Source organism: Malaya genurostris, chromosome 3, assembly GCF_030247185.1.
Source record: "Malaya genurostris strain Urasoe2022 chromosome 3, Malgen_1.1, whole genome shotgun sequence".
Taxonomy (NCBI): domain Eukaryota; kingdom Metazoa; phylum Arthropoda; class Insecta; order Diptera; family Culicidae; genus Malaya; species Malaya genurostris.
Genome location: NC_080572.1, coordinates 27,460,325 through 27,571,791, shown reverse-complemented (window position 1 = coordinate 27,571,791; position 111,467 = coordinate 27,460,325). Strand labels below are relative to the sequence as shown.

General features: G+C 37.7%; 3 protein-coding genes across 5 annotated transcripts; 1 reads left to right on the top strand and 2 right to left on the bottom strand.

Annotated features, from left to right (window-relative positions):
* Nucleotides 1–8,306: 8,306 nt before the first annotated feature.
* On the bottom strand, nucleotides 8,307–53,503 carry LOC131434726 (putative uncharacterized protein DDB_G0277255). Of its 2 annotated transcripts, none has more exons than XM_058601780.1 (5): nucleotides 52,939–53,503; nucleotides 28,007–28,189; nucleotides 26,974–27,946; nucleotides 26,755–26,903; nucleotides 8,307–10,694 (listed from the first exon to the last, which is right to left on the bottom strand). In XM_058601780.1, the coding sequence occupies exons 1-5, from the start codon at nucleotides 53,113–53,115 to the stop codon at nucleotides 10,572–10,574; spliced, it is 1,605 nt and encodes a 534-aa protein (XP_058457763.1). In that variant the 5' UTR covers nucleotides 53,116–53,503; the 3' UTR covers nucleotides 8,307–10,571. The 2 variants fall into 2 exon arrangements, with proteins under 2 accessions (XP_058457763.1, XP_058457764.1); XM_058601781.1 differs by having other exon boundaries at nucleotides 26,755–26,900.
* Nucleotides 53,504–66,498: 12,995 nt separating this feature from the next.
* LOC131436424 (cysteine--tRNA ligase, cytoplasmic) lies at nucleotides 66,499–69,142 on the bottom strand. Of its 2 annotated transcripts, XM_058605141.1 has the most exons (4): nucleotides 69,011–69,142; nucleotides 68,136–68,948; nucleotides 67,148–68,080; nucleotides 66,499–67,086 (listed from the first exon to the last, which is right to left on the bottom strand). In XM_058605141.1, the coding sequence occupies exons 2-4, from the start codon at nucleotides 68,907–68,909 to the stop codon at nucleotides 66,589–66,591; spliced, it is 2,205 nt and encodes a 734-aa protein (XP_058461124.1). In that variant the 5' UTR covers nucleotides 68,910–68,948; nucleotides 69,011–69,142; the 3' UTR covers nucleotides 66,499–66,588. The 2 variants fall into 2 exon arrangements, with proteins under 2 accessions (XP_058461124.1, XP_058461123.1); XM_058605140.1 differs by lacking the exon at nucleotides 69,011–69,142 and having other exon boundaries at nucleotides 68,136–69,004.
* Nucleotides 69,143–74,420: 5,278 nt separating this feature from the next.
* On the top strand, nucleotides 74,421–76,112 carry LOC131437421 (eukaryotic translation initiation factor 3 subunit M). Its single transcript, XM_058606749.1, has 4 exons — nucleotides 74,421–74,558; nucleotides 74,698–74,981; nucleotides 75,036–75,517; nucleotides 75,575–76,112. Exons 1-4 carry the CDS (start codon nucleotides 74,514–74,516, stop codon nucleotides 75,922–75,924), a joined length of 1,161 nt encoding a protein of 386 aa, XP_058462732.1. The 5' UTR covers nucleotides 74,421–74,513; the 3' UTR covers nucleotides 75,925–76,112.
* The last annotated feature ends 35,355 nt before the right edge of the window (nucleotides 76,113–111,467 follow it).

Genomic DNA, 111,467 nt, shown 5'->3' with positions numbered 1-111,467 from the left:
AAAAATATAACCATAACTTTTTTTTCTGAAGAGATAGAAAATGTTTTTCTTCGACAAACTTTTAGAACTATTAAAAATAATTCACTTTGTCAAATACACCAAAAGCACCGTTTCGGATATACAAAACGTTTTTGTGGCAACCCCCTTAAAATCAATTTTTTACTCTTTGCTTGTTTCAAGTTATTTTTTATGCATACTTTGTTTGGAATAATTGAAAAAAATAAAAAATCCCATATTTTTGTTTAAGGTAGTGCATAGGTTTATTGTTTCCTGGCAAAGTTATACAACATTTTACCTTTTTTTACGTATGATAAAACCTAACACCGAAGCGAAATATGCAACTTTATGCAGCTGATTTTTACAAAATTTATAAGAAAAGATATGCCCAATACTACAAAAAAATTCTAAGTGGAACTCGATGAAACTTTTTTTTAGGCCATTCCAAAGTTAGTTTTAGTTACTGAATTATGACAGTCCCCTTAAAACTAGTTTTCTAATCATAACTTGTTTCAAGTTATTTTTTTACATATTTTGTTTGGAATAATTGTAGATAATATAAAATCCCATAATTTTGTAGAAGGTAATGCATAGGTTTATTTTTTTCTGAAAAAGTTATAGATCATTTTACCTATTTTTACCTAGGAAACTTTGTACCGAAACGAAATATGCAACTTAATGCAGCAAACTTTCACAATACTTTTAGGAAATTATATTCCTAATCCAATTTATTTTATAATAGGAATATCCTGAGTACTATTCGTGTGACTCATTTTCACTATGGTCATGCTGAAACCATGAATGATTAAGAAACGGGGGGTGTCACGCGTCTGCTATTTCTGTAACTCACTTTTGCAGTGAGCGTAGAGATGGGCAATTCGTTCCTGAGCTATTCCAGTGAATCGAATCTTCAGCTCTTTTTAATTCGAATCAGCTCTTTTTAAAAGAACCGCAGCTCACCAGTTAACCGCACTGGTAAACAGGGATGCCAGGTTCACAGATTAATCTGTGTTCCACAGATTTTCACAGATTTACACAGATTCTGAAATCGATCACAGATTTTTGAAATTGATCACAGTTCAGCACCAAAAATTACAGAGCGTTAGGAAATAGTGTGAACTTTTTTTTGCTTACCAAAATAATTCCGATTAGTTACTATGGAAACAAGGAAACGTGCACAGATTTTGAACAGACAGATTTTTGGCTTGATCACAGATTTTAAAAAAAAAATGACCTCGCATCCCTGCTTGTAAGGTGGAAACAAACTACAAGCTGAACGGATTTTCGGCTCATGAAGAGCGAGTTATAAATGAGAAGAAATGTGTGCATGAGCTTTTGTTCGTTTTTCCAAATGTGTATTTATCCTTCTTTAACAGATTGAATGAGCCGTTGTCAATAAGAAATCTTACCTCTCACTCAGTAGGCTAAGGTACATTCAGGGATGCCACTTCTGCAGATATTCTCAAATGTGACATAATACCAATTCGCAAACAAGTTAGTTCGCATAGCATTGTTCTTTGTGCATCAATGATTTCTATCATGCATATGAAAGAAAAACGGCACTCAAAACGAACCTTCAGTTCAATTTAAATGAGCTGATGAGCTGATACATTGAATCGATTCCCTTTAGTGAGCTGATCGGTTCGGAGCTGCTTACTGGTATGAGCTGCATTGCACATCTCTTAGTGAGCGCAGCACGATCAATATATCATCACGTTTAAAAATTAAATCTCTTCGTAGAGGTTTGTTCTTTTGCAATACTTTTTCATATTTTGATTGGAAACATTTTTCCATTTTTCTAATATGAGTTGAACTTTTGATAATTTTTTGGATTTTCAATATTTAAAACCCACTTTGAAAAGCCCTAAAAAAATTGCATCGAATTCCACTTAGATTTTTTATAATATTGTTAATTGTCAAAAAGTAAACAAAATAAAAATCCCAACAATTTGCTTGAGTTGCTCGTGCAAGCATAAGAATGTTTATGCGTGTTTACGTGCACTTTGTAGGAGATACTTAGGTAATAGAGGTTGATTCTACGGAGATAAATAAAAAAAATGTTTTTAAAATAAAGTGAATATATTTCAAAAAATAATTTTTTGCACTATTTATATCTTCAGCAAAAATACTTATGTTTTTTTCTGTCTGAAAAAAAATTATTTTTATTCGAAATTGGTCCTACCCCCTTAACAAAAATTAAGGTGCCACTTTAAAAAAAAGCGTAATATAATCTTGTAAAACTTCTTCGAAGACACGTTAGCTCCTAAAAATCAGTGAAAGTCAGTACAGATTTTTGACCGTCTTTTTCCAGTTTTTGACCACTGTGCAACGCACCCAAAGGCACGGTAAACTGTATATTGTACATACACACAAAACACATGCATACATACATACACACAGACACACACATACACACCGAAAGATTCGTCAAGATGGAAGTTAAATTAATTTGCACCGTCACTAACACATTCAATTACGAACGGCAATGCGAAAGCGGAAGTGATGATGTTGAACACATCTTTATATTAGTATACAAATATGCCGTGCGAAACAGAGTTGCCATGTATACAGATCAATATGTATTTTTGTCGTGAATACTTTAGTATTCGGCCGAAAACAAAAATGAACAAATTGTTAGAACAAAGGTTTCCATTTGATTTGCGCATTCTACTTTCCAGGCGTATCAGGACTGGCTAAACTTAAAGCAATCGTAAACATTTCTTTATCACAGTGATGTGGTCGTCCTGAAAAGGACGGGGTTTTCAACTCCTCGTCGTTACGGATGACCAGCTGCAGATGACGAGGGAAAATTTTCGTTTTCTTGTTGTCACGGGCAGCGTTACCGGCCAATTCCAACACTTCGGCAGCCAAGTACTCCATCACTGCCGCCAGATAGACCGATGCACCGGCACCGACACGCTCTGGGTAGTTTCCCTTCCGGAGCAGATGATGGATTTTGCCAACTGGGAACTGCAGACCAGCACGGTTCGAGCGGGACTTTGCCTTGCCCTTAACTGTTCCTCCTGTGTGCGTGTTTCTGCGTCAAAATTCCACAAGATGCTGTTAACAGCTCGACAGCCAATTCAGTATTACTGGCTGCTGCATTTTTTTTACATTTGAATTTATTTTGCATTTAGTTTTGGTTTACAATAATTTAACAATGTTAGTGGTACAGCTTTCGCTTTTCAATCTTTGATGTATGTCTTATTACTTTTTAGTTATTTCATTTTGCTCTGCTATTCGCAATAATATTTGTTTAACGATGTAATTGATTGTTATTTTTAGCCTTAACCTACTATAAAAAAAATAAACAACTTATCCTACTATATATAACTTAACCTACTATTTACAAAATTATGGGTATAAGTTTCTGATTACAGCATGTTCTGATAGTAAAGATTTTGCTCGATGTTTATTAGCATAGAGAGCAAGTCTGTTTTCAATAAAATCGATATTTGCCATCCGATGGACAACTGTTGTGCGTGTGTATGGTGGCACATTCAGGATCATTTTGAGAAATCGATAGTTTGTGGACCAGGCCGTCATGCCAAACGTTATCGAACGCTTTCTCAACATCGAGAAGTGCCATAACAGTTGTTTTTGAGACCGATTTTGCATGGTAGATCGAGTTTGCAACCCGCTTCAGTTGATCTACGGTTGAATGTCCACGTCGAAACCCGAACTGCTCTTTTGGAATGATATCATTCCGATCAGAATGCGCCAGTAGTCTGGTGTATATAAGTTTTTCGAACAGCTTACTTATTGAAGAAAGTAAACTGATCGAACGGTAGCTTGATGGACTCGTGGGGGCCTTGCCATGTTTATGAATCGAAACCACTTTGGATATTTTCCAGAGCGTAGGAAAGTAGCCAAGTTGCAAACAACGATTGAAAACATTCACCAGCTGTGAGTGCACTTTTGGTCCCATATTTTTCAGAACTATATTGAAGATACCACAACCCGGTGCCTTCATATTCTTTGTGGTTTTGATAGCATGAACAAGCTCATCAACCATTATTTTTTTATCCTCTGGTAGGACACTGATCTCGTTGCTTAACTGATACACGCTATCAAACACAGAAGCTTCCATTGGACTAACAATATCTTGCCCTAATTTATGTGATGCCATGAAATGATTAGAAAAGGAATTTGCTTTTTCATATGCGGTTATTAGAACTTGGTTATCAATTTTAAGAGGTGGAATTGGTTTGGGTTTAGTTTTTAGTATTTTTGTTAATGGTCAGAAGGGCCTAGAGTGGTTCGGTAAATTTTTCAAATCTTTGGATAACTAATTTTAATTCTAATTTAATTTTTCTACACGAGTGGCTATGATTTTGTTTAATTTTTTGAAAAGTACTTTTCTAGCCATGTTTCCTGTACGCTGGAACTGTCGCCTGATACAGTTTCGGAGGGAAATAATGCGCTTGGTTTCGTCATCTATATTGGTGAACTTACTTGTGATCGGAGTTGATGGTATGAATCGTCGTTCTGCTTCGCTGATGCTGTCAGTAAGAGCCTGTAGCACGTTATCAATTTCTTCCGTCGTCGTGGGAGGATGTTGTTCTATCACCAGGTTCTCGACGTACTGCTTCAGCTGAGTCCAATCAGCTCGACAATTTCGTCGACAATGTTGTTCTCGTTGACTACTTGTGTGGTTGAGTTCGAACACCACCGGCAGATGATCAGATGATAATTCCGTCGTTGTACGAGGTGTGGTACAGCAGTCCGCGATGTTGGTTAAAGTGATGTCGAGGGTTGACCCGACACCATTTGACGAGAAAAATGTTGGCGATTCTGGGTGGAGAAGCACATAGTGTCCTGTCTGAAGGTCGTCTGCTAGTATTGATCCGTTTTAGTTGCACTTGGAATTTCCCCACAACGAATGACGAGCGTTTAGATCACCTACTAGTACAAATTTGCCAGTCCAACGAGTAAGCTTGTGGATGTCGTTCTTGAACTAAGTAACACTGGCATCCGATTCTTTGCATTGAACTGGACAGTACACTGCGATTAAGATGATGGGACCATCAGATGAGGAGAGCTCAATTACAACGGCTTCCACTTGTAGTACATCCTGGATGATGTTGCCCATTGCCAGGTCTGTTTCCCCTGAAGCCAGGAGGAGAAGTGTTTGAAGTGGTATTTTGTTATCCAGGAAGATGTGGGAAACCGGTTAAAGAGTTTAGGTCCAATTGTGGTTGTTTCTTTGTCTGCTGTTGCTTTGGCTGGTTAACTGTTTTGCGGAATTCAATAAATTGGGCTCGTTTGGGACAAAACCGACTTGTTGACGGGTGATCTCCTCCACAATTTACACAGGATAATGATGTATCCGATTCATCAATGCAACTATTCGATGTATGATTCTCTCCACATTTAGCACAGCGACTCTCCATGTGGCAGTTTTTTGTACCATGCCCGTAGAAAAGATTATTAGCACACTGTGTTACCTCTCTGTGAGCTTGTTTGTAACGATCCCATTCGTTAACGATGTTGAACAAGTATCGAATATTTTTCAAGTCCTTCATTGAGATGAAGCCTCTTTCTAGATGCACTAGACACAACTGATCCCGCTATTTCGTTTTCGTATTGTGCCGCTTCATTTTGTAAACGGCAATGGATTTAAGATTAGCTGCAGTAAGCGCCTTCTTCAGCTCCTCCTCGAGTATTTCTGGAAGTCCACGAATTACCACTTTAAATGGCTTGCTTGATGCGATGTCATGCGTGAAGTATTCAGCATGAACTTGTTGAAGGTAATTTTCAACTGCCCTGTAATGATTCAGCACAGGAACTGAAATTTTGTATCCATCGGTGCAAAGACGAATAGTTGCTTTAAGGCCAAGGTTAAAAAGCGTGTTTAAGTCCGTCCTTAACGTTGGCGGAAAGCCCCTTACGTAAAAGGGAGGCATTTTCTCTTTCTTTTCAATTGCTTCCTCCGTAGAGTCATCAGCGTCAACTGGTAAGCTGGCGAATTTGTTATTGCGCAGTAGCTGATCAGCTGCTGTTTTTTATCGTTTTTCTTCGGCTTTTTAGCAGAATCCAGATCCTCACCGGATCTGTTACGCGATTTACCCATTATGGGGAAAGAACACGGCGACTGCGATAAACGCGACAAACCAAAAGTTTTCTAACTTATAACAACTTTGAATACGTCTGAACTCACGAAAAGTACAGAATGACAGGCTGCTGCTCTACTAACTCTCTCTTTTATATCGTCTCTCTGTTTCCCGTTCTGCGTAGAGGAAAGGAATTCTAACAAATGGGCTGTCCATACACCGTTGCCAGTAGCAGGTATAAAATGAAATGTGATGTGAGAAATAGCGTCATTTAAGTTAAAGCAACTACTCTGAATGTACGAGACACCGTCAGCTAGATGGCACCGAAAACCGGTAGAAAGGCAGATTTGTACCGACACTAAAACATTCAATTACGAACGGCGATGCGAAAGCGAGTGATGATGTGGAACACATCTTTATACTAGGTCGTGTGAAAATATGCCATGCGATACAGGGTTGCCATATATACAGGTTAATCTGTATTTTATTTATACATACATATATGTACAGATTAATCTGTATTATTATTATTATCATTATTATTACTATCATTATTATTATTAAAATGACTCTTGCATACTGAAGATCGTCGATACATTTCAGACCAGGCCATTGCAATTGTCTCGTACTGAAATTTCGAGAAGAATCAGATATCTTCGAACTTCATAGCTCCAATATAAATAAACTACAAATTTGTAGTACCTAGCCCCTATATTAGCAAATTAACAAGGAATTGTTTCAAGTTTGGAATATATAGTTGAAGAATAGTAGCTGTTTAATGTAACTAATCTGTACTTTAATGTAGGTGCATCGCTTAAAACTCTATTAGTGAAAAAGAGGAAAGCTTGCACAATTCATACAATCAATCAACTAACTGATATTCGGAAAAGTGATGGGAGCGTGTCAGTTTTTTTTTCGTATTCACGATATCCAGTTATGTCTCTGACATTACCTACCCGCCTTTTTTCATGTGGTTATTTACGTGTCGATGAAAGTCAGAAACATACTCGGGGATATGCTCCCGGCAGTAAAAACATATTATTACCTGTAAAATTTGAATATTGGTAAATTAAAAAATACTAACTGAAAATTTCAACAAGGCGTCCGTCTTCCTCCTGTACCCGCTGGATGACCTGTTCCATCTTCACTCGATAAATCAATCTTAGAATGATTTAAATTCTACGCGTTTAAAACTCTTAAAGTTTTCATATTTCCCGAAGTTCGGTAATCGAAAATTATTTTACAATGCGGACGATATGTTTTTTATCGTACTCGGCGACTATCCATATTTACCGTATCAATTGTGCTCTTTTTAACAGAATTCTGTAAAAAGAAATTGCGTGCAACTGATCGTACTGTAAAAATTTGCATAATTTTTGTAAACTAAAATTCGTATACTGGAAATTCGGTTATTTTTTATATTTACCGAAAGTTTTCGCCAAAGAAATTATCGAACAGCGAAATAAAATCTTAGTGTGTAGGTGTTGATTGTTCATAAAATTTGTGTGGTTTAACCTAGGTTTCAACTGCGTTGTAATGCTTCGATGGAAAATATCAAATAATTAAGGATATGAACTGCTCTGCACTGATGAGTCAAAGACGAAACGTAAAAATAATAAAAATGGTTATGTGTCAAAATTTGAATAACCCCTAAATGACCAAACCTGCATCGGCCAGAAATAGTCGAAAATACGTTTTCGTTCGGCACGTCAGAAAAACATTGCACTCCGTTGCAAAACAAAAAGTGTTCTTTAAGTAGCAGAAACTTTAAGTCTGCTCAGCGATTCAAATTGAACTGCCGATTTTAGCACTAAGCAGTTAAATTTGAACTGCTCTGCACTGATGAGTCAAAGACGAAACGTAAAAATAATAAATTAAGGAATGTTTTTGATATGTTACGGCCGGAGTTGGATAAAATGTCGGACGATTTGCTGAAATAAATCTGAACATGACTTTGGATGTTGAAATAGAATACGAACGCTGTCTTTGTGAATTCGCGATTATTGGTACAGTCAAAATGATTTTAAATGGATATTCCTGACGCGTACTAACTATTGCTGATATACATGATTTTCACCCGACGGCAACATCCTATTAGAGTTGATACGCTGATCACAGTTATTGATACAGACGTGTTTCACGAATACCAGGCGAGAGCGTGATGTGAGTGATGCTTCCGTTGGTGTGTGGTGAAACATAAGTGTATTTTTCGTTTCGCGTGTACGGAATATGCAGCGCTAAAATAAAACAAGTATGCACGTTTAGTTTCCCTGTTATTAGGGTGATTGTTTATTCTATTATGCATTCTGAAACAGTAAAGTTTCACACATTGTAGCACGGTTATTTCAGTTTTATCTTTAATCTTCTGATATATCTGTTATAACGTAAAATTTAGAATAAAGACATTTATTGAGGATATTAGCTGCACCTCTTTGATTTCTAGTTCAGTAAACATACCGCAATTTTGTTCATAAAAACGTAATGTAGTATGTTGATCGGGTAAAATAACTAAACGAATCACAATTTCAAAATGAATAGTTATTAACGAATTTAGTTTTACCAAGGTATGCCAATTTTCCATTCTGTTTTCCCCATTAGATACTGATCATGTTTAAAACTAGCACAAGACGGCTCTACTTCTTAACAAAAACTAAAACACAAATCGTTGAAGGTATGACAAGTTTAACCTTAATTTTAATTTCCTTGCATTTATACAAATCCAAGCATGTCATTAGAAAAATTCTAGAACGAAATATGAATTAAACCTATCAAATTATGAACGTTTGTGTATGGTTAGGAGGTAGTTTAAAGATGTTTTTCTCTGTAGTATATTTTCTGTTAAAGAGTTTGAAAGGTGAATGGATGAACAAAGTTTATATATCTGATATATTTGAGAGTATGTCTGCTTGTAATATGCTATAGGCTGACCTAACCACTTGTTTACACGTCGCTTTCCTTACGAAACTGTTCACAGGTTTGGCACCGTGAACATCGAACTTTAGCGATTAATAGGTTAACAAACAAAAAATATTGAAGCTATTAGCATCTGCTTTGATCAATATATGTTTGAACGAGCTATGAACCGCATTTATTTACAATGCAAACTATTTGTGTTTGATCACTAAACTGTATGCTGAGTTGGTTATTAGATGGGAGGAAAACTTGAATGCGCCACATTCAGAAAAAGATCGAGGAAACCAAGGAAAAGTTGAAAAATAATCTAATGTTAGGGTTCCTTCAGATTACAGTGTAAAGTATGGGTTTCTACACTTTCGTAACGATTCGCAGATAACAGGCTTTCAATCCGCACAGTGACAAAAAAAAGAAATTTGTTTGTGTATGACCTTGAAAAAACGAAATTCGGTGTATTTTTGACGTCGATTTGTAGCTAGTACAGTAGTGTCTTAAATTGTTTTTACAATGCAATGCACCGGTACATAAAAGCATAGCAACCATGGCTGAAATAAACGGTTTAGAATACAATAACGCCTACCTCATTCAAGCGTTTTGACGGTCTAGGACTTCTGTCAGATCTTCCGAAAAAATACTTTAAGTGTATACTACATTGAATAAAATTATTGAAATAATTTTTTTTATTACCAAACTGGTTTCTTTTCATCCCGCCTTGTATGTTTCGACTAACCGCAGAATTGTTTGAATTTTTTAATAGCTGAAAATTGATTTTTCGATCGTATTTTATTTGTATTCCCAATAACGCTAGCAAAATCAAAGGTAGCTGGAATTCGATCGAAAAATCAATAAGTCGTTATTCAGAGTAAGGGTGATAAAGTCAACCTTAAAATGAAACAATTTTGTTTCAAATTCTCTTATCGTCGTTTTTAAATCTGTAATAGATATACAAACCTACTGGCTATGTTCTTATAATTCAGCCTAATGATTAATTCCTACAGTTGTACAAAAACTGTTTTCACGATGCTGCCAAAGAGAATTGATTTGCACGTTTTCTTTTTAAACCTCTTTCTTCTAAATTCGATCACCGAAGATCAACTTCGGACGGAATAACCTACATATTCTTCATTGTTCGATTTTGTTGAGCATAGAATGCAGTGGAAACGAGTAATTAAATGAAAAACTTAAACCTATCAGATAAGATAATCGACAGAACGTAAAAATAACCGTGTTTTCGTAAACCAATCTTCAGTATCTCATTTCCCGTTCGTTCTTTCGAAATCAAACTCTAGCGGAAACCTACAGCAAACCTAATCATCTCCCATAGGAAGTTTGTTTACTCAATGGCGTTGCAACCGACTTTCCAGTGTCAGCAAATATCATCTTGCTCGCGTGTGCATGAAAAACACCACCAACAAATAACTCGGTAGTTCATGTAGAGAAGGGAAATTACTACAATAAGTTTACAAAACTACAATAAAGATCTCTGAAGCTACAGCTGATAAAATAGAAAAATTGAAACAATGAAAACGTTAACATTCTTGCAACAATTGTGGTATGCCTCGATTGTTGATGGTTCGACATTGTACTCGATACAGTTCGGTGCACAGCTTAGATTTGTGTGCTGAATCGTTGAATTTGAGGACGCGGCAAATCACCGAAAACCGTATCTCCATGGACGCTTCTCGCCAGTGCTTTGATGCTGGCAGCGATGTCCACATTATCCTCGGACATCTGGAAATGACAAACACAGAAACGTTATTTTGTGTGAATAATTTTGTTTGTTTGTGAATAATGTTGTAACAACCGTACGCCATTTAGAATACCAGGGAAAAAGTTCTTGCAATTTTCTTTTCCGATGTACACGCTCATTCAATGTTACTCTCAAGTGAGTCATTTGTACTCACTTTTGCTTATTTGGTTCAAATGTCAAAAAGTGAGTAATATTGATTTATAAGAATGAGTAACTTCGACTCAGTTTCTAAATTGACAACAAGTTTTACTCACAGAGCTTTGAAAACGTTGTGTGAAAATTTACGTGCACTGAACTTTTCCCTTTGTCGGAAGGCGGAACTTTTCCCTCTGTCGGAGGTGGAACGGAGGAAGGCAGACGGATCCTTTCCAATGAGCGATGAACAGGTAACGGCTTCCTTCATTCGTTGGAAGTAAGTCAGCAAAGCATTCCTTATTCGAATCCCTTATTCAATTCGCTTGATATTGAGTAATATTTACTCACTCGAGCTAATTTTACCATTTGTAGCACTGAGTAAATGTTACTCAGAATTTGACAAATACCATATTTACTCAAAAGTGAGTAAACAAGCTTTGCTCACTATAGAGTAGTTCCACTTTTAACGAAAGTGAGTGAAATTGTACTCACTTTAGAGTAACATTGAACGAGCGTGTAGAATCTCTCCGTACTCGGAAATAGTTTTGCGAATAAAAAGATCGATGACGCTTGAGGGGAGATCATGCACAGGCACTTCTATAGTACTATCTTCCATATATACTGGTATGTACGTGATATCTTCATGCTCCACATAGTGCACATTATTATTGTCTTTAGCGAATTTAATTGCATGCAACTCTTTAAAGAACTGGACATAAACAATATTATTTGTCCTATTGCATTGAAGTAAATGCACAGGTTTAATTTGATTTTTTATCGTGACAAACAAGCTTAAACAAAATCAAGGAACATATCTCAAATAATCGTCTTTAAACTTCACAACTAGCCACTTTTATTTAATGAATCTTTGAAATGAACCGTATCGAATCGTTAATAAATGTTTTTAAACTTTATTCTGGTGATATGGACCGTGGACGGTCTCATCTAGGGATGTAGTAATATCGAGCGAGTAATCGATTAATAACCCAGATAATCGAGTAATATTTATTCGAATAGCTTAAAACTAATATTTGATTATTGAGCTAATCGAATAATTCGACGTGAACATTTCAAAAGGGCCTTAAAACAATTGATAGATTCTCTTTGTTTACTTTCTCTTTCGATTATATCTGCGTTATTACGCAATTGTTCGTTACATGTATGATACTATTACAAAGCTGGAGGTATTTTCTTTCATTCTATATGCAAATTTGATAAGTGAACGTGAAAATTTAGTTGTTATTAATAGAAGAGAAAGTAAACAAAGAGAATCTCTCATTGGTTTATGTGCCCTTATGAAATGTTCACGTCGAATTAAAAAAATCCCATAGTAATAATCGAATGAATAATCGAGTAATCGATTAATAACCCAGATAATCGAATAAATTGCAATCGATTAGTTTCAAAATTATACTCGATTATTGAATAATCGAGTCAATTTCCGACATCCCTAGTCTCACCCGTTTGTCAACAAACAAAAAAAAGTCTGTTTACAAACAGTACCGCTGAACTGTCAAAATGTGTTCATTTGATTGAGGTTAGCAGGAAAGGCAAAAAACCGATGAGCGCCTTCCAAAACACTGCACAATCTGTCGAGTCCACCAGAAATTACTCTCGAACGATTTGTGTTGGCAGCAAGTGGACAAGTAATACAAAATTATTTTCTGTCTATAAGAAAAACAAAAAGCTTTTAGTGGTTCTAATGTTTTAAAAACTTTAGCACCTGTACCTGCCAAAAAACTTTAGCACCTGATTGCCATTCATGATTTTTTCTTTAATCTTTAATAAAAAGACACTTAGTGAAAACTTTAATAACTGTTTGACAGTTAATTTCACGACAATCGGTTTTCACAGAAGTTCGATTATTGGAAGATAATTTTACCATACGGACAGTATGGTTTTTACCGTACTCGGCGATTATTCAGATTTACCGTATGAATTGTATATCTATTTACAAAATTCTGTAATAAAAATTTACGTAAAACTGATCGTCCGGTAAAAATTTGCATAATTATTGTAAAATAAAACTCATGTACCGAAATATCGGTCATTTCTATAGATTACCGAAATTTCTCGTCAAAAACATTACCGAACAAAGGAATTAAATCTTAGTGTGTAGTGTGTAGTCTGTAAAGTGCTTAGTAATCCCCATTAAGAATGGGCTACGGGATGCTTTAGCTACATTGTTATATACAGGATGACGGAGTTCAATTTAATTTCGATTGAGCTGATCCTGGAAGTTATGTCTCTTGCAAAAAAATTTGCAACTTCTATTAAAACTCAGTTTCAAGGAAGACTTATACCATGTTCACATTAGCGCTGATATCACTTGATATACCGAGATGATATGCATATCAAGTCGAAGTGTTCACATATGATCGAAATGATATCGTTTGACAATCAAGTTGTCATATTGAATGTTCCCATTAGCAGTAAGATCAATAATATTGCTTTTCTCTCCTACAATTCAATCAATAATTGAAGTCTTGCAATTAATGGTTTCCGAACCCCAGTATTCGTTGAAAAATTTAAAATTATAATGATTGTTTATTGTCACTCTCAAAGTGACGTTTATAAATGAGTACGTTCAATGCCATCATCCGTGTTGCTAGTAGCGATTTTTGACAACTCGACATGATATCGTACATGATATCCCGGATATCATGCCAAAATGGTGATACGCGTTGACATAAAATTGTATGGGATATCATGTGATATCGCACATGATATCATCGGATATCAAGTATATCCGTATATCACTTGATATCAGCGCTAATGTGAACATACTATTATACTATGTTCACATTAGCGCTGATATCAAGTGATATACGGATATACTTGATATCCGATGATATCATGTGCGATATCACTTGATATCCCATACAATTTGATGTCAACGCGTATTTTCATTTTGGCATGATATCCGGGATATCATGTACGATATCATGTCGAGTTGTCAAAAATCGCAACTAGCAACACGGATAATGGCATTGAACGCACTCATTTATGAACGTCACTTTGAGAGTGACAATAAACCCAATAAACAATCATTATGATTTCGAATTTTTCAACGAATACTGGCGTTCGGAGACCATAAAATGCAAGACTTCAATTATTGATTCAATTTTAATAGAGAAAGGTAATATTATTGATCTTATTTCTAATGAGAACATTCAATATAACAACTTGATTGTCAAACGATATCATTTCGATCATATGTGAACACTTCGACATGATATGCATATCATCTCGGTATATCAAGTGATATCAGCGCTAATGTGAACATGGTATTACCTATTGAAGAAACCCAATAGTAGGCCTTCGTCGATTTCTTCCAAATGTGATACTCCACAAAAACTATTGTTAAAGCGGAAAATAGGTAAGGTTCAAGATACATATTTTCAGTATATTTCATTCATCAGTACTTTGTTGGACACTGATGAAAGTTAGACTTCATGACTGTTTTAGAGTTCATGACTGTTTTACGTCGCAAAAAGCAAATAAACAAACCGTTTCATTTCAAGATGTCAGATATCTCTCATATCATCCGTCTACTATATACATTCAAGTCTTTTTTATATTGGTATATGTATGGCATAAAAACCGTATTACTTCGAAAATGTACATAAATGTGGTAGAATGTAAATGTATAGAAAAATCGCATGAGAAAAAAAAAAGTTTTTTATTTCTGGGTTAACAAATTTTTGTGCATAGAGCCCATAATCATTTTTATACGATTACATGTCATTTCGCCGACGGTCATTAGGCATACGGTCAACTGGCATAAAGATCATTTGGCATAAAGATATTTGGCATACACACCATTTGGCATAACGGTCATTTGGCATACGGCCATTTGGCATACGGGTGGATTACAAGTTTGCTTGCGAGGGGCCGCCGCTTACGACAGTGGCAGCCCCTGGCAAGCAAACCTGTAATCCACCCGTACGCTCGATCTACCCAAAACAAAAAATAACAATAAATATAAAGAAAAAGTCAATACTTAATTCTACATTGAACAAAAAACCAGAAATGTATACTGTTGAGAACAAATGGACATCCCAAGTGATCAATCGGTCGCTACCAACGCCGTGCTCTCTGGTAGCAGTCAAGGTGTTGCCAGTTGATGTACATCCGGCAGTCAGTTAGTTAGTTCGCGCCATCGCGCTCTATACACGCTTTTAATTTGTTCTATGTTAAGTCAATAAAGTTTTATTTCGTTATGTACGTTCGCGTTAATTCATATAACCGTATTATCACGGCCACCCCGTCAGACCGAACGTAACTGACGACGGCAACATGTTTTCACCACCTGGCAGTGACCCGTCACAGCAATCAGTACCGGGAAACGGACTGCAGCACGATCAAGCAGCACCGAATCACCAGCCGGGAGGGAACACACTAAATTCTTTTCTTCGACCTCCTATGTTCCAGCAGACACAACCTCAATATTCTCAACAGCAACAGCACAATGGTTCGTCGATCGATCCGATGATGGTGCAGTTTTTCCAGCAGATGCAACAACAAATTTACAACGTTACCAGGATTTATTCGCTAAAGACGCTGTTCGACTCGACGACGAGGCAAAAGTGAGGTTATTGCTCAGAAAATTGGGACCATCAGAGCATGAGCGATATACCAGTTACATTCTGCCTAAAAACCCGAACGAAATTACGTTTGACGACACAGTAAGTAAATTGAAATGTTTATTTGGCACCACGGAATCAGTTATCAGTAAACGGTTTCGTTGTTTACAAGTCACGAAGCAATTTGGCGAGGATTACAAATCGTATGCTTGTCGTGTAAATAAATTGTGTGTCGAATTCGAACTCGGAAAACTATCAGAGGATCAGTTCAAGTGTCTCATATTCGTTTGTGGGTTAAAAGCAGAAAGTGATGGAGAAGTTCGAACAAGGTTGCTTAGCAGGATTGAGGAGCGGAATGATATTAGTCTCGAAAAGATTTCGGATGAATGCCAGTGGCTACTAAATATCAAACACGATACAGCCATGATCCAATCAGCTTCATCAGTAGCAGTGCATGTAGTTAAAAAGAAGCAGTTCAACAGAAAAGAGTACAGATCCGAAGAGAGAAAATCAGTATCGAAATTAGTAGTTAAACAAGATTCTGATCCGGCAACCCCATGTTGGAATTGTGGGGCCATGCATTATTCAAAGGATTGTGCTTTTACCAAACATCGATGTAAGGATTGCAGTCAAGTTGGCCATAAAACGGTTATTACAGCTCAAAGAATGTGAAACCGCTCAGTCGGCGACGACTATCAAAGTCGATGCAAACCAACAGTGTACAAGTGCGAAACATTCGGAAACGTAGGAGATTCGTGAAAGCAGTTGTGAATGGTAGACATATCGGTTTTCAGCTCGATACAGCGTCAGATATCAGCATCATTTCCGAGCGTACTTGGAAGCAAATCGGACAACCAACATCGAGTCCTGCAACAGTGCAAGCAGCAACAGCATCAGGTAAACCATTGAAACTTCAATTTCAGTGTTCCTGTTCAATTACTATCAATGGAACTATCCGCGAAGGGAGATTATTCGTGGTGAAGCAGCAGCTCAATTTGCTAATCGACTCGTTCAATCTCGGGTCGGTGCCAATAGATCAGTTTTGCAATCAAGTCAGCACCTATCCGATGGAAATGGACTCTCTCAAAGCAACTTTTCCAGCAGTTTTCAACAACGAACCAGGTTTATGCACCAAGGCGAAAGTGAAATTTACGCTTAAAGAAGCAAAATCCTCAGTGTTTCGACCTAAAAGACCAGTAGCTTATGCTATGTACAGTACAGTAGATGCAGAACTTGATCGATTGGAACGTGCCAACATCATCACGCCGGTTGATGTCTCAGAGTGGGCGGCCCCATCGTCGTTGTTAGGAAAGCAAATGGCGCAATCAGAATATGTGGCGATTACTCTACGGGTCTAAATGAAGCATTACAGCCACATCAATATCCACTTCCTCTACCACAGGACATATTCAACAAATTAGCAAATTCGAAGGTCTACAGTCAAATCGACCTTTCGGATGCATTTTTACAAGTGGAGGTAGACGAAAGCTGCAGAGAACTACTCACAATCAACACACACCGAGGTCTTTATCGGTACAACCGCCTTCCCCCAGCAGTAAAAGCAGCACCAGGGGCTTTTCAACAGCTTGTAGATACAATGCTTGCAGGATTGGAATGTACAGCAGGGTATCTTGATGATGTTTTGGTCGGAGGAGCCGATGAAGCAGATCACTGGCGTAATCTTCAAGCAGTTCTTCGTCGTATTCAAGTGTTTGGGTTTACTATCAAAGCCGAGAAGTGTTCGTTTGGACAATGTCAAATTAAATACTTGGGTCATCTAATTGACGAACATGGTCAGCGTCCAGATCCTGCGAAAATCGATACCATATGCAACATGCCAGTACCAAAAGATGTTTCTGAAGTTCGTTCGTTTCTGGGAGCATTGAACATTACGGAAAATTTGTTCCTAGTATGAGAACACTACGGTACCCGTTAGATGAGCTTCTGAAGCATGGTAAAAAATTCGATTGGTCAGAAGAGTGTGAAAAAGCATCACCACCTTAAAGCAAATACTCAGGTCAGATTTGCTTCTTACACACTACAACCCGCAGCTCGGTATAGTGGTTTCAGCGGATGCTTCATCAGTAAGAGTTGGTGCGACAATCAGCCATAAACTTACGGATGGGTCAATCAAAGTGGTTCAGCACGCTTCAAGAGCTCTTACATCGGCCGAGCAATCATACAGTCAGACAGATCGTGAGGGGCTCGCAATCATCTTTGCTGTTACCAAATTCCACAAGATGCTATTCGGTCGGAGCTTCACATTGCAGACAGATCATGCTCCGCTTCTTCGGATTTTTGGATCGAAGAAAGGTATCCTTGTTTATACAGCGAATCGTCTTCAGCGTTGGGCGTTGCAATTATTGCTCTACGACTTCAATATCGTTTACGTGAGCACAGAGAAGATTGGCAACGCAGATATCCTTTCTAGGTTGATCAATCACCACGTCAAACCAGAGGAAGATTTTGTTGTTGCTAGTATCATCATGGAAAACGACGTAAGATCCATCGCTTTAAATGCTGTTGATTCCCTTCCTCTTAGCTTCAGAGCGATTCAGAATGCAACTCGCGCTGATCCTGTTTTAAAGAAAGTTCATCACTTCATCCAAAATGGTTGGTCTCAATCGAAAGCAAGCATCTTAGACCGTGAGATCAAGCAGTACTTCGATTGAAGGGAAGCTCTGTCTACAGCACAAGGATGTGTAATGTTTTCTGAACGCCTTGTTATTCCAACTGAATTCCGAATGCGATGCCTTCATCACCTTCATCGTGGCCATCCAGAAGTTCAGCGCATGAAAGCGATTGCACGCAGCTATGTTTATTGGCCATCAATTGACTCCGATATTGTTGCGTACATCAAAGCATGTAATAATTGTGCGACGGCAGCCAAAAGTCCACCCAAAGCACCACCAGTATCATGGCCTAAATCCTCGTACCCATGGCAGCGTATACATGTGGATTATGCTGGACCTATCGAGGGAGTATTTCTTACTCGGTATCGATTCGTACAGTAAGTGGGTAGAAATTATCAGAACCAAATCAATAACAACACTATCCACGGTGGAAATTCTACGCAGTCTTTTTGCTCGTCTTGGAATGCCGGAAATTTTAGTGAGCGATAATGGTGCTCAGTTCACCAGTGCTGAATTCGCTTTGTTCTGTATGGAAAATGGTATCAATCATGTGACAACTGCTTCTTTTCACCCTCAGTCAAACGGACAGGCAGAACGGTTCGTGGACATCTTCAAGCTAGCAATCAAAAAATCAGAGAGGGGAGAGAATCGATTCAGCAAGCATTAGATACATTCTTGTTGACATATCGAACAACACCGAATTTTTCGGCACCAGAAGGGAAGTCTCCATCCGAAGTCATGTTTTCACGAAAAATTCGAACCAGTCTTGATTTACTTCGACCATCATTGGTTCGAGAAATAACCGATCTTCCTGGCACAAGATCATTTGAAAAAGGATCATTAGTCTATGCGAAGCTGCATTCAAATGTTTCATGGAGATGGGTACCTGGAGTGATTCTGGAGCGAGTCGGAAGCGTACTTTACAACGTTTGGGTTGAAAACACATGCATGATTCGGTCGCATATCAATCAATTGCGCAGCCGAAGTAATGTTGATGACGAGACACCACCTGTTCCAAAGCTACCAAGGATATCCACACAGCAGTTACCGTTGGACATTTTGCTTCAATCCTGGAATCTACCAAAGCCAAACCAGCAACCAACTACAAGAAGTCACGTCCCAACATTACCTACTCCAGTCGTAGTATCTTTTGATCAGTCTACGCCATTACAAGTTACACCAGCACAGCTGGATCAGACAGTTCCATCACCACCATCTGCTTCGCGTATGAATCCTGATGATCAGCCAGTCACAACAGTTGAATCAGCACAGGCACCTCGGCGCTCTTCCCGTCTGCGAAGACCACCGGTCAGGTTCGACCCTTACCAGCTGTATTAAGCGAGGAGATGTTGGGAACAAATGGACATCCCTAGTGATCAATCGATCGCTACCAACGCCGTGCTTTCTGGTAGCAGTCAAGCTGTTGCCAGTTGATGTACATCCGGCAGTCAGTTAGTTAGTTCGCGCCATCGCGCTCTATACACGCTTTTAAATTGTTCTATGTTAAGTCAATAAAGTTTTATCTATTATGTACGTTCGCGTTAATTCATATAACCGTATTATCACGGCCACCCCGTCAGACCGAACGTAAAAAATACGAACAAAGAGTCGTAAGGAAACAAAAAAGTTTTAATATTTAACATATAAATAACGAAAAAGTCATCAGAGTTATTTTGATTTTGACCCCAACAATGCTGCTATTGCTTTCAAGTAGTTGTCTTCGGAGCACGTGTTAATACTATAAAATAATATAAATAACTATGCTATTTTAATACATTGGCGGTTCAATTCTGGTTCAATGTTCTTACTAGAAGAACACGACTCATACGCCAGTACTTGCCCATGAGTATATTTTTCCTTGCTTTGCACGTAAAAATTTTCTGCGATACACCGTCACGATGAAGAAAAAATATTTAATTAGAATGTGTTTCCAACACGAATTTCCAAATCATCAAGACCATACACAAAAGTACCTCAAAAGGCCGAAATACATAGAGCAGAAACAAATTACATAAACTCAATTATTTATGTCAATTTATATGAATTTTCGGAAAACATTCAAGTGAATTGTGATCGTCTGAATTATTATTATATTTAATGCTCAATATCATTATGCCAAATGACCGTAAGCCTAATGACCGTTATGCCAAATGGTGTGTATGCCAAATATCTTTCTGTCAAATGACCTTTATACCAGTTGACCAAATGCCTAATGACCGTCGGCGAAGTGACCGTACACCTTTTTGATTACATGTCATTTCGCCGACGGTCATTAGGCATACGGTCATTAGACTTTATATTTTGTTGAACTGTTGAGTGGCGTATCAGTTCAGTATGAACTTTTATGCACTGATGAGTCAAAGATGAAACGCAAAAACAAAAAAAAAATATACAGATTTTTATTGTAAGGTCAAGATCAAAATCAAGGAGGCGGATTGATATATAGTGTGATGAGCCATCGCCTCTCCCGTAGCCTAACTGGATTCGATTCCCAACCCTCACATATGATCAGGAAGTTTTTTATGACCCGAGAGGCAAGTAACCATAAGGTTCAAACATCGAAAGTCGAAATAAAAAAATAACAGTCTAAAACCAACACTCAAACTGAACTGAGCAAAATGATATATTCCATTTTCCAAGACTATTCCACCATCTCTCCATGGTAATATAAGAAGAGCACTACAAAAGGCCGAATTACGAAAAGCAAAAAAAATTAAAAATCGAAATACAAAAAGACAGATAACTCAAAAAGACGAAAGCCAAAGCTCCAAAAAGTCGTAACTCAGAAGGCCGAAGTGATTCTTTCAATGGGAAGACCGTGCAAACGGCCACCGCGACCAATCGCAAGTAAACCGTTTATCCGTTCTGCTTACTAAAAGAATCGCTTGGGCTTTCTTAGCTTCAACAATACTAAAATCAATTCTTAATTTTGTAAATAAGATTAGAAATTCGAGTTGATACATGCAAGCAATACAGCCCCTTGGTAATGGACGCAACTAATCTCAGTTGATTAATACTGGCAATATTAATACTAACAAAAAACAAGAAAAACTGATATTACAAACAATTTGTTCTAGGAGTGCAATTAACTAATTCACCCTCATTCTTGTTTACGGCCGTATGCGATACGTTCGAAAGTATATCAAATTCGTATTCCCGTTTACGTTCGAATCAATCACTTTTTTAAACATCGTACATGCATAAAAACAACGCCCATCCAACTTTAAACTATCAGTTCTGTAACAGATTTGAGTTGTAATTGGAAATCTTTGATATCATTTGTTATTTGACTTGTTTTTTCACTGATTTTGTATCATCATGCTTGCTTACGTCCGTATCGACCATACGACGAACATATGCTTTCGAACGAATGCGAACAAGCCATTCTTGTTTTTACTCGAACGTGTACGTACGCGACTCCCGTGCAAAAGAAGGATCGGCAGCACAGGTAGTTTTTTTTAGGAAGATTCCAAGCATCAAGGAGATGACGAATATATATCATATTCAGGACCAATTTCATTCATGTTGGTAAATGAAATTTTCAAATTAAACTCCATGCAAAGTAAAAAAAGCTTTTAAAATAAACTTATAAAACCGATACACTGAAGAAGGATGCAAATAGCATTCCGAAATACGTATCTGTATTATAACGTTTGATACACTTTCGGAAAAATAGTGACTGTGAAAATAGTGACTTTGTGAGAGTGTAATGACGTGATATAGTGGAATTCAACGGTACAACAACAGTACTATTAGTTTTAAAATAGCAGTCCGATCAGTAGTATCGGCGAAAAATATCCTTATAGTTTCCTTATATTACATTTTGGTGGGGAAAGGGTTCCAATCAGCTTTTTACAGCCCTGTCCAACATGTATTGCCCTCTCCGTTAATTTCTATCAGGCCGAATAAGCGCATGCGCGCCATATAAACGCCTTTTTCAATATGAGGAAATTGTATTATTACACAGCAGTTTCTATTATTTATTCATGTTGGTTTTCTTACCTTTGTTCATAGTTTATATTCTGTTTTACCTTAATTCCAGTGTTCTATTCAGCTGTGATTTGTAAGTGTCTTTTGTTGTCATTTTTCACTCCGTACTTTTGCTGGCATGTTATGTTGTTTCCTCAAATGTAAAAGTTAGCTGATGCAGTGGTGTTTATGTTCTTACCAATATTCCTTTCTAATTCTTTCAGCTTTTTCGTATTTCTTGTTCCTCATGCAGTCATCCGTTTCCAAAAAAAAAAAATTAGTGTTTCTTTGATCTTTGTAGAGCAGCTCATCATGGTTTGACGGATAAGAACTGAGGACATGCGTTTTTATTTAAATGATATTAACACTTGGGTTTTGTTAGTATTGCTACAGCATGTTCACATTTCGTTATCTTCGGTTGATCCTTGACAGTATTACCATCCGCTCAGGCACTTTTGAACATCGGGTGTACACTGACTCACAATCGAAATGCATCACAACCAATTTGATACAATGCACCCGAGGGAACGGTATAATGTATATTGTACACACAAAAACACATACATACACACAGGCACACACGCATACATACATGCATACATACCTACAAGTATTCCACAAGCAAGCATCACAACATTGAGTTACTATTTCTATTCTAATAGATTCTAACTAAAATTTGTGTGCCAATAGATATCTCATTAGTAGAGTCACCATGTTATTTTACCGATTACTCGACTTTCAATAAGTTTATTGTGATAAGATCGAATACAAAATCTTTACCTCGTCTGTAAGAGGCAATGGCGCATAAAAGTAGTTTGGAAATGGTTCAATACTGCTTTTTTAACGAAGCAAAATGCTCCAAACTTCATGTTACTCTTGAAATTAAACTATCAAATAGAGATAACAGATCTTACTCTAACTAATGGATTTCGTACATGAAATGACTAATGGATTTGAGATGAATGGGGGTATCGTTACCCAATTTCTATCTCTTCTATTGGTCGATCGTTAGTCCTGAGCTGAACCGGTGGCCTTTATTACCATTCTTGCATGCACTTACTCTTACATTTCATTCACACAACATCTCACCCATCAGGTCCCAAACGATACATCCTCACAATATAAAATGGATAAACATCGTTTGACAGCTATCAGTGGTTTGCTCATTGGTTCGGTCATTATTATTAATTCATTCTATTCTACAATATTCTATTTCATTCCACAGTATGATACATGGTACACAAACCACCAATAAACGTCAAAGATGGACTCGATTTACCGTTCATTTATTGTCATCGTGTGAAACCCAATTGGGATACGTTTACTCTACTTAATTTTAACTTCTCACTGGTAATAAGGGCCGGTAGTATGAAAATAAAACATAAAAAAGAGCTCAGTTAAGCCCTACCGGCCTCTTCAACCCCGGATGTTGGAGCGTAATGCAATCAACATCTTATTCAAGTCGTTCCATATATTCCTTATAGTTTCCTTATATTACATTTTGGTGGGGAAAGGGTTCCAATCAGCTTTTTACAGCCCTGTCCAAAATGTATTGCCCTCCCCGTTAATTTGTATCAGGCCGAATTAGCGCATGCGCGCCATATAAACGCCTCTTTCAATATGAGGAAATTACATTGTTACCCAGCAGTTTCTATTATTTCTTCATGTTGGTTTTCTTACCTTTGTTCATAGTTTGTATTCTGTTTTACCTCAATTCCAGTGTTCTATTCAGCTGTGATTCGTGTCTTTTGTTGTCATTTTTCACTCCGTACTTTTGCTGGCATGTAATGTTGCTTCCTTAAATGTAAAAGTTAGTTGTATGCAATGGTGTTTATATTCTTACCAATATTCCTTTCTAATTCTTTCAGCATTTTCGTATTTCTTGTTCCTCATCCAGTCATCCGTTTCCAAAAAAAAAAAAAAAAAAAAAAAAAAAAAAAATTAGTGTTTCATTGATCTTTGTAGAGCAGCTCATCATGGTTTGACGGATAAGAACTGAGGACATGCGTCTTTATTTAAATGATAATAACACTTGGGTTTAATAGTATTGCTACAGCATGTTCACATTTCGCTATCTTCGGTTAATTCTTGACAGTATATTACCATCCGCTCAGGCACTTTTGAACATCTGGTACACTGACTCGCAATCGAAATGTGTCACAACCAATTTGATACAACACACCCGAGGGAACGGTATAATGTATGTTGTACACACAAAAACACACACATACACACAGGCACACACGCATACACACATGCATACATACCTACATGCACTTCACAAGCAAGCATCACAACATTGAGTTACTATTTCTACTCTAATAGATTCTAACTAAAATTTGTGTGCCAATAGTCATCTCATTAGTAGAGTCACCATGTTATTTTACCGATTACTCGACTTTCAATAAATTTATTGAGATAAAATCGAATACAAAATCTTTGTCTCGTCTGTAAGAAGCAATGGCACATAAAAGTAGTTCAGAAATGATTCAATACTGCTGTTTTAACGAACAAAAAAAAATGCTCCAGATTTCATGTTATTCTTGAAATTAATCTATCAAACAGAGATAACAGATCTCACTCTAACTAATGGTTTTCGTACATGAAATGACTAATGGATTTGAGATGAATGGGGGTACCGTTACCCAACTTCTATCTCTTCCATTGGTCGATCGTTAGTCCCGAGCTGAAACGGTGGCCTTTATTACCGTTCCTGCATGCACTCACTCTTACATTTCATTCACACATCATCTCACCCATCAGGTCCCAAACGATACATCCTCACAATATAAACTGGATGAACATCGTTTGACAGCTATCAGTGGTTTGCTCATTGGTTCGGTCATTATTATTTTATTATATTCTACAATATTCTATTTCATTCCACAGTATTCCATGGTACACAAACCACCAATAAACGTCAAAGATGGATTCGATTTACCGTTCATTCATTGTCATCGTGTGAAACCCAATTGGGATACGTTTACTCTACTCAATTCTCACTTCACACTGGTAATAAGGGCCGGTAGTATGAAAACAAAACATAAAAAAGAGCTCAGTTAAGCCCTACCGGCCTCTCCAACCCCGGATGTTGGAGCGTAATGCAATCAACATCTTATTCAAGTCGTTCCATATATTATTCATTAAATTCAATTATGAAACTAAAAACTGTAACGCATATCTTTATCAAATTGTAACGCTAATTGATTGTATGTGATGATGTTTGCAATACCGTCAAGCCCACCAACCAATGGGAGGGCTTTTAAAATAGCAGTCCGATCAGTACTATCGGTGAAAAATATGTTGCATTTTTCTTGCAATTTTGTCATGTTTTCGATAGTCTCCATATTTATTACATTGGTAAAATCATGCATTTAATATAAAATAAAGCATATTTACCCATAGCGTTTTTTCCATAAAGTACCTAATAGGTGTAAAATTTGATGCGTTAAAACTTGGAACCGAGCATATATTCGAAAGCTCGCCAGAGAAAAAGAGCATTTTACTATACTGCTATGCTTTCTAAATATCTATGAAAAACATAAATTTATGATTTGATTACAAATCACCTTTAGATTCAAAAATAAGTTTGTTGGAAATCGGTTGAACTTTTTTCAATGTGTTCGAACGGTTGATTCGCAACATTAAACTGACGGATCGAAACCACGGCATTTCGTCTATTCGTCCGTAAACGAGAATGGGACTTTTCGTTCGTACGAATGATATACGAATACACGTATCGTTTGAAGCTAAACTGGCATACATTCTAGTGTTTCGTATATGATTAATCACAAGAATTGAACTGATTTAATCAAGGCTTGGCATTTATTGGAAGAAGTTTACTGATATTTGAATATTTTGTGGCAAACGAGTCGCGTTCGAATTCATTCGAGTGAAAACGAGAATGGCTTATTCGTATTCGTTCGAAAGTATCCGTTCGTCGTATGGTCGATAAGGACGTAAACAAGAATGAGGGTGATTAACTGGTGTGGAATCCCAATGGAACTGTCGTTGGAGAGCAAAGCACTTCTCAAATAAAAGATTTTAATTTTTTGCATAGTGCTAGCGGGCAACCGCCCTGCAGAACCCGAAAGATCCTTCCTTAGATTTCATGCTATTCTCGAAGTTTTTTTTTTTGTTTCGATTATAGAGGTTTTAACCTTAAGGTCATTCGCCTCTTCGGGCCAGAAAAACTTTCTGATCCTATGTGCGGGGTTGGGAATCGAACCCAGGCGGGCTGCGTGGAAGGCATCGACTTACCCATTACGCTACACCAGTCCCCTATTCTCGAAGTTCTTTCACTAACGTCGTCATCTAAAGGTGTTGACCTTCAATCAGTTCCGTCCAAACATCGGTTTGTTTTTATTGCGTCCTAGAACGTATGTTACTTCGAAATACTCCAGAAATTCTTTTAACTCTGAAATGTCAATTTTGACTTTTTAAGATTCAGCTTTCTGAGCTTTCATCTTATGGTCAGCTTTCAGAAACTTATATATTTCGGCCTTTCTCTATTCCGTTTTTCGTATTTCGACCTAATATTAGTTGGCAAACAGTCAATTATAGATTGTGTCTCAATATAAGTTTGTGTTGAATTCGCAAAATCGCGTAGCTTATTACCATAATGGTGCAAAAATTTTATTATGCTATGAGGAAACTCCAGTTTGAAAAATGATATACCACACAATTATTAAAAATGACTAAAAATAGCAACACCTTACCTCTTCAAAATCTTCTTCGTTCACTCTGAACTGTGTCATTGCTTGGGGCATTGAGATTGGAAGACTTTTCGCAATCGAACTATTCTGACGGCCCAGTTGTCTTGATGGTATGTAGATACCATCATCATTATTGTTCCCGACGGAATCTGCTTTGAAGGCGGAAACAATTTTTTGATAAGTTGTGTTAGACAGCAAAAATTCATCTTTAGAAATACTCACCATCGAATCCAAGGTCTTCCTCATCCGAAAAGTTATTCGAAAGCGTTGATTTGTCATTTTCCATTCCATCGATATCAAACATGCAATCAGATTCGAACGGGTTGGTATCAATCAACCGTTGATGCTGCATTTTCTGAGAATGTGTACTGGAATGTTGTTGCGGTGTAACCGATGCTGCCATGGTTGCTGTCATCTGCATCATCATTAGTGTTGGCTGCTGTCTGTTGATGGCACCATGAGTATTGCTAAAGCTAACGATATTATTGTTGTTGTTGCTGTTATTATAGATGCTAAAATTTGCTTTATTTTGCGCTCTTGTAGAGGCATTCAGTCTCACGCCAGGCGAAGGGGATGATGATTGATCAGCAGTTGATACTGAGGATGAAGTTGATGATGCACCGACAACCGCGTTCACTTGTTGCCGACTGTTACCACTGGTAGCGGTAACCAGTGGTGGACTGTGACCGGTGGACATTGGCAAATATTCGGGTGTTGGTGGAGGTGTTTCCAACTGACTACCGGCGCTTGATTCATTCGTCCCGGTAGTTGCCATTGGACTTACACTATTACGAACATTCGTTGCACGTTCGGTAGAATTCGTCGTTGTTGTCGACTGAACTGTCACTGTACTATTATTACTACTACTACTATTGATGTGTTGAAGTAGCTCAGGTACGTTGTTTGATAGTTTTGCCAAGATCAGACAATCCTGTTCGGCACGTTCCCGCTTCACTTTAAGCACAGCAAATTGCTGTTCAGTGAAGCGGTGAATCTGCTCATTGGCTGCTTCCGTCTCCCGCTCCATGTAGGACCGAAGCAGACGCACAAACTGATTATCACTTTTCGTATTGTTGAGCAGCTTGCTCTTATCAACCAGGTCGCTGTAGCTAAGGCTGGATCCGTTCAGAAGGATACCAAATGCAGGGGAGTAGTTTTCGTCGCTTCGGCGGGCATTCAGTTGCTTTTGTGTTATCTGCAAATGAATGATAATAATTAGAATTTGACACCGGCACTGTATGATGATCTATATTACCATCAAAGAGGCATTGACCAGACAGCAGGATGTGAAATCGGAGATGCATTCGTTGATGTTTTGGGCTGACACGGTACACTCGCAGTTTCGACACTGAATGAGGTCCCATTCTTCGAAAATGCGTACCTTGCGCAGCAGGCTATCGAATTGAATATCAGTTGCACAACGAATCGGACCTAGCGCCTGCGATGACAGCGAAAATTGTTGTGAAGATAATGTTAATATGCAGTCAAAACATGTTGCAAGTTATATGAGAATCAATTGCGATATTCTTTCGATTTGCTTATCAGTTCACATCAAAGATGAACTAATAAAAACCGATTTCATACATCTTCAAGGATCAACTTAGATGATGGCGTGCTCTAGATTTCAACTGTTTTGTTTTAGCATAAGTTCGCAACAAAACTAGAGTGCAGGATAGAATGTCATGCACCATTCGACTCAGTTCGTTGAGATCACGTACCTGTGCGTGTGTGATTGTGTGTAAGTAGCAATTAATGTGCACTCAATTTTCTCGGAGTTGGTACCAGTTCTAGAGTAACGAGGTAAAATGTGCACTCGATGACCACTCCTACATACATCCTACAATTCCATAGCCTACTATTGAATTTTATTTGACTCCGACTTCCGGTTCCGAAGTAACGTGGTAAAATGTGCTCTCTGATTTTCTCCGAAACCGCTTGACCGATTTCAACAATCTTAGGTTGAAATGAAAGGTCTTACGATGCCATAAAATGCAATTGAATGTTATCCAGATACGATATGCGTTTCTGGAATTACAAGCTGATAAGTATGAAAAATTTATTTTCAAAACCTTATTTCTACATATGACGCCGTAGAAACAAGCAAAACCCCATAAACTCGCCGTACAATTCTTGAGTTGTGCTGGTCTGATGAATTTATGGTAAAAAAAATATTTCAGGCATCCCGGATGACAGTTTGTGATTTCGGAAGTATTAGAAATAGCAATAAAAACTCACTTCGCCTTCTCCGAGATAACAGAACCGATTTTTACCAACTTGGATTCTGATGAAAGGTATTATGACCCTTTAGTATACCATTGGGTTTTATGCGGATTCGACTTCACTGTTTTGCACTGTCGAAATATGGTTCCACCATTTTACTACACCAAACCGTTCCAAAACGCAACAGGTAACTGAAAAAACATGGCGTCAGATTTTGGGATACTCGATAATCTTGAAAAGGGACGAACTAACAATAGTGACTATTGCACTAGTATATGTTGACCAACTGAACACTGGTGTAGGCCAGGAATTGTGTATTGATCCTTTCATCATGTGTAAATGCGTTGCTGAAATATTTAAAGAATAGAACCTCCACTTACTAAATATGGCTGATGGCTTCTATGGTTTTTTTTTTCTTGATTTCAGTATAACTTATCAACATTGTTGAAGTTATCATAGAAAAGTAAAAGTAACGAATGTCTGAGAAGGTACCAAGCATTTTTTTCCAATGCAATCTAAGGAAGAGCTACATTTAACATGCAACTAAATTATTAGGTGTGCAAGTTTTGGACGATGTTGCCTTTTGCGGCTCCAAAGGTAACTAAAAGGACATGATTCGGTCATCATATATTCAAAACCGCAAGAGAACCAACTGGTCATCGCAGCGAAATGTGACAATAAAAAAGTAACACATTGCTACACTGGAAAAGTTAAGTAATGATCTCATATCGGTTAATGTATTCGTTGTGATTCAAAGAAGAAGAAAAAACAATGTCAGTTGAAAGTTTTCATACATTTCTCTGGCCTAAAAGTATCAATAAGTTACTCAATTTCGAAAGAAATTGTTATAGTCGAACCTGCGCTTATGCGAAGCGCTATTGGAATTCCACGAAATTTTTTGGTATTTGTGCAAATCAAACTTTATTTTGTTTTGAGCAGTATATTTCCTCTACAAAAGAGAATAATATCTGTACGCTTTGTCACGGCAGTGTATGATAGGGAAACTTATTCAAATGGCTACCATTGCCAGTGAATTGAATATTCATTAGATTGCAAAAAATTCTTTCATTTTATGGCACTTGGTCAACTGTTTTAACTTAGATATATAAAAACTAATTAATTAATTCATAAATTTGGTAATTAATTACCAAAAACATTCTATCTGAAAACATTTGAACTTTTCAGCTCGAAATTGCATACGACGGGAATAAAAGTATGAACATTAATTTTTTGTCGATGTGTACAAACTCAAAATATCGATGGCGCGCACGTTTTTATTAAGTACAATGATTAATTTCACCATAAATATGGAGTAGTTTTTGGGTTTTAAACAAGCTTGAATTCTATAATTCAGTTTAGATTATTGGATACAAATCTTTGTCAAAAAATGCTTTTTTTTTTCCCTTTATGGGCTGCTCTGGCCGAGGGGGGTGGTTACAACGATCCACACTTTCCATACCAGACGAACTAGGCTATGGTGCCCAAATGAACACTAGTAACGAAGGAGGAAATCCTCCAGCATGTAACCCAAGCGACAGATTCCTTTGCGGCTATCAATTTGCAACGAAAGATACGAGTATCTTCTATTGCAAGTTCGCCAGAGAATTTGTCACTTGAGCAGGAAGTGTGTGCTTCACCCTGTAACCAGTCAATCATTGAGTCGTGCGTCTCTGTCGTATTCGTATTTTGTCATCCTACCAGCTGCTTCTGTGTCTTAAATGTCCTCGTCGATGAAACTTTGCAAATTTCGCATTGTATCCGCTTCGGTCTTGTCCCTGCTTTCCTAAATAGTCTTATATGTCTGAAGCGGTACAAACGATTATTACTTTAAAGTTCCTAAACAGATGTAGATATGTTTGATCTACTAACACTATCCATTCTAATCTGCTCTGATTAATTCTATCTTTGTCGAAGTTACGTTACATTTCCTTTTCCCCATTGCATCGCTTTTTTATTATGCCGGAGAAACCTGTTAATATCTCAATGTGATAATTTATCAAGAATAAAGAAATAAATATTTATAATATTACAATAACAACAACAATAATAATAATGATAATGATAAAAGTAATAATAAAAATAGAAATATTGTGACTTACCAAAAGTTAATATGTCATCAAAAGATTTATTACAATAACATACCAATGTTTCGTCGTTTCACTGGGGCTCTTGATTTGTTTTCAATTTCCTTTTGGTATTCCTGTAGCATCCTAGTATATCCATATCGTTTTTGTCTATAATCTTTTATTTTTATATTTTCTCGTGATAAGAATAAAAGAAAATTAGGTGTTAGTAAGCTTGTTAAATTATATAATGTAAGGATGCGCATTTAACACTAGATTGCCCAGGAAAGTCACAATATGTAAACAATGGAAGGACCGCGTGAAATTCTGTGAACTTTTTTAATTCTTTATTTACCGATATATGCACTTAGGAATACTGCACTAGCTTTTATTTATTCTGTCACAGTTTATATTATTGACTTTCTCTCTTTCCATCATTCTGACTGCCTTTGAGCAGTCTAGGTCTAAACTAAGTGTTGGGCCTTCTAGTGTTGAGCACGCATCCAGGAAACAAGAACTACATGTATTTCGTGAAGAAATACTAGGTGTGATTGGATGAAATGGTCCACGTGAACCGCTCTCTTCCAGAAACACACATCTCACACTCTTAGTTAGAAGGTGACATCTGTGTCCAAGTTTGAGAAATCTAAGTACATTCAAACCTTTCCCGATATGAGAGTGTATTCACACTTGATTAATCAGTTTCGTCATCATTGCAATTTGTAAACATTACCGATACCGAGCCGGATCGGAAAGGTTTGAAAGTTCTTAAACGGTTCATAGGATATCAATTTACTCCTATTCCTGATAACAATAGTCCTCCTTTTAGAATTAAATTCACCAAGCTCAGGACGAATATGATATATTAATATTCATCCCAACTGGATCAAAATAATTCAAATTGGTGACCAATTCCAGGCATAAGAATGCTCGAAACCACCTAATGACCTATTGTCAATTTCAAGCATTATTAGTCCTGTCCACTCCGTGATCGATTCAGACAACACAATAATTTTCATCTTTTAAATTTATAAGCTAACGATCGATCTCGGTATGGTCAGACTTTGTAAATACGCGAAGTGTAAATTGACTCCCACCCCCATCCACCAAGCGGGGGTACGCACCCTGTAGCTCATCATCCAAAGCCTAGGGTCAAATCTTTGTCAAAAAATGTTGAACGGAAAAACTTCAACAAATTGTGACCAGACACAAACGTATTTTTTCTGTTTCATTGTGACTGATGTGCGGGCTGGATCAAATCAAATATTCGTTACTTAGAACTTGTTTGACAACTCTCAGTAAGTCGCACAAGCTCCGTAAGTCGCACAAGCTCAGTAAGTCGCACAAGTCTTCAACTTGTTCCATGACTTGGATACATATACGTTACTATCATTTAATTGTAATAACGTGTACTACTTGGGTAGTAGATCGCTTCTCTTATACAGATTCGTAATCGTATTATTAGATCTAGCATGGACAATGTTTGACAAGTTTGGCATACTCAGGCATACTTCTTCAGACATCACCATGGCAACATTGGTGTGCATCCTTCTCTATTGTGTTAGGACACAAACAAGCCATGGGACCATAATATTAAATCTTTATCAAGGTTGTGCTAATACCCGGGGTACGTAGGACTGCAGTGAATGAAAATTCAATGAAAATTCTGTGTCTTAATACTACTCAACTTCCTGCAGCTGATACTCCGAATTTTCCAAATGTGTTCTACATGTTTTTGGGATCTTAAACCATTTGAGGTTCTGGAGATGTGAAAAGAACAATTGATAATATTGTAATGCTGGCAATATTACTATTCTCTGATTTTTACATCTGTTCTCACAAATGCAGTGAACTTAGTTGTGAATTTCAAACAAAGTAAAATGTGTATAATGCCAGTTTTTGGAGCGAAGCCGTGAAAACCAGCATGATCTCACATTAATGCTGGTTTTCACGGCTAAATTCGCCCCAAAAACTAATGATCTGGCGGGTTTGATAACTGCGTATACAAAACCAAGCTTTTTATCACCGAAAAATTGCTGGATTCGAAGCTGCGTATACAAAAGTGTCTGCAGAAATATAGAATTTTTTTCATAGAGGCTCGTGGCCTCTTGAAACTACGACTAAGTATGTTGAGCTACAGCGAGCAGATGCTGTACCAAAATTGTATGGAAAATATCAAATAGAAATTGAAGAAAACTGTAACGAAGACTCAGAGTCAGTCACGTACCCAGAGGGGGGGGCAAGAGTCCCTGCTTACTCTTACTCTTTCGGTCGTAGACCACGCGGGTCTCTGCTGTATACAGGAGGCGTCTCCATTCAACTCGGTTCATGGCTGTTCGCCGCCAGCCTCGGTAGCTGCGAAGGGTCCGCAGGTCGTCCTCAATTTGATCGATCCATCTTGCCCGCTGTGCGCCTCTTCTTCTTATACCGGTCGGATCATTGTCGAGGATCATTTTAACCGGGTTGTTCTCCGACATTCTAACAACATGCCCGGCCCACCGTAACCGCCCGACCTTGGCCGTTTGGACGAGGGTTGTTCCTCCCAGCAACTGGTGCAGTTCATGGTTCATTCGCCTTCTCCACGTACCGTCTTCCATCCGCACTCCGCCGCAACACCTTCCGTTCAAAAACACCTAGTGCGCGTTGATCCTCCGCAAGCATTGTCCAGGACCCGTGCCCGTAGAGGATAACCGGTCTAATCAGCGTTTTGTAGATAGTTAACTTCGTACGATGGCGAATTTTGCTCGATCGAAGCGTCCTGCGCAGTCCAAAGTAAGCACGATTTCCTGACAATATGCGTCTCTGAATTTCTCTGCTGGTGTCATTATCGGCTCTGGCCTAAAAGTATCAATAAGTTACTCAATTTCGAAAGAAATTGTTATAGTCGAACCTGCGCTTATGCGAAGCGCTATTGGAATTCCACGAAATTTTTTGGTATTTGTGCAAATCAAACTTTATTTTGTTTTGAGCAGTATATTTCCTCTACAAAAGAGAATAATATCTGTACGCTTTGTCACGGCAGTGTATGATAGGGAAACTTATTCAAATGGCTACCATTGCCAGTGAATTGAATATTCATTAGATTGCAAAAAATTCTTTCATTTTATGGCATTGGTCAACTGTTTTAACTTAGATATATAAAAACTAATTAATTAATTCATAAATTTGGTAATTAATTACCAAAAACATTCTATCTGAAAACATTTGAACTTTTCAGCTCGAAATTGCATACGACGGGAATAAAACTGAGCATACGACGGGAATAAAACCAGTGAGCCCAAGTACACGAACTCGTCGACCATTTCGATTTCATCACCACCAATCAGAACTCGTAATGGGTGGCTGACGTTATCTTCTCTCGAGCCCCTGCCTTTCATGTACTTTGTCTTTGACACATTGATGTCTAATCCGATCCGCTTGGCCTCAGCTTTTAGTCCGATGTACGTATCTTCCATCTTCTCAAAGTTGCGTGCTATAATATCAATATCATCAGCGAAACCAAGTAGCTGGACGGACTTTCTGAAAATCGTGCCACTCGTGTCTATCCTCGCTCTTCTTATCACACCCTCCAAAGCAATGTTGAATAGCAGACACGAAATGCCACCTTGCCGTAGCCCTCTGCGAGTTTCGAAGGGACTCGAGTTTATCCCCGATACTCGAACAACGCACATCACTCGAGCCATCGTAGCCTTGACCAATCGTATCAGTTTGTCCGGGAATCCGTAGTCGTGCATGATTTTCCATAGCTGTTCTCGATCGATTGTGTCGTAGGCTGATTTGAAATCGATGAATAAGTGATGTGTGGGCACATTGTATTCGCGGCACTTTTGCAACACATGGCGGATGGCGAACACTTGGTCCGTGGTAGCGCGTTCGCCCATAAATCCTGCCTGATATTGTCCCACGAATTCGTTTGCAATCGGTGAAAGTCGACGGCATAAGATTTGCGAGAGTGCCTTGTAGGCGGAGTTCAGCAGAGTGATCGCGCGGTAATTGCAGCAATCCAGCTTATCGCCCTTTTTGTAGATGGGACACACGATTCCTTCCATCCATTCCTCCGGTAAAATCTCGTCCTCCCAGATCTTGGTAACGACCCAGTGCAGTGCTTTCACTAGTGCATTACCACCGTGTTTTAGTAGCTCGCTTGGTAGTTGGTCAACGCCAGCGGCCTTATTATTTTTCAACCGGCTTACCACCTCCTCCACTTCTTGGAGGTCTGGGACCGGCAGTCTATCGTCCTCCGCACGCGTTCCCAAGTTCGTTACCGCGCCGCTACTTTCGTATTCCGCCACATCGCCATTAAGGTGCTCGTCGAAATACTGCCGCCACCTCTCGATCACCTCACAGTCGTTCGTGAGAAGATCCCCGTTGGTGTCCTTGCACATATCGGCCTGTGGCACATGGCCTCTGCGCGAACGGTTCACCTTCTCGTAGAACTTCCTTGTGTCATTAGCACGGAACAGCTGTTCCATCGCTTCGCGATCTCGGTCTTCCTGTTGGCGCTTTTTTCTACGGGATACCGAGTTTAGTCTGTTCCGCGCCTGTCTGTATCGCTCCTCGTTTGCTCTTGTCCGGTGTTGCAGCTTGCTCGCCCAAGCTGCATCCTTCTCGGCCACTAACTGTTCACATTCGTCGTCGAACCAGTCGTTCCCCACGTTCGGAGCCGCCGTACCTAGCATTGCTGATGCAGTGCTACTTATGGCAGAACGGATGTCTCTCCAGCCATCTTCAAGAGTAGCTGCACCAAGCTGCTCTTCCGTTGGTAGTGCCACTGCCAACTGCTGCGCGTAATCTTGGGCTACTCCAGTATCCCGGAGCCGCGCGATGTTAAACCGCGACGTTCGGTTTCGACGTTGGGTAGCCACCGTCAAAAGTTTTGAGCGCATGCATACAGCAACCAAGTAGTGGTCCGAATCTATATTCGCACTGCGGTAGGTGCGAACATTGTTGATGTCCGAGAAAAATTTTCCGTCGATCAAAACGTTGGCGATTTGGTTTTCGGTCTGTTGGTCAGGTGATCTCCAGGTGACTTTGTGGATATCCTTGCGGGGAAAGAAGGTGCTTCTGACTACCATTCCTCGGGAGGCCGCAAAGTTGACACACCGTTGGCCGTTGTTATTCGATGCGGCATGCAGGCTGTTCGGCCCGATTACCGGTCGGTACATTGCCTCCCTTCCTACCTGGGCATTCATGTCCCCGATGACAATTTTTACGTCTCTGCGTGGGCAGCCGTCATAGGCTTGTTCCAGCTGCACGTAGAACGCTTCTTTCTCGTCCTCGGGTCTCCCTTCATGTGGGCAGTGCACGTTGATGATGCTGTAATTGAAAAAACGGCCTTTAATTCTCAACTTACACATCCTAGCGTTGATCGGCTGCCACCCAATCACTCGCTGACGCATCTTGCCCAGCACTATAAAGCCAGTTCCCAGCTCGTTCGTTGTGCCACAGCTTTGGTAGAAGGTAGCCGCTCGATGTCCGCTTTTCCACAACTTCTGTCCCATCCAACAAAGCTCCTGCAGCGCTACGATGTCGAAGCTGCGAGGATTTAGTTCGTCGTATATTATCCTGTCGCAGCCTGCGAAACCTAGCGACTTGCAGTTCCATGTTCCAAGTTTCCAATCGTAGTCCTTTTTTCGTTTCGTGGGTCTATGCCGATTGTTCCGGGTCGTATTCTCTCCTGTATCATTCGTAATAGGTGTTTTACGGGCGGCTTATTAGGCCTGCGCCAGCCCCCTGTCTCGCCGGAGGATCATCGTGCTTGCTCTGTTTAACGTCCCAACTAGCACTAGGACGATCCCGTTGGTGGGGTTGCCACCTTGGATTTAGCTGGACGGGATACAGCATTTCATACTCAGCCGCTGGATACCAGAACAGACGCTGTTTGAAGCCGCTCCTAACATGGAGTACAGACGCTCCGACATCCTCTAAAGAGGACCCCCTTCCCTGTCAGCATACGACCAAGGTCCCACCGGGGTTGGTTACCCGATCTTTCCTATGGTTGCTCGTACCCCAGCCGGCACCGCGGGGAGGTAGGGATAGGAGTTACTGGACAAGAGGCTAAGAACCACATTGGGGCCTGAATTGCGCATTGTCCAGTCGTTTACCCTGGCCCCTCCCGGAATTAAAAACATAATTATTCAGAATGAATTCAATGAAAAAACACATGTTACAGAAATAACAAGATAGTAAACGTAATGAAATGTAATACAATATCAGCTTCAGTGGAAAAGTTTAAAGTGTATGTTAAAAACAGCCGTAAAAGGCACACCGAGAATTTGGTACACAAGCAATCTTCAGTAACATTATTTTTTAATCTTTGGGCCCCTCTCGAAATGATGGCTGGCGGATGGCTGAACCGATTTTCATGAACTTAGATTTAAATGAAAGGTCTTGTTGCCCCACACAAAATTCCTGAATTTTATTCGAATCCGACTTTCGGTTCCGGAATTACAGGGTGATATGTGCAAATCAATGATAATAAGTGCGCTTACTTTTCTCAGAGACGGCTGAATCGATTCCTACAAACTTAGATTCAGATGAAAGGTGTCCTGTACAAAGCTCCTGAATTTTATTTTGATTCGACTTCCGGTTCCGGAGTTACAGGGTGATTAATGAAAAAAAATCTTATTTTATCTCACTTTCTCACTTTCCAGATGGCATGACCGCTTTCAACATACTTAATTTCAAATGAAAGGTATCATACTGCCCATACTCGCATATCAGTCCCATATCGATTTTCGAGTTAGTTTGAGGAATGCAATCTATTCTCAATATATTCTCAGAAATTGCAATAAAAGTGGAGGGTTTGTTCAGTAAAATGTGAAAAAATATCAACTCATGTCTGTCCCATATGCAAAGTACCCGCATATCAGTCCCATTCAGTGCAAATTTCAATAATTTCATTTGTTGCAATATTAGAATAGCAAAGGTGTATTACCGATGTCTCAAGTAATAATACCTTGATTTAGCATTAGGTAGCAAGGATGGCTTTTATCGTATCAAAGAATGCTCACTCGCAACTCTTCCACGATTAAATCAGTGCCATCAAAGAGAATCGGAAATCATCACAACAATAAAAAAACTGGCATGGTAAATTTAACATAGAATAGACACTAGTGCGAGAGCGAATTTCTCTCGGTGAACCGTCTGAGAATCAACGGCTAGCACGCTGCTGTGGGGATTCTCTCTGAAGCTACAAACGGTCGCTTATTCTCGTTTCGCGATCCGATTCTGTATGGGCAGTGGATAATTGCGATAGAATCATTTTACTATTGACGCTTATTCTAACTATGTGCTTATAACCTTTGTATAATTTGTGTCTATGAAAATGTATGTGAATGCTCCACACAAGAGTTTTTAAATATTGCAACCTAGTATGAGAATCATCAAGTCGAATCATCGATTCGATTTTCTGCGATAATTGTCAACTTGCGATTCTCTCTTGGTAAATTCCACACAGCGGCGATCATTATCAGACTGAAATTTTCTCGCGTCTTAAACTTCCCTAAGAAAATAGATCAAACGTTCCCTAAATAATCGACGGAGTTAAGTCTGGCCCGAGAAATATAATAAGATTGTAAGTAAGAGAAATATGAAATATTTCTAAGGAACGATATCACCAATATCATGTTCCTCTTATTCGCATTGCTGTAAACAACTCGAGATGAAACATCACTGCTATGGCAATAAAATAAAATAAACACTCGCGGATGGGTTGATTGAAAATTTTCAAACATCCCATATGAATCTGATAACACTGACAATGATATGCAGATGGCGTTTCGATCGGTTGTTGTCGTTTAATTTTGGGCGGTAAATTCGCAGTTACTGTAACATGAAAATATTTTAGTTTCGCGAATCAGAAGAAGTGACCGGGGCTAGTAGGCCGAAGGGGCAGGTTGACCGAGTGGTTTTTATGAAAAGGCTATTATGCTCAAAGGCGACATCTATTGTGATTTTGGTGGAGTATTAGGCCACCCATGTTCCGACATAATTCCTGGTGTTTTTGTGTAGTCGTTTGTGCAGGAACCCGTTTATTCTTTTGTCGTGAATACGACTTACTTTACTATGGGGTGCCTTTTCAAAATTTACCCTATGAGAGAGTGATAAGTTTTTGATCGTGAATATCTATTGTTGTATCTAACGAATCAACATATTTTTTGCTACACCCCATCGGAAATATGATCACAATTTTATGATAAAATTTTCAGTTGTGTGACATAATCTCAAATAATTCAAAATTAAACTTTTCTGAAATGTTTGGTATAAACGAGTATCAAAGGGGATAATCCATAAGACGCGTTTGCCTTGCTCGTATTTTTAAAGCTCATAGCTCAGTGATCTGTGAGAGGATTTATATAATCTAACTACCAATAGAATCGAAATTTTTCAACTTAAACGTGTATAGCAAAAGCACTGAAGTATTTCAATAGTACACTATTGAAAAACCTGTCTCATTTGACCCATGTCAACACCAGCCAATCAGAACGCGTTCGGAAGAGAACAAAATATCTGCTGCTGTACAACAAATCGTTCGAGAAAAATGTTCTGAAAAGTGGTGAATATCGTATTGAGTTCCTCAATTTGGTCCTTATGAATGCTAGAAACGAATCCCTACAGCATATTGATAGTTTCTTTCAATAAATTATGCAAATCCGAAATGAAATAATCGACATTAAAATTCTGTATGCGGCTATTTTTATAGCCGTTAGGACCGCCCATTAGTGAAAAAGCTACAAACGAAATCAGGTAAAAACAAGCCTCTCAACAAAAATTAGATCAGTTTGGATTCTATCGCCACTGTGAGCAGATGTATTTTGTGTCGTTTGCAAAACTAGATTCGCTTCCGACAAGAGCGATTACGTCACAGCTGCCAGTCATTTGCATTGGTGAAAAAGCAACGGTGGAGAGCATTACACAAAATCAGCCGTTCTAATGGCTCTAAAAGTTTTCTAAAGAACTATTAGGATTTCTTGCTCGCAAATCGAAGGGAAATATCCTCAGTTTAGTGCAAATCTAGAACTGTTTGATTTGATTTTTGCACTTTTCGCTGTGTGAAATTCACAGTAATCTTGATCAAGTGAAGCCTTCTTTGTTTTTGCGAAAAATGTGGAAAAGGGGAATACTTGCATAATTTAAACTATTGATCAACTAATTGATATTCGGAAGTGTTTAGGAACATGTCAGTTGTTTTCGTATTCACGACATCCAGTTATGTCTCTGTCATTACCCAACCGCCTTTTTTTCGACACTTTTGAGTAAATTTAGGTTTTTGTACAGAAATATGCGTAACGCGAATCAATTATCATCCGAACACTAAAAACATTGTACCGCTGGAAAGGGCCTTCAAAATCTTAATAAATGGTATGATTGATTCCAGTGTTCTCTTATTTCTGTTAGTGTAAATCGTGATTGTTCTATGAAAAATTCCATTGGGGTAAATTGGCCGAGTTTTGTGCGGCGTTGGTTGGCCGAATTGTAAATTTATTGTATTCGTGAAATGCATGAATGAATCAGAAATGAAAATTTTTTTTTGAGTGAACTTAAATGTTACTATAATGTTGATGATTATAAGCGTTGTATTCATAGTTAATTAATATGCATGTACATATTACTATTCGCTCGGTATTATTATTCCCTCATACATATTACTTACTACGAGTTACTACAGTTGTCTTATGAGGAATGATATCTTCTCGATTCTCTCTTATTTATTCCTCTCCTCTCATGATTCCAAATGATCTGAGTTGTTTTTACTAATAAACGTTTTCCATTGATGCATTTGATGTGTTTCACATATTTCATGATACTCGGCCAACATACCTCGGCCCTAGGGTTAGTTGCCCGATTTTTTTCTCCGCGCTACTTTTTCCCTTATTGTTCTAGAGTTATAAAAAAAATTCAGAAATGTTCTCAAAAGATATATCTTCAAGACAGCGTAAACCGTTTATCAAAAAGTCTCAGTTGCCATGTATTGATTGATATGGGCTATCGAAATTGGTTCAATGATAACAAACAGTTATCGACAGTATTGAAATAAAAATAATAAAGCACGTCAGCCGTAGAAGGAGCTTATTTAGGAATTTGATATGAGAAATATACTTGACGTCATAGATTTTCTTTCTAGAGACGTTAAGTATCCGGTCCTGTAACAATTTTTGCGTTCTGTTAAAAAAAAATGTTTCGACATTTGTAGTCATACGACGTTGCGACCTTCAATTCCAAAGTATTTTGGCCATTATTTTCAGTACATCCAGAAATCGAGGATCTGGATGGCCAAAATAATTTTTGTGCACCAACTAACTCGCTCTTCTTTAGATCATAATTTTTTAAATCAAAATTCAATTCATGGAATAATGATCTTTCAATATGCAAATCATACGTAATTCGGTATTGAATTGAATAGTAGGGTTGAATTGAATTGAATATCGCTTATTTTAACCCAGCATAGTAGGGTTGTTGTAGCAATATTCATCTCATCAGTAAAGTCGTCATGTTAACTTGCGGACTAATCGACTCTCAGTCAACGAATTGTGGTAAAATTGAATGCAATGTCTTTGCTTCGATCGTAAGAAACAATACCGAAGAAAAAATAATTCGACAATTGTTCGATACTGCTATTATAGCTACGAGAAAACTTGAAGCAAATTTTCATCTAATTCGTAGTGTCAATGTAGCTCTCAAACAGATCTCACTCTAACTAATGGTTTTAGTATATGAGATGACTACTGAAGCGAATATGAATGGTGGCACTGTCATCGAATTTGTACATGCGGAAAACAAAAATACAAAACATCTACTCGCCAAACCCGTTCTGAAAATACTCTTAACTTTATATCCAAAAGTATGGAAAAAGGCATTGTTTACGAAATTTGAACTATTAGTACATTGAATGTCTAAGATTTCAGAACCTGGAGCTAATTCTTAATAATACTTTAGTGGCTTATAGGTGACACCAAAAAATATGTTTGAATTGTCTATTCCTAAGTAGTCCGCTCTTCAAAACAATTCTCTTTTCTAGTTATAAATGCTTAGAACTTCATATACTCAGGACTAATTCTGCATCAAATAATCGTAAATTGTAAGTCTACACAAGATCTAAAAATTCACTGAAGACATTATTCTTCTATGTGTGGTTAGAATCGAGATAATCGTTCATTGTCTCAAAGTCAAGTCGAAATAGCAAATGATCTGGGATACCTTATTGCCGGCTTCCTAATTCACGTTCCCAGTGTTGTAGGAGACTTCACTGTAAAACGCTCGGTCTTCAGGGTCTCTGAATTCGTATTTCAAAGTGATTACATGTACGAGTTGTATGAGATCAAGTAGATAACTCAATTCGATGTTATAATGTTCGAATGCTACAGCTTTGGATATGAAAAGAACATCATATCGCCTAAATGTAGACTATCCCGGACCTTTTTTTTGCCAGTCTATTTTTAGATTATGCTCGCGACGTGTCATTTCGAGAATATCTACATCATATTAAGTTTTCAATGTTCTTTCACTGAGAGCAAAATTAGTTTTCAATTTGATGTCACCCATCATTCGTTTTGCTTTCGATTTTCATCTTTTAACCGTTAAAAACGACCAAAACAATAGCATATTAAGTAATCAATATATGCAAACAGCACAACATCAAATTGAGTTTTTTTTAGATCTCACACTCTACTCGGGTAGTCAGTAGAGAGAGAGAGAGAGAGAGAGAGAGAGAGAGAGAGAGAGAGAGAGAGAGAGAGAGAGAGAGAGCAGAGACAGCGAAAAACACAACAAATATAACTAAACCAAGCTAAAACGAACTCATATCAACCTTGAACCTTATTTTGATGAGCACATGCCGCATGACGGCAGGATAAAAAACAGTAAAAATGTAAATCTGGTCGTTTTATTATTTTGTCTGAAATTTTGGAGAATCGTGTCATTTTGTTTATTTATTTTCTTGGCGTGTTGTTTTTGCTGTACGAGTGTGCGTTATTTTGGTTTCATGACTATTCATCAAGCAAATTGTAGCAAAATTAAAGGCCTATCCGGTTTATGTAGAGGGTGCTTTCTCCATGAGTGCAGCTTCCGAATGCCATTGTTTTCCAGGTTAATTTTAGAAACCAGCAAAAGAATACATAAGAGCCTGCTTATGTATTCTTCACCAACGTTTTATAATTTGATAACCTTAACGATAATATAAAATTTAAACTAAGAGAACATCTCAGGTGCAGTAATCGAAAGATCCAAAACGTTCCAACGCATCACTGAATTGGACCACTTTTCAATACCACCTTTCAATATAACAATTTAGTACCAAGCCAGAAATGATGACACACGTTCTGAATTGCCAAAGAAATACCGGTTTTCATTTCGGATTGATCGAAGTATCGATTTCATTCAAATCTGAATTTAAACTCCTGTACATTGGTTGGATGATCCTACCCAGTTATATCACACGGGATTCCTGAATTTTAGTCGCGATTGCTCAAAATGCAACTAGAGTCCACAGCAACGTAGCCAGGTATACCGATTTCTCGATATTTATACCAATTTTTGACCTCTATATCGCAATAGAGATGTGTTCTCCAAAAATACCAATAATTTACTAATAATACAGATAAATACCGTTTTTCGGTTTTAGCTGGGATAGGCATGAGAAAAAGTAGTCGTAAGATCTTTTTTTGCTCAATAAACTGAACTCCAGTAACATTTTCCTGGTACTTATGAAGCATCGATTCGGGTACCGATAAATTTTTGCGCCGGATACGGGTTTTTGGAAAAAAAGTACAGGTGTGTAATGTCAGAGACATAACTGGATGTCCGTATTTCCGAATTTCAATCTGTTGATCGATTGTGTGAATTGTGCAAGTTTTGCCCTTTTACACTACTAGAATTTGAAATGAAAGCACAACCGAAGCGTTTGAGGCGTTATACCATAATCATTGACGACTGCTCCACCTGACGACCGAAGTTCAAATGAAAGCATTGCCGACTGCTCCACCTGCATGACTCATAGCTTCAGAAAGAGAAGAAATAAATCCTCTAGTAAGCTCTCTAGTAAGGGTTCTTCTGGTAAGTCTCAAAAAATTAAAACAACCGAAAGTGATGGCAAAAAACCGGAGAAAAAAGCTTCATGTCTTGGAAAATTAAATTCTGTGCAAGAATTTCCACCACTTCCTGGGACTTCAAAACCCCCGAAAGTCCCTGAAGATCCATCAGAAAATTGACCAAATTCTGGGTTTGTTGAAATTTCTGATATAGTGGACTGGATCATGACTGCCTTCAATATTTCAGAACCTTTTCAAAGTCTATTAATGGCTTTCATTCCTACAGTTAAAACATTTTTGAAACAGTTGACTGCAAAATGGCCCCTTCTTTCAACAATCGTATCCTTCGATGGCTAAGTCACCCACCGAGGTCACGGATACAATCACTGTTATTCAGTGGAATTACAGAAGTATCATCTCAAAAATAGACCCTTTTCAAACTATTAGTAAAAAATCTAAAATGTGACGCATTTGCATTGTGCGAAACATGGCTACGGAGAAGTACTTTTGGGGATTAAAAAGTGCTATTCTTTATATAGAATTAACCTCCCATCGATACCAGATATTGAAGTTGTTGCATGTCATTTTACAATCAAAGGCATGGACCTTTCCATTGCTTCCATCTATATTCCCCCAAGAGTCTCGGTTGGGCATAGGCGGCTCAGTGATATAGAGCTCCTTCTCGCATCGACGTTGGTTTTAGAAGACTTTAACTCACACGGTATGGGGCTGTCTTCACTACGATAACAGATCAGCTATGATCCATGATATTTGCGACAACTTCAATATGACAATCTTGAATAAGGGAGAAATGACACGAATTGCTGCACCACCAGCAAGACCAAGTGCGCTGGATTTATCCCTTTGCTCGACATCGCTACGGTTAGATTGCAAGTGGAAGGTGATCCCTGATCCCCACGGTAGCGATCATCTACCTATCGTAATTTCAATCGCCTGCGAATTAGGACCATCGGAGACAATCAATGTTTCGTATGACCTGACCTGAAATGCTACGCAAATTCGATATCTGAGAAACTATAAACAACACAAGAACTTCCTCCGGAGGAAGAGTTCACGTTTTTGACTGGCTTGATTCTCGACTCCGCGATTCAAGCTCAGACGAAACGTGTACCCGGCGCGCCAAAGAATGCTCATCACTGAACGCGGAAAGAACCTCAGCGTTCAAACAGTTTAGAGTCAATGGAACATCTGATAATTATCGTAATTACGCGACGTTAGACACGCAAATGAAGAACTTAATTAAAGCAAAAAAACGCGATTACTGGCGCCGGTTTGTTGACGGATTATCAAAAGAAACATCGATGAGCACTCTTTAGAACACAGCCTGACGAATGCGCAACAAAAACACCACGAGCGCAAGCGAGTTATATTCTGGATAGTCGATTTAGCTAAAAAAGTATGCCCAGAATCTGCTCCGGACAAGAGGATCTCCCGCGCCGCGACGTCACATTTCCTTCATACTCAAACATCTGAAAGTGCTTATATATGCAGACGACATGAAACTCTTAATGGAAATTAAAAATATCAACTACGCTGTATTATTCCAGAACGAAATCAATCTGTTCCACATTTGGTGCTGCAAAAGTCTACTCCAACTCAATGTAACAAAATGTAACTCAATAACTTTCAGTAGGAAAAATGAAACCATATCTATAAACATACATCTAGGAAATCAACTTGTAGAAAAATGTAAAATTGTACGAGATTTAGGCGTAATCTTAGACTCCAAGCTCACTTTTGTGGAACACTACAATACCATAATCAATAAAGCAAATAGCATGCTGGGTTTTATTAAACGCTTCAGTCATAACTTTCAGAACCCATACACAATTAAATTATTATACAGTACATATGTCAGACCTATTTTGGAATATTGCAGCCTAGTATGGAATCCATACAATTTTATTCACGAAGAACGCATCGAATCTATTCAAAAACAATTTCTTTTATATGCACTTCGTAAATTAAACTGGACAGCATTTTCTTTACCACCATATGAAGCACGCTGCATGCTCATCAATATTCAAACACTTAAAGAACGCCACGACCTTGCAATGCTTTATTTTATCAGCGACATTATTTCTTAACGCATTCAATCACCTTCTTTATTATCGCAATTAAATTTTTATACACCAAGCCGTCAATTACGAACCAGGAAATTATTTTTAGAAAGAAACACTAGAACAAATTACGCAAAATACAGCCCAATCAATCGAGTAATGTGCCACTAATGAATGAAATGAGATTCCAGGTTAGTCGTAGAAATAATGCGTAGTATCTAAGTAAACATTGTAAACCATTTATATGTAGTCTACATTTGCTTGATGAAACAAATAAATAAATTCGTATCGGCCGATAGCTATGCTTTCCTGTATCCGAAAATTTTTCGAAAAAAATATTTTGTTTCGTCTAGACAATTGGGTCGAGACTATTGGCTTACTTTCAGATACACAATTCGGCTTCCGCAGAGGCAAAGGAACGAACGATTGTTTTGCGTTGCTCTCAACCGAAATTCAAATGGCATTTGCTCGTAAAGAACAAATGGCGTCAGTTTTCCTAGACATCAAGGGGGCTTTTTACTTAGTTTTCATAAACATTCTATCTGAGAAGTTGCATCAGCATGGTCTTTCATCAATTCTGAATAACTTTTTGTATAATCTATTGTTCGAGAAATACATGTATTTCACGCATGTTGATTTGTCGACAATACGATTCAGTTACATGGGTCTTCCTCAGGGCTCATGCTTTAGCCCCCTTTTATAAAACTTTTACGTAAACAACATTGATGAATGTATCAACAAATCTTGCACGCTAAGACAACTTGCCGACGACTTACGTTGTGCCTATTATAGGACCCAAAGCTGCAAATCTCCAAGGACCATTGCAAGTTACCCTCGACACATATTTCGTACATCGTGGTAAAGACCTATTTCGTACAACGTGGCAAAGGCTTCTCGTTGTCTAGGATTTGTCATGAGAACCGCTAAGCACTTCACAGATATATACTGTTTGAAATCTCTCTACTGCTCGCTTGAACGGTCAACACTCGAATATTGTTCGGCAGAATGGAACCCTCACTTTCATAATGGAACTTTAAGACTTGAATCAATACAGCGCAAATTCGTTCGTTTCGTTCTTCGTCGTTTGCTCTGGAATAACCCTTACCAGCTGCCTAGTTATGAAAGCCGTGGGATGCTAATCACACTCGATACTCTGCAAGTACCCCGAGATCTGTTCCGTGCAATGCTAATTGCCGATATTTTGACGAACAATATTGATTACCCTGCACTACTTAGTCAAATCAACTACAATGTTCGTTCTAGAGCTCTTCGCAACAACAACCTCCTCAGAATGCCTCTACGTCGTACTAACTACGGAATCAACGGTGCCGTTATTGAATTGCAGCGAACCTTCAATGGCGTATCTATGGGATTCGATTTCCATTTTTCTCGTGGCAGAATAAAAGCAAATTTTTTGAATATTCTTAAAAATAATCATTAGGACTTTAGTTTGTCTGTTGATTAAAATATAAATAAATAAATAACAGTTCGGCTGAAAAGTTCGTATCGTTTAATAGAAACACACATTTTTTGCCAAAATTATTTTTTAATATTTAAAATAATTGCCATCAGAGGCGATACAGCGATTATAGCGATCTTCCAACTTTTCGATACCATTTTTGTAGTACGATTTGTCCTTTGCCTCAAAATAGGCCTCAGTTTCAGCGATTACCTCTTCATTGCTTCTAAATTTTTTACCAGCGAGCATTCTGTTGAGGTCTGAGAACAGGAAAAGTCACTGGGGGCCAAATCTGGAGAATACGGTGGATGAGGGAGCAATTCGAAGCCCAATTCGTTCAATTTCAGCATGGTTTTCATCGACTTGTGACAAGGTGCATTGTCTTGATGAAACAAAACCTTTTTCTTCTTCAAATGAGTCCGTTTTTTTTTAAATTTCGTCCTTCAAACGCTCTAATAACGCTATATAATAGTCACTGTTGATGGTTTTCCCTTTTCAAAGTAGTCGATGAAAATTATACCATGCGAATCCCAAAATACAGACGCCATAACCTTACCGGCCGATTGTTGAGTCTTTCCACGCTTTGGGTTCGGTTCATCGCGTGCAGTCCACTCAGCTGACTGTCGATTGGAATCAGAATCATCAATTCGTTATTGTTTTTGATCGATTGTGAGCTCACGCGGCACCCATTTTGCACAAAGCTTTCTCATATCCAAATATTCTTGAATATGTCCAACACGTTCCTTTGATATCTTTAGGGTGTCAGCTATCTCGATCAACTTCACTTTACGGTCATTGAAAATCATTTTGTGGATTTTTTTCACGTTTTCATCGGTAACAGCCTCTTTTGGACGTTCACTGCGTTCACTATGACCAGTACGAAATTTTGCAAACCACTTACGAATTGTTGCTTCGCCCGGTGCAGAGTCTGGATAACACTCATCAAGCCATTTTTTGGTATCGGCGGCACTTTTTTTCATCAAAAAGTAGTATTTCATCAACACACGAAATTCCTTTTTTTCCATTTTTTTCACAATAACAAAAGTAGCTTCACTCAAAATGCAATATCTCACAAACTAATAATCAGACAGCTGTCAAATTTATACACGTATCTTTTGAAGGTTGGTACTAACTAAAAATGGTATGGATTTAATTCTAGTGGCGCCCTCTCATAGAAACGATACGAACTTTTCAGCCGATCTGTTAAATAAATAAGACAGCTTGTCGACATGGGCTCTCCAAATGGGTATGGAGTTCTCTACGGAGAAAACTGAGCTGGTTGTAGTTTCAAGGAAGCGAGAACCAGCACAATTATAGCTTCAAGTAGGGGGTGGAACCATAGCTCAGGTCTTCACATTTAAATATCTCAGGATCTGGTTCGACTCCAAAGGCACCTGGGAATGTCATATTAGGTATCTGAAACAAAAATGCCAGCAGAGAATTAATTTTCTTCGCGCAATAACCGGAACTTGGTGGGGCGCCCACCCAGGAGACCTGATCAGGCTGTACCAAACAACGATATTGTCCGTAATGGAATATGGATGCTTCTGCTTCCGATTCGTCGCGAACACCCATTTCATTAAACTGGAAAGAATTCAATATCGTTGTTTGCGTATTGCTTTAGGTTTCATGCAGTCGACTCATACGATGAGACTCGAAGTGCTCGCGGGCTTCTTTCCGTTGAAAAATTGATTCTGGGATCTCTCATAACGATTGCTTATCCGATGCTATATCTTAAATCCGATGGTGGTTGAAAACTTCGAAAGGCTTGTCGAGCTCAATTCTCAGACCCGTTTTATGTTCTTGAATTTGGTTACATGGCTCAGAATATGAATCCTTTTTCGTTTGTTTGCAACCGTACTCATTTCTTGGGTACTTCTGATTCTACTGTGTTTTTCGACACATCAATGAGAGAAGAGATTCGTGGAATTCCGAATCACATACGCCCTCAAGTGGCCCCTAATATCTTTCATAATAAATTTCGAACAGTAAACTGTGAAAATGTGTTTTATATTGACGGATCAAACATCAACAGATCCACAGGCTTCGGCATCTTCAATCATTACATCACCGCTTCTTACAAACTCAGTGATCCGGCTTCAATTTACGTCGCAGAATTAGCTGCTATTCAATACACCCTCGAGATCATTGAAACCTTGCCCAAAGACCATTACTTCATTGTCACGGACAGTCTAAGCTCAATAGAAGCTCCCCGGGTAATGAAGCCACGAAATTGTCCCCCATATTTTCTGGGAAAAATACGGGAACATTTGAGAACTTTATCTGAACGGTCTTATTTAACATCGTTAGTCTGGGTCTCTTCGCATTGTTCCATTCCGGGCAATATCTTTCATAATAAATTTCGAACAGTAAACTGTGAAAATGTGTTTTATATTGACGGATCAAACATCAACAGATCCACAGGCTTCGGCATCTTCAATCATTACATCACCGCTTCTTACAAACTCAGTGATCCGGCTTCAATTTACGTCGCAGAATTAGCTGCTATTCAATACACCCTCGAGATCATTGAAACCTTGCCCAAAGACCATTACTTCATTGTCACGGACAGTCTAAGCTCAATAGAAGCTCCCCGGGTAATGAAGCCAGGAAATTGTCCCCCATATTTCCTGGGGAAAATACGGGAACATTTGAGAACTTTATCTGAACGGTCTTATTTAACATCGTTAGTCTGGGTCTCTTCGCATTGTTCCATTCCGGGCGTGTTGGGCTAGCGAAGAGCGGTCTCTGCACCTGTGGCGACGGTTATCAGGACATCGAGCATGTCGTGTGGTCGTGCGTAGATTATCGCGACGCCAGGTCGAAGCTACTGGAATCCCTTAGAGCCCGAGGTAGACCGCCTGAGGTTGCGGTTCGGGATGTGTTGGCGAGTCGGGATAGTCCATGTATGCTTCTCATATACCATTTTCTCAAACACATTAATATCCAAGTTTAATCTGTTATACCTCGCTCAGAAAGTATAATCTCCACCTACAGGTTCGACACTAACATCCGCTCGATTCTTTCATTCCTCGTCCCTGTCCACCATCTTAATTGGAACTAACAAGATCTTTTTTTTGTCACTAACTTTTTCGTTCCCCCTTTCCCCGTCTCTTCATCATCTCGATGGCAACTAATTGGATCTCTGTAGTTTTCAGACATTTTGTTTCCATACCCCCTTTTTACCTCGCTTTCCACAATATTTACTTTTTTTCATTCTCTTCCGTAACATCACCATCACCGCCCACGGAAGACTGCTCCAGTCGATGACCAGCATGCGGGCCACCCGCCGGGCCTTCGTAGCCTGAGGGTGTTTCCCGCGGACCCACACGAAGCGAAGGAAGCGGCCATAAATATTTAACAACGCTATCTGGAATACTCATATTCGCAATATTCAATTCACCGGCCACTGCCGATCGCCAGCTGAAAGCTGGATTTTCGAAAATCCGAGACGACATACTTTAATGGTACTATACTAGTTTTAAGTTAGTCGTTAATTAAGATTAGAAAATACCCTTGGCATCTTAAAGCTTAAGCAGTGGGCCTAAAAATATATTATATTATTGAATAAAAAACTGTTCGCAACCCAGAAAATACCGAGGATAGACATTTAAATATTTTATCGTTTTAATTTTTTTAAATTCACTCGAGAATTGCAGCGATGCAATATCAAATGTCAGCCTCTAATATTATTGAGAACCCAAAATATAAAAAAATCCACGTTTATAAAAAAATTTGACCACCATGGGTCAGCAGTTTTATGTATTTTTTGTTTAAAATTTCGAAACATTCCATACTAATTATGTTTATGCAATACACAATTTTTAAATAATACATCCATACTACTAATTAAAATTGAGACAGATAACTTGTTAATAATAATCAAACCAGTGGCGTCTCGTGACAAAATTTAAGGATTGTTCACTGTGTCTTTTGGATGAGAACTTTTTCATTAAACTTATTGCGTATCATCGACACAATAGAATTCGGCGCTCTGCACGTCGAGCAACTAAGACAGCAATTTGTTTTCAACTGCCATGAGCATAAGTCACTGAAGTCTCTCCTGAAGGTGTGCATACAAGTTCTTACAGAGCCAAACGTGACAGAGAGAACAAATCTCAGAGCTGAGCTAGGCCTTGGCAATGCGATATGAAAATTTCGTTTGGCTCCCATTGACCAGCAAGCGCAAGTCGCTTAGGGGTGAATTTAAGCTGTAGACAAAATCACTTATTATGTTATATTCGGTAACTGGGGATGCAGTTAATTACTTCACTTTGACTGGTTGTGCAGTGCATGATGTGCACATGAGGACGAGACGCCACTGAATCAAACACCAATTTTGCGTAACCAAATTTCCAGAACAATTGAATCATTATTTGCTTATTTTACACTAATTGAAGACAAACACGAGAAAAGGTCCTGAGTGCAAATGAGAGTTTCTCTTTGTTTACTTTGTCTTTCGATTATTACGGTTTTATCGGTAATCCCTCTCTCTAACTCTTTACCCAGAATAACGACTGAACCCATCGACTATAGATCTGTAGTTAAGGAATTGTTTAAAAATACAGGAACATGCCGTAATAATTGAAAGAGTAAGTAAACAAAGAGAAACTGTCATTTGCACATGGGATCTTTCCTAGTGTTCATCGAGAATTAACTTTTCTGAGGATGATGGTCCACAAATATTTATGTATAAAATGTTAAATGCAACAATGACAGATTCTGTTTGTTTACTTTCTCTTTCGATTTTTGCAAAATATTCCTGCATTTTTCGGTAATTTCTTCAGTGCAGATTAAATGATGATAGCTTTGGTTATTATTATCGTTAAATAATGGGAGAGGATTGCCAAGAATACCGTCAGAGTTGCCATTTTAAAATCTCTGTTTCAGCTTGAAAAATTTACAAAAAAAATCTGTGAATATGGTAACTATGAATACCGTAACAATCCCAAGAGGAAGTAAACAAAGATTGTTACATTTGTCGTTTTGAACATTTTATACAGATATGTTCGTAAATTTGCTCGTTGGCCTATATCGCGTTTGTAATTTTTATATGCCTAGCTCAAAGAAAACTTTAGTAGATAACACAACGCTGGACATTATCATTTTAGGTGGATAACATTTGCCAGTTTATATCGACTAGTAGGTAAATGTGTTGGAAAAATAACAATCGACACAACCTCAACCATAAAGCCATAGTGCTCATCAGACAAATCGAACAACTCTCTCGTAAAAGATTGGCGAGTTTTCAGCGGCAGTAAACAGCAGCGATGTGAATTAAATAACAAACACACAGAGCCAAAATGAATGAAAAAAATAATCGAGTAGCTTCTCACCTCTTTGAAAAATAGAAAATGGTCGTCGCTCGGTATCGTCGCCTTTGTGGTCAAATCTTGCTGCTGTTGTGGTCGCTTCTTAGACAAATATAATTCCAGGTCAAACCGGCGTAGAGATTTGGTATCCGATCCAATCAACTTCACAATAATATTTAAGCACTTGCAGCTGATAGACATTTTCGCACTAAGGGTTTCTGACGTTTTTATTCTTTTATAACCGAAATGATTTTTAATGCGAATTATATATCACGGAAATCTTATTCAAAATAATCAACCAAATGAAAATAAGTTGCAAATCTGCACTAATTACGGCCCCTTCTTCAGGTTTCAAAGTGCACTATTATTGAATAGTTCTCGTCGGCTTCTGCTATTCCGTATTATGTCTACCGAAAAGTAATTATTCCAGTGGACTAAAATATCGTTTCGGTAGGATATTCTTCGCCCTGGCTAGTTACTGCTCCAAGAAAATACGGTCACACAAAAAGGGAACCACTCAATCTGGACGAAATAAAAACCCTGTCGACGGAAACCCAGCTCACTGCTCACTGATCTCTATTCTCTGCGATTTTGCGGAGCACTTTGATGGATTTTGGGTAGAGATCGGCGTTGCCATTATTACAGATTCATCTTTATTTTCCAGAGAAAATTTTGAAAAAATAACATGGCAACTCTAGTAGAGATGTAAAACATCGATATTTATCGGTAATATCGATATTGCTACGATATCGATAATTCAAAGCTAACGCAGAGAAAAAAATGTAAAAATAACCAAATTTGGGTTTCACCCAACGAATATTATTTTTGAAATAGTGACAAAAGAAAATATGTATTGATATCGTAAATATTGCTACTTGAAACTGCAGAACATGATCGTTTATATTGCTCGGTGGATTAGTTTCTTTCAATCAAAAGTTTGATAAAAAATAACAAATATTTTACTTGTGCGTTCCTGTCAATCTCTTGACAAACAATTTCATAGTGTATTCATTTAGAAAAATAGTTTTAAATGAAACGAACTCTAGTCAAAGTCAATAATTGTAAAGCTTCAAATTTACAAAACCTTTTAGTTGAAATAAATTTCCTTGAAATTAGTTATTTCAACTAACGCTTTTGATTGTTGAAACCATATATTTTTGTTTGATTTTAGGAATAGATTGATTTCTTTCAAACTAATTTACTACTTTTAATTGTTTTGAATTTCCATATATATATATATATATATATATATATATATATATATATATATATATATATATATATATATATATATATATGTATGTATATATATATATATATATATATATATATATATATATATATATATATATATATATATATATATATATATATATATATATATATATATATATATATATATATATATATATATATATATATAAGTTAACAGCCAGCGTTTCCCAAGAACGTCACCAATAGCAGACGATCGAGATTCCCACAGAATGAAGACCGCAGCATCAACAACAATCGTCGCCCCAGCATCAGTCACGTACACGGTAAACAAATCTTGTATCGCGTTACCGGCGCTAGGGAATAGTAAATCGACAGGGTTCTCACGATCGGCAGCTAGCTAGGTTAGGCTTAGAGTAAAGTTAGAACAAAAATAAAGTTTAGTTTTCAGTTTAACCTTAGAAGTGAAAAGTGTTCTCTCTTTTTAAAAACCCCTTTGCGAGGGTAGATATTTTAAATGGCGCAGTCGTTCGGATTGTAGTGCGGTTTTTTTTTTCAAGTGATTTCTTTCGGCACGAAGAGCCATCCCCGAATGTACATCGGTGATTAGTGAAGAGATCCAGAAGAAGCTGCACCGGACCCATCATCTAGTTAACAGCGAGAGAATATCGCAACCTAACCGTAAGTAATTTTAATCTTTTAATTAACTATTATCACATAAGTTTAACGCATTTAACATTTCTTAGCTATTGCCTAAAAGTGAGCTATTGACATTGTAGTGAAGTGAAATTAATTTTAGTTAAACAAATCAGTGAAAATGGAACAGCACATCGCTGCTCTCAATCAACAGATCGCCTCACAGGAGGACGAAATTCAACAATTAAGAATGGAGCTTCTAGGTGCGTCAGAAGCTGCCCAAGCGGCTCAAGTAGCAGCTGCCGAGGCTAGAACAAATATGCTACCTCGAGCTGCAGGAGATCCCGAGAGTATTTTAAAATCTCTCCAGACTCCCCAGATCATTCGAGACCTTCCCAGTTTCGATGGAAACCCAATAAAATTGCATTCTTTTATTAGAGCTATTGATAGTTTAATGCCAACTATCAATAGAGCTGTTGGAACAGATTGCCACCAAGTTTGGATTCAAGCAATTCGAACCAAAATAGTGGGAGAAGCAGACAATATTCTAGAATTGTACGGTACAAATTTGAATTGGACCGACATAAAGCAAAATTTAATCACACATTATAGCGACCGACGGGATGAGGTGTCTTTGACACGCGACCTCTTCGCTATTCACCAAGTGAACACTGTAGAAGAATTCTACAGCAAAATCTCGCATGTGGTGTCTCTGTTAGTGAATTTGCTGAACATCAGTGAAGAGCACACAGCTGTGAAAGCTGCGAAGAACAATTTTTATCAACAGCTAGGACTAAAAGTATTTTTGGGAGGATTGAAGGATCCGTTAGGACCAATAATCCGGGCTCAGGCCCCAACAAATTTAAAGGATGCTCTTCGATTATGCATCGAAGAAGGCAATTACTCTCACACACGAAATAAACCATTTGGCACACCTCCACCAATTCCACAAAAGCCAAATTCATCTCCACAATGGCCCATTAAACCGTTTAACAATAGATTACAATTTCCACCATTTTCACCAAAACCCGTTCAATTTCCACCACAACGACCAATTCAATTCACACAACAAAGACCTTTTCCCTTCCAACAACCACGATTCCAATTTCCGCAACAACGACCATTTCATTTCTCACCGCAAGGACAATTTCAAAATCTCCAACAACGACCATTTCCGTTTCCTCAAAGAGTGACTCAAAACCCACAACCAAAGCCAACTCCAATGGAAGTGGATAACTCCATTAGAAGTAAGCAGATAAATTATATGAACCGTCCACATTTTCAAATAGAGGAATTTCCAACAAATTGTGATGATTCCTATTTCTATGATTCCAATGAATATTATTATTACGATAATTATAACCAACAATATCAAACTGCGTATGAAACCACTAACGAACCTCCACCAGTCGAAACAAACCCCCAACATTTAGAATCCAATCAAGAAACCGATAGCAAGGAAGCCGAAATTGATGATCTAAATTTTCATCAAGTGGCGGCAGACTTTCATCCGACGTAAATAATTTCATCCCTTACATCGAAATAAACACTTCCAAAGGCTTACTAAAATTTCTCATAGACACAGGTGCAAACAAGAATTACATTAGTACCAAGCATGTAAACCTTCAAAAATGCAGATTTACCGAGCCAACCTCTGTTCAAAATATCAATGGTTGTCATAAAATAAATCAATTTGTTGAATTTAACCCCTTTATTCAGATTCCTGGCACACAAAAATTGAAATTTTATATCTTTGATTTTCATCCTTATTTCGATGGATTAATTGGATACGAGGCGTTACAATTGCTGAAAGCCAATATTCTTACTGCTAGTAACGAACTTCAATTTGCTTCTGGAAAAATTCAAATGCAACGAAAATATCCTCATTCTCAACGAATACAATTAAACTCTAACGAGACGAAATTCGTAAGCTTTCCTGTTAATATCAATAACGGCGATTTCCTAGTATCAGAAGATACTTTTATTTGCAACAATATACTCCTGCACTCAGGCTTGTATAGCGCAGTGAATAGTCGAGCTTGTTTAGCCATAACTAATAGTTCGAACGAGTTATCGCGAATCGATATTAGTCAACCCATGGAATTTGAATTAAATAATTTTGAAACCCAACCTTCACCAAAATTTGCCAAGCCGATAAACCAGCGTTTATTCGATCAATTGCGATTGAATCACCTTAACTCGGACGAAAAATCGAAATTGTTGAACGTCATCAGTAGAAATCAGGGTGTATTTTTGTTAGAAGGAGAACACCTTACCTTTACTAACGCAATAAAACATAGAATCAAAACAAAAGATGATTTGCCTATTTACTCCAAATCGTATCGGTACCCCTTTTGTCATAAGGAGGAAGTACAAAAACAAATTCTCAAAATGCTTGAACAGGGTATTATAAGACACTCTGTCAGCCCTTGGACTTCTCCGGTTTGGATCGTCCCGAAAAAGATGGACGCTTCCGGTCAAAAGAAATGGCGATTGGTAATCGACTATCGGAAGTTAAATGAAAAGACTATCGATGATCGATACCCAATCCCGAACATAACCGACATCCTCGATAAACTCGGGAGATGCAATTATTTTTCTACGCTAGACTTAGCATCCGGTTTCCACCAGATCGAAGTTGAAGCATCAGACATTCCCAAAACGGCTTTTAATGTCGAGAATGGACACTATGAGTTTTTGAGAATGCCCTTTGGACTAAAGAATGCCCCCTCTACGTTTCAGAGAGTAATGGACAACGTTCTAAGAGAACACATTGGCCTAAGATGTTTCATCTATATGGATGATATCATCGTTTTTTCAAGTAGTCTTCAAGAACATCTGGATAATTTGGGAAAAATTTTCGATACACTATCTAGATGCAATATGAAAGTACAATTAGATAAGTGCGAGTTTCTATGTAAAGAAGTTGCATTTTTAGGACACATCGTTACTACTGAAGGAGTTAAGCCAAACCCAGACAAAATTAATATTATTAAAAATTGGCCATTGCCAAAGAGCGAAAAAGAACTTAGAAGCTTTCTCGGAATTTTGGGTTACTATCGAAAATTTATAAAAGATTTTGCGAAAATAGCGAAACCTTTAACAAATTCACTTAGGAAAGGCGAAACCATCATTCATTCTGAAGAGTTCATTAAATCATTTCAAAAATGTAAAGCAATCCTCACTAGTAATGACATACTCCAATACCCAGATTTTGATAAACCCTTCATTTTAACTACAGACGCCTCTAATCATGCAATTGGCGCTGTTCTTTCACAAGGACCTTTGGGTAAAGACAAACCCATCGCGTTTGCTTCACGCACATTGAATAAATCTGAAGAGAATTATTCAACGATCGAAAAAGAACTCTTGGCGATCGTTTGGAGTTGTAAACATTTTCGACCGTACCTCTATGGAAGAAAATTTACGCTCTACACCGATCATAAACCGTTAACTTACAGTTTGAATTTAAAAGAACCGAATCAAAGATTGATCCACTGGCGTTTAAGCTTAGCAGAATTCGATTACGATGTTCAATACAAACCTGGAAAACAAAACGTCGTAGCAGACGGATTGTCTAGAGTTGTTCAAGAAATTAACGTTAACGAAAATGAACTATCATCAGATAACGCAACAGTACATTCCGCAGACACGGATGATTCCGAATACATTCCGTGTACAGAAAAACCTTTAAATTATTTCAGTAATCAAATAATCCTTCAAGTTGGCCCCGAAGAAGATAATATTCACGAAGAGGTTTTTCCGAGAGTTCATAGAAGAACCATTACAAAATTAATATTTGGTATCCCCCAATTGATAACAATATTTAAAGATTTTATAGACTTGAAACGCAATAATTGCATATTGTGTCCCGAAAGTTTGATAAATACGATTCAAATAGTATACAAAAATTACTTTAGTCGATGTAAGACTTTCAAAATTTTCATCACGCAGAAACTTTTGGTTGACTTGAAAACCCTCGAGGAACAAAGTGCCACCATTGAACAAACTCATGAATCAGCCCACCGAGGAGTTTGGGAAAACGAAAAACAAATATCCAATCGGTTCTACTTTCCAAAAATGAAGCATAAAATTCAACAGTTCATCAAAATTTGCGAAATATGTAATCGAAACAAATATGACCGACACCCATACAAAATTAAACTTGGCTCAACACCGAACACGAAAAAACCATTAGAAATAATTCATATTGACATATTTTTAACTCAACCGTACATCTTTTTATCTGCAGTAGATAAGTTCTCTAGATTCGGAGTATTGATCCCAATAAAATCCAGGAATATAGTCGATGTTAGAAGAGGCCTGCTGAAACTTTTCTCAACCTATGGTACACCGGAGCTTATCGTAAGTGATAACGAACCTGCATTTCGATCAGCCGACATAAGAGGTATGGTAAATAATTTGAATGTACAGATGCATTTCGTGCCTGCTAATCACAGTGAAAGTAATGGTTTGGTCGAAAGATTTCATTCAACAGTTGCAGAAATCTTTCGATGTATAAAGCCCCAGTACAATGACCTTACGCACAAAGAAATTTTCTTAATTGCTTGTACTTTGTACAACAACACGATTCATTCAGCCACCGGTTTCAAACCGAGAGAGATTTTCTTTGGGCTAAAGGACGAACACGAACGGCCTCTTGACATTCAGAAAATGATAGAAGAAAGAGACAACTTCTATGATGAGGTAATTTTGGCAAACGATAAGACACGATCAAAAAATTTATCCTTCCACAATAAAGGAAGAGAAGAAGCACCTCACATAGCAGACGAAGAAATAGTTTTCAAAAGGATTCAAGGAATCAAAAAGAAAACTAAAGAAAGATTTTCACCGACTGAAGCTATGGAGGACAAACAAAGAACGATCCTCGATAGGTCCGGCCGGGAAATTCACAAAGAAAACATAAAAAGACTTTGAAATTAATATTTGTCTTTCTTTCAGGATGGACTTTCGGATCATCGCACTCATTTCTCTCATTCCCTTTTCCTATCCTCAATTCATTCAAATACATGACATTTCGAATAATCCGGGTGCGTTAATTATGAAAGTTGGAGAAGGTAGAATTAGTTCAGGCTATGATAAGGTTTTGCACATTATAGAATTAAACCAGTTCCAGAATTCAATTACTACAATTAAAAATGTGTTAAATCGAATCAACAATAAAACAGGAGATTTTTCAAATTTAATCGAATTAAAGCTTTCAATGATAAATGATACATTCATGAGCCTTCTCCCAAGAAACAGAAAGGTAAAAAGATCAATAGAAGTGTTAGGAAGCACTATCAAACTAATCACCGGAAATTTAGACGCCCAGGATTTGAGAAATATTAATGCAGATCTATATGCACTGAAAAACAATGAAAATAGCTTATTAAATGAAAATAACAAACAAATATCTATCAATGCAAATTTTCAAGAACGAATTAATATTGTAAACAATCAGATCAAGGATCATGAGAACAGTTTAGCTAAAATTTTACTTAAAGAAGATTATATCATAACTGAATCCACTAAAATTTCAATCTTATTTCAATTAGATATGCTCTTAAACTCATTACATTCTATAGAAAATAGCTTATCACTCGTCAAGGTCAACATAATAAACAAACAAATTTTATCAAATAGTGAACTAGAGGTCATAGCAGCAAAGCTAACCAAGCAAGGATTCAAGATTGATAGTTTAGACGAAGTTTGCGTGTACCTGACAACTACAGCGTTTTATCAAGGAGATAACATCATTATCAGCATCAATATCCCTAACGTACAGCCTATTGTGTTTGACAAAATGCTTTTATTACCGCTACCTGTGAACAACAAAACAGTGAACATTGACCACAAAGTAATCTTCAAACATGTAAACGAGACGTTAGCCGTTTCTACAGGATGCCAAGAAACGCCCAAAATTACTATCTGTAAACGAGAACTATTGACAAACATCAGTGCAGATGATTGCATCGCACCATTGATTAGAGGTTTGAACGGAAAATGTCCCTTCTCAGAATTGCCACAAACCATCGAATATGAATTACCCGCACCTGGTACCATAATAGTCAAAGCGCTCACCAACAAAATTACATTGAGCAGCACGTGTGGAATTAATCAAAAAGAATTGAAAGGCATTTTTCTCGTCTCATTCCACAATTGTACCATCATTATTGGAAACAAATTATTCGAAAACTATGAAATTCAATTCCGTCACCCTATTATCGCACCTCTAAGGTCAAACCAAATCGCAGAAACACATTTGGAAAAATACGTCAACATAACCCAGTTACATGACCTACATATCGAAAACAGGAAGAACCTTCAATCTTTGGAATTGAAACAACATTTATCAATTGGTTCCTTCATATGCGCAGTTATCCTGATTACAACAATTCTAGGCATCGTTTATCATAAAACCAAAATATCTTCAACAGCATTAGTCGAACGCACGGGTCGTGCTTCTTTAAGGGATGGAGGAGTTAACAGCCAGCGTTTCCCAAGAACGTCACCAATAGCAGACGATCGAGATTCCCACAGAATGAAGACCGCAGCATCAACAACAATCGTCGCCCCAGCATCAGTCACGTACACGGTAAACAAATCTTGTATCGCGTTACCGGCGCTAGGGAATAGTAAATCGACAGGGTTCTCACGATCGGCAGCTAGCTAGGTTAGGCTTAGAGTAAAGTTAGAACAAAAATAAAGTTTAGTTTTCAGTTTAACCTTAGAAGTGAAAAGTGTTCTCTCTTTTTAAAAACCCCTTTGCGAGGGTAGATATTTTAAATTATATATATATATATATATATATATATATATATATATATATATATGTATATATATATATATATATATATATATATATATATATATATATATATATATATATATATATATATATATATATATATATATATATATATATATATATATATATATATATATATATATATATATATATATATATATATATATATATTAAATTTTGCTTTTTTTCAAAACTTTTAGTTGTTTTGTCGTTTGACGATCGAATTAATTACATACCACAATCAAGCCCTGATTTTTTAATTTTTAAAGAATCCACCGGTGTTCCATCAGTCAAAATAGAGATCCTGCATGAAATATTTTTTGCAAAGAAAATGTGTTATACAATGTTATGCAATTTTCAAAATATTCCAAGTTATCGATACATACGCTTGAATTATTGAAAACTTGTAAAAAAACCTTATCCGCGGGAACCTTAAGGACTATTCACACATATCCGGTCCGGTTCAGTGCCGGCACGACACCGTGCACGGATACTGATATCATTTCATTCGTTTTCTATGCTCGCATTCACACCTATCCGGCACAGTGCCGTTTCAGTGCAGCTCGCCGTCAGTGTCGCGTCCGTCCGGCAAACTCAAATTCGTCGTCACCGATATTTTTCATTTTCACTGAAGTCGGTATGTCATTGCATTGGCTGTGCCGGAACGGAAACAGCACGGAAACGGAACGGAAGGGTACCGATAAAAAAGAACACTAACGGCGCACTGAAGGCACTTTCACTGAACCGTCACGGAACTGAAATGTATGAATAGTCCTTTATCCGCGTTTGCAATCACTCTAAATAATAATCATGTTATAGTTACGTGAAAAGTTATGTGAATATTTTCCACCCTACTTTTCACGTAGGTTTTAATGGAGTGGCATTTAAAAGCTGTTTAATGCATAATCCAGTAAGAGTAACGTGTTTTATAGGTAAAATGTAATGTACTGTTCATTAGGGTGGGACAAGGTTGTATGGGAAAAATTATTTTCTCGTTCCACCAAACTTTTCGTGTTCCTTTTGGGTCCCATAGAAACTGCAAAATTTTAGCTCGATAGGAGAAACTATATTTTTTTATATAGTTTCTCCTATCGAGCTAAAATTTTGCATAGTTTCTATGGGACCCAAAAGGAACACGAAAAGTTTAGTGGAGCTGAAATCAATATTTTGTCCCACCCTACTGTTCATATCACATTTACCTATCAGTTCATATCAAATTTAGATACCAGATAATAATTATTATCTATATTGGTTGAAGTCAAAAGGGAGATATTTCAGATTTTTATATAAATCTACACTGAAAATAATTTGCACGCTAGCATCATGTGCAAAGCATTCGATCTATCACTGCTTGTAGAACACATAAAATTCATGAAAATAAACACTTAACTTATAGAATGAATGTAAAAACTATTGATATTTAGTGGAAATAATGCTACATTTATATGAAATGCACTTAAAAACGATCAGATATATCGTTACCTCTAGATTCTATATGCATTTGATGTGAATGTCACATAGTTTTCCACATAGATTTCAATTGAAACAGAGTTGACCAAATCAAGTGTTTTGCACATACATTTGTGCTATACTCATTCTCACTAGAAAATGAAGTGTTTAACACATGTAGTTCGATTCAATAGCAAAACACATCACATCCAAAGGAAAAACACATCAAAGTTAAGTGAAAAATAATCTAATCTCGCATCTTAGTGAATTTGCACATGAAATCTTGAAACAAATCGCTTTGGTTATGTATTGATATGAAACAGCATATTATATTGAAGTGGTGTTTACATATGGATCGATCGTGCAAACTTTTATCAGTGTATGAAATGAAAAACACTATGAAAAATAAAAAATATATTTCAGAAAATTAGCGTGGAATTGCAATGGCTTAAAATAAAAAGCAACTGATAACGTCGTGGGAGCTCGAATAGACAAGCCGCCAGAAATAGTTTTTGTTGTCACTGCCACCCATCCGAAGTCGAGATCTGAGAACTCCCACAACACAACCGATGCAGGTTGAGGTCGCATTACATGGGTCTAGTATCTCAGCTTCATATCGATTTTGAACCCGTTTTTCGGTGGACCAACGGCCTACTTGCAGCATTCGGCAGGAGCGGGCACACTACAGGACTCACGCAGGCACTGTGTCCAGTCGAACAAATGGAAACTGTTCGCCATTCTCAAAATCGAGTTTTTCACACCGGAAATTCACGGACAAGGCGCCAAGCAACGAGTAGTCCAATCACTAATCGGAAAACCTATAGCCGTCACTCGTTTACGCCTGAGACGTCAGAAATAATATAGCACTTGTGCAATATTGTTTGAGGGTTGCACAAGTAGTGCAAACTTTGCGTCTGCTTAGCGGTTTAAGTTGAACTGCTAGGCACGAGATGGCAGTTCAATTTGAACTGCTTTAAGCACTGACGAGCCGAAGGCGAAACGCGAAGAAATAGAAATAAAATATATGCTTTTTGCACAAATCAACAAAACCCCTAAATGTTCACATTCTGCGACGGCCAGTAATAAGCCGTCACTCGTTTACGCCTGAGACGTCAGAAATAATATAGCACTTGTGCAATATTGTTTGAGGGTTGCATAAGTAGTGCAAACTTTGCGTCTGCTTAGCGGTTTAAGTTGAACTGCTAGACACGAGATGGCAGTTCAATTTGAACTGCTTTAAGCACTGACGAGCCGAAGGCGAAACGCGAAGAAATCCTTATAGTTTCCTTATATTACATTTTGGTGGGGAAAGGGTTCCAATCAGCTTTTTACAGCCCTGTCCAAAATGTATTGCCCTCCCCGTTAATTTGTATCAGGCCGAATTAGCGCATGCGCGCCATATAAATGCCTCTTTCAGTATGAGGAAATTTTATTATTACCCAACAGTTTTTATTATTTATTTATGTTGGTTTTCTTACCTTTGGTCATAGTTTATATTATGTTTTACTTTAATTCCAGTGTTCTATTCAGCTGTGATTCGTAAGTGTTTTTGTTGTCATTTTTCACTCCGTACTTTTGCTGGCATGTTATGTTGTTTCCTTAAATGTAAAAGTTAGTTGTATGCAGTGGTGTTTATGTTCTTACCAATATTCTTTTCTAATTCTTTCAGCTTTTTCGTATTTCTTGTTCCTCATCCAGTCATTCGTTTCCAAAAAAAAAAAATAATATTAGTGTTTCTTTGATCTTTGTAGAGCAGCTCATCATGGTTTGACGGATAAGAACTGAGGACATGCGTTTTTATTTAAATGATATTACCACTTGGGTTTTGTTAGTATTGCTACAGCATGTTCACATTTCGTTATCTTCGGTTGATCCTTGACAGCATTACCGCTCAGACACTTTTGTACATCTGGTGTACACTGACTCACAATCGAAATGCATCACAACCAATTTGATACAACGCACCCGAGGGAACGGTATAATGTATATTTTACACACAAAAAACACATACATACACACAGACACACACGCATACACACATGCATACATACCTACAAGTATTCCACAAGCAAGCATCACAACATTGAGTTACTATTTCTATTCTAATAGATTCTAACTAAAATTTGTGTGCCTTTAGTCATCTCAATAGTAGAGTCACCATGTTATTTTACCGATTACTCGACTTTCAATAAGTTTATTGTGATAAAATCGAATACAAAATCTTTACCTCGTCTGTAAGAAGCAATGGCGCATTAAAGTAGTTCGGAAATGGTTCAATACTGCTATTTTAACGAAGCAAAATGCTCCAAATTTCATGTTACTCTTGAAATTAATCTATCAAACAGAGATAACAGATCTCACTCTAACTAGTGGTTCTCGTATATGAAATGACTAATGGATTTGACTCGGCGAACGACCAAAATTAGGTTAAAGCCGGGAATAAATAAACGATATAAAAAAAAAACTAATGGATTTGAGATGAATGGGGGTACCGTTACCCAGTTTCTATCTCTTCTAATGGTCGATCGTTAGTCCTGAGCTGAAACGGTGGCCTTTATTACCATTCTTGCATGCTTACACTTACATGCTTACTCTTACACTTCACTCACACATCATCCCACCCATCAGGTCCCAAACGATACATCCTCACAATATAAACTGGATGAACATCGTTTGACAGCTATCAGTGGTTTTCTCATTGGTTCGGTCATTATTATTAGTTCATTCTATTCTACAATATTCTATTTCATTCCACAGTATTCCATGGTACACAAACCACCAATAAACGTCAAAGATGGACTCGATTTACCGTTCATTTATTGTCATCGTGTGAAACCCAATTGGGATACGTTTACTCCACTTAATTCTCACTTCTCACTGGTAATAAGGGCCGGTGGTATGAAAATAAAACATAAAAAAGAGCTCAGGTTAGCCCTACCGGCCTCTCCAACCCCGGATGTTGGAGCGTAATGCAATCAACATCTTATTCAAGTCGTTCCATATGTTATTCATTTAATTCAATTATGAAACTAAAAGCTGTAACGCATATCTTTGTCAAATTGTAACGCTATATGATTGTATGTGATGATGTTTGCAATACCGTCAAGCCCACCAACCAATGGGAGGGACGAGCCGAAGGCGAAACGCGAAGAAATAGAAATAAAATATGTGCTTTTTGCACAAACCAACAAAACCCCTAAATGTTCTATAATCCACGGGTTATCAGGCCGTTATGTACTTCAACCTTTTAAATTACTCCCAGAATAGAACGAATCAAATGAAAATATGCACAATTGAAATTATGCCAAATGAAAAATGCCAAATAACAATAATGCCAAATGAAACAGTATATGTTTTTTATTTTATGTCAAACAGGTTTATGCTAAACAAAAGTTATGTCAAACAAATTTATGCCAAACAAAATTCGGCCAAATAACGTACACCCCGAACTAGAAATCCAAACTAATACTTAAATGTTAATTGAACGTGTATTTTACGATAATGTATTTATTTGCTTGAAATGCTCATTTTTATTACTATAATAAATTTGTCAGAGTCTATATGGGTCACACCCTCAGCGATTCCTGATATTCCTGGTAGCGCTTCTCCTGTTGCTGTTGGAGTTTCTGAAGCTTTTTTTGCTGGCCTTTGCTGATTTCCTTTCCCTCGGCATCATGTGTCGGTAAGCCACGCTCATCGAAAGCTGAATATTTGTCCGCTTCAGTTCGGAACATGTCCACCGGGTTGATTCTTTGCTGGGCATCCTTGGCAGCTTGAGCGGCTGCTGCTTCTATTTTTTTGCGCTCTTTTTCAGTTATTTTACGTGCTTCTTCTTCGCGTTTGATTTCTCGTTCTTTGATGAGAGTATTACGATCCATTAATTTAAGGGCAGATGGCTTACCTTCACGATCCTCTAATCGAACGCCAAGATTGGGTAAGATGTCGTCTCGGAGTTGATCACAAAGTGTAAGAATCCCATTAGCTTTTATTGATCGAGCATGTTCGCGTACAGCCGTGCGGAATTCAGATATTGCCGAAAGAAAAGGCAGGGCAATTTGTTCAACCTGAAGAAATAGCTAGACGGTGACAAATATTAAGTGTTTTGATAGCATATAGCATACTTACATTGGTGCTTTCAGTGGTTCCAAATGTAAATCCAATTCCCCCACGCGGACCATTGATTACTCCAAAAATGTTCAGTAACTCAGTTATATAGCTACCAATCCGTCTTAACAACAGAGCATTAAGTTCGTTTTTGTGGTCTCTAATATAGATGTTACTGTATGATACCATATCTCTTAATGCGTCCAAAGCGGTTCTGGTATCAATGTTATCGCAAAGCGCTTCATGAACAGCATCCTTTGTGATATTAAACTTCTGTTGTAACTCGGTTTCGACGTTAGACCAACGATTGAATTGATCGCGAGGTTTTCCACTGACTACGTGTCTTGTTAGATCTTTCACATTAAGAAAGAATTCATTTAAGAACCGTTCATACTGAACAGCCATTTCCATAGTATTCTCCGAGTAGTCGAGCGTATCTTTCCAAGAATGTAATAAAAAGGCTAACCTCAGTTGTGATGCACTATGTTTTTTTAGAGCTTGTTGAATTGTTACAAAATTCTTCAACGATTTGGACATTTTGCAACCGCTTATAGTCAAATGGCCTGTATGCAAAAAATATTTGACCCACTCTGAACTGTCATCGTGGGCTTCACTCTGTGCTAACTCGTTATCGTGATGGGGAAATTTTAAATCAACTCCACCAGTATGGATATCCAAGTAATTTCCGCAAATATCGGATGCCATGGCAGAGCATTCAATATGCCACCCAGGGCGTCCTTTGCCCCAGGGACTATCCCACCAAGGCTCACCTGCTTTGCTACTTTTCCATAATGCGAAGTCATTTGGAGAGCGCTTCTCCGATAAACGATCTTCGGTAATACTCAAATCCCCTTCTCCTTCGTGTAATGATTTAGTATCTCCATACGCTTCCGGTACTAACTTTGCGTAGTAATGTTTTTCACATTTATCGAATCCAGCTACGTCAAAGTATACCTGGAATATTGTTCCCAAATTATAAATCTAATATAACATATTAAACAAATCTTACCGATCCGTTGGCCTCGTAGGCCAATCCATTATTAATAATTTGTTGAATGTAGCTGATGATTTGAGGAACATACTCACTGACTCGAGTTAGCACATCAGGAGGCAACACGTTTAAAGCATTCATGTCTTTATGGAACTCATCTTCCCAGTATCGCGGTAACGATTCAAAAATAGAGTTCTCATTTATAGTCGCTCCCTCTTTGCTATCCAAAAAATCCGCTAGTGGATCTTTCGAACTTTCTAGAAAATGTTGTTGTGCTTCCTTAATTTTCAGTTCTATGCCACTTTTTACCGCAATCGTTAAATTGTCTACAGCATTGGTGAGATTTTCTAACATTCGAGTCATCATGGCTTTTTTGTCTGAATCAGTTGTGGCTTCCAATTTTGCCTGGAATGTCAACATCACTTCTTTATTATCTTCTAAGAGCTTCTCTAGAGAACTTGTTTTCGCCACATATTGTTCGTAAAGGTAAGTCTGTCTAGCCCGCTTGATAATCTTATCATCCACATCAGTAATATTCATCACGTAAAGAACGTTGTACCCGAAGTAATCCGTTAGAACTCGACGCAGAATGTCGAAACTGATATACGATCTAGCATGACCCATGTGTGACGCATCATACACAGTTGGCCCACAGCTATACCATTTCACATTTCGGCCATCATGGGGGCGAAATAATTCTTTTTGTCGAGTAAGACTGTTATAGAGACGAAGTTTAGGTTCTTCTCGGAACGGATTCGGCAGCTGCCACGTTGGTTGTACACGCTTGGTCATTCTGTGACACGATTGCAGATTTCGTCAGACACACTTTATCTGTAACTTAAAAATTTATCAATAATGGCAAACCAATTGATAAAATGTTAACTATCTTAAACCGGCTGTTTTATAAGTTGATGCAAAATTTCCGAACGATATTCTAATCTCAAAGATTCTGACAGAATTTTTATTTTTATGAAATTTACAGCCACGCTCGTTCAATGTTACTCTAAAGTTAGTACAATTTCACTCACTTTTTTTAAAGTCGAACTACTCTATAGTGAGTAAAACTTGTGTACTCACTTTTGAGTAAATATGGTATTTGTCAAATTCTGAGTAACATTAGCGGCCCTTACTCGATCATTAAAAGTGTCATTACTAAAAAGTAATGACACTTTTAATGATCGTGTAAGGTCTACGAGTTCAGTAATGACACGAGTAATGATGGAATTCCGGATTTTCCATCATTACCAACATTATTTCTTCTTCTTATTTTTTTTGTGGAAGTGCTAAATATCTTTAGAACTATACGCGAAAAAATGACAAAGTATAGATTTAAATTATTTACATTTCATTAACCTTAACGTTTCAATGCAAATCAAATTTATTTTCAGTTAAACGAAAATAAAAATATTGCTATTTCTATTGCTGGAGTAGTTACAAATACTCATCATTAATAATGAACGTGTAATACTAAAAAGTAATGATGTACAGTAATGCAGTAATGACGAGCGTTCGAGCAGAAGTGTCATTACTTAGTAATGACCTAAGACAAGACCTGACATCTGGGGGGGCTGCTTTTGTTCCAAAATGGACCAGTTTCTGATTGGCTGATTTTGATGTTGCTACCTGCACATTGTGAAAAGAAAAAACTTTTGCAGGGTACGCGAGCAATGATGCCAAATATAAAGAAAATCAGAAAACAAGTTTATTAAAATGTATAATTATAGCTCACCAATGAAAATGAAAATTTTCGGAGAATGTTTCACTTCTTTTCAATCTCATTGGTAATAAATGTTTATAGTGGAAGCACTGTGTAATTAAAATAGACATCAAGCCGTTTTTCTTTTAAAGTGTATTTAATTAAAGTGTAACCAAAAAAGATTTGTTAAATTAGTGTAAACTCGAAAGTGTGTTCAGTTTTACGAGAAGAATGAACTGTTGTGTTCCACACTGTGGTCGCACTAAGCATTTCTATCCAAACCTGACTTTTTCCGGATTCCAAAAGATCCGGTAATACGCCAACAATGGATTCGATTTTGCGTTCAACATGAGATATTTCGTGTTTTGTCATCAAAACTAAATTAATTGTTTTTAAGCATTAATATATAATAAAGAAATGCATTCACCAAAACATTTTTCATGTTCATTTCAAATCAAAAGCCTAAAGTCTAAAAATTTAAATGTTATATTTTTTTCCTATCATAGTTAATCAAAAAATCTGTATTTATGGCTACACTGTAGCCGATACGTTGGTATTTATTCCACAGGGCGAAAATGACGAGAAGAATTATTCGGAAGGAAGAATAAGAAGCCAGTTGTCAGGTCTTGTCTTAGGTAATGACACTTTTAATGATCGTGTAAGGGCCGCTAACTGTATTTACACGCTCAATCAATGTTACTTTCAAGTGAGTAATTTGTACTCACTTTTGCTTATTTAATTCAAATGTCAAAAAGTGAGTAATATTGATTTAGAAGATTGAGTAACTTCTACTCAGTTTTTAAATTGACAACAAGTTTTACTCACAGTGTTTTGAAAACTTTGTGTGAAAATTTGTTGGAGGTGGAACCAGATTGAAAGGGCACATTATCAAATTATTAATGCAATTCGCGCAGGTCGAAGACGGTAAGAAAGGGTTTAGTCGACGACACGACCTGCCACTCGCCTATCAAAACTGTATCGTAAATTTAAGCACCCCTCAGTAACTCGTAATGTCAAAACGAGTTCACTTAATTTTTTTCTGAAACTGGCAACTTGGACCGATAAATTGTTATTTTTCGAATAATAGTTACCATAACCGTAGTTACAGATTAGATATAATTGAAAATATCAACAAAACGAGCCGAAGTGTCAAATACACATAGGAATCAATTCTGAAATAATACTACATGTATAAAGTCGTAGATTCGTGAAATTACTCCAGTTGAAAGATTGTTTTGGAATGCTGGTGTGTCATCTTTAAGGACTTTTTTAATTATAGTTTTTGAGTAGTACGACAGAAGAAAAATTAATTAACCTAAGAATATTATGCATTTAATGTTGTAGATATTTATTTCAAGAATATGTTATACTTCCTAGTACGGTTTCGGGTGAATGTAACGTAAAAACAACAAATGACATTTCCAGTTAGCAGTTAGCTAACAGCTAGTAAAATGAAACTATCATGATTACATCGGATGAAAATAAAACATATGAAATTGATGAAAACGGTTTTGTATTCTCCGCTATCTTAAGCCTTTAAGTTCATTGTGCATTCTATTGACGGGACTTTCGCGTTCTCTCCAGTTTACATTTTCCTGTAGCGATCAATAACTTTGGTAAAATTATTGACGACAGTTCAATTGAAATGATACTTAGAGCGATATTTTTCCGAATTACAAATCTCTCACTTTCATTTAACTTCTTTGCACTAATCTTGTGATTTTTATTATCAAGAGTAAAGATTATCATAGAACGTCTGTCGTACATACTCGACGGAGACCTGTTTCAAGAAATATGTTTAATATTGCTGTTAAGATAATGATATAAGATGCTAAACTTTTTTTGAACTTACGGGCCAACATTACTTTCGAACAAAGAATTCGCAGAATTTGTCATGTTGGTAGTTATTAAGGGCCTTGACTTAAACTTTATATAACATTGCGATCTTGATTTTTTTAAATCCACTAAGTTCTCGTTAGCATTTAAATTTTTACGCTCAACTTCTATTGTCTAGAATAGTTTTGCTGTTTTCCGTATTTTTTTAATCGTTTGTTTATTTACGATGGGGTTCCTTGGAAACGAGTTCATAGCAACTAAAACAGTGTTGCTAGAGAACATTATTTTTGTCACAAACAAGGGGTCACTAGAATTGTGGTAACTGGCGGTAAATCGTTAACGATCACTTTTATTTTCGATTGTTCTTTGGAGTGTCTGGTCGTGTCGTCGGTTTAGTCATATAGCAAGTATTTTATTTATTTTTTTCTATTTAAGAATATATCAGCATTTCTACGAGTGCTGTATAAAATGCCCGTACGTGGGCATCGTAGGAAGGCAGACGGATCCTTTCCAATGACCGATGAACTGGTAGCGGCTCCCTTCATTCATTATATGGAAGTGAGTCAGTAATTGTTTAAAGCAAAGAATCCCTTATTCAATTCCAATGATGTTGAGTAATTTTCCTATTTGTAGCAGTAAATACAGTAAATGTTACTCAGAATTTGACAAATACCATATTTACTCAAAAGTGAGTACACAAGTTTTACTCACTATAGAGTAGTTCCACTTTAATGGAAAGTGAGTGAAATTGTACGAGTCAACGCAACGTAGGAGCCCACGTACGGGCATTTTGTACAGTACTTGTAGAAATGCTGATATATTCTTATATAGAAAAAAATAAATAAAATACTTGCTATATGACTAAACCGACGACACGACCAGACACTCCGAAGAAAAATCGGAATAAAAAGTGTTCGTGAGTGATTTACCACCAGTTACCATAAATATAGCGACCCCTTGAAAATGACAAAAACTAACTATTCGAGCAACACTGTTTAAGTTTGCTATGCTGTGGTTACCAAGGAGCACCAGAATAAATAAACAAACAGTTTGAAATAGTTGTGGAATAATTCCACCGTTTTGAATTTTTGTGTCTTTTCCTCTTATTTAGTGAATTCCGGAGAGCTATTATCAGGAATCAGAACAAATTGGCTCAAATGGCACGTTCCCCTTGATATTTTATTGCTTTTATTTTAATTTATTTTTATTTATTTTTCAACTGCATTATTACAGTCATCGTATTTTATAATTATGATGGAATAATTAAAGTCGAAAATTATACTTGAACATTTTTTCTGTCATCTATTCAACTTTATTTACACATTCGACAAACTGTTCAATCTGTTGAATATGTATATGAAAATTATGTGTTAAAAAACTACATGCAAAGTATAACACCATCAATCTTCATAAACAACCACGCGCCACCTTCATTTTGATTACTGCAGAGGCACAAAACAGCTTTGAATGATTGCCAATATCTAGGTCAATATCATTTTCTGTTTTAATGTATATCACAAACTGTTCTTCATCACATCCAAATCCAGATGACACCAACAAGTTATTCAGTGGGTGCTCCTTTTTCACAGTTGATTACAAACAATTATATCTTATGGAAAAAACTAGAAACGAAGAAAACAAATTAAATCAAAATTGAGCAAAAATGACTCAAAACTCTCTGAAAGAATAAATTTAATACCTGCCAGCGGACCAACTACATTCAGTGGTTTCGTTTTAAGTGAGAATCTCTTGTTTTTGTTTACATTCCATATTTAGTTACCAAGAATACTGGTAACTGTTTTTCAAAATCAATAATTTTCCAACTTGTGTTGCCAGTTCCAACATTTTTTCAAGCGATTTCGTTTTGACATTACCAGTTACTGAGGGGTAGTTAGATTTGCGATACAGTTTTGATAGTCGAGTGGCAGGTCGTGTCGTCGACTAAACCCTTTCTTACCGTCTTCAACCTGCGCGAATTGCTTTGAGGTGTATAGTAAGGTTTCGATAATGTGCCCTTATAATCTGGTTCCACCTCCAACAAATTTTCACACAACGTTTTCAAAACACTGTGAGTAAAACTTGTTGTGAATTTAAAAACTGAGTAGAAGTTATTCAATCTTCTAAATCAATAGGGTAACAGAGGTATTTTGGCCCACTTTAAGATTGATTTTATTTTGGCCCACTTTATAAAAATATCCACCAAATATTGTAATATCTTTAAAAACCCCTTCCGCAATAGGTAATTTAATGTGATTAGCTTCAAATTGATGCAAAATGAGTTACTTAACATCAATAAAATCCGATGAAATCGATAAAGTTTGTTAGTAGGGCCAAAATATATGAAGTGGCCAAAATACCTCTGTTACCCTATTACTCACTTTTTGACATTTGAATTAAATAAGCAAAAGTGAGTACAAATTACTCACTTGAAAGTAACATTGAATGAGCGTGTATGGCTTCTGAGTACCAGACTGTTGTATTCAACGTTGCCAGGAATACCGATTTCTCGGTATTTATACAAATTTTTGACCTCCATAACGCAATACCGATATGTTCTCCTAAAATACCGATAATACGCGGATTATACAGATAAATACTGATTTTGGGTTTTTGCTTGAATAGGCATGAGAAAAGGTTGTCGTGGGACCTTTTTTATGCCTTCAGCATAGTTTCTGATACCGATATGGCACAGATAGATTTTTTGCGACAAATTCAGATTTTTGTAAATATACCTGACAACGCTGGTTGTATCGACGTTTGCTTATGAAACGTCAAACTCTTTCCTTTCCCAGTAAGTTGCTTTCGGTTTTCGCGACGTGTTGCGGTTCAAGTACTAGCAAATTTTCGTAAAATCCGTTGGAAAAATGCAAGGAGTTGCAATATTCATCGACGCAGAGATCGAGGACCAGGTAGGTGTCCTAATTTTTGTTGTATTAAAGGAAGCTTCTTCGCAATTGTCTGAGAAACAATGTTGATTTATGTGACTGAAATTGAGGTTATTTCAGCTTCTATACGTAGAACTAATTCTGTGTGTTCATGTTATTTCAGGCCCAAGAGCTGCGGAAGTTTTTTAAAAAGCTTGGTGCTGAGATCAGCGAAGAAAAATCCTCTAAGGGTATTGAGGATGATTTACATAAGATCATAGGCGTTTGTGACGTGTGCTTTAAAGATCCAAACCCACATACGGTGGAAGAGATTGATGCCGTTTTGAACAGCGTCGTGTCCATTATTGTTTCGATTCCATTGGAAAGAGGAGAAAATTTAATTCTGGCTTTTTGCGAAAAGATGACGAAGGCACCTGATCAAACTTTGGCTCGAGTTTGCCTGCAATCGTTAGTATACATTAAAAAAAACATATACTTTTCAATAGATTTATTTCGTTGTAGACTTTGGCGTCTGTTTAGTAACTTGGAAGCCACTTCTCCATTGCGATATCATGTTTATTACCATTTGGTCCAGGTAGCTAAACAAGCAGACCAAGTCAAAGAAGTGTTTTCAGGAGTTGATCAACTTAAGACACAGTTTACTCAATGTCCACCATCCAATGAGCAAATGCAAAAGTTGTACCGATTGTTGCATGATGTCCTGAAAGACAGCAATAGTGAGTTAGCCTCTAAGGTTATGATTGAGCTACTAGGAACCTATACAGCGGAGAATGCTTCGTATGCACGCGAAGATGCGATGAAGTGTATTGTTACGGCCTTGGCTGACCCAAATACTTTTTTGTTGGATCCCTTACTTTCTTTAAAACCGGTTCGATTTCTGGAAGGTGAACTAATTCACGATCTGCTGTCAGTATTTGTCTCGGAGAAGCTGCCAAGCTACCTTCAGTTCTATAAGAATCACAAAGAGTTCGTTAATTCACAGGGTAATGTTTCAAAACACTTTAATCTATGCAAGTGTTTCTGAACCTTTCTTTATTTAGGATTGAACCATGAGCAGAACATTAAGAAAATGCGTCTGCTCTCATTTATGCAACTCGCAGAAAGTAATCCGGAGATGACATTTCAGCAATTGCAGGACGAGCTGCAAATCGCTGAAAATGATGTGGAACCTTTCATCATCGAGGTACTGAAGACGAAATTAGTTCGAGCTCGGATGGATCAGAAGGCTCGTAAGGTGCATATTTCCAGCACCATGCATCGGACTTTTGGAAGGCCACAATGGCAACAGTTGCGCGATTTGTTGTATGCTTGGAAAGCAAATCTTACCGTTGTTCAGGAAAACATGAAATCCGTTGCCGAAGCACAGGTTGAGCTAGCACATAAGCAGTAAATCAATAAATAATTTAGTGAGTCTTCAAAGAAAAACATTTTTTAATCCACCTAGTGGTGTAATTATGCCTTTCTCATATTACTTATATTTTCCAAAGCATAACTAGAAGATTCTTTCGAGATATTCTCTTTCAAACTTGAATAAAATCGAAAACATTCTTTTGGTATAAACTACCATAACCTTTTCAATTTGTAAACCGTTTTTTTATTCAATAATATAATATAATTTTAGGCACACTGCTTAAGCTCTAAGATGCCAAGGGTATTTTCGAATCTTAATTAACGACTAACTTAAAACTAGAGTAGTCACCCATATTCTATACGTCGATCGATTCGAAATATTCCGATCGAATGTGCAATTTCCATTCTGTATTGCGTTCGAGTTGGGTATAAACTCGAATATCATTCGTTCGAGTTGTTCTATTTTCGAACATTACTCGATCGACTTGCGTACGTATTACTTCTGTTCGGTTTAGAATCGTTCTATTTTGTTTATACAAGTGTGACGGTTTCGTTTACTAATAAATGAATAATATAAATAATATAGAACGTGTAAGTAGTGTTGACAGCTTTGATGATTAGTGTTCAATTATTTATAGGTTTTACCATTGGCTTTGGTCCGGATGTAAACCGCATACGGTCCGGCCGGGAGTGCAAGCCCATCGGGATAGCTTCTAATGCGAGATTTATTGCCATCAGAAGCATCCACTTGATCATATTTGGGAAGGTCAGGCAATTTTATATCGCTTGTCATATCACGGACTTGTGTCCGTGCGGTTACAATCGGGGTGGAAATAAGGTGGTATTAATCAACAGAACGAAAGTTTTACTTAGCTTAAGCTCCAAAAACGGCTGCCAAGACCCGGTCCGAGACAATCAGTAAATATTCCTTCCATTAGTGTGCAAAAAACCTCCTTGAGGAAAAAGCACCTTTTTCCAGTCTCTCACTACACTGTCCAATGAAACGTTTCTCTACAAACGAATTTCCAGACATGACAGTCACGATCTTTTTTTGGCGCACATCTACGGTCCTCCGTGAAACTGGCACCAATGGCGATAAATTGGTTGCACTGCTGAGTTCCCATCATACATCCATAATGCAAATGTCAAACCGTGAGAACCCTTTCGATTCGGTAGCTCATTTGTATTTATTGAGATTTTATGGCACACTTTGGTTGAAATGATAACAATGCAATTAACCTCGCGCTCCACCAAGCGGTGAGTGCGGTCATTTCAGAAGGTACCGGGAACGAACCACATTTTTTAAAAATATTTATAAGCACAATTTATCTTTGGTTTCTCTTTTTATCACGATATATGTTAATCACTGTTTCGATATCATAGTCGGCCTTGAGTCGGCCTTGAGAAAGGATTAATTCGGATTATCACTCGACCGCACTAATGCAGACACAATTGAATATGGAATGACCTTGATAACGCAATAATTCAACTCAAAACATGATTGGAGAAGAGCGAATTTACGTCTGATCGATCCGATAGTTACGGCACGAATGTGCGCAATAATTAGTTCAACAACTATTCTGAAGACATCTTTTACGTATAACGTTTCACAAAAAAGTTAGAACAAAAAATTGATTTTTCAGGAGCCACCCTACTTTTACTCGGGAAAATAGATGTAACTCGATCAAATGAAAAGCTAGAAAAGTTAGTTTTCATATTTCAATCTAAATAAGGACCACTCTAGTAACTTTTTTCATCAAAAGGAGCGCCATTTGATTATATATAAATATAAATTTACGATCGCGGAGATCTCAAAATACCCAGCGTTCAGCATCTCGAATGGAAAAAATCAGCAGAACTCCTACAAAAACCATTGCCTTTCATGAAAGACAAAAAGCGCAGTAAAACCAACAGAATCCTGATGAGCATAGAATCCTTTTCCACCGCACAAATGAATCGCACAGAATGCAAGTCGATTCAATACTAATTTCGATTGTGGGAAGATATTCAGTTTAAATGATCGCGTCCATTCTACGCGATCTGCAAAGAGATTTAATGCATACGAAATTGTCGTCTTGTTCAGGGGAAGCTATGATTATGGCTTGGTAAACATGGAAAATTATACATTGTTCGTTATTTATTAAAGTTTCGACAACCAATTGTCTCAAATATATAGTTTTATCTCTTCGATTCGATGCGACCTTATAACTGTTTCGCATTCCTATATAGAATTTAAAGAGTAGTCCTACGTCAAAACGTGCGATATCAGTTCAGTGAACAGTAGTATAGATATCTACGCACTTGCACATTTGATTAATAGTAAATATTTCGGGAATGTTAATCCATTTCAGGGAACCTTTCAGAAAATCAATTTTTTGCTTTTTAAGGTGTTCGCAGGTTAGCTCTCTGAGAATTAGATCTTTGGTAGGTCCAAGTTCATCCCGGGTTGGCGGTTCAATGCATAGGACGCTGGGCTTACAAGCCAGCTGTCGCATGTTCCAGCCCGGACCTGGAAGGATTCTTATACCGTTTTCGTTTATTGATCAGAGCAGCCCGAGAGCTGACCCAGAGTCGCCAAAACAACTTTTGATGAGTTTGTTTTAGCAACCTGGTGTCGCTCTAGATCGGACTCCAATCGCGTAGTTTCGCTCTGAAAATTTTCTCGGGTCGCACCACGCATCCATGCGAGTTTGTTTATTTTTTATATGAGTTGTTGTCTAGGGCGCGTAACACGTGTTCGTTTTACTCGGATTCAGAGTTGCTCGCGTGTAGGTTGTAAAACTAAAAAGGTATTAGTGTCGGTAGGATCTATAGTACTAGCCATAGTAATTAATTTGTCATAAAATAATTGTACGTTTTTTTCGCATTTCCATCATGATTCAGCGCCCCCTTGATTCCTTATCACTATTTTTTGCAGCCATGTTTTTGAATATTCCACATTTGAAAGATATAACAAAATGGATTTGATTTGGAAAGAGATTTTCGAAAGACTTCAACTAATCAGAAACTTCTTATGCTTGAGTTTATCGGTTAACGATACGCTTTGGAAAAAATACTACTGTATTATCCCACCATATGATATATCATACGTTCAAATGTTACCAACAATTTTTTATTGTTTAACATATATTTTTGGAATTTCGCAACAAAAGAAACAAATTTTTTAGTTTTTTGAAAAAATTCCGGGAATTTTTTGATCAAGGTAGTATGAATGCAAATATGAATATTTTTATAAATATAAAAAATAGGTATAGAATTCGCTCAAACTTTAGAAAAATTTTCCGAGGCCCGGAGGGCCTAATGTCATATACCAATCGATTCAGCTCGACGAACTGAGCAAATGTCCTTGTGTGTGTGTCTGTAAGTGTGTTGTCAACTAAGAGGTCGAGATCTCAGAGATGACTGGACCGATTCTGATCAAACTAGTCGCAAATGAAAGGTCTCCCTGTCACCCAGAACGCTATTGAATGGTTTTGAGATCGGATGTTTAGTTTTTGAGTTATATGTTTTATGTCAAAATTTTCAGTTTTTTGACAGTATCTGTCACAATTGACCTTGAAAACATTAATTTTCAGACATAGATTCCGCACCAACCTATCCAACGAGCCATAGACTCCTTCTATTTTAAACGAAGATATCGCAATTTTTGTGTAAGCGACTTTTTCTCCTATTCCAGACAGGAGTAGCGCTGTCTGGCAAAGAAATGCTTGGGAGCAACATAAAACAGGATTTTTTATACTGTTACATACATTTGTTTTTAAGTACCCAAAAGACTGTGTACAGAATGATATTTTGCCTCGGACCGATTTTAGCACGGTTCGTTTTTGGCAACATAATCGTTCAAATATGCCAAATGTAAACCAGATGATGGCAGAATTGTCGAGTTGAAAGCAATTCCATAATTATATTGATTTAAACTACTTACAGCAATAAATGCTGGAAGAACATAACTTCCATATACCATTCGAATCAGTTCGTCGAGATCAGCAAATGCGTGTGTGACAAATAATTTCACTCAATTTTTTTCGGAGACGACTCAACCGTTTGGTTGGTTCCGACCTTAGGTTCCGGAACTACAGGATGATATGTGAAACGAAATAAAAATTGTGTAACTCATTTTTCGCGTAGATGGCTGAACCGATCTAAGATTCAAATGGAATTTAAGAATCATTTAAGATTTGAATGAAAAGTTTTAAGATTCTATAAAACATTCAGTCAGATCCAACTTCCGGTTTCGGAGATACAGGGTGATTAGTATAATAATGTCTATTTCACATAAACTAATCAGGTTTATCGGGTTAGCAGATTTGGATAGTCGATAACCAAATAAACTTATTTCATTTTTGGTTGTATTCAGTTTCCGTTTCGGAAGGCACCCAAAAATTTTATTCGCACTACGATTCCTCAAAGATGTCTACATTGATTTTCAAACAATTTGAAATAAATGTAAACTATACAGCTACTCAGGTGAATTTGTCTGACTTCGGATACACCGAATTTCGAATTCCGGTTCGAATCGTTTCTCAAAGCTCAATCGTTTTCTCAAAGCCAAATCAAATTTCAGAAACAAAAGTTAAAATTAAAGTAAATTCCATTTTATTCAATTCTGACTTCCGATTCTGGAATTGTAGGATGATGAATTTTTCCAAATTCAAAGCGATATAGAAGATGACAATCCCGAAAAGCTTTAAAGTTGGACTCAAAAATATTGCAATTTATTCGTCATATGGCCATACGAATCGGTTTGGGTTAAGCTGGTTCCTGAATACCGGCTCTGGAAGTACCTAAAATCACCCTAAACTCTATCATGGAATGTTTAATCGATTGTTACACTTTTAGATTCAAATTTGATCCGATTTGCAGCTTCGACGTTACAGAGTAATGAGTGATTAAAATCTCAAATTGCCACTTAAAACGACGGGCATTAGAATAATGTCATGAAAACTGGAACACCGAAGAAGATTCATGCAGAAAACACATGCCGATTGATAAAAAAAGGTATCATCTCACTGCTAGGTGGATTAAGCACGTTTTTTCCTTTTCAAACCCACGACGAGAGACTTGTGAAACAAGGGCTTTACACGTCTAGTTTCCGACTCAGGTCAGGATATGTAGTGATTGCGGAAATATGTCAATTCATATTAACCGTTTCTAATGTTTTTATTTGGGTTTACTATATCAAAACTGTTAATTGTGTTTTGAAGAAATTGCGCGATGTGTAGGAAAGTAAATATATTTTCTTCAGTTTCTTATACTAATAACTTAATTTAATGCAAACCGCAGCCTCAGACAGTTGTCAATCTATAATCAAGCTTCAGCGGTGTCAGTTTTGTGTTGTAAATAACCATAGTGTGTAAATATATGTTGTTATGTTTACCATAATTATCGATGCTAGTCGTCGAAGCTTCAAATTGTTGATGTTCATTTACTTGAGTGAGCAATATTCACTTTTTACTGGTCATTCAGTTGGAAATGAAAATCTTCCATCAGTTGCAAGAGTTTCCGGCACCATAAACAAATTTGTTGTTCATCGAGATCAATCCAAACGAAAATTCCCAGTAAAACTTCTCAAACTCCACTCTTATTTTGGTTGTTGTTTTTGTCTTCAGCTCAATACCGCCCACACTCACTATAGCTACGGACCCCTTGATGCCAGGAAAGTGGCTTAAAGCATCGTCAAACTTTTTACTCATAGATTTAGATAGGAAGACTTTTCTCCGCAACCGACTTCCGCCAATTCATCGTCCTTCATTCAAAAGCATTCTTTTGTGTTCATAAATCAAATATTTTGATAAGAACTCATTAAATTTCTGCTTACTCAAACTTTTGATTTTCATTTTATTCCCATTTTCGGTCGATGGACAGGTGTAGGGTCTGCATTAGGCAATTGGGCAGTTAAAAGTAGTGATTATTTTTGTATTTGCCTGATGTCAACAGCGGAATCGGTCGAATTAATAGCAGTCTAATGCAGGGTATTTAACTGTTATCAATTTTAATTCCATACACCACCATCGGAAGGCATTTGAAACAATTTAGGAATAACGGATAATATAGTTTGGGAGCAACAGATAATATTCTTTAAATTTGTCTAAAACGATATTCTACTAGGGTTTGATTACGAACCCTATACATATAATCGGAACCTGCCTTCTCTGACCCGAAAGGATAATGATATATATATATATATATATATATATATATATATATATATATATATATATATATATATATATATATATATATATATATATATATATATATATATATATATATATATATATATATATATATATATAAACTGTGGTCATACGCACATATACTAAAAGCTAGCACCAGTAAAGAATATCCAAATTAAAAAAAATTGCGCCATTTCTTCCAACATCCTTCTATATTTTCTGTACAAGCATTTGCTTACAGCATTCTTAATTTTCGCGTTTTACCTCTTCCCTTTAAGCACACTTGTGGGAAAAGCTGTCAGGGGAAAGAGCGGAAACAACGATAATACCTAGTTCTGACGCACACTTGTTCAACGGGATGAATCTCCCCCCTTCATCCATCGTTATTAGCGCGAAGCACTTTCACGCCACCCATCCGTCTCAACCTCGCCAGCCGACGGAAAAGCAAACTTCCATGAGAAGAGAGTGTATAACATTTTATGGCCATCAGAATCGCTTTCATCCTTTCTCTTCTACTCGTCCGTCTGTCGGGTACTGCTTTGGCTGATGTCGTCCTTTTTTGACCCATTTGCATACACTTTTCGGACGCAGAGGATCGTTGCTTCATCCGGACCTGATTGTACCGTTCTCGCTTTGCTTGTATTTAAAATTTGTTTAGAGGGTTAAATCGCGTGGCGACCGACTATGCTACTATGTACCTAAAACAGAATCCGTATCTGTAGGGATGTGCTCACACTTTGCTAAATTTTGGAATAATTTTTGAAAATTTTCACTGATTCGTAATACACCGATCATCTCCAAATTTTCAAATCGAATCAAAGAAATTAAATTTAAATTCAATTTAAATATCATTTGTATCTGATTCAGTAAAAACCATTCAAGCGAAGAGGTTGTGTTTTGATTATACTGGCTCGTGAGTTAACGGCTGCTACTCTAAGCTGCAGGTAGTTAAAACTACTGGTGCTAATCGCAAAGGCAATATTCGGGGCGTTTCCCGATTGGATAGTTAGTAACGAAGGCCATCCCGGCCATGCTTCTGAGATCACCCTCCACTTGATCGATCCACCTTGCTCGCTGCGCTCCTCTTCTTCTTGTACCAGTCGGATTAGATTCAAGAACCATTTTCACTGGGCTGTCGTCCAACATCCTTATGACAAGCCCAGCCCATCGTAGACGTCCGATTTTAGCTGTCCGTACGATGGGTGGTTCTCCTAGCAGCTGTTGCAATTCGTGATTCATACGCCGTCTCCACGATCCGTCTTCTTTCGAAAACACTAAGGGCGCGTTGGTCCTCTGCTAACATAGTCCAGGTCTCGTGGCCATAGAGAACAACCGGTCTAATGAGTGTTTTGTAGATGGTCAATTTCGTGCGTTGGCGTACTTTTCTCGATCGAAGGGTTTTTCGGAGTCCAAAGTACGCACGATTCCCTGCCAAAATACGTCTATGAATTTCTCTGCTGGTGTCATTATCGGCGGTCACCAGTGAGCCCAAATACTCGAACTCGTCAACCACCTCGATATCGTCACCGTCTATCAATATTCGTGGTGGGAGGCGTAGTGTTTCTTCTCTAGAGCCTCTTCCTCTCATGTATTTTGTTTTCGACGCATTTATGGCCAGTCCGATACGCCTAGCTTCAGCTTTCAGTCCGATATAGGTTTCCATCATCTTCTCAAGGTTACGTGTCACAATATCAATATCGTCAGCGAAGCCAAAAAGTTGTACGGACTTTCGGAAGATTGTGTCACCAATGTCGATCCTCGCTCTTCGAATCACACCTTCCAGGGCAATATTGAACAAGATACAAGAAAGTCCATCACCTTGACGTAGCCCTCTCCGAGATTCGAAGGGACTCGAGAGCGTCCCAGATACTCGGACGTAGCACATCACTCTATCCATCGTTGCTTTGACCAATCGCGTCAGTTTATCCGGGAAACCGTATTTGTGCATGATCTGCCATAGCTGTACTAGATCGATTGTGTCGTATGCCGCTTTGAAGTCAATGAATAGGTGATGCGTGGGTACGTTGTATTCACGACACTTCTGGAGTACTTGTCTTATCGCAAATATGCGATCCGTAGTGGCGCGGGCTCCAGTAAATCCCGCTTGGTGCGGCCCTACGAATTCCTTAGCTATTGGTGATAGACGACGGCAAAGGATTTGGGAGAGTACCTTTTGGGGGCCTTCAGCAATGTGATTGCGCGGTAATTGCAACAGTCTAGCTTATCGCCCTTTTTGTAGACGGGACATACCACCCCATCCATCCATTCCTGCGGTAGAATCTCCTCCTCCCAAATCCTAGAAATCATCCAGTGCAGCGCTCTAGCCAGTGCATCTTCTCCATGTTTGTGCAGCTCGCCTGGCAACTGGTCATTGCCCGCGGCTTTGTTGTTCCTCAGCTTGCCGATCTCCTCACTTATCTCCGACAGATCAGGGGCTGGGAATCTGTCGTCGGCTGAGCGTGCACCCAGATTGATACCTGTACCGTTCTCTGTATCTTGTGTTTCACCATTCAGATGCTCGTCATAGTACTGCTTCCACCTGTCGATCACCTCACGTTCGTTCGTGAGAAGGTTACCGCTGGTATCTCTGCACATTTCGGCCTGTGGCGTGTAGCCTCTACGTGAGCGGTTCACCTTCTCATAGAACTTCCGTGTGTCATTTGAGCGGTACAGCTGTTCCATCGCTTCGCTGCTCTTCCGTTGGTAGCACTAGCTCCAGTTGTTGCGCGTATTCCTCTGCAGTACGAATGCTACGTAGCTGCTCGAGGTTGAGTCCCGGCGTTCCTGTGCGACGAGTATTGTGCACCGTCGATAGTTTTGAGCGCATACATACCGCGACAAGGTAGTGGTCAGAATCAATATTGGCACTGCGGTAGGTGCGGACATTGATGACGTCGGAGAAGAATCGCCCGTCGATGAGAACGTGATCGATTTGATTTTCCGTATGTTGATCAGGTGATCTCCAGGTGGCTTTGTGGATATCTTTGCGGGGGAAGAAGGTGCTTCGAACTACCATTCCTCGGGAGGCTGCAAAGTTTACGCATCGTTGACCGTTGTCGTTTGTTACTGCGTGCAGGCTCTCCAGCCCGACCACGGGTCTGTACATTGCCTCCAGGCCTACCCGAGCTTTCATGTCGCCGATGACGAATTTTACATCCCGCCGTGGGCAGCTGTCGTAGGTTTGTTCCAGCTGCGCGTAGAATGCTTCCTTCTCGTCATCGGGTCTCGTCTTATGTGGGCAGTGCACGTTGATGATGCTGTAATTGAAGAAACGGCCCTTGATCTTCAATACGCACATTCTATCACTGATTGGCTGCCACCCAATCACGCGCTGGCGCATCTTGCCCAACACTACAAATCCCGTTCCTAGAACGTTGGTTGTGCCGCAGCTCTGGTAGAAGGTAGCCGCTCGATGCCCACTTTTCCACACCTTCTGTCCCGTCCAACAAAGTTCCTGCAATGCTACGACATCGAAGCCGCGGATTTGAAGCTCATCATGCAGCATTCGGTCGTATCCTGGGAAGCCAAGCGATTTGCAGTTCCATGTGCCAAGCTTCCAATCGTAGTCCTTATTTCGTCGCGTAGGTCTTTGCCGATTATTTCGAGTCGTATTTATATCCTGATTATTCGTAACAAGTGTTTTCCGGGCGGCTTGTTAGGCCTGCACCAACCTCCTGTCTCGCCGGAGGGCCATCGTGTCAGCACTGTTTAGAGTCCCACACAGACAGTAATCAGCCGCTCCTAACATGGAGAACAGACGCTGTTTCGAGCCGCCCCAACATGGGGGGCAGACGCTCGGGTAGGCTCGCTCTCTGTAAAGAGAAGGCAAGCTACCCCTTCCCTGTCAGCATACGGCCAAGGTCCCACCGGTGTTGGTTACCCGATCTTTCCTATGGTTGCTCGTACCCCAGCCGGCACCGCGGGTAAGTAGGGATAGGAGTTACTGGACAAGAGACAAAGAACCACATTGGGGCCTGAATTGCGCATTGTCCAGTCGTTTACCAACCTAAGACTGCCAATTGGAAATCGTTGGGTGAGCATCACGTCGTTCTTTACGACAAAGGAACAGAGACAACATAGGGTAATATATAGGGTATATAGGGTTACTGTTATAAAGCTCTGTAACCTTAAGACGGCATGCATAAGACAGGCCCGTGCGCAGGGGGGGGGGGGGGTTTGGGGGTTTTAACCCCCCCCCCCCATGAAGAATTTTTTTTAAATTAAATTTCATGAACAATCAACAACCACCCCCCCCCCCCCCCCCATTAAGAATTTTTTTAAAATTAAGTTTCATGAACAATGGAGTACTTATTATATTATAGTGCAAATAACTTGACAATTCATTTTTTTTTAATGAATTTTTTATCAATTTATAAACTGAAATAATTTGAAAACACCCCCCTGCCCCGCTTTAATGATATCTGCGCACGAGCTTGTCAGAGTTCGTTTTACATTGTCAATATAGTTGGACACCCCCCTCTCCCCATGAAACCCCCCCATGGATGATTCCTGCGCACGGGTCTGGCATAAGATAATGCTTCTTGTTTTAGGAATACATGTAGAGGTTAATGCACAGTAGCGCCTCTAGAGCAGCAGTATTAGTTGTCGTGAATGCTCCTGTCATCGCCATTATTACCATCCTTTGGAAATGATTTAGCTTTGACTGAACTATCGCAATATCTCCTTTCTGCCCCCGTACAAGACATCCGTACGCTAAAATTGGTCTAACGATAGTTGTATAGATCCAATGAATGTATCTGGGTTTGAGTTCCCATGATTTTCCTAAAGCTCGTCTGCATTGGCCGAAAGCCATGCAAGCTCTTTTAATCTTGAAGTCAATTTGAGCAGACCGATTCAGTTTTGAATCAAGAATAACCCCGACGTATTTAACTTGATCAACCACAGTGACCTCTGAACTGAAGAACTGTAACGGACGAGCTCCTGTGATTATCCTACGATGAATGAAAAGCACCATTGATGTTTTGCCCGGAGTTACAGGTAAATCAACCTGACAACACCATTGTTCAACAGATCGCTTGCTTCATTAAATCAAAAAGAGTGATGATGCTTATAACGGTCATCAATATATGATAATCGTCGGCAAAACCATAAGTCGGAAATCCTAGGTTATTAGGTTTCCTTAACAAACCATCATTCCATAAAAGCATTGCGTGTATCCAAATTGTGATACTTGTATGCCTTCCACGGGCTGCTTCCAGAATTGAACTGAAAGACACGTTATCAAAGGCGCCTTCAATATCTTAGAAAATTCCCAAGCAAGATTGCTTTTGTGAGAAAGCTTTTCAATGTTGTACACAACATCATGTAACAGGTTTGTAGTGGACTTTCCATGCTGGTAAGCATGTTGCATTCCATGCAAGCCCAAACTAACATTCCTGATATAGTGATTGACTATGCATTCCACTGTTTTAAGAAGAAATGAGCTAAGACTGATAGGCCTGAAACTCTTCGCTTCCTCATAAGTGTCGCGAATGCCTTTGGGAATAATTTTTCCTGCCAAGCTCTTGGAATATATCCTATCGCAAGACTAAAAGTAAGTATTTTTTTCAAAACATGTTTGAAATGTTCATACCTTTTCTGCAGTAAAACTGGGATAACTCCATCCTTTCCAGGAGATTTGTACGGAGCGAAACTCTCAACTGCCCATTCGACCGATTCAATCGTCACAATTCTTCGAGCAAGGGTCCAAGAATCGTAACTACCCGAAAAAGTCTCGGGAATAGCTGTCGGTGATGGCATACATCCTAAAAAGTGAGTGTTAAAAAGATAGTGAAGTACATCACCTTCATCAGACAAGTACTCACCATCTGAAGTTCTTAAGAAACCGACAATAAAGTCCTTAGATTTCGAAAGTAACTTCTTTGTTCTACTAGCTTCGTTGAGACTAGAGACATTTGTGCAAAGGCTTTTCCAACCACTTCGCTCAGACGATCGAAGAGCATTTTTGTAAGCCCTTCGACTAGATACGAATGCCTCCGACCTATCTCTGCGTCGGTGGTTCCAAGCTTTTCTGCATAGTTTACTTAGTCTAGCAAGTTCAGCATTCCACCAAAGAGTTCCTCTAGTAGCTCGCACAATCCGAAGTGGACAAGCCTCTTAATATTCTGCAACTATGTGTGAGTTTGTCTCGTCGACAACATTTTCGAAATCAATTGGGGTTTCAATTGTTGGTTGGTATCCGTAAAATCTAGTCGCCTCTTCATAGGGGTCCCAGTTTGTAGATTTGGGATTACGATATGTGACAATATCAAATTTAATGTTTGTATGATCAAAAAGATGTACCTCTGATCAGATAACGAAGGCTCGATCTCATTGGAGACGAGCCAATTTACCAACTCATGCGCAATTCTATCAGAGCAAAGAGTTACGTCCAAAACCTCCCCTCTTCCAGATCTCGCAAAAGTTGGAAGATTTCTTGCGTTGACTATGTGCAGGTTTGTACTGCTCCCAAATTCCATCAAATCAGAGCCTCTCGAATTTATATCTGTGCTGCCCCAAATGATATGGTGAGCATTGATGTCGCTGCCGATTACAAGCGGTAAATCACTTTTGCAGCAGTATGATAAACCTTTTTGAAGTCATCGCTTGGCGAAGGTTGGTTATGCGGTAAATATGCCGAACAATAGACATATCTCCTGTCTATGCCATCAATAGTCATACCAACGGTGACAGCACAAATATCCCGAGTTGTGAGCTCCGATATGAGAGAAACATCGAGAGCACTATTTGCAAGTATGCATGCTCGGAACATTTCACGTGGATTGGTTATACCGTTCTTGTTGAAGGCAACGAAGACTGGGGTTAACAACTTTTCAACGTAGTAGTTTCCCTTTTGGAAATATGGTTCTTGAACCAAAGCTATTGAAGCTTTACCTTCTTGCAAAAGGCTGGATGAATTCATTGCTGCTGTACGTTCATGCTGGAGATTGATTTGTGCTACTCTAACCATTATCAATTAAAGTAACCATTATCAATCTCCAGCACTCACCGTACAACAACTAGAAGAAATCAAACATATTGGCTTATAACGGCCTATAGCGAACCATGGAATGATTATTTTAAATGCTTGAATCGATAAAATCCCACGAGTTGCGAAGAATAAAATCGTCCACTGTGCCAGAGCTTCGCGTAACACAGTAAGGGTACAGGTGGACCGTAGCATTAGCCAGTTGGGAAACCGCTACCGACACTACACGGCTATCTAGGCTGCTCAGAAAGCGAAGTTGACATTGATGGACAACTTCCATGAATGGCCGAGTAGCCAGTAAGTTAGTACCCATTGAGTTCTATCAATTCTAGTGTTACCACCTGTGCTAGCTTCGCACGGCAGTATTGGGCCTAGAAGTAGCTCCCGGGTTGCAGGAACTTACGCTTCTTGAAGTGGAAGTCGGCAGCTTCAACGCAAGGCCATGGCATCCGATTGTTAGTGAGTGGAAATACAGCCATTATATTATAAGCCCTACTAAATGACTTCGTCTCACAGATATGAGAACGCTTTCATCGCTGCTTCGAACCTTAACCTAAAAACAAAATCAATCATTTCTCGAGTATAAAAAAATACTTTGCAAATGTTAAATATGAATCAGATGATACAGATATTAAATTTACTTCGACATGCATTTTTCAAATCCTTCGTGAAATATGAACGGGATGGTTCTGGTTTTTCGGTGGAAATTCAACGTTTGCTTACTATCACTTATTATTTGGTTGAGTTGCTCTTGGGTATTAAAAAACGTTTATCGGCGTGAAAGGTTCCCATTTTCTTTCATCAATAAATGTGATGCAAAAATATACAAATAATAAATGTGATTCTCTAATATGTAGTAAAAACATAACTACTAGTAAAAACATAACTACTATAATATAATGTTCAAATGCATTTAGTATATAATTACGCAATGAGTTTTTGTTCATCGTAACTCTATGGAATACTATATAATGCTATTCTATGTCACCCATTTTGCGGTACACTGTAGTAGGTTCGAATATATTGACAGAGTTCTGGAATCGACAGATAAACGAAGTTTTTTTTTGTGCGCATTTCTTAATTATAACGGTTTTTGAAAAGGAATTAGGTTAACCTTTTTAGCATAAAAACAGATATAATTTTATGAGAAGTGGATATTACAGACCGTAATTCGACAATACTAAGGGAGAAAATAACTCAAATGTTCATGGAACTAGCATGAAGTAAGACCCGTACACCAATAATAAAACCTTTTGTAAGGACTAAACAGAGTATATGTTAACTGGAATCCATTTCGTCCATTCCATTTCGAAAGAGGCCTTTTTGTAAACGTTTGTAAGGGACACACTAAATCTCAATTTACTTAAATTTACAACCAAAAGCATGTACAAATTTATTATGTCACTAACTTAACTTACAACTTCTAAAATCTCAAAATCGGATGAATACAATTAAATTTAGAAAAAACCGTTTGTATAAATATTTGAATGCAGAAACCAAACACGGACTTACCATTACTAGAATCGTTTAGAAAACATGTATTTTGCGAGAATCGAACAAACATTTCTATCGAAAGAACGAGTTTAGTTTTGACCGATTTTCGCTGCGAACGAAGAACAATTTGTTTATTTGTTACGGGGTCTGATCCACGCTGCGTTCCTGAACGATACTCGGCCCAAAAGTTATCGGGTATAGGCATTTATTTTGGAAGAATCAGCTAACCAGAAGTTATACACCTGTTTTTGCTAACAATTTTTTTATAGATTCTACTTCGAATAAATTATTCAGCCCTCAAAATCATTTAAACAGGGTTTACAATCTTCAATCCATTATTCTGCAAAAAATTGAGTTTTTCGTATATATTATGAACTTCTCACTAAAATATACTAAAAATGACAGAAAATGCTGACAGCGGCACATTGAAACATTTATACATTTCTCACTGTCTGAATAAGAAAATACTAACAAAACGAGCTATCATTGTAAATTTATTCATTTCTGCAAATTCATGCAAAATATAGACGGGTGACTGAGAGTGTCATATGGTGATGATTCCGGGAAATTTATGATCAAGGTAATAGGTTCTCAACCAGGGTTCTGCAAAAAGTAATATAACAGTTATGTTTACTTGTGCTCCTATTTTGTTGGTGTTGGTATATCGGGTCATTGACTTTTTCCAACTTTTATGAAATACTGTTTTTCAGAAGATGTAAAATTCAGTTGAATAAAATATGAATCATAGTTGACGTCATGTTTCTTAGAATAACTAAACAAAAAACTACAAGGGATAGCCTTATGGTTGTTCAGACTGTTGACGGAGGACTACACGACGGTTGTCAAAATAACTGTGTTAACTTTTGGTGCGATTTTTTGGAGAGCATTGTTCTGCATACACTGCAGTACATTATGCATATACTATATTTACTTACTTATTTTCCTGGTACAAAACCTGTCTTCGGAATATGATTGGACGAAATGTGGATTTTCAGGACACTCAATCTTAGACCTGTAATCTCTGTAATTCCGCTACACGCGTATCTAACTCGATTACACATACCTAGCGAGTGCGAGATTTACCACGCAGTCAGCGACCAGGTTCTCTGCTGAGCTTTACGTATGGCAGTCTCTCTTCCAGAATTATTGCTACATGTCCAGCTCACCAAAGTCTGCCGTGTTCTATAAGCCTTCCAATGTCTGCATGTTGGTATGCTTGGTACAACTTGTGATACAAGTGTCTGCATAATTCTCCATTATATTCTTTACCGCTAAGTATTGAGCGCAGGATGGTTCTCTTAAAGACATTGAGTTTTCGAACATCTGCTTCCTTCAACGACCATACCTCATGGTCGTATGGAACAACCGATAGTGTCATCGGCTTCTATAGAGACAGTTATGTGCCTGTCTGCAAAATACAGAATTTCAGCTGGTTACGGAGCCCGTAGAAAGCGTAATTAGCAGCTGCAACACGCCTTTTTACCGCACGGCAACATCATTATTCCATATCAATAATGTTACGAGATAAATGAACTCGTTACAACCAACGCCGTTTGGGCTCCCTCGTTCTCTACGTACTGTGTCTTGGTAGAGTTTATCGTCAATCCTATTTTCGTATCTTCTTTCTTGAAAGTCTCAAAAGCCTCTTCCACAGCTCAACGATCCTCGGCAATCATATCAATTTCGTTCTTAAAGCCAAGAAGTATGTGATGGTTCCGTTTGTTGCCAATATTTGATGAGCTTTTTTTGTGTTTCACTTATATTCATTTGTATGTATGCAAAATATGATCTGAAAATGACCGATTAGTTTATTGATGTTGTTGATGAGAGATACTGATCAAGATCATCCAGCATTTTCCTCGAAAGCGAAAAATTAGCATAATTCGAATTCGATAAAAAAAAACAGTAAAAGCAATTCATCCGAATATTTCACGAGAATGTTGAAATGCTTCTTTCCAATGAATGGAGCAGATTATTAGATAAATAAGACAGAATTTATCTCTATTGAATTCTATTCGAATTCGAATAATGTAGAAGAATGAAAGAAATGATAAAAATCGTTAAATAAGTGACAAAACGAAAAAAATACGGTTTTTAAAATTTAGCTGTTGATAGACAAACAAACTAACATACGTCGATTCTCTGTTTTGGAAACACCAGAAACCGATATCGCAAATCTTCGAAATGATAATGACACGTTGAATATTGGTTTTCAAAGCATCAATCGATGCTGGTTTATTCACATAAACCAATGACTTCACGTATCCTCACCAAAAATAATCGAGTAGCGTCCAATCACGCGAACGCCGAGCCCAATTCACCGGTCCATTTCTCGAAATAATGTTGTCGTTGATATGTTCTTTCAATAAGTCGAATGCGTGGTCACAGTATGCCAAATGGCACCATTCTGTTGAAAGCACATTCCGTCCACATCCATATCATGAAGAATTGGCAATAAAAATTTATTGATCATAGTTCTGTATCGATTTTGTTTTTTAACAAGATATTTGTGTTGAAGGTTAGTTTAATTATATCGTTAACTTTGAAAGTTCACTTGGAGGTGTCATCAGCTATTGTTGATACACAAGCGGCAATAAGATACAATGATTCTCAAACGTCTTTACCGGATGAACGATAGGAAACGATATTTTTCGCAAATTTGCACTTCAGTGATGCTACACATTTACTTTTTTCAAATCTGACTTGCTTGAGGCAAAGCTAAACTGATAGAAAATAATTCTAGTTTGGTTGACTGATTTCCGTAATAAATAATAAATTTGAAATAGTTATTATGAATAAAATTAATGAGACTTCGTAGACGTTGCAAAAACCCCCCTCCCCTTCTCCCTCGTAGAAAAGCGTAGACTTTCATGAACCCTTGTGGTATTTTTCGAAATAATGATTTTTGGAAAAATAACCGAAATCGGACTCAGAAGATTGTTCACGTTTTTTGATTCGCCCCTTCAGTGATGGCATTTCACTAGAGTGATACAGCATCGAGTAAGTTTCATTTCAACACTGGGGAGGCCTCTAAACAAACATCGCATAAAAAGGAAAGCGCACTTCTTCTCAGTGTCGAATAGTAGAATTTGAGTGTTTGCTTGTGGTCTTCCGGGTTGGCGGGTCAATGCATAGGACGCTGGTCTTACAAGCCAGTTGCCGTATGTTCGAGCCCCGACCTGGAAGGCTTCATAGTGTCAGAAGGATCCATTGACTAGCCATGCAATGATTCTGTACAGTAAGAATCGGCTGCGAAGTCTGTTGAAACACAAAGGCCAAATTATACAACAGGAATATAATGCCAAGACTTTGCTTTGTGGCTAAAGAAACCGGTGCGAGAGATAAACATTCTCTTTGCATGAATCGCTCTCACGCGCTTTAAGTGACCACTGGTGCGTGCTAGTGAACCAGAAACTTCTGTGATTTAGTTTTTAAATTTATAGAAGGTAGCGATGGCCTTCCTAGGACAATCTTTCTCGCAGCAAGGAAAAATTAAATTTTAACGATAAATATGCGTGCCTCACGCTTTTCCTATGCGAACCGTACACCAGAGTCCTCACCGGCGTGCATATTTCGGTGAAAATATTTCAGAGAATTTAAGAGCTCTGATCTAGCAATTTGGTGTGATCCAGTGCTAGAGTTGAAAGAAAATAAACACGCGCTCTCATGATGCGTGCACACTTTATATAACAGTGATGTATATGTGTGAAAGAGAAGAGCTCTCGTTGATGTTGTGAGTGCGGGAGAAGTTATACTTGCTCTTCGTCACATAAAAGAGATGGACATCTCTGCGCCCCTTTAAGTGATGGTGTAAAATTTTTAACACACTTTACCCTATAATTCCGGATTGGAGTCGGATCCAGATGATTCCCGTATGAGACCACAGGTTCGCTAAGAAAAGTGAGCGAGATTCGGGAGAAACCGGGAACCAGGATAGCCGTAATTAGTTTGTTTGGTTGTGGTATAAAAGTTTTAACATACTTTGCCATATTATTTCGAAACCGGGATTCGGATCCAAAACATATTCGAAATTATTGTATAGGATCAAAAGACCATTCATTTGAATCTAAGATTGTAAAAATCGGTAACGCCTTCTCTGAGAAAGGTTGGTAGACATATTTCATTTTTTTGTACATTTAAACTCATAACTCCGTAACCGGAAGTCAAATCCGAACTTTCATTTGAATCTAAGTTTGTGGAAATCGGTTCTGCCATCTTCGAGAAAAGTTAGTGCAAAAAACGTTATATACACACATACGCCCATATACACACAGATATTTTGCGTACTTGACGAACTGAGTCGAATGGTATATGACACTCGGCCTTCCGGACCTTGGTTCTATACGAGAAAGACAAAATTATTCGAAATACATATCTGTAATGTAATGTTTATTATACATTTTTAGAGTATTGTGAGATACATAGTGAATGTGTATAGTGATGTGATATATAGTAGAATTCAATGGTGATAAAATATTATTCTAGTGAATAAATATTGTAGTTTACTATTTCGCACAACGTACACTTCCTCAGACTGTTCTATTTGATAGAGTTTAATGTAAGCAACGATAACTTTGCTCAATCCTTCCATTTCGCTGTGAGCTACTCGAAACATTTTTGATATTTTTTATGATTTCACCCCTACTTCTGTACAGAAGATAGCGACTATAGTTCCATATGAAAGTGAAAGGGAAAGCTGAGTGACTCGCCGCCTGTTTTGGGATAACAGTAACATTCTGCGTAGTGCGGCATGGTGACGGGCGGTTGTTGAAGCGCACAAGAATCTAATTACAATTAAATTATTCAAATTTTCATAGCGTGTTATTTTTCTTGCTTGGGTTTCTGTTTCGGGTCTTCCCTGCCGTAGAACCCATTTTTGAACCCATTTCGTCAGGATGAGGGTAAAGTTCCTGAAACGAACCAGAATGGATTTTTCTCTGTCCTTCGCGTTTGCCCAAACCTGACTTGATACGTCAGAACCGGAATCGCGGGAGCTACTACTTCTATCGTCCACCGGCGTTGACTAAGTGGACGAGTAAATTGGTTGGTTGGGGTATTAAGATGCTGCCCCTTTTGTCAGTACTTTTTCTGCTCACAAATGAATGAGATGAGATCGCGGCAGCAGCACTGCTTGTGAGTTAGCTACAAAGGGAGGCCTGAAATACATTAAGGATTCACAAGAGATGGCTTTTCATCGTTTCTTAGAAGGAATCGGAAGAAGGAGGAAAATTACAAAGATAAAATTAAAACACAAAGTACACAGTTGGGTGCTCTGTTTTGCTCAAATTCGTAATGAAAGCCTTTTTCCTTCTTCCTCAAAAATATCTGTCTTATAATACAATATTCTAGCATTGCCACCTTCGCAAACAAGCTCGAGTTACGATTGGGATGTTCAGTTAGTCGATTCTCGAAATCAACACTAATTTTCGTCTCATTTCTTGAATTTTAACTCAAGTTCAAGATTTACATATATTTATTAGCCAAGTTAATGTTAATTTGGAGTGTGCATTTCAGGAAGCCATCGAATTCTTTGAGCTCAAGTGTCATTTTCACCAGGTAAACTTCAAACAATGCGCCTAAAAATATGCAAAGTATTACCTAGTCTAAGGGATAGCACAGACTAACAGACAGGACACTCAAATTAGATTCTTCAATCATTTTAACGATCATTTCGAATATTCCTTTATTTGGGACAGTACTCACATGTGTCATGATGGCGCCACGTTGCCCTATCAAAAACATCCTGTCTGTCATCTATACTGTGTTTTTTTTTCATTTACCAACAGAGTTGCCATTCATGCAGAATTACCTGTAATGTATTGATTTGTATACGTCCATGCGAATTTCATGCAGGATACAAATTTAATACATATTGCCAAAACTATATACAGAATTATGCCTACTTCTCATCCTCCAACGCAATACAAAATCGAACCCGTTTTGTTACAATATTTACTTGCTTCTGGTCTACCGCCACTTAATTTCGGGTGAAAACTACCAACACAATAAAAAATAGTCTAGATGAACAACGTTGAGTCAAATAAATGGTTACCTTCCAACATCGCGAAAAAGTTAAATATATTATCAATAGAGTTACTATAATCAGAGTGGCGACAGCTGTTCGTTTGGAATGACAGCTACCAGTTCCAAACGAGCAAACGGCCTGTCAATTCAATGTAAAGCTAATGGAATGTTTTTAATTGTTGCCAGCATTACGGATGAGATGTCGTCACTCTGGTTATAGGCACTCTAATTATCAACGTAATCAAACAAATTATTGTGACGATTCATTTTCAAAAATTTTGATGAAATCAGACATCCCTGCAAGCAGCTGATCGGTGTTGACAAACGAGGGGAAACCAACTAGTAAAACAACTTTTACGTAAAACAAGGGGTGTACCGATAGTAAATAGTTCGCGCAGTACAATATAGGTGGAACTAGTGCATCACGAAAAATTATTTTTATAAGAATTTACTCATACTGTCATGTCTGTTAGTCTGTGGGGATAGTACATTCAAAAAGAATAGCAAATAAAATCTATTAAATTCTACATATATTTGAAAAATAGCATAACCTACATTTGATCCACTCAAACTCGATAAAATAAAAGGGATAATGTCGTGCACTTTTTTATGTACTCTTATTTCTGCATTTTCAACTGAATAGGACAAGTAAGCATTATTTCGGATAATTTAATTGATTACATTTGTGTAAAACAGTTCGCTTTCACATATTATCCAAGTCAGTCTATAATACCGCTTACAGTACAGTACTATGTATTGAGCAACAGAAGGATTTCTAAATGAGTGAATCAAACAAACAAAAGCTACCTCCGCCGCTACGAAAGAATACAATTATTGTTGACTTCAGGCAATGCAAAATTACTCTATGTGGGACGGAAGCTACAGCTAACAACGCCTGGACAAATATAAGTAATAACGATGATTCCGCTAACAACAGTGACTGAACCAATGGACGGGAGCGTGGATAGCGAACCACTGTTCCCTCTTCATTCACTGGGTAGCAATGAAAACGCCTCTCCTCAAAGAAAGAAGATGACGAGATCCAATGATAAAAAATCGTTTTTAAACGGCCACATTAAGTCGAAGATCGAATAGCGGCCCTTACACGATCATTAAAAGTGTCATTACTAAGTAAAGACACTTCTGCTCAAACGCTCGTCATTACTGCATTACTGTATATCATTACTTTTTAGCATTACACGTTCATTATTAATGATGAGTATTTGTAACTACTCCAGCAATAGCAATAGCAATATTTTTATTTTCGTTTAGATGAAAATAAATTTGATTTGCCATTGAAACGTTAAGGTTAATGAAATATTAACAATTTAAATCTACACTTTGTCATTTTTTCGCATATAGTTCTAAAGATATTCAGCCCTTTCACAAAAAAAATATGAAGAAGAAATAATGTTGGTAATGATGGAAAATCCGGAATTCCATCATTTCTCGTGTCATTACTGAACTTGAAGACCTTACACGATCATTAAAAGTGCCATTACTTTTTAGTAATGACACTTTTAATTATCGTGTAAGGGCCGCTAATGAGCCGAAATAAAAGTATGAATAAGCAACAAATTGTGTGAAAAGACACTTTTGTAACCAGAAATTGCGAAGGGGTTTTTTAAACAAAAAAAAAGTGAACGAAAATACCTCCTACGAAATCTGTGGGGAAATGTTTTGTATTATTGAAGCATTTTGATAAGCGTAAAAAATGTGTAAGAAATGATGATTCGTGGTTGTATTAAATGAAATATTTATTGGTTTATTATTCTGCAATTTATATGAAGAGTAGATATAAAGCTGCCTTAAATCTATGTCTAATTGATTAAAGTTTCACGAATGTTTTGAACCCAGCTGTATGATCCACGCTAAATTTAAACAGAAGGAAAACATTACGTAATGAATAAAAATGTTTGAGGCGACCAAAATTTTGCAGGCTAAGTAGAAAAATTAGCTTTACAACAGGGCAATATCGGCTTATATTTTACTTAGCGGAAAGCATAATTACGCTCATATATTATTCCACAGGAGATTTGAAGCCAGGACATCTTGGGGGCTGTCCATAAAAGACGTCACACTTTTTTTGACGATTTTTTACTCCCCCTCCCCCCTTTGTCACGAATTGTCACAGAAGCAAAGACCCCCCACTCCCCCTATGTCACATGTCACGAATTCAAAATAAATAAAATTCATCTCAATACATTCAATATGTATGACAAACCATATAAATATGAGGGAAAAACCGATATAGATATATTATTGTTTTAGGTAAAGAATAATATTTCCTTAGTGTAGCATACACGGCTGAGAAAATAAAGACCAAAACCTCATCAAAACGAGATCACTGCCGGAGAATCTTTTCATTATCAGTTGATCAGTGAAATTTAAATCACATCGATCAATATCGGTACTGCTCTTCCGTCACACAATGGGTAGTGATTTTGAGCTAAAATGATTGTTGATTTATGTAAGTTCAATCATTGGATGATTCGATAAGCTTTGATGTTGGTGGAGGAAAATCACATATGATCAAGATAAGACATGACATGATCTACGTCTGAAATCGTTGATCTCCCGCCCTTTTTCAAATGGAGTACAATTGAATAAACTGCATCAGAATCAGATAAGAGAAATTCTTATGATATACTATTATCAATGCTAGAAAATCAAATTACTGAAAAAATTGTCAGTGCATAACTTAAGTTAAACCGTTTGAAGGCATCCTTTTCTTTTTTACTCATATTTGGCAAAATTTATTAATTTCGCTAATTTACTCGCTCCTCCGTGCACTTTTGCTGATCACAACAGAAATGATTTCCTGCATCACTCATTTTCGAATTTACAAGAAGAAGCTTTTACATCAACAAATACACGTTTTCCTATAGAATGTAAACGTTTATTGTGGAGATTTTTTCAGGAAATAGGGCAAAACAGTAATATAATTAGGTATTTCAAAAATGGCTCATTGAAAATATTGGACGTCACATTCCAAAAACCTCCCCCCCCCATGTCACAAAAGGTCACGTTTTATGAAACACCCCCCTCCCCCTTGCGGCGTGACGTCTTTTATGGACAGCCCCTTGATAATATGATGTCTTTGTTTAAAGCCATTTCAGCATATATTGTGTCTGATAAAATTATGACAGCCATTCGAATTTTTTGTTGATAAGTCGAACAATTGATATAGTTACATCCTTTCGATACAACGCTGTGATTTATTTTTCGAAACTTATACAACTGCTAGTGTAACATGAACAAGTTTGTGTTTTGCTGCACAATTTGTTTGTCGTGAATACGATTTACTTTATTAAGGGGCGCCTTTTCAAAATTTATCCTCTGAAAGAGTGATCAGTTTTTGATCGTAAATATATTTTGTTGTTTCTAACGTTTCAATATAATTTTTGCTACATGCCATCGGAAATATGATCATAAATTTATGATAAAATTTGCAGTTTTATGACATAATCTCAAACAATTCAAAATTAAACGTTTCTGAAATGTTTGGTATCAACGAGTATCAAAAAGGAAAACTCATGACGCGTGTTTGGATTTTCGTATTTTGAAAGTTCTGTGGATTTATATAACTTGTATTGCAACAACATTGAAGTGTTTCAATAGTACACTATTGAAAAACCTGTCTGATTTGACCCATGTCAGCACCAGCCAATCAAAACGCGTTCTGAGTACGAGAACGAAATATCCGCTGCACAAATAAAAATATCTTGTGATTTAACATTTATTTTCATGCACATAAAGGGTGATTTTTTAAGAGCTTGAGAACTTTTTTAAACAATAAAACGCATAAAATTTGCAAAATCTCATCGGTTCTTTATTTTGAACGTTAGATTGGTACATGACATTTACTTTTTGAAGATAATTTCATCTGCCACAACGTCGAATTTTCAGTGAATGGGCCCTAGAAAAGTTGGCAGAAAATCCGCTTTTTTATCGACAAATTTTGTTCAGCGATGAGGCTCATTTCTGGTTGAATGGCTACGTAAATAAGCAAAATTGCCGCATTTGGAGTGAAGAGCAACCAGAAGCCGTTCAAGAACTGCCCATGCATCCCGAAAAATGCACTGTTTGGTGTGGTTTGTACGCTGGTGGAATCATTGGACCGTATTTTTTCAAAGATGCTGTTGGACGCAACGTTACAGTGAATGGCGATCGCTATCGTTCGATGCTAACAAACTTTTTGTTGCCAAAAATGGAAGAACTGAACTTGGTTGACATGTGGTTTCAACAAGATGGCGCTACATGCCACACAGCTCGCGATTCTATGGCCATTTTGAGGGAAAACTTCGGAGAACAATTCATCTCAAGAAATGGACCGGTAAGTTGGCCACCAAGATCATGCGATTTGACGCCTTTAGACTATTTTTTGTGGGGCTACGTCAAGTCTAAAGTCTACAGAAATAAGCCAGTAACTATTCCAGCTTTGGAAGACAACATTTCCGAAGAAATTCGGGCTATTCCGGCCGAAATGCTCGAAAAAGTTGCCCAAAATTGGACTTTCCGAATGGACCACCTAAGACGCAGCCGCGGTCAACATTTAAATGAAATTATCTTCAAAAAGTAAATGTCATGTACCAATCTAACGTTTAAAATAAAGAACCGATGAGATTTTGCAAATTTTATGCGTTTTATTGTTTAAAAAAGTTCTCAAGCTCTTAAAAAATCACCCTTTATTTGGAGCAGACAATTAAACATAAAGTAACAATTCTGTACGATTCAATATAATTTAATCCCAAAATTGAATATTCAATGCAATCCAGTTTAGTTTTGCATCGATGGTATTCAATCAAAATTTCGATTCAACTCATGTCTATTGCATGTTACTTTACATGTCGTGTAAATTTCATTAGTTCCTTCTGTGTACTATACCGCTGCATCGATTTAAGTCGAATATTTCACCTTTTTGCATCATTTCCTGAGCAACACTTGTCGAAGCGAGATATACGGAGGAGAGCAACACCGAAGACCACCGCTTTTGAAATGAAGCGAGCGCCAAGCAGCAGAATTGTGCCGAAGAAGTCGCAGTCGCCGTCGGGCACACACCAAAAGCCTGCCAGTGGAAGTCGTTAGTCGTCATAGGAGCGCTGCTCAGTTAATTTATCCGGAATTAGAGCCGGATTTCATTGTGTGTTCTAGATGCGCCAATTGATTCCGCCCGAAATGGATTGTTTCATCTTTGGATCTCCAAATTTCGGACGAGTTTACCGAGTGTACACGCCAAGAGCCATCTCAGCTCTGTCTAAATGCAGATCCTGTTGATCGTGACAAATCAAGGCACTTTTCAGTGCCACTCATCATTAAGAATTAATTGAATTTTCTCGTTTTTGGAAATTGAAAAGATTGCGCCGTCACTAACACATTCAATTACAACGGTAATGCTCTCTCGCCATGCGGAAATAAAAGTATTGATGTAGAACACATCTTTATACTAGTATGTATGTCGTTTCGAAATATGCTGTGCGAAACAAGGTTGCCACATGTACAGATTAATATGTATTTTATTTTTCCTGAAAGGGAAGGAAGAGAGGAGAGGAAAGAATTTCTTAACATCGCTAAAAATCCACGTTTGTTTAACCCCCATCCGTCCCTCAAAAATTGTAACATGCCATCGAAACGTACTGAATTAACACCAAAAACAACAGGCAAACGGTTTATTAATTTTAGTTGATTTGACATAAAGTCGCCATAACTAAGCAATGAGAATGGCAATGACTGAGTGGAAATATATATTGGAGAAGCCAAGTGAATGAGAAACTCACAGAAAAGATGATTTTTTGAAAAATATGCGCTCAGAGACACGACTCGAACCTGCGTTCTTATGCAATCCGTGCATACGAGTTACCATTTCTCCACCCTAAACTAGTGATAGACACGGCTCTACAAAACGACTGTTAAAGCGTACATTGAACATGGTCTAAATCCTAGCCGCCTCACGACAGGAATCATACACGGAACCGCAAAACAACTTAATTTAAGGTATAATCCACCCAATTTGGGGGTTCCGTGCAATGACCTAATTTTAGGTAAAGTGGCTCTAGGCAGTTTCCGTAAGGCACATGCAAAAAATACTTAAAAATGAGTTATATACAGTTGAATCGAATTGATTCAATTTCAGGTTGATAAGGTTTACTTTACTACTGATGAGTCTAAGACGAAACGTAAAATCGAGTGAAAATCGATCTTCAAAAGATAGCTTCATTAGTTTGTGAGTTTGTTACTGAAGTTGCTGGAGTTAGCTGACATCGTAAGATATCAAAACAACGTGTTGGCTTTATATTGCAAGAGCATTTGACTACGAGGAAGCTCTGTTCAAAGCGGGTGCGTGTTTACTCACTGTTCACCTAAAAACGAGAACGTGTTAATGATTCTGAGCAGTATTTGGTCATGTTTAAATGTAACAAACCGGAATTTTTGCGTCGATATGTGACAATGGATGAAACATGGATTCATCACTTCACTCCGAAACCAAAACGGTCGTCATCTGATTGGACAGCAAGTGGTGAACCTCGTCCAAAGCGCCCAAAGAAAAGCAATCGGCTGAAAATAATAAGTTATGGCCTCGGTATATTGGGATGTGCGTGGTGTAATATTTATCGACTATCTTGAGAAAGAATATACCATTAACAGTGAATATTATATAGTGTTATTGGAGCTTTTGAAGGCTGAAATTGCAAAGAAACGGCCGCATATGGCAAAGAAAAAAAATTGTTTTTCATAAAGACAACGCACTGGGTCACAAGCCAATCAAAACTATGGCAAAACTACATGAATTGAACTTCGAATTGCTCCCACATCCATCATATTTGCAAGATTTGACCTCTAGCTATTACAGGCTGTTCGCAGATCTGAAAAAAGGTCGCCGGTAAGGAATTTCATACAAATGAACAGGTTATCGCTGAATCTTAGAACTATTTTGAGGCAAAAGATAAATCGTCCTACAAAAGTGGTATTGATATGTTAGAGCGGTGCTGGAATGATTGCGTTGCTCTTGATGGAGATTACGTTGATGAATAAAATTAATTTTGAACCAAGAAAATCGTGTTTTCTTTGTTAAACCCGGAAATTTTCAGCCCATGTGTTTTGTGTGTGTGTATTTTCCGCTAAACGGTTACGCAAGCAAACAGAAACAAGTTCAAGTAGTTCTGATAGGCTCACATCCAAAAATAACAGTGCTGTATACTGCCTTTATGAATTGTATTAATTTGATACAGTGGAACCAATGTGTTACATTTTTTTAAGTGACGTCACAGGATTCTGCAGAGAGGTTTTTTTGTTGATTCTGTGAAAATAGAATATTAGCTAAAAACGCTAGTGACATATTTATTACATTTTTTAAATTTTATTTTGAAGTTGAGATTTGTATCAATTCGATATAAAGATCCAATTCGTGTTCAAAAAGTTAAGTTTTTCTAAATAAAATTCATGTTTCAATGCAGATTTCATAAAAATAGATGACGGAAGTCAGTGACATTCATCGGAATTCGAGTTCCACTCGTCACTCTTAAACACGAACGCCTTCATAAAAGATTTTTTTCATAACCACTATTATTTTATTATAAAAATTCCTCCGTAATATTGATTTCTGTGTTACAATGTTTGAGGCAATTTATCCGTACTTTGCACAATTCACACAATGGATCAACTAACTGATATTCGGAAGTGTGAAAGAAGTGTGTCAGTTTTATTCGTATTCACGATATCCAGTTATGTCTCTCACATTACCCACCCACCTTTTTGTACCCGAAAATGTTCTGCAATGATTTTTTCGGTAAAATCTTCTCATGACAGGACTCGAACATATGACATTTGGCTCTATATACTCCGAATCGACGACTCTACAACGATGAAATTATTATTATTATTATTATTATTATTATTATTATTATTATTATTATTATTATTATTATTGTTATTAGAACAATATTTTAACACCATTCAATTCTACTATATATCACGTAACTATACACAAACAGAAGTAAGATTCCTATCAGTAGGTAGAAAACTTCAACTAAATGTTATACTCATCATTACTAACGAAAAAAAAGCAAGGACTTGTATCGTCACCCTTTTCCTTTTTGTGGAGATGCTCTACCAACTACGCTACTCTGGAACGTCCGTTGTTCGTAAGTAGTGATGAGTATAAAAGTGAAATTGTTTGTTTCCGGTCCTGGTGTTAGTTATCTCAGAAGAAAATTGAACCCAGAAGCCTTCTACTTCATAAATAGAGCAATTCTTCTTATATCCGAGGTGTTCGGTAATATTTCAGATACTTTCTCCCAAATAACTCGGACTGTTCTATTATATAGGACCTGCATGCATGAACAGAAAGAATCGTACAAGAGATAAAAGGGAACGTTCCCTGCTTACATGTTTTGAACATACAATTGTGACGCTATACTATGGTGGGAATTGATGAAAAAATTTGAATTTAATTTGCTTTCGATTGGATTACAATCGATGGATGATTGCCCGAATCTGTGATTTTTTTTTGAAAATGCGGTTTGCTTTTTCCTGAAAACAGCTTCTGCGGCTGTTCTTGAAGTTAACGATAACAATCGAGTTGAGTTGCTATTCTGGTCAACATCCAATAACCGTTGTCTACTTAGCCTAGCATTTTCGGTGTGATGTGTGAAAGTGATGTGTATGAGATAATATTTTCTTTTGTATAGTCAAATTTTCACTTCTTCCATCTACTGCTTATGATTTGAAACGAGGGGTCGAGTTTGTCAACGGACATTAGGCGAATGATTTCAACTGAAAGGGACCGATGTATGATGCAAACATCGCACTTGAGGTTAATCGGTAGCAATATCCGATTGTAGAATTTATTGAAGGGGATCCTATTATTCCGAAGTGTTTTACTTACCAACCTTGTATCCTTGTGAAATTCGAAGGTTCGCAGAATCCAACCAGAAGTAAGTTCATGAGACGAGAAACCTCAGGTGAACTAGTTGCGTTTATTAAAATTTTCGTTTAATATAGAACTGAATACTTTATTACTAAATGGATAAGTAAGTTGGATTTATAGCAAAATTTTCAGTTTAATTTGTGTGAAATGAAGAAAGGAAAGTAAACGGAAATATCCATTTATCACCTCCTCAATAATCAAACATCATCAGAATTTCCACAAGCTTCTACAACGAAAATAAATATTAAAATTTAAATTTTCATTAGAATATCCCACTCAAACAAATCGTCCTTGCTGATGGAGGGATGAGCGTTGATGATGTGGAATGAATTTTACTGTTTAAAAAGACATCCATAGCAAACCTCTTGGTTTCGGAGTCAGAAATGATTATGGACTTGTTTGGCTTGAGTCACTCTTGTCTTAACGTCAAACCCCTGGTCTTCTCATCGTGAGTAAAGGTGCGATCCTTCAGGGGCCCTCGAGCCTTAAAAGCAAATAGACCATTACCTTCCAATCGCCACGTTCCATTTCGAGCTTCTTTTGCTGCGGGGGTAACACATTTTGATGGAATTCAGGGGTGTGACGAAGAATGTTCTTGGCCTCCGTATTCGGGACAGTACACAGACGTGAAAGATGAAACGTTAAATCGCAACAATTAATATCGTTAAATTTCTTAAATTACACGCACATTTCAGGTGAGTGTGTTTGCCAATCTCAACGACTAGGAACGACCACCATATTACCTTACCGACTATTAGAGAGACGTTGGACGGAAGAGAGGGGGGAAATTGTTTTCATTTTTATGGATTTTAATATCACTTTTGGCTTCTCGTCCACTTGGAGCCGAACATTGCCGACTCCCGACCCCCTTCCATATTTTTCTTCTTAAAACAAGGCATCCGACTCTCCCAGCACAGACACTGCTTTTTTTCAGGTCCTTTATGAATACTTATTAAATTACACTCATTAATTATGTCGTTGTTTTTGCGCGCACTTTGCGATTGAACGACCGTTTTTTTTTATTTTCAACTTGTTTGTTGCGCTTCATCAGCGGATTCCTAATCTTAATTTCACATTTGGAAAGTTTAAATTTTCGTAATTTTTGTGCAAAGGTAGCTCGTCTTAGAAAATCATTGGCAAATAAGTACCGTTCCTGTGTTTTATCTCGGTGCGCTTTATTGCTCATTTTAGCTTAAGTAGCCAACCTGAACATTGTTTCATGATGTACCGCAGTTTACTGGACTATCTAATATAAAGTACCGTGTTATGTTGTTTAGGAAATTGACTTTTTACAGCTTATAGTTGTCGGTTGGTTTTCGTATTCATTAAATTCGAGCTCATGGGTGTTCAACGAAATAAACCGCATGCAGAAATTTTTCCGAAACTCGTCTTGCAGTTTTGTGTCTATTAACTAAAGTTCTTGTGTTATATAAGCATCCTCTTTTGTTTTTCTTAAAACGGAAACAAAATTCTATTTTGTTTTTCTGATATAAGGCGGAAAAAATAATAAAAATCATGTGCAGTAATTTTACAAAGAAATATTTTAACGAAATTTGGTTTCATGTTCAGTCTTTGAATATCATTTAAACAAATATTCATGATAATGCAAATTTTGATTACCACCAATCGAAAAGAACACCAAACACCCCATTAAAAACAGATATCATCCTAAACCACTTAAACCAGACATGAAATTGTCATAAGTTTTTATCAGAATTGCTGATTAGATTGTTTCGTGTAATGGCAACCCACACTCTAAATAAAAATAGAAGTTTTGAATCAGTATGTAAATGGCACATTGGCGAATACTTGCTTTGTGATAAACTGAATTGGCAATGCAATAAATATGATAGGCCTATTATTTTCTTGTCTAATAAAAATATCGTTTGATATGAATGAAGACTATCTAGGTTTTCATTAGAAATTAATTTTTCACATTGAATTATAAATAAGATATTACTAGAGTTCATAGGGATGCCACTTTAGAAATTGTTTTTCTCAACCTAGTGTAGTTTTCATATATTCGTCGAAAAATATATAAATGAACCTCAGTAATATTTAGGTTGGTTAGGTTGCTATTTTCGGAAACCAATACCAGTATAGGCAAAGTAAGTTTGTATGGCCATCAACTAATATGACCTACAAATTTAAATGATGTTTTCCGTTCTCTACGAATCGGAAAAAAGAGAGCTATCTCGGATCACTTCTCAAAATCTATCACATCATCACAAGTCTTGTGAATAATTTTGCTCTAGAAATTGACATTTAGAAGGTCTTAGACATGTGCGACAGAAATGGCATTACAGCTAACGTTAAGAAATGTAATAAAATAACCTTCTATCAGTCACAGTTACAAATTTTATTTAAATACTCCATAATGACAGTTCCAGTGGAAAAGTTTAAAGTGCTGGTTAAAAACGCCGGCAAAAAGGCGCACCGTAAAATATGTACATAAGCAATCTTTAGTAACATTTAGTAACATTAGCTGATGGTCCCTCCAGAAACGAAATCCTGGGTACGGGCCTGCATAAGAATATCCCAATTTTCATTCGGATCAAACATCTGGTTCCGGAGGATGCTAAGTGTAAAAATGTAAATTTCAAGAATATTTTTTTCGTGAACTACCTCTTAATATTGGCTAGTGAATTTCTCTAGTTTACAGACCATGTAACCAAATAAACCATTGATAGTCCCATAAATGATTTCAAATCGTCATAGAGAATCGTAAAAAAATTGTATGTCATATTAGGGTATGGTTGAATGAACCGAATTTCACTATGCCGATATCCAGCTGTCGGTTCCGGAAGTACCGACAATAGTAAACGAATGTGATAAAAATGCAGCTCATTTCACTTTCTCACATATGTTTGAATAGATTTTCACTAACTTAAATTCAAATCTAGTGTATCAATTAAGTAGTATTATGCAACAACAATCTTCAAAACACTTTTATGTAGCCTGGGGGTGTTTTCCGCAGGCCGAAGAAGGCGGCCAACATAGAAAATTACCTACGCCATCTGGAATCATCTTATCCTAAATTCAATTCACCGGCCACTACCGATCGCCAGCTGAAAGCTGGATTCTCGAGAATCCGCGACCCCGATACTACATTACATAATGATACTATTTTAGTTTTAAGTTAGACGATAATTAAGATTAGTAAATACCCTTGGCATCTTAGAGCTTAAGGTGCCTTAATATTATATTATATTATTGAATAAAAAAAACACTTTTATGAAGTTTTTAAATTGTATTATTTCGGGGAATTTTTGCTGTACCATACAGATGCCTAAGCCCAACTCCTCTGGTAGAAGGTAGAAGTTAAGTTACTAGAAGATTTCTGCTTGCTTAAATGACCCTCTGTCACGTCTCACCTTTCCGTTCTATATATTCACATCCTTGCTCTCCCTTGAGTACTATCCTTCTATAATTTTCATTGTCTGTTTCTACAAAAAAATGGTCTCTAGTTAGGAGAATATCGCAAAAGGAAAAAGGAAATATTGACTACTAAACTTAGTCGTTAAAAAAGAAAAAGAGTAAAAAAAAGTACCATATAGAAGAAAATGAATAATATGAGAAAGGCATCATTACACCACTAGGTGGATTAAAACAGTTTTATTAATTTTGAAATTACTTTATTCTATTTTATGACTTGCACTCGTAAATTTTGTTCCTACTTCAACGAGTAACCTTCTAATGTTTCATGTTTTAAGTTACGGTTTGCATTTGCTTCAATTAGTAGAGATCTCGCGAATTTAACGTTTTTTTTCGGTAAAACAAGACGTGAATCAATAGTTTAATTGTTTTAGCGGGAATACGTCGTAATGAGGTGCATTTCCAAATTTTAGCATGAGGTGGAGTGATACGATTTTGATACACAACATCTAGAGTTGTACTAAGCGTAAAGATTAAATTTTCAGTAGTATAAGATAACCATAAATAATGTAAACATTTAGGTTTTTGCAAATTTTTGGAATCAACAACCACCAAGGAGTAAGAACTCATCACGCTTGCTTGACTTTCTCATTGACATCCATGAAAAATCGAGTTCAACTCGTTATCCTCCAACACCCCCGATCTAAGAATTATTTCCTATTATTCAATTATGTGCATGTGCATGTACCTTCCATGCTCAAGTAGTTTTGCATTCAAATATTGGAGGTGTTGGTATTGATTAACAGGAATCAGTCAACGCCTGAGTAAAGGAACTATGGAAAAATTTTTTGTTCCGATTATAGAGGTTTTAATGTCATTCGTCTCTTCGGACTAGAAAAACTTTTTGACTCTATGTGCGGGGTTGGGAATCGAATTCAGGCGAATAGCGTGAAATGCATCTACTTACCCATCACGCTATCCCCGTTCCCAATATGGAAGAAAGTTCCAACGTTATACGAGTTATTTGGTAGAAATTATGAACTTTAAAAACCGTTATAAGGGTTAGGTTCTTGCGGTAAACGAGTTACGATGCGTTACTTTTAAGGAAGTTATAGGTGTTACGAAGTGTTTTATACGTCGCTATTTTGTGAGTTGAAAACGTTACGAAGCGTTACATGCGTTACTTTTTCATGAGCTATAGGTGTCACAAAGCGTTACTTTTTGTAAGTTACAGGCGTCACAAAGCGTTACATACGTCGCTATTTTGTTAGTTAAAAGCGTTACGAAGCGTTACATGCGTAACTTTTTCATGAGCTGTAGGTGTCACGAAGCGTTACTTTTTGGAAGTTACAGGCGTTACGAAGCGTTGCATACGTTACTTTTTCGTGAGTTATAGGTGTTACGAAGCATTACATGCGTTACTTTTTGTGTAAATCATAGGCGTTACGGAGCGTTACGAAGTGTTACTTTTTACCTTTTTTTTATATATATAAAAAATTGGTATAGAATTCGCTCAAACTTTAGAAAAATTTTCCGAGGCCCGGAGGGCCGAATGTTATATACCAATCGATTCAGCTCGACGAACTGAACAAATGTCCGTGTGTGTATGTGTGTGTCTGTATGTGTGTTGTCAACTAAGAGGTGGAGATCTCAGTGATGGCTGGACCGATGATCAAATTAGTCGCAAATGAAAGGTCTCCCCGTCACCCAGAACGCTATTGAATGGTTTCGAGATCGGATATTTACTTTTTGAGTTATACGAAGTTAAATGTCAAATTTTTTAGTTTTTTGATAGTATTTGTCACATTTGACCTTGAAAACAGAATATGTTTCTATACTTAGATTTCACACGGTAATAGCTATCCAACAAGCCATAGATTGTTAAAATCCGTTCATTTTCAACGGAGATATCGACATTTTTGTATAAGCGACTTTTCCCCCTATTCCAGCAGTAGGAGTTTTGTGCATTGTATGACAAAGCAACGCTTGAGAGCAACGTGAAACACGATTTTTATACTGTTACATACAATTGTTTCTAGGTACCAAAAAGACTGTGTATAGCATCCTTTTTCTTGACAATTTGCCTCGGACCGATTTTATCCCGGTTCGTTTTTGGCAACATAATCGTTCGAATATAGCAAATGTAAACCAGATGATATCAGCATTTTCGAATTGAAAGAAATTCCATAATTATATTGATTTAAACTACTTACAGCAATAAATGCTGGAGGAACATTACTCCCATATACCATTCGACTTAGTTCGTCGAGATCAGCAAAAGCGTGTGTGACAAATAATTTCACTCAATTTTCTTGGAGATGACTCAACCGTTTTCTACAAACTCAGATTCATATGAAAAGTAGTATACTCCCAAACAAGGTTCCTGAATTACATTTGGATCCGACTTCTGATTGCGGAACCACAGGATGATATGTGAAACGAAATTAAAATAATGCAATTCTTTTTTCTCGTAGATGGCTGAACCGATCTAAGATTCAAATGAAATCTAAGAATCATCTATGATTCAAATGAGAGGTCTTAAAATCCTATAAAACATCTTACTTTTTAGTCAGATCCGACTTCTGGTTTAGGAGAAACAG

Bases quoted from the DNA above. Each gene is read 5' to 3' on its own strand.
- LOC131434726 (XM_058601780.1), bottom strand. From the start codon at position 53,115: ATGTCTATCAGCTGCAAGTGCTTAAATATTATTGTGAAGTTGATTGGA. The intron at 28,190-52,938 runs GTGAGAAGCTAC...CTGTCATCGCAG, and splicing joins ATTTTCTATTTTTCAAAGAG to GCGCTAGGTCCGATTCGTTG. The intron at 27,947-28,006 runs GTAATATAGATC...ATTCATTTGCAG, and splicing joins TGGTCAATGCCTCTTTGATG to ATAACACAAAAGCAACTGAA.
- LOC131436424 (XM_058605141.1), bottom strand. From the start codon at position 68,909: ATGACCAAGCGTGTACAACCAACGTGGCAGCTGCCGAATCCGTTCCGA. The intron at 68,081-68,135 runs GTAAGATTTGTT...ACAATATTCCAG, and splicing joins CCTACGAGGCCAACGGATCG to GTATACTTTGACGTAGCTGG. The intron at 67,087-67,147 runs GTAAGTATGCTA...CTATTTCTTCAG, and splicing joins GAACCACTGAAAGCACCAAT to GTTGAACAAATTGCCCTGCC.
- LOC131437421 (XM_058606749.1), top strand. From the start codon at position 74,514: ATGCAAGGAGTTGCAATATTCATCGACGCAGAGATCGAGGACCAG. The intron at 74,559-74,697 runs GTAGGTGTCCTA...ATGTTATTTCAG, and splicing joins ACGCAGAGATCGAGGACCAG to GCCCAAGAGCTGCGGAAGTT. The intron at 75,518-75,574 runs GTAATGTTTCAA...TTCTTTATTTAG, and splicing joins AGAGTTCGTTAATTCACAGG to GATTGAACCATGAGCAGAAC.